This window comes from Pantherophis guttatus, chromosome 1 (genome assembly GCF_059756535.1).
Source record: "Pantherophis guttatus breed Tessera chromosome 1, ASM5975653v1, whole genome shotgun sequence".
NCBI classification, from domain to species: Eukaryota; Metazoa; Chordata; class Lepidosauria; order Squamata; family Colubridae; genus Pantherophis; species Pantherophis guttatus.
Genome location: NC_142063.1, coordinates 235,204,046 through 235,348,224, shown reverse-complemented (window position 1 = coordinate 235,348,224; position 144,179 = coordinate 235,204,046).

The following is a 144,179-nucleotide window of genomic DNA, read 5'->3' as shown; positions in this document are numbered from 1 at the left end:
ATAACATAAGGAGGTTTCCTCAAAGAAATCAAGTTTACCCAAACTATAGGCCACAAAGAAGAGCTGTGTCAGGCTGAAAATGTTCTTTTCCTAGGAAGAACTCATTGTACAGTATATGAAGCATTTCTACCAAACATCCAGTATCTACATCTAGAAAAGCCAAATGGAGAAAAGAGTGCCAACAGATGCCTGCTTATCAGGGTCTACCATGTCTAGACTGAGAAGATCTTGATGACCAAAAGATGACAACAACAACAATAACAACAAAAACATTTTTGTATCTTTTTGTAGCATTTGGTGATTTTCTGCTTTTGTCTTTAAATCCATTTTTAGTTTAAAGAGCATTAGAATGATCCTAACGATGAGTTGTCATTTTTTCCCCTTGGTGATATTACATATTAAAAATGTGGTAAGCCACTTTAAATATTCAAGTTAATGCACGACTAGGCTTAAAAGGTCCCTGGGAAAGATGCCGAATCCCAATCAGATTTCACCTTTCTCCTGTTTAATTATTCTGAATTATGATAATCAAAACAAGTTCCTTTGCCTGCTCTTCTTCACTACTTGCCATCCAAAGCCATTTAAGAACGTTAAACAAGGCACCAAAGCAATGAGCATGTTTGGATATGGAGAGGAATTAGTGTTTCAGCCTTAATTGCACATGTACCTCCCCATCCAATTTTTCATGTTGGCTATGAAGCTGTGAAATACTGTCCTTCAAAATGTTCATATCCAGCCATGAATTTGTTGGCTGGCCCAACAGTATTGTTTTCAACAGAAGACTGCCTCATAATCTGCCTCATTTTAGAAAGTTAGTTAGATATGTATGCAAACTGTTCATTTTTATCAGTGATTAAATCCTCCCCAGTTTGCTATTGGTTCACTGCCAACGCATGCGTTGTGCGTGCCAAACGCACGCTGCATGTGCATGTGCTATATATGCACTGTGAATGCAAAATGCATGCTGCATGTGCAGTGCACACCAAATATGCACTGTGCGTGCATGCACAATGCTCACCAAACGCATGCTGCACACGCATGCACAATGCACACTAAATGCACACTGCACGCACATGTGCAGTGTGCACCAAATGCACGTGCACATGCGCACTACGCGCCAAATGTGTGCTTCGTGTGGAAAAAGGAGGCTTGGGAAGGTAAGTAGAACAGCGAGGAGGGGAACAGCTGTGCCGCACGATTTAGATTCACTAGAAAGCAGAATTCCTGCTTTCTAGCGATTTTAAATCACGCGGCACAGCTGATCGTCGGAAATACCAGTTCCGACGAACTGGTAGCTTTTTTTTTTTACTACTGGTTCACCCAAACCGGTAGTTTTTATCACTACCATTTCGCCCGAACCGGTGTGAATCGGTAGCATTTCACTGCTGATTTTTATTATATGCTATTGTATGTTTTATAGTTCTTACAATAAATTTTAAAGGGATTCTCTTGTTTTGATATTGCCAGTGCAGATCAAATGTTATGCTATTTGTACTACATGAAAAGAAACAAAGATTACCATGACAGTAGGCAATTAGCTTTTATATCAATCTTTTAAAAAATTGAGCTCCATATTTTCTCCTCGTAGAATTGAAATACTGATTTAGGATTTGACTATTGAAAGGATCTAGCTTCAAATATATTCCTCCTCAGGGAAGCATCTTTTAAGATCCAAATTATGTATTGTGTACTAGAGACAATTCATTCTAGAAGTCATAGTAGATTAGAGTAACTATAGAAGAGTGAAATGTTTCTTGTTTGACCTGTCTGGTTTATCTACCCTCTAACATCTTTAATATTGACTATAAAATACATTAAAAAATCTTTTGGTATTTATCAAAGCTCTCATTCTACTTGCAATAAGCATAAATTAAATTTCTGAGCGCCAGATTACAATTTTAGCATAATGATTTTTTTAAATAATAAAATTGTTTATTAATATCCTTTATTATAGGCTGGTGCCACTCATGCTCTCTCATATCCATAAAGAGAAAGTAAAAAAGTAGATAAAATTTTCACAAGGCTGAATATTTCCATCTTCTCTGTGATAAAACCTTGATATAAAATGCTAATAGCCATCAAGAATTCATCACAAGATTTCAACTGCATATTCTTACAAGCTTCAATGATTTTACCACTCTGCTTTCTTAGATTTTTGGACTGTTTTCTATCTAGATGTTTCATGTACCAAATATTCCTAGTAATAAAAGTTATAAAAATAAACTCCAAGGATTTTTTTTAAAAAGACACTAGTTTGGGGAACAAAAAAGTGCAAAGACTTTTGTTTGAATATGAAGACTTTGCAGTAGCCAGAAGCGGAAAAGTAGGAAATGTTTCAAGTAGCACCTGCTGTTCTCCCTAAAAAGAGAAAAAAATAATTGTCCCTTATTTTTTAACCTGGGTTAAATTCCACTTTACAAAACAACAAAGTTTCAAAGAATGAAACTTTGGAATCTATGTGCCTCTTCGTTTCAACTTGCCTTTAGAGTAAGAGGGGAGGGGAGGTATTGCTTTAGAATGGGTTAGATGGAGAAACGAAACCTTCACGATTCCGCTGAAGACCGTGAGAGCCTGAAAGCTTTTCAAGGACATCATAGCAGGTGTGGAGATGAAGCAGACAGTTCCCATAACAAAGTGAACTTGTTTACCTAGACTATGTGAGAGGTTGGGGGTTTGGCTGGGGAAAGTATTGTTTAATTCTATAAACTGGTGTCTGGGAACCTCAGAGTTAGTTTTGCTTCAACATTACCATGCAGTGTATTGAATAAACAGTAAGATTTTCAGAAATGGAATAAACCTGGAGGGTCATCTGGATTCTCAAGCTGGATGTTGACAGCTATATACAGCCATGGTGGCACAGTGGTTAGAATGCAGTACTGCAGGCTATTTCCACTGACTGCCTGTTGCCAGCAGTTTGGCAGTTCAAATTTCACTGGCTCAAGATTGACTCAGCCTTCCATCCTTCTGAAGTCAGTAAAACAAGGACCCAGCTAGTTGGGGGCAATATGCTGACTCTGTAAACCACTTAGAGAGTGCTGTAAAGCACTTTGAAGCAATATATAAGTCTAAGTGGTATTGGTATTGCTATAGTCCCACAACACTTATTTTTGATTGGGGGGGTGGGAATAATTACATATTGCTGATATCATAGGCCTGGAGTTGCTGCTAAATATATCCAGGAGGTTGTGTTTTTTTTGCAATTCATCTACCAAGCCAATTGCAATTGCATCCAACAAAGCCTTGCCTTCATAATCTGTGTTTTAGTTATTCTAGATTAGATTTGTCTAACGAACTCTACAAGAGCTTTGAATTCTATTCAGAGCATAGAAACTACTATATTAAACTGCTTATTATACCAATCTCAATAAACTAGATTGCCTGTTGGTTCAAGAGACAATTCAAACAGCTGTTTTTTATATCTTCTAAAACATAAATGATTGGGCTATCTGATGGAATAGCAAATGGACAATAATAGAAAGGACCGTATCACACTAGAAGAATGAAACATGTACTTTGCAGATGAAAGAATCCAGAGCTGTGTCTCAGTATTCATGGAAATAAATACAATATTTTCAGGGACTTATGTGCCGGGGAAGATTTCCATGAGAAATTCCAGTTGCCAAGCATCTGATTTTTTATCACGAGATCACAGGAATGCTTCAAAGGTCATAACTGTGAAAAACGGTCATAAGTCATATTTTTCAGTGCCTTTGTAACTTTAAATGGTCACTAAGTGAACTGTTATAAGCAGGGGTTGGCTGCTGGGGGTTCGCAGGTGTTCAAGAGAACCTCTAGCTAAGATTCTGTGCAGAACCCCCAAATCCCACTCCTGGCTGGCCCTGCCCACCCCACCCTGCTCCTCCCAGGAATCCCCACGAGGCCCGTTTTGGATGCAGGTAAGTGCAGGACACGTGTGGAGGCTCAGGGAGGGTGAAAAACGGGCCTACCGGAAGTTCGGGAAGGCCGGAAATGGACCCATTTCTGGCCTCCAGAGGGCCTCCGGAGCCTGGAGAGGCCATTTTTGCCCTCCCAGAGGCTCAAGAAAAGCCTCTGGAGCCCGGGGAGGGCCCCCCCACCATGCTGCAGAAGACCGACTAGGCCATGCCCACCATGCCCATGCCCACTCAGCAGCCAGGCAGAGAACCCCTTGCTAAAATTTTTGAAGCCCACCCTGGTTATAAATTGAGGATTACCTGTACAGAGTAGGCTTTCAGTTTTGCTGCTCCTTCTTTCAAAAGCATATTTTAGTATATGAGTAAATATGCTGTGTAAACAGTGCAGGCATTTCAGATATTCTAATACAGGTAGTCCTTGACTTACAACAGTTCATTTAGTGACTGTTGAAAGTTAAAAAAGCATTTTCAGAATTTTATACCAAGTTGTATACTAGTGATAAGATTCAAGGTATAGATATAGATAAATATTTGCAGAGGGGGAATATCTCCATAATTTCAGAAGAACAAAGGGAAGGATTGAATCAATTGATAACTGTGGAGGAAATTATTTTAGCAATTAAACAATTGAAGGTGGGAAAAGCCCCCAGGACAGATGGGTTGACAGCAGTTTATTATAAAAATTTGCAGGCAGAAATGGTGCAACTACTTAAAGAATTATTTAATAAAATACAAACTGGAGGACAAGTGCCTCCTTCCTGGAGAACAGCATTTATTTTCCTGATTCCAAAGGAAGACCAAGATCATACTCAGCCAAAAAACTATAGGCCTATTTCATTGTTAAATACAGATTACAAGATCTTTACTAAAATATTGGCAAATAGGTTGATGCCAGTTATGCAACAAATGATTCACAATGACCAAACCGGTTTTATTAATAGGCGATATATGAAGAGTAATGTAAGACAAATAGTTAATATATTGGAGTATTTGGGAAAAAACAATCAGGTCCCTGCGGTGCTCATATTTTTAGATGTGGAAAAAGCGTTTGATCGATTGAAGTGGAATTTTTTATTGAAAATAATTGAAAAGATGCAATTTGGAGAGTACTTTATACAATCTATTAAGGCAATATATCAGCAACAAACAGCACAAGTAATAATTAATGGTAGTTTAATGGAAACCTTTAATATAGAAAAGAGAACAAGACAAGGATGTCCTTTATCTCCATTATTGTTTATTTTGACTTTGGAAATTTTGTTGAATAAAATACGTGGTTCAGATAAAATAAGGGGAATTAAAATTAGGAATAAGGATTACAGGGTACGAGCATTCGCAGACAACCTGGTTGTGACTCTGACCCAACCAATAAATTCAGTTATAGGTTTAATGGATATAATTAACCAATATGGACAAGTTTCTGGATTTAAAATTAATGCAGGGAAAACGAAGATAATAATTAAAAATATGGTTGCATGGTTGAGGACGGAGTAGAACATGAAGGGGCGGAGGTTGCAATAGGTCATATTGAAGGGGAGGAGAAGATTCGAAAGGAGTATTGGGATCTCCGAGAAGTTTTTAGTGAAAGGGCCTCGGATATGCTGCCCTCCCACAGAGCTATGGACTGTACCATTGAAATACTCCCTGGGGTAAAGCTCCCTAAGCCAAAGATCTACCCTATGACCCCTCGAGAACTGGGGGAGTTACGAAAGTTCATTGACAAAAACCTAGAATGGGGTTTTATCCAACCAGCCAAACCAAGGATGGCAGCACCGGTACTGTTCCGGGAAAAGAAAGATAGCTCCTTTCATCTGATAGTTGATTATAGGAACCTGAATGCCATTTGCGTGGAAAATGTCTACCCTCTGCCGCTCATGAAGGACATGCTAGCCCACCTAAGAAATGGGAAGATTTTCACCAAACTTGACTTACGAGAGGCATACTACAGAGTGCGAATTAAGGAAGGGGATGAATGGAAAACAGCATGTAACTGCCCACTGGGATGTTTCCAGTTTCGAGTGCTCCCTTTTGGACTACAAGGAGCCCCTGCTGTGTTCATGCAATTGATCAATGAAATACTGCATGAGCACCTGTATAAGGGGGTGTTAGTCTATTTGGATGACATTCTTATCTGCTCTGAGAACATGGACGACCATGTGAAATTGGTACGGACTGTCCTGAAAAAACTCAGGGCTGCTGAACTTATGCCAAGCTCTCCAAGTGCGAATTCCACCAAAGCAAAATTGACTATCTTGGATATCGCATTTCGCATGAAGGAATAGAGATGGATCCTGGAAAAGTCCGGGGTGTATTGGAATGGGCTGCGCCATGCACCCGCAAACAACTACAGAGTTTCTTGGGATCTGCTAACTTCTATAGACAGTTCATCCCCTCATTCGCAAAAATTGCACTACCAATAACAAATCTCCTGAAAACAAAAGGTGAAGTAAAACCAAAGCCCTCACGGGCCCTTGAGTGGACTATGGACTGTCAGGCGCCATTCGAAAAGCTAAAACGGTTGTTTGCTGCTGAACCAGTCCTCAAACATCCAGATATGGAAGAGCCTTTTGTAGTACAGGCTGACGCGAGCGACGTGGCAGTAGGAGCAGTACTCCTGCAAAAGAATGCAGAAGGGAAATTACAACCCTCTGCCTATACATCCCGTAAATTGTCAAAGACCGAAAGGAGATGGGCCATATGGGAGAAGGAAGCTTTTGCAGTACGCTGGGCATTGTTAACATGGAGACAATTTCTTGAAGGAGCTAAGCATCCTTTTGAAGTTTGGACTGACCATAAAAACCTGGAGGCGTTGAAAACACCGCATAAGCTGTCACCAAAGCAAGTTCGCTGGGCTCAGCACTTCAACCGTTTTAATTTCACTCTACGCTACCTTCCTGGTGGAAAGAACTTCATGGCTGATGCACTTTCCAGATTGCCTCAATACAACAGTACCAAGGAGGAAGTGGTTCACCCGATCATCCCTGTGACCCAACTGGCGGCACCAGTGACTACCAGAGTGCAAGCGAGGGGCGATCCAGCCCTCTCGGGCGATTTGTGTCAGAAACTACAAGAAGCTCTGAAAACTGACAAGTGGTTTCAAACCCACTCGAACGAATGTGCACTTTGTGATGGACTAGCTTGGGTTGGAGCCAAATTGTATGTTCCTGCCAGTTTGAGAGTAACATTATTGCAGCACGCTCATGACGCCAAAGTAGCAGGACACTTTGGATTTGTTAAAACTCTCCATCTTGTTAAAAGATAATTCTGGTGGCCCGCACTCAAAAAGGACATAGAGGCATATGTAGCTAGCTGCCCAGTGTGTGCCTCAGCTAAGAGACCTCCGGGGAAGCCACCCGGTCTACTTCAGAGTGTGGCGAGGCCAAATGCCCCTTGGAAAGAGATATCCATGGATTTTATTGTAGACCTGCCGGATAGTGGGGTGGGGGGGGTGCACCGTCATATGGGCAGTAACTGATTTGTTTTCCAAACAAGTGCATTTCATCCCATCTCCTAAGATCCCTTCAGCTAAAACCCTTGCAAAAGTGTTTATTCAACATGTTTATAGGTTACATGGTTCTCCGAAATGTATAATCTCTGATAGGGGTGTACAATTTACATCCAACTTTTGGAAGGAGTTTCTGATGTTGATAGGCTCTGCCTAGGGGTTAAGCTCTGCTCACCACCCCCAGACAAATGGGGCTTGTGAGAGAACCAATTCCGTGTTAGAACAATATCTGAGATGTTACATAAATTATCAGCAAGATAACTGGGTGGACTTATTGCCATTTGCGGAGGTGGCGTATAATAACTCCATACATAGCAGCACAGGGTTCACTCCATTCAAGGTGGCTTCTGGCCAATAATTTGTACCAATCCCTGAGCTACCCCAAAATGACCCACCGAACCTCTCCTTGATTGAGTGGATTGACCAGTTACGAGGGACTTGGGCAGTAACTCGAAAAGTCTTAGATGAAGCGCATCTAAAAGAGGTGCCTGGCACATGCTTATAAAGTGGGGGACATGGTTTGCCTCTCTACTAAGTATTTACAAACCCCCAAAAGTCAAAAAAGCTTGGCCCCAAGTATGTGGGCCCTTTCCCAATTACTCGAGTCATTAATCCAGTCATGGTTGAATTGGAATTGCCAAAAAATTTGCGATGAATTCACCCCGTGTTTCAGGTCAGCTTGCTGAAACTGGAACATTCGTCCCCTTTACGTCCAGACCAAGAGCCTCCTCCTGTCCCCATACTGATTGAAGGGGAACAACATTTTGAGGTTAAGGAGATCTTGGACTCCAGGAAGCATCACGGTAAAGTGCAATATCTGGTGGCCTGGAAACATTTCCCATTGTCTAAAGCTGAATGGGTGAACAAACGTGATGTCCGAGCACCAAAGAAAGTACAGTTGTTTCACACCAAATATCCTGATAAACCTTAATTGATATGTTATGCTGTTATCTCTTTTTTCCTTTTCTTTTCCCTTTTAGGACTAACATCTCTTTTGAAGGGGGGCCGAATGTCAGCCTCTGCTTTTACTGCTTTGGCTGCCATGGTAACAGGGGGAGTGGGGAGCTAGCATGAAAGAGGGGAAGCATGCTGGAGAGACCGAGAAACGAAAGTGATACTTAAGCTACTGGGCTGCATCTTTGAAGCTGCTATTGGGTCAACAGTCGTGGCATTCCTGAATGATGACACTGCCAGACGTGTGCTCCCACCTGACCTCTGGGAGATCCTTGGATTGGATGATTTACGATGGACAGTAGGAGGGAATGCTTTCTATCTGTAATTTTTGCGCTTTTGCCTTAGATCCTGCTTTTCTTTAGTTGCGATCACTTCATTTTCCAGTAAAAGTACCTGCTTCTATAAACAATGGAGTTTGGGTCATCCTTTCTTGGACTTTGAAGGAAGCATACCTGACAAATATGATCATTTTCCAAACGAAATCTGAAGGGATTTCCTTCACATGCTACTGTGGCACCTTGTAAACTCAAGTGGGCAAATACTCCAAATCTATGAATGATGATCAATGTGATTTTTGAAAGTGTCATTCATACTCCTCGGCTTGCATGAGGATGTTCCTACTACTGCCTCTTTTGTTAAGTGAAGAACGAACAGAGATTCTGTTTTAAAGAAAACGTGACAGGTAGAAATGAAAGGAAAGTAATTATCAGCTAATAGCTTGTTTTAAGTTCTGCATTCTGAAGCTGAAAGAAAGCTGGGAAAAGAGATTGAAAAGCAGAAGACAAGCTTAATAAATCATATTAATTGAAAGAATTTCAGCAATATAAAAGGGGAAAAGAATGGACAGTGAGAGTTTCATACTCCCTCTGGGTGTCCCCCTGGACGCACGGCTGTCTTTAGAAGAGCATATGACAGCCGTGGCCAGGGGGGGCCTTTTATCAGGTTCTCCTGATCCGCCAGTTGCAGCCCTTTCTGGACCGGGATGCCCTGCGCACGGTCACTCACGCCCTTGTTACCTCCCGGTTGGACTATTGTAATGCTCTCTACATGGGGCTCCCCTTGAAGAGCACTCGGAGGCTCCAGCTGGTCCAGAATGCTGCTGCGCGGGTGGTTATGGGCGCAACTCGTTGTGCCCACGTGACGCCCCTCCTGCACGAGCTGCACTGGCTCCCAGTGGTCTTCCGGGTGCGATTCAAGGTGTTGGTTACCACCTTTAAAGCGCTCCATGGCTTAGGACCCGGGTACCTTCGAGACCATCTTCTGCCACCAATAGCCTCCCACCGACCAGTCCGCTCCCACAGAGAGGGTCTCCTCAGGGTGCCATCGGCCAAGTTATGTCGGCTGGCGACACCCAGGGGGAGGGCCTTCTCTGTGGGAGCCCCAGCCCTGTGGAATGAACTGACCCCGGAAATACGTAAGATCTCCGACCTCCGGGTGTTTCGCTGCGCACTGAAGACCCTGTTGTTCCGCCAGGCCGGGCTATCAACATAATAGTTTTAAATTGGGGTATTTTAAATTTCTGGGGTTTTAATTGAGCCAAATTTATTTAATCATTTTAAATTTTAATTGCTGTTTTGTCTTGTGTTTTTAAATAGGCTGTACACCGCCCTGAGTCCTTCGGGAGAAGGGCGGTATAGAAATAAAATAATAATAATAATAATAATAATAATAATAATAATAATAATAATAATAATAATTATTATTATTATTATTATTATTATTATTATTATTATTATTATTATTATTATTAAGAATCAAGAATTTAACATCTAGGGGATACCAGAAAATTGAACCTGAAATATTTGATTATGGGAACAAATAAACCTGGGACATATGGCCACCATTATGGGGGAAAAAATCCATATATTTTTCTTTAAAAAATCTGGGTTTAAAATTGAATCACTATATCCCTATATATATATCCATATATCCATAATTTAAGATGCTGAAATGGGGATTGCCACTTTCATATGGGGCAGCCAGCTCCTTAATAGCTAAATAGCAGCATATTCTGTCTGATAGACATAGCTAGATCTATTTAATTTCACTGCTGCAGGTCAGTAAGAATTTTGTGTAACTTTAAAACATAAGAACTATTCATGGTTTGCTACATGAAAATGTAATAAAATGGTTAATTGTTTCATAATTGGAACAGGGAAATAAAATGGAGGTTTAAAATGGCAGATTTGTCTACATTAGAAAATCATAAAAGCTAAGACAGTGGGGTGGGGGGGAAACAGATCCACATATAATAAGCTAAACATTTTGTGAAAAGAGAGAGAGAGAAAAATGGGTTTGTCCTATGCAGTGAGTAATGCCTACAGCATCTGCTATGGTTTTGTGAAGTTCAGTGATGGAATTCAAAAATAGAATCCGTAGCTGAACCCATCTAACTCTGCTGGATGCTAGCCAGCTGGAGAATGGGTTACTTCCTTCATATCAGTGTTAGTACACAGGACAAGCTTATGTTACACTGTTTGGAACAAAAATATATGCAAATGTTTCAAAAGCCCGGCATCCTTCAGTCCACAGGTTATTGCTTAAAATTAGGAAGATGCCAACACTTTGCATTATTGCTGCTTTCCTCACTTCAGAAATGAAATCTATGCACCAGGGGTGAAATCCAGCAAGTTCTGACGGGTTCTGGAGAACCAGTAGCAGAAATTTTGAGCAGTTCAGAGAACCGGCAAATACCACCTCTGGCTGGCCCGAGAGTGGGGTGGGAATGGGGATTTTGCGGTATCCTTCCCCTGCCACACCCACCAAGCCATGCCACGCCCACCAAGCCACACCCACAGAACCAGTAGTAAAAAAAATTGGATTTCACCACTGCTATGCACTGATATACATACAGATGGTACATGGATGTACAAATGGTACATGGAGACAATTTGACCGGAAAAGCAAAGGTCAAGAGTAGGAATGTCATCTATGATTTCTGGATGCATTTCAAAACTGTTAAAGGAGCAGAAACATTGACCAGGTGAACCCAGTTTTACTAATGTGATTTTTAAGTCACAGTCAACTAGCAGAGTTTTGAAGCTGCAGTCGGTGCTGAATGATGTCAAGCTGCTTTCAAAGACAAGGAGCAATGCGTCATAAGAATCTGGGTAGCCCAGAAAATCCATTTTAATATGAATTTTTGGGATTTTTTTTTTAAAAGATGAAACTCCATGACAATAGAAGTTAGCAGATGATTGTCCATTTTACCATTCTTGTCACCAAAAATGATGCTTGAAATAGTGAAACTATTTGTGGCTTTCTGGAAAGAAAAACTACTTTAGTATAATTTCTCTTTCTCCCAACCCTATTATGTACTGGAATCTGGAATGATTTGAATGTGCCAGAAATGCCTTAGCAGAATGTCCAAGTGCTTTATTTCAGCATCCACAATCTGTTACATGGTCTATATTAAGTAGATATCCTTGAGTCACTTGGAGAGGCAGAATATCCTTGTAGAGCTTAGATTTGAAGCAGCAACAAGAGGAAAGAGACCACTGTGAGGTGCATTAGATAGGTTAATGGCAATGAATGCATATGAGGATAAAAATATTCTTTAAAGCTCACCTAAATTATATGTGAGAACCAGTTGTGCAATCGGATGCAATCACTTGAGCTGCTACTACTTCAATCTCCCTATTGATTTCCTGGTGGGTACAGATAGCCCCTGCATATTTTTTTCTCTTTTAACAGTCCTGTAATCCTTTGCATCGGGATGACTGAATGGAACTGAGCATTTACTGGGCAGATGCCCTTCCTGACACCTACATGAAGCTCACAGTAGATATTTTCTCTTTGCACCCAGAGAGAAATATCTGCCACTACCTAGGATTGAACTCACACCCTTCTGATTGTAAAGAGAGAGCTCCACCTCTAGGCCACCGCACCACCCTTCTTATAATGCCAGCCATATTATGTCTGCTATTATACTTCTACATGTTCCTCTGTATTACTGGGGAAAAAATATATGAAATGGATCTCTGATACCAGTACATGTTGATTAAATTTACCAAATCAGTTACTGATGTTCTGCAGCTGTTACTTGTATGGATGACTGATATCTCATTCTTTCAATGAAACTAATGGTTCTCAGGCTTTCTCGTCATGATAAATACCAAGATTGCATTTTTATCAGAAATACTCATTAAAAACTGAGACCATCAAGTCACCAACTGTAGATAGGTTGGTTGTACCTTTTCTTCATCGTCTTATAGCAGATAAGACAGTTTTTATGAATGGTTTGACTTGTGCTTGGATCATCACATTTATGAGCAGTGACTATTTCTTAAAGTGGGCTGGTTAACTCATTCTAAAAATTAACAGATGGTGAATCATTCACAAGGCAGAGAAGCATGCAGTTATCTACTGAGGCTATCTATGAAACATCAATGTGAATGAATATACATTCATAAAATCATAAGAACTTAAGGCCATTGGAAAGAAAAAATGTAGTTTATTAGGCCACAAGATTACAATCGCAAAGCACTTAGATTTATATACCGCTTCATAGTGCTTTACAAACCACTCTCTAAGCGGTTTACAAAGTAAGCATATTGACCCCAATAATTTGGGTCCTTGTTTTACCTACCTCGGAAGGATGGAAGTCAACCTTCCATCCTTTGGAATATTGACTGAACCAATATTCAGTCTTGTAGGGTGAAATATCAATAAACAGCAAGGAAGATCAGATAACAGCAAGGGAAATTAGCTTCTAATTGATCTATTTATATCTTACATTGCAAATTAATTCAAGGAAGTTGGTGTGATGAGGTATGTGGAGCTTGAAACGCTAGATAAAGAGATCACAAATCCAGTTTTGCAATCTATGGGGATACAATATTTTTGAATTAGTTAATGTAAAGATTTGCCGAGAGATATTATCCAGTCCAGAATCCTGATTCAATAAAGTGTTGGAGATGCAACTCTCCAAGCTTTGATGTTTTGCACCTTTTATCTTATTGATCTCAGAGGAATTTGAAGTAGAGATAAGAGAAGGGTAAGGGATTCTCTCTTTTTTCTCTTGTTATTTCTGTTATACTTTCACTTCATGGAAGGATAGATACTTCACCTATCATTCAGTTTACTTGTAATAGAGTTCCTCCTCATTTTAAATACTGACCACAGTGAATGAACTGGAAAATCCCAACCAGAGATACTTCAGATTTTTTTTTCTTTCTAAAAAAATAAAGAGGTTGAAGGACTTCCAAGACAGACTTCATGGTTACTCTTTCTGGGTACCATTAATTTTATAATATGCTATTTTATTCTCTTCACCACTTTGAACTTAGAACTTACTTGGACTTTTTTGTCAGTCCACACAGGCAACATTTTAACTCTTGATCTTGTCTCATCGTGAATTAATCCAAAATTGTTGCTCCTTTGTTTGACGCCTAGGCAGTTAATGTTGGATTGACCACTGAATTCTTCATAGATGGTTTGCTGCCCTCTGCCACTTCTGGGCTGTTCATGTGATCCTGTTTCACCTAACCTGATATGCAGACCTTATTTCAAGGTCCAGGAACCCTCATTTTCTTTTCTGCTTACTCATGTTGCTGTATTGTTTGTTCAAACAGATTTATTGTCTTATATCATTCATAATGTACCCTAATTTCCTTCTGAGCTCATTATTTCCTCTCTGATATTTGGGAACCTCCAAGTTCCTAATATGTAGCCACAATCTTCTTACAGCCTTTGCCAAATCTTTGGGATCCATGTTTTATGGAAAGCTATTAGTCTTACTCAGTGGTGAAATCCAAATTTTTTTACTACCAGTTCTGTGGGTGTGGCTTGGTGGGTGTGGTTTGGTGGGCATGGCAGAAGAAGGATAATGCAAAATCTCCATTCCCACCCCACTCCAGGGGAAGGATACTGCAAAATCCCTATTTTTTTTAAAAAAAAAAATTGATTTATATGCCGCCCTTCTCCGAAGACTCAGGGCAGCTTACAATGTGCTCAGCAATAGCCTTCATCCTTTTGTATATTTATACAAAGTCAGCTTATTGCCCCCACAACTGGGTCCTCAATTTACCTACCTTAGAAAGGATGGAAGGCTGAGTCAACCTTGAGCCTTGGCGAGATTCGAACCCTGCAGTAATTGCAGGCAGCTGGTCTTAATAACCAGCTTAATAACAGGGTGCCTTAAATCCCTGTACTACCAAGGCTCTTTTATTACCTCCCTACTCCTAGGGGAAGGATATTGCAAAATCTCAATTCCCACCCTACTCAGAGGCCAGCCAGAGATTGTATTTGCCAGATCTCCGAACTGCTCAAAATTTCCACTACCAGTTCTCCAGAACCTGTCAGAACCTGCTGGATTTCACCCTTGGTCTTACTGAGTGCTGATCTAAAGACTCTACGGCATCTTCAATTGATAGGATGAGTAGGAGCCATAGGGCAGGGGTGTCCAACTTTGGCAACTTTAAGACTTGTGGACTTCCAACAAGTCTTAAATTTCCAAGGTTGGACACTTCTGCCCAAGAGCAGCAGACCCCAATCTTTGCAGCTTGGTGGCCTGACTGGGGCTGGCAGGGAAACCGGGCTGTGTGAGCAGAGAACCAGTGTTCATGTGCACACAGCTCAACTTGCGTGAGTGGTGGGCCGGTGGGCACATGCATGTGTGTGCAGCTCGACTTTTGCAAGTTGAGCTGGATGCACATGTGCATCGGGGTGGGTTCTACTTACCTTTACTACTGGTTCGCAACGGCACCGCGTGCATGCGCTTGCTTCGCTCACCCGCGCATGCACTTCTGTGCATACACAGCACAAGCGCAGAAACTTCCTGATGACATCCAGGTCAGTGGGCAGAGCCTCCCACCGATTTTACTACTGGTTCTTGTGAACCAGTCTGAACTGGGGACAATCCATCACTGATGTGCATGTGCACCGGCCCACCGCTCACGCAAATTGAACTGCGTGCACATGTGCTGGCCCATGACTTGTGCGGCCTGGTTCTGAATAAGTCATGGCCCAATAGTAGGCCATGGCCTGGGGGTTGGGGGCCCCTGCCCCAGAGTATTGTGCTAAAATAATTTTGCTTCAAGTCAAAACAATCACCTAAACCTTCACAGTTCACATTCCTGTTTCTATCAACTTTCAACAAACTTTCATGTTTGCTATTTCCAGATAGTACTCAGGGTTAAGATTTTAAAACTCCACATTTAAAATTCTATTTCTGGAACCAAACTGTAGGGCTCCATGGTCGCTGACTAATAACAGCTTATTTTAGTTGCCTCATCGCCTTGAATTCAAGAGCAGGATCTTTTGCCTGTTTCAGACCGACTTGGTATTATGGGGATAGGGTAGGGAGGGTAGATTAGGTGATCATGTTACATTAAATATCTTTTGGGTTTTTATACAATAAAACTTGTTTCCCATCCCCAAATATTGTTTCCAGGCAATTTTCCCCCGTTATTTGGTAGTATATGTCTCCGTATAGAAATTTTACTTGTATATTGATTTATTTATATACCCACGTATGTGTTCATGTTCAGGCTTGTATGGATTGGGACATGCATTGACACAAAGTTTATCCTACTTTATTCCTTGTGGCTGCTGTTGCTTGAAATTTTGTTTACAGTTACAATTCTGTAAACATTGACTTAGAAATGCTAGGCAATTTCTTTAGTATTTTGAGTCTTTCTTTAATTTGGTCTTTTAACCAATAATACGGAGATAATTGCAGAAGGAGAAAAGATGGGACAAACATTTCTGACCATCAATGACTAAAGTGGACAATTCTAGGTCCCTTGAAAACCTAGAGCCTAATTATTCCAATTGATTTTCTTCTATTAACAGAGAGCCACATGATCAGACATCTGTTTCAGGATTACTTTTCACAGATACAAGACGAAGAAGGAGAAGGAGAAGGAGAAGGAGAAGGAGAAGGAGAAGGAGAAGGAGAAGAAGAAGAAGAAGAAGAAGAAGAAGAAGAAGAAGAAGAAGAAGAAGAAGAAGAAGAAGAAGAAGAAGAAGAAGAAGAAGAAGAAGAAGAAAAAGAAGAAGAAGAGCAGATAAAACATTATTCACTGCCAGGGGCTAGTAAATGGGAATCTGCAAAGATAAAGTAAGTCATCAGTTGATTATACAAATAGTCCCCAGATTCAAACTAACTTCCATTCTCCATCTTTAATTCAAATTTTAGGTAAGCTGGAACTTGTATTTAAAAATAGACTGCCTATTATTGAAAATGGTGGATGGAATTCTCCTTCCTAAAACCAACAAACTACTGAAGACACACAATAGGCACAACTCTAGCAGTTCCTGAAAGAATTGTGTGGCTTCAATCGTTTGTTGGTTTGAGGAAGGATAATGCTGGCCACCATTTTTAGTAATAGGCCGAGTGGTGGGATTCAGGCAATTTAACAGCCGGTTCTCTGCCCTAATGATTTCTTCCAACAACCAGTGTACCAAACTGCTCAGAAAGTTAAAAACCGGTTCTCCCGAAGTGATGCAAACTGGCTGAATCCCACCACTGAATAGGCCCCTGTTCTATCTAGGGATTGAACTCTAGGGGAGGAATTGTTGAATGTTCTTAACCTGGGGACTGAATCAAAACCTAGATTTAGTCCAGTTTTAGTTTAGTTCATTGGGAAACCCTAGAAAGTAGTATTAAATGAGCTGTGATTAAGGATGGAATGCATATCTAATACAAATGTTATCATATTATAGTTACTGTTACTGTTACTGTTACTAGTTACTATTATGAGTTCATGTGTTAATATATTTTTTTATTTTGGTCTTTGTTTGTGTAACTGACATACCCTGCTTTCATACACTGTATTCAAAAATGCTTATAAATAAAATATATATATACAACAACAACAAAAAGGATGGAATGCAAATAGCCTATATTCTGCAGAAGATGCAATCATGGCAAGATCAGTGGCTATGAAGATGCTTGACAGCAAAGGGCTACAGAAAGCAGAAGATAATTCAGTCCCTCAATCTCTACAAATGAGCAACTAAGGCTCTTGAGTGAAATGCTGTTGATGAGTCAGTATAAAATCCCTGATCAATTAAAGACACACTTCCGACAAAGTACTGCAGCTGCCTGCCATTTTTATGTTTTACCCATGGAGCCTTTAAGGGACCCAAAGATATTTTTTAAATGACACAGCCACTAGAAACTGTTGCTTTGCTTGCAGCATGTCACTTTATGTTCTTTAAAAATTAAATGTTTGATTAATCAAATAAAACAAGGACAGGAGGTTCAGTAGATACTGAAATGTTATAGAGGAGTTACACAAGGATATGAAATGGGAGCGAAGTAAAAATTAAAATTTGCTTGGAATTCCTAATAAATTAAAATTTGCTTGGAATTCCTAATAAAACTAAGCATACTAATTCTTCTTTAAAAAAAAATAAACATACAAATATATTAAAACGGTGATGTGTTAGAGACTAAAGGGTCATATTTTGAAAACCAAGGCTATAATTGCTTTCATTCTGCCTTGCTGGAACTATCCATTCTTTTAATGAAGTTAAAGGTAAAGGTAAAGGTTTCTCTCGCACATATGTGCTAGTCGTTCCCGACTTTGTTGTGGCTCCGTTACCTGAGCCTGTGTCATTGGCAGGAGAGGACTCTGAGAGTGAAGGAGAGGAGTTGACAAGGCCTCCCTCTCCAGGACCCTCCTCTCTGTCAATGCCTTCGGTGTCCGCCAAAGGGCAAGAGATAGGCCCGGGGCCAAGCACGTCCACGCAGCCACAGGTGGACAGTAATGAGGGAGATGAGTCTTGGCTGGATCCTCGGCAGCGTCGCAGAGATAAGCGCGCGCAACAGAAGAAGAGGCGTGCCAGAGATTAAGCTGAGTCACTGGACCACACCCCACAGGGTATAAAAGGGGGTGAGGTGGCCATTCAGACTCTGTGACAGACAAAACTAACTACTATCGAGTCACATTGCATCTTTGGAAACAACATTATCTGCCTTGGATTTAATTATGGACTGGACAATTCTTGAACTGTGTATATCTTGTTTATGAGTAAAGTTCTTGGCAAGCAGCTACTGGGTTCCTGTCAAGCCTCTTATCGGAAGAATTGGTTGTCTGCCAGTTTATTTAACCCCCGGCTGTCTGTCTGTGTGCGTGTGTGAGACGGGGACAGAACAGACTCTAGGGGGTGGTGCTCATCTCCGTTTCAAAGCTAAAAAGCCAGCACTGTCCGAAGATGTCTCCGTAGTCATGTGGCCGGCATGACTAAACACCAAAGGCACACAGAACGCTGTTACCTTCCCACCAAATGTGGTCCCTATTTTTCTACTTGCATTTTTTACGTGCTTTTGAACTGCTAGGTTGGCAGAAGCTGGGACAAGTAATGGGAGCTCACCCCATTACGTGGCACTAGGGATTCGAACTGCTGAACTGCCAACCTTTCGATCGAGAAGCTCAGCATCTTAGCCACTGAGCCACTGCATCCCTGAAGGTGGGTTAGGGCACAACAAAATAACTGATATTTATAACTTAAATAAATCTTCCATACATGAACATTTTCAAAAGGTCTCTTAGTTTATGATAAATATGTTCCTTGGTCAATAATTTTCACTTGTCTTTCTCTTACATGCAAATTGTTCAAATTATATATCTAGCCATTTACTGTATGTATAAGCAAACATGTTGGCCTCAGTCCAACAAAGAATTAAGAATATTTTATACTGCTTGGACTGCAGTCACTTAATTTAGTTTCTGTCACTTAGCATAACCTTTCCTATTATGTTGTCAGTTGGGGAAATGTAACTGAAGAATTGCATTGAAGAATTGCTGTGCACCCCTTGACATTTTGTTTGATGTAATTGTTATATTTAAATTAGAACACTTCCTCTGTTTCACAGCTCTGCCTTTAAAAAATGGCTGTATATATCTGCAGGGTTAAAACACAGCAAATATACTTTGAGCACTAACCAACCTAGAACTAAGGAGAAATTTCCTGACTGTTAGAACAATTAATTAGTGGAACGGCTCGCCTCCAGAAGTTGTGGGTGCTTCAACACTGAAGGTCTTTAAAAAGAGATTGGATAACCATTTGCCTGAAGTGGTATAGGTTTCTGGCCTGAGCAAGGGATTGGACTAGTAGATCTCCAAGGTCCCTTCCAACTCTGTTATTCTGTTATTCTCTTACACAGCAACCAAAGCTGATTGCTTACACTATGGATATTTTATCGGCATATCTGCAGTAATACTCCAACACAACCATGTTGCTAATCCGATTTACAATATAGCGTAAAGATCTCCTAGTAGGGATCCCCATTTCAACCAGTCTGATCCTAATCATGGAAAGAATTGGAGACTTGTACATCTCTGCATTTTGTTGAGTCCAAGATCTCCTGAAGGCATGCTAATATGGCCAGAGATCAAGGATGAAGGATTTTGTTTGGGGCAGCAACCTCTTAGAACCATAGGCAAGATCTAATGAGAACCTGTATTCCTCTTAGGCATTCCCAACTGAAAAAATACAAGATAATGCTCTCTTTGATATATGGTTGTGATGTAGCACAGAAAAACCCAGGGCTAAGGGCTGAGGATACAAATCCTCACCATTTTGCCAGAGTTGAGTTGAAGTCAGATTCTCCCCACCCAGACCCTTGTAGCCTCCAGGTTCTCAGCCAACACTATAACAACATCATTAGAAGATATTAAGAAGAAAATGAAGAGTTCTATAATGTTTAACTGTTTAATGTATTGTAATTTTAAATTTAGAGAAGTAATATTAATGTGAATGATGTTGCAAATGTTGAAGGATGTTGCACAGAGATAGTTGTACCCAGGCAACACACTGCTAAAGGAAAGCAGTGTGATGGAATGTATGTATTTTAAAGAGAAAGATGGAATGTATGTATTTTAAAAATTGAAATACACACACACACACACACACAAATCATCTGCATAGCTAGGGTTGGAGTTGGAGATATATATTGCAGGAGGAGCTTAGGGCTCAACCTGTCCTTCCCACCTACCCTGAAGGGAACCAGTCATCAGGGAAGGAGGAGAATCACTTCAAAATAATACCTCCCACTCCCAAGCCTCAAAGCTGGTCCAGAAGGTTACCAAGGTAGATGGTATTAAAAGCTGCTGAAGGATCTAGAAGGGCCAACATGAATGCACCAACATCCACCTCAAACTCTCTGCATGATTAATGGTGTTTCAATGCTGTTCCCTGTTCTGAACCCAGACTGAAAAGAGTCCAGATAACCTCCTTCATCCAGGGCCCTTTGAAACTGATCACCAACCACACACTCAACAATGTTCCCTAAAATGAGAAGGTTGGAAACTGGACAAAAGTTGGGGCCAAGGATGGCCTTTTGAGAAGGGAGCACACTACCATCTCCTTCAGGGCAGTGGCTACCATTCCATCACTGGTTGAACCTAACCACATGCCAACTCCTGGTAGGCCTTAACCAACCTGGAGGGACATGAATCCAGAATACAGATGATCAAGCTTACAGCCACAAAAACCTTGTCCATTTACTCAGGATCAACCATCTCAAACCCCTCCCAGATACCAGGTTCACGACAGATTCAGTCATTGCCAAAGGATCTGCCCAGCTAGAGTCTACCTCTAAGCAAAGTTGAGTGACTTTATCTGATAGATGCCAAGAATATTCCTTGCAGCAACCTTCTAGGAATTTTCTGGCTCCTCTTAACTCAGGAGGGACCTGATCACCCGAAACAGGGCTGCTGGATGGCTATCTGCAGACACAATAAGATGGGAGCAGTAAGTACGCTTTGGAACCTTTATCTCCATGAGGTAGGTTCTTACCTATGCTTGGTTGCTTTTGTTCCTTGTCTTCCTCCAGCCAAGGGAAATCACCAAAACCATTAAAAAGCTAAAGTTCGAATATTTCGGACATGTGATATGACACCCGGAAAAATACAGCATACTCCACTTAATCCTCCAGGGAAAGGTTGAAGGCAAACAAGGTCTAGGCACAAGAAGAACATCATGGCTTCAAAATTTAAAGAACTGGTTTGGACAAAACTCAGCAGCACTTTTTCGTGTGGCTGTTGATAAAAATAGGATCGTCAACATGATCACCAATGTCCGATGATGGATATGGCAGAAGAAGAAGAAGAAGAAGAAGAAGAAGAAGAAGAAGAAGAAGAAGAAGAAGAAGAAGAAGAAGAAGAAGAAGAAGAAGAAGAAGAAGAAGAAGAAGAAGAAGAAGAAGGAGAAGAGGCACTCTGGACATCTCTTGTGCTGCTTCATCTCTTGAACCTGCTTGCTAAACCTTGATGGTCTACAAGATCCACATACACAGAGAGTCCATACATGCACAAAGAAAACCAGGGCTTCCATCACCTGCTCGTTCCAAGCTACAATAAGGGCATCTGCCAAACCATGTGCCAAAGCTTTAGCTGAAAACCCAGGTTCCTTCTGAGACTCCACTGGGTCCATTCAGTGCCCATTGCTGAGTGGACCCTTTTCACTTTTGTCTGAAAACTGTTCTTCCCTGTGTGGACACATGATACTTTCATCAATACACATTGAAAGTTACCAGGCACAATAGTGTGATGGACTAAAAAGGCAAAGATTTATTCTTGCTCTTAATCATGTGTAAGACTTTTCACTCAAATACTCTTAGTTTTTGCTTGTATGATCTTGGTGAATCTGACAAATGATTGGAGTCTCTCTTTTTTTGTTAAAATCTATTTATATTTTTATTGTGGCAAGACAATTATCTCCTTTGGAGAGCAATCAGGCGTGCATTTTGCATTCATCCCCCAGGCAGATATAATAAGCAATTGGAAAATCTCTAATTCAAAAGAGAGATGCAGCCCACAAATTTCCAGAGCAACAGAAACACTTACACTAAATTAGTATAAAGTTTAAATATTCCATTCAGTTTGCCGTTCCTCAATTACACATAAACAATATCGATGTAACGGAAAATGTAGTTGCGATGTATGTAAAAAATATTTCATGCAGAATACAACATAGTTTGGTAGAAATACACAACCAACATGCAAAGTAAACAGGTAAAATTTAAACAGGTCAAACTTACCTATACAAAGTTCCTTACTGATGAATCCTTACTGACTATATATATATATATATATATATATATATATATATATATATATATATCCTTACTGTTATGTATATGTATATATCTGTTATGTATATATCTATCTATATCTATATCTATATCTATATCTATATCTATATCTATATCTATATCTATATCTATATCTATATCTATATCTATATGTACATGTACACACACAAATATACACTTCTTTATTTCCTTTCTGGTACAACAAAGGTTTCAGAATGAGTACAGAAACATAGAGATCTATCTAGTTTTTGTATCATGTTAAACCAGAATTTGACCATGTTTGTTGCACGGTGTAAAACTGGCTATAGTATAATCAGTTGGAAGCAATCTTAGAGGTCATTTAATCTAAAGGCCTGCTCAGTGCAGAATGTACTGACATACCTTTGAACCATATACTTCTGACCCAAAATACCATCTAACGTCTGGATGTTGCTAAGCTTACAGACCATACTTTACAAACCAAGTAGCTGAACTCACATATTGTAACGAGAACAACGTAACAAAACTAAATATAGCATAGTGTGATGGGCAAACCCACCTATACTATGGTTTTGGCTTAGTTAGTGCAATCTGCAAATCTAGCCTTGGTTTTGAAGTAAGACTTGATATCCATCCTAATTCAACCTGCTTTTGGAAATAAGTCTCCCTCCTTCCCTCCCCCCTCTCTCTCCCTTCCTCCCTCCCTCCCTCCCTCTCCCCCCACCTCTCTCTCCCTCCGCACCTGTGTGTGTGAGGCTTTCTTGTTTTTTACTTCAGGCAACATGTCTGAGCTGCTTTCGATTCTACTTTCTAGTTCCTCAAAGGCATTTGAAGACTTTAAATATACCAAGTCATATTGTAGCATACTGTAGACTAGAGAAAGCAAAACCATTGGTCTCTCTCAAGCTGCCTCAGATACATTGCAGCTGACCCAGAAAATAAATGGCCACCATCACCGCATTACAAAGATCTGGAATGGTCTGCAAACTGATATTGATTTCTCATGTAGAAGTGTCCCAAAACTAACCACACAAATGCATCATCCTGTATTCTTACATATTTGTCCATGTTTGCGAAGACTTGACTGTGTGTCTGGGGAATCATACAGCAAGAAACTTTGATCCAGTTCATGCATAATTTGGAGAGGTTAACAGGTAAGTTCACAAATCACCCAAAGCTAAAAACAAGCAAACCCCATGAGAACATAGCATTGGGAAGAAAAAAAAATTAAGTCATTCTCTTCCCTTCATCTCTTTTGTCTCTGTCAAGTTTAAAAATAGCTAAGATTAAGAAGATTTACGATATGATGGTAAAATAAGAAGCAAGCCTAATGATACCGGGTGTAAATCAACCTGCAATATTGTTCAAAAACATGATTTCATTCACACGTCTCTTAATGTGCTTAAATTTTCTGGTACTGGAATATAATTTGCAAGTGCTAAATTTTTGTTACATTTTTCCATTTAGTTGTTTTTAAGCAGAAGACAAGACACTGAAAATAATGCAAGCATCATTAAGATTTGGCTGCAAACTAGAAATAAAAACTCATTTATCTTTAAGAAAAGAAATGCAAACACGCACTAAATATTTTGGTCTTTACTCTGATCCTCTTCTCATGGAAGAGTAGATTTTACCTCAGAATATATGCAATTTTTTAGGTTGGAAAATGTAACAGTTCTTGTGTCTCTGTTGGTGACATTAGTAATGAATAAACAATGTTTGTCTACTTCTCAGGCTATTTCAATTATATTTATTTTTAATTTGTATTTCCTTTGTTTAAATTTTAGTTTAGTATAGTGGAACCTGTCATTTTTAGATACAGAGAGAGAAAAAAAAAAGATTTCTCCACCCTTCTCTTGCTTTTCAAAATAAGCTATTTTTAGGTTTTTTTAAAACTCTTCAAATTTTCTCCCCCCCACAATCAGGCATGCCTGCAACTTTAGGGAAAATAATTCTTCCAATTAGCTGCATGTGTGATAGTGTGTCCTTCAGCTATGTAAGGCTCACGATGCAAGTGGTGTTTGACTAAAGCAGCTACACAATTCTTCACAATTCTTCACTTGCTTCTCCCACTTTGGACTTCAGAAGAGAGTGAAATGCAGCAAATTTGCATTTGATTTGTGGCCTAATTCCTTGTAGTTGATCTGGATCATCTTCTTGCCTGTAAAAGTAATGCTTCTTCTTCCACTATATCACTCTGGATGTCCATTTTAAGCTATTGCTAAATTCCCCAGACAGTTCATCAAGAAGCTTAATTAGATTTATCTGGCAATCTCTTGTGGCTAGTAGGACATTGATTTTAGGATCTTCTTTGGATCTTTAGGAGCCATAGTGGCACAGTGGTTAAAATGCAGTACTGCAGGCTACTTCTGCTGGCTCCTGACCGCCAGCAGTTTGGCAGTTCGAATCTCAACAGGCTCAAGGTTGACTCAGCCTTCCATCCTTCCGAAGTCGGTAAAATGAGGACCCAAATTGTTGGGGGCAATAAGCTTACTCTGTAAACCGTTTAGAGAGGGCTGTAAAAGCACTGTGAAGCTGTCTAAGTGCTATTGCTATTGCTAATCATCATTTTAACAATGGTGGCAAAAAGGTTGCAAAATTCGCTTAACAAGTGTCTTGCTCAGCAACGTAAATTTTGGGCTCAACTGTGGTCATAAATCAAGGACTACCTGCAGTCCAACAACACCTCAGTTCCTGTTCTTTTTCGATGACTTTCCCACCTCACGTGAAATACTGTTATATGAGAAAAGCCCTTATTAGGTTCCCAACTAGCCTCAGGTGATCAACTGCAAGTATAGTTTGTATGTTGGGAGATCACAGATGATTGACAGTGTCGACCTGGTGCATTCACTCCTCAGGTGAATTGACCATGCTGTTTACTAAAACATTCTTTAAAAAAAAAAGACTCTTTTCCTCTACTCATTTAGCAATAATACCTAGTTGGCACATTCTGTATATCCCCTTGCATTAAAAAAAAAGCCTCTTGAACAAACCATAGCTGAGACAACTATAGGTAGGAAGGGGTGGGTTAAGGTTTGCTGGATAAGGGAAGAGGACTACGGCTCCTGCACAGAGGCTTAATTTAGTAGCCTGGCTTTTTCTCCTGTTCTCACTCCAGCTCCTGCTAACCTAGCAGTTTGAAAGCATGCAAATGCAAGTAGATAAATAGGTACCACTTCGGTGGGAAGGTAACAGCGCTCTGTGATGCTGGCCACATGACCATGGAAATGACTTCAGACAGCGCTGGCTCATTGGCTTTGAACAGCGATGAGCACCACCCCCTATAATTGGCAATGACTTGCGGGGTAAAATCCCAGGGACTCCTTTTTTTACCTTTTCCTCCTAGGCAGCAGAGATCCCATTAGCTGTGATTGGATGAGGCCACAGATTTAGGTTCAGCGTTGCAGGAGGATCTCCTCTCTCTATACAAGTGATGCAGGTGATGGAGTTGGCACCTGGAGCGGTCAGCAAACTCCCTTCTGTTAGCAACCTGAGGCTGAGAGGAAGGTCAGGAGGAGGCAGCTGAGGAATCTGAGTCCTTGTAACTGTTGTAAATGTGAATTTAGTGGCTCTAGCTACCCACAACCCATTATCCACACGGTATAGATAAAACATTTATTTGAGTCTCCTCTTTCTCTAGCCTGCTGCATGCTGTTTGCTACCTCGGTCAGTTCCTTCTGCCTTTGATTTTAGATATGCAGGCAAGGAGGTCTGGCTTTCTGTCTCCCCTCCAGTCTATCTCTATAAAGCAGCAGCCCTCAACCTTTTGGGCACCAGGGACCTGTTCCATAGAGCGAGGTTTTTCCACGGACCGGAGGGGGCATGGTTTCATATGCTGCCTGCATCCCACGGATGGGGCTTCGCTTATTTGCACAGACCAGTTTCTGGCATGCCGCGCACCGGTGCCGGTCCATGGACTGGAGTCCCTGCTATAAAACATTTCTACAAGCAAAATTTTCTGTTATTTGTTATGAACTCTGGCTCACCAATTTTTGAACTGGTAAGATTCCTAGCAGTACATGGAAAATCCTATTTCCACTTGCAAGAGCCGTGTGTGTGTGTCTGTGTGTGTCTGTGTGTGTCTGTGTGTGTGTGTGTGTGTGTGTAGTGATGACCCAGGCAAACCTTGACTACTAAATGGATCCATTCCAGGCCCATGAGGAGAATGGTCTTGGACTATTTCTGCCTTCAGCTTCAAGACCCATGCTAGGCTGCCTGCAGCCTTTGCAAACGTATGGTTTAGCTCCCTTTGACATGGGAGATCCTGAAGCATTTGTTTCAGAGATGTTCTTGCTACCTCTGACAGCACTAGGCAGTCCATGTTGCTAACAAGCAGCATTTGTTCTCAGGGTTCCCTCAGTAATTGCAATAGCCAACAGGCCGTGCAGCTGTCTGACTGCCAGAATCCCTCACGTCCCACCTTCAGCAGGCAAGCAGTGCTCTTTTCATATTACTGATGAGGGGATGAAGTGATAGGTATTTTGTGAAAGCAGGTTCAGGCACTCACATCCACTTTATCTTATTTGGTTTACATAAGATGAAGTGCAAGGATTTCCCCTCCTCTCCCCGCATTCCTGGATTGTGTACCAGTGAAGATGGGATGTGTGTGAAGGAGTTTCTCTCTATGTGCCCTTCAGCACTTCCCATGGGGTAAGACACAAGCACAGGTAGCTGCTGCTTCATGTCATGTCAAGGTGCTAGATTTGGTTCACAGGGCAAATGAGATGAGCAGGGCCACAACCACATGGCTAAGAACTATCACCAGCCAAAGATTCATGAACCTAGGCATGGGCCCTATATACATATATAGGAGGTGTGGTTTGTTGGCATCAGCTGCATTGGTCAGAAATTTAATTTGATTAGAAAAGTCTTCTTCTGCAAGGGGATCAGTACCATGTCCTTTCCAATTGGCACTGGAATGGCTGCCAATTAAGGTTCTTAGCTAAAGCAGAATGGAAACACTGATCAATGTAAAGTTTGCAATTTAGAATGAGGGTGGGGAAGGAGGGAGGGAGGAAGAGAGAGAGAGGGAGGGAGGGCAAGAGAGAGAGAGGGAGAGAGAGGGAGGGAGAGAATATATTTATTGCATTTTTTGAACAAGTGTTTCAGGACCACAGGGATGGGAGAGGGAAACCATTTCCCTTGAATTCAGTAGCTATCTTTTTTGTAAGGTTATATGTATTCGTGTAAATCTGTCTATAGATTTTTATGGTTATTATTTAATACAAATGATAAAGTGGAAGTCGACCTTTGATTCTGAATGCCAGTAGCAAAATAAAATTATCTGTTCATAAGTGGAAGTGAAGTTTGGCAGCCTTAAGGTATCTGTGGAGAGTGGGGAGAAACTCCTTTCAACCCATTGTCAGTTTGAAAATTAGCACCAGGTTTGGTCACAATGTTTTGGGTGGGAAACACACAGACCATCTGGGAACTTTGCTTGAAAAAAAAAAAAGCAAACGTAATCAAGTGAATAGGGAAATTGCTAAGGTATATAAAATCATGTATGGCATGGAGGAAATGAACAGGAAATGTTGCACACACAAGTGAATTTATGGGCTTAATTTCTTTATGTTATAGACTACACTAATATAGTTGCCTTGTGAGGGGATTAGACAAATGCCTAGGACAAATCTATTGAGGAATATTTACTGTGAAGATTCATGTTATCATTGACTTGGAGGTAGCATGCTATACTGACCTAGGCCTCCCAAGATCATGAATCCCGATAAAACCTCTTTTATTTAAGTTAAAGGGAATTCCTCTCTAGCAAAGTCTTGGCAAACAGTCTTTCATGAGATTTCACAACTACAGAACTTTATCAGGCTTGGAGAGTTGCCAGGCTGATATCTTCCGAACGCCATGGTGTAGCAGCTACTTGGCAAGAAGTCAGGAACAGATCTTCATCCTAATGAATTGAACTAATTGTCTCCTGCAAACTCCTCTCCCCTTCGCTCCTCTTTATTCCCTATGGGAGGGGCCATCCACCTGTGCCTTTATTCCCGAGTCGGCCCTTGTTTCTTAGCTGTTCCCTTCCCCTGGCAGCTCTGCACATGTGCACACTGGGAACAGGCTCCAGCTGTTCTTCTGCCCCATTGATATCCGACTCCAAAGGCAACTGATAACTGTTGAACGGCCCTGGTCCCATCTCTGTCTCCAATGCAGAGCACTCATCAGAGCCTTCCCCAGATCCAGGACTGGCCCATGTTCCTCCCCAACCTCCTCACTGTCTGAGTCTGCCACCAGCTCTGCTGGCTAGCTACAAGACATGCTTCAAAACACAAATTGTAGAAGACCAAGAGCAAGAAGAGGAAATATCTTAAAGTCCTGTGTCAAGTTTCCGAAAGATGCCCTAATTAATTCATGAGCCATGATCCAAACTTCAAAGGAAATATAGTCATTTATTAGGAGCACCATTCCGGCAATACTGGGATGTAGTTAGGACTAATCCTACGTAGATTTATGTTTCCCTATGACCTGTCTCTCCCCTCCTCTTTGGCCATGTCATAAATCACATTCTCCAATTAACCACTTTGGCTGGCTGTGAAACCTAACGCCCTCCTTCTGATTGCGGTCAGAAGAATGTATGGAATTCACTTCAGTTCTCCCTCCCTCCTGCTCATGGCAACTTGAAAGCTTTGCAAGTTGACATCCTGCTTATGAAGATCCTAAGACATCTGCTTGGTTGCTGTGAGGAAAAGGACACTTGGCTAAGATGGGACTTGGTCTAGCTCAGTAGGGCTTTGATTACTGTATATTCTTATGTTTGCCCATAAGCTCTTAGAAGAGTGTGATTTTTCTCAGGAAATACTCTAGTGAACAAAGAATATATGCTTTTCCCAGTGACGCTTTCAGTTTCTTCATCTGGCAAATATATTTTTTCTCTTAAGTGATCTTTAAACATTATACCAATGGTAGGAGGTGTTTTTTCCATGGTAACTTCTAGAATAGTAGTTACTTTAATTTTGTAGCCACAAATACAGGAGAAAGGGTGGTGCTGTGTGCGTATGTGTATTATTTCACAAGTCCTTATTCCATTTTACTGAACACAATAAACCCTAGTTCTTGAAAAACTCATGCCATAATAAATCTGTTAGGCTGTGTTTGAATAACAAAGTGACAACATTTGCTTAATATGCATGCAGATGTGCTCCACAGTATCCCACATTGCACCTGGCTCTGAGACACACTTTTATTGTGTGTTCTGGATTTGAAATAGATGCAATCTTAAAGATCAGGAAATAAGAGTTTCTTACTATAACAAATATAAATTAACTTTTCAACAGCGCATGGCATCTGCTCTAATCGGGTGTTGAGAAATTGGCTTATAAGCTCTCAATCAGGAACTACCAGTAAATCCAATTATTCTTTGGCTCTTTTTATTATTTTATTGTTATAATTTTAGAATTATAAGCCACCCAGAGTCATTTGGTTGAGATGGGTGGGGGGAGGGGCGGTAGAAATTGTACAACTTAATTAATTAAATCTAAATTCCTTGTGCGTGGGAGGGGGGGCACCTCATTAGGTGCCATTCTTGCTGCAGAAAATTCACAGGTCCTTTGTTGTGAAAATCCCATGGACAGAAAATAGACATCAAAAGAGCCATTCTCTTCTCTCGCCCTTCCCTGCCATGCATGACACCAGTGCTCTAGTGGTTTAGTAGATTTCTTTAACCCGCAGTAGTCCCAAAGGTGCTTTTTCAAGAGGCAACTTTTCTTTGAAAATGTTTCCCTTCTCATCCAAGAAGCTTCTTCAGTTAACGAAGCTTCTTGGATGAGAAGTGAAACATCTTCAAAGAAAAACCAGAAAGTCCAGTTGCCTCTTAAAAAAAGCACCTTTGGGACAACTATGACCTGGATGACTCAGAATCTCTAGACATCTAACCACCAGTACCCATTTTCCTTCCCCATCCTGAACCCAAGTGGCAGCTCTTTCTTATGCTTCCTAATTCCTTCCCAAACAGAAGGTGAGTAGGGTAGAGTGTCTTCAGCTGGTGCTCACACACAAAGCTCCATCCTCACATAGCAACATTGCCTGCTCTGTGGGCAGAGCAAATGGGCAGCTTTACAGGAGGGATGCTAGCTCATTTCCCTTGAAGCTTAGACCCTGCAGCACCTATGTTTTGCTGGGGCAGCTTATCTGAAAGCATGATGGGTATTCTTCAGCCAGCATCTCCATGGTGAAGGGACAGTATGGTTATCAAGTCTCTGAAGGGGCAAAAGAAGACATGGACAATGGATTGGAAAGGGGGACAAATGGAGAGAAAAGGAGGACACATTAAATATTTACATATCTTGGTGTTTGCAGCAAATATTACAGTGAAATACAGTGCAAAAAATGTATTTAGGTCTGTATGTATATGAAATTACTTTTTCCAGTATCAGAAAGACTGGTTTTTAGTTGCAATATTTTGCCAACAGATTTTTCTTTTCGAAGACATATGCTAGCAATAAAATAGAATCTCTGACACTTTCCAAATTTCACCATAGAAACCTACAATAAATCATGCCCACCATAGAAACCTATGATGTGATCTATAGACTACAGCAATCATAGATTTGCTGGAATCAAGAAATAAATTAAGTAACTTCAATCTAGGCTGTCAAATCTGTCAACGGATGAGGGAAGTAAGAAGCAGGCAATTTACAAGGTCACAATACATGAAAGTTTAAATGACTACTGTTGTGAAAACAGTCCCCAAAATCTCAAGATGCTCAAAAATCCAAAGAGTATTTGATTTTAAGTTTATGCCTGCTTGATGGAGCACATGAAGATAAAAAAGGAGCACATATTCTTCTTTTGCTAGATGTCTGGTAATCCTGGACATGTAGGTCAAGGAAGGTGCCAGCTGAGGATCTGTCAACCAGGGCTATGTAGATTTACTACAGGAGTGTTTAGCCTCCGCCTCTTATCAACTGCAATGCCTAAACCATGAGGAAGGTTGGTTGAGAAGCTGCTTCCATTTCCTTTCTTTTGGATGGGAGGGAAGCAGGGGATAAGAGTTACTCTGCTGCCAGGGATAAGTCCATAAAATTGGAGGGTTGACAACAGAAAACCCATTTCTGCTACTTCTGTTGTCACTCATACTGGTAGGTTAGCAAGAGGAGCGAGGAACATGAGAACATGGCTTTTTGGTGCTGCGAGAGAGCCCTGATTTTCCCACTGCCAAAAGGTGGGAGCATGAAGGCAACAGCCTCAGTTGTGGAACAGGGTTTCACCCCCAGGCTTCCTCAACATTTTGTGTAACAAATGCATATGCTGGAAGAAGCTAGAAAAGACAAGTTCAGACTGAGTGGGTCAAGAGTGAATTTGAGAGAACGTAATCTATTTATGTCCTCTAAATATGGTTGCTGAGAAATCTGGTTAGCAAGGTCATGAGAAAGAGTCACAGACCCACAAGTATGGGAAGTGACAGCAGCCACCCTTTCTTAAAGGTGTAGTGTGACACAGCTTGAATTTCAGGTCAAGAAGACCTGATCAGTTGCAAACTTCTGTTGAAAAAGAGTCTATGGTGAGTGCATATGTGTGCATGATAATGTGTTGAAGGCAAATTTAGTTTAATAATGTCCTTTGTTGAAATGGACACAGCAGTTAATTTTTCACTAGGAAATCCCAGGTGTGACTTCTTTATAATAAATCTTACTAAGTTCAGTGGGATTCATTCCAGGACTCAATAATGAAACTCTGTCTTTATATTAATGTATGTCATACTGTGTTGCAGGGTTGCAAAAGCCTACAAAACCTGGCAGGATGAGAAATGATACTGGGATCATAGCTGATTAAACAGGCTTTGTAGGTTCTTGAATATTCCTATTGAGCTGTTTGATAAAATAAAATAAATGCATGTATCACAGGCAGCAATGCTTCTGTCAAATTGTGCTGAATGAAATGCATACTTTTTTGGCCTCCGTAAGAAATGCCTGTCCAGAATCTTTCTTCCCTCATCTCCCATATATTTCTGGAGTTCTGTTTCAGTATATAAAAAAAATGTTACTTTGTTTTGGAACTAAAGAAGCCAAGAAGTCAGAGAAATGATCTCTCTGTAAATCTGACTTCAAGCAGGGTGGATGAAAAGAATATTAAGGGAAAGTATTCATTAGCTTTCTGCTCCCACCTTCCTTCCATGTTATGCTGCAAACAACAACAACATTTAAAGGCTACTGTACACACAGGCTTTGGCTGTGTTCCCAAGCATGTTTGCTTGGAAATATAGGGCTCACTTCTGTATAAACATGGTTAGTAATAGCAAGCTGATAATTTCTGAGAATTCAACAGGACCAACCTACACATTTTCAATCAACCAAAAGACCACAGACTTGGTTTTAAATGAAAGCTGAAAAGAAGCTCAGTATGTTCCTTTGTCACAAACTTCCAGGATTAATGCTTCCTTTTCTGAATCTATAATTTATACAGGTTTGGCTCCCTGGTACAATTCACAGTTCTATAGACAGTAACCTTTGCTGAAAGTTGAATTAGAACTATCAAGCCATATCAACTTCTCTGTGTGTAAGTCTTTCAACCTTCCAACTCCTGAATGAATAGGAGGATTTTAGAATTAAAGAGCTTTTGACTGAGTGTATGTCTGAGATTTAGGAGATTAGTGTGTCAGTTGTGAGATGACACTAAATGAGATGGAATAGTGGGCTGCATAGTGCATCTTGATAAGTAAAATGTATCAATTCAAATGTATTTTCATACATCTGATTCCAATGTGATTGTATTTATTTCTTAATTGGATTTCCAGATGGATAAATTGTATGACTTACAGTGGTTTACAATGGTAAAGTTGAGGAATCCACAATAATAAAAATAAATAAAAATGGCAATCATCTTCACAACCCATCCACCTCCACAAAAAAACAGTAAAAACTCAAGGTTCACACTTTAAGGGAGGTTTCTTCTTCAAAATGTCTCAATATCAATACCACTTCAGCACATTAAAAAAATGACAGTCAGAGTAGATATAGTGTTGACAGAAAGTGTATTTTAATGGGGGTTTCCTTTATAAAGCAGCCATTCACTTTCCTATGCCATAGTGTAGTTTCTTTGATTTAAACTTATTACCACTCCATGAACTCACCAGTGTAGCTTATCGTGTCGGTGTGATTTACATTTTGTACTTTTTTCAACCATCCATGGTTTAAAAACCAGGGCTTAATACAGTTGATTTTTGAAGGAATTCTCCTTTTTGTTGAGACTTCAATTAAACACCCTTGTAAGCAAAATTGAGAAATGAAACTATAGCCATATTTCCTTTTTTTAAAAAAATATCAAAACATATAAACAAGAAGGTAAAGCTAGCCCAAACTAATGGTCAGTAAGAAAGGAAAAAGTAAAAGTAAAAGCAAGAAATGAAAAAAATTTTTTAAAGAAAAATGGGGAAAAGGATACAAAGAACTGGCTTCCAATATTCTTCAATGCAGTTATAAGTAAAAATATATTTTGATCTCCTTCTCTAAAGTTATGTTCTATTACTCTTCTTTCTATAATCTATCCTGTCATCATCATAATCGCAAGCCCCAACTTCCATAACAGTCTTCCAGTCAGTAATGAATGTAGGTAGAATTTTTTTTCTATTCAAAGAAGTTAGTTTATCCATTTCAGGCTGCAGCCAGCTTTTTCTCTACTGAGAGAGTATGGTATCTGTAGAGGTTGCTGTTAGTCAAGATAATCAGCCATCTTCAGCTTTTCATCACGGCAGAGTAACATATCTCAGCTTAAGCACTGATTGAGACAGATTGAAGATTGTCTAACTCTAATATGTGAAATGGAAAGGGCAACCTTCATTGGAACCAAAAACAACTTTTCTCTTGATTCAGAAAGCAGATTTGTGGGAAGGAGATATCTGTCAAGACAGTGGGGGAAGAGGGTTAAATTTTTCCTCCCAATATTCTTGTTCTTTCTTCGTATGACAAATTTGCATTTGTCAGTTTTTGCATGTGAATTTAATTTACACACCTAAATTGAGTGCGCATGGCATAATTACCTCTGTTTAATTTACTCCTGGTTTAATCAACTCAGTTTTTCAAGTTTATACAAAACAGTGAACCATTGTTCTGCCCCAGCTCCAGATTCCTGAGGATATTGACACACACCAACGGTCCTTATCAAATTTATTAAGTAGCAAGAATAAACCAAAGTCTGGCAAGGTTGGCAACCAGCCCAGAAAGCAAGATACGATAAGACTTTTCCAAAAATGCTCTGATGATAATTACAAGTTGTTTTTAGCAAGAAACTTACTAACGGCGTGTGACTTAAATAGGCTAAGGGAGTGGCCAATTATCGTCAAGCCTTACTCTCGAGGAGACCTCCTCCTCTTGAGTAGCCACTCCTGCCTTTTGTCACCCCTGCATGCTCGAGCATTGAGGAGAGACTCCTCCACTTCGCTATCTCCACTTGAAGGAGCCTCTGGAGGTTCTGAAAGTCCTGGCTGAGTCTCTGCCTCTGGCACCACATTCCTCTTCAGCCTCCTCGCTGTCTGACGCGAACGCCGGCTGCGCAGGCTGCTGGCGCGACACCACACCAGCCTCTTCGTCGTTGGGATCAGCCATGATCTGCGCAGGCCGCTGGCGGGCCACAACAACCATACTGAAACCACAATGCATTCAGTTACAAGGAAATCAACTGATCTGTGGGTTGGTGCATTGTTTCTGCTTACACCAGGGAGTGAAGACTAGCGCAGTTCATTGGTTAGCAGATTCTCAATGAAGGTTGATAGCCACAGAATATAAACATATTCTAACCCTCCTCCTCCTCCTCAGTATTTGTATTCTAGCACATTTATCTTACTCAGTTTTGTTTAGCCTTGGATCAATACTCAAATGAATGGCTTGCCAAAGGGCTTTAAAAAATGTTGTATTGTTGTGATTATCCAAGCTCAGCTCTAAAGCTGTGCTGAAATATGTATCCAGATTCAGTGATGGGTTGGCAAGAACCAGGGACCTGCATGATCGAAGTTCTCCTTGAAGATACAAGGAGCAAAATCAGCACTGCTGGAAAGCTGCCTCACTGCCTATACATGGAAGAAACATCAGATATATTGTAGGCATCACAGCAAGGTTTGTCTTGACAAAAAAATTCTTTCATGAAAGCACAAAACACTACATGGAGAAAAGATTGACAAAATCCCATTGATATAAATTTGTTAAAAGTGGACAAAAGCTGCCAACATAGTAGTTGTAGATGGTAAACAAGAGAAACATTGGAAGAGAAAATGTTGGAAGGATCAAAGGTGTGCAAAACAAACATAAGAGGTTAGTATTTGATATTGAAAGAAGGGAAATGTTGGGTAATAGTCTCTTTTTGGCATTAAGCTTCTTTACTTACTCACCTTCCCCACTGATTACTGGTCTTTTAAAAATTGTACTTGGTATGCTTCCTTTTTGTCTAGAGATGAAGGGTAGAACCGAAGAGTTTAAACTTTAGTTATAGAAACAACAGTCATTTTTCATTAAACATTATAATGATAAAATCTTCACATAAGAAAAAACAACTGACCTCCAATACAGAACTGAAAACAGACTTAAGGAAGAAATTGTCAGCTTCCATCTTTATCATTTTCTGGCTCCTGAATTGGAAAAATAGTATCTGCTCAAATTTGGAACCAGGAAAAGACCATAGAAAATCTTTGTTAGCTCTTTGATGTCTAAGAAGTTTCTAGCATTTCTTTCTGCTTGTTCACTTGATCTTACAGGCTTAGGAAAAGCTTCTTCTCGGATGTTTCTGTCCCTATTTTTCACACTTCCCTCTTCTCCTTGGATAATGAGCTGGGTCAAATCAGATTTTTAAGTAATGTCCAATGTAGTTTAAGTGAATCATGGATTTTCTTAGTCCTAGACAATTCCAAAACACACTGAGAGCTTTTTCCTGGATCGGACAGTGAAATGGAGGACTTGGCAGAATAACTTCTAAACCAAATGTCTCCAAACTCCTGAATGACATGCAGGGAGGCATGTTCTACTGAACTTTGAGGAAAGGAGAAAGAGGCTAGTTTTCTTGGAATGGCTGAGGATCAGATGATGATGGTGGTAGTAATGATGGTGATGATGACAATGATGATGATTAGCAATAGCAATACCACTTAGACTTATATACTGCTTCACAGTGCTTTACAGCCCTCTCTAAGCAGTTTACAGAGTCAGCATATTGTCCCCAGGGGTAGGTTCTACATATCTTTACTACCGGTTCGCAACGGGGCACAGCTGTGATCGTCAGAACCTTTTTTAAAAAACTTTTTTAAAGCATTTTTTTTTACTACCTATTCACCCGAACTGGTAGTAAAAAAAATGCTTTAAAAAAGTTAAAAAAAAAAAAGTTGGCCAAACCCACCCAGTCACATGACCCCACCACCACCACTAAGCCACGCCCACAGAACCGGTAGCAACAAATTTTACATTTCACCACTGGCAGTATATAAGCCTAAATGGTATTGTTATTGCTAACCACAGGTTGTTGTGAAATGGGCTGCTTGCGATATTGTTTTTAAAAATAAATCTACAGGTGGCAAGTTTTTGCAGCTTAGTTAAGGAATATTTCTAATCTGTATATATTCTTTGGCTTCCTGAACATATACATGTACAGTAGAGTATCTCTCAACACAGTTAAACCACAGTGTCAGTGAATGGATTTTTAAAGGACTTTACTCTTAATGTGGTTAATTTGGCATTTGGTTAATGTGTTATATACCAGGGGTCTCCACAGGGGTGGGCTTCAAAAATTTTAGCAAGGGGTTCTCTGCCTGGTTGCTGGATGGGTGTGGCCATGGTAAGTGTGGTCTAGTTGGCCTCCTGCTTTTTTGCCCTCCCCGGGCTCCGGTGGCTTTTCTTGAGCCTCCAGGAGGGCGAAAATGGCTTCCCCAGGCCCCAGAGGCCCTCTCGAGGCTGGAAATGGGCCCGTTTCCAGCCTTCCTGAACTTCCGGTAGGCCCGTTTTTTGCCATCCCCAAGCCTCTATGCGTGCCCTGCACTTACCTGCATCCAAAACAGGCCATGTGGGGACTCCTGGGAGGGGGTGGGCGGGGTGGGCGGGGCCAGCCAGGAGTGGGATTTGGAGGTTCTCCAAACTGCATAGAATCTTAGCTAGGGGTTCTCCCGAACCACTGCGAACCCCCAGTAGCCTACCCCTGGGTCTCCAGCCTTGGCAACTTTAAGCAAAGTTGGCTAAGGAATTCTGGAAATTGAAGTCCACAAGTCTTAAAAGTTGCCATGGTTGGAGACCCCTGGTATATACAACCAACATAGTTATTTGCAAATGTTGAGTGATATATTAAAAAGGCAGGATAAACATCTAATAGTAATAATAAACCCCTCCCAGGATGGACCCTGATCTTCTAGGAGAGTCTTGTGATGCTCTGATGAGGTTGAGAGTTATGCTACAGTACTAGAAGGGTCTCCCAGGCAAGACAGGTCTCAGCAGAAGCCAGACTAAATTTATCCATCAACTCATTCACTAAGGAGAAAAAAATAGAAAAAGACTTCTATTCTGGATTGATTGTCACCTGGGTCAACAAGGACTGTGTCAGGACTCTAACACCCAATAAAGGTTCCTGGGCATCTATTGAGAAAGTGAGCAATAGGACTCAGGACTTATGGTACGGCTGGGTAATCAGGCTTAACACTGTAGGATTACTCTAGGAACAACATCCACAGACAGGACAAAAGTATATTGTGCTTGCAAATTGTGCCATTATGGCCTGCTAGTATAAATCAGAATCAACAAAGTGGGGCTACTTAAAGGAAATGTTTGAAATGTGAAAAAGAATTTATGCAAACTCAAATATCACTCAACAATGATTAGCAGATTAAAAGAGAGTCCTTACCAGAAATAAAATATTCAAGAATGCAGAACTGGAAGAGATTCAGGAAAAAAAAGAAAGAAAGAAAGTGGAAGACCCCAAAACAATAATAAACTCAGGTAATCATAACTGGAAATATAAACAGCTGACATGAACTACAGAAATGTAACTAATTACAACAGAACCAGCACAGTCCAGCACTGGGGGGAAAAAATGAACTGACCCCCCCAATCCCTCCATCTCTGACAAGTGAATTATAAGAAAAAATTATGGCCTATGAAGAATTATCAGTAGAAAGATAAAGGCTATCAGCACTTAAAGTAGTGCCCCCAAAAGACCTGGCACCTCTAATGAAAGATGTGAATAAGATATTTGCAAGGATTAAAATAACATCTATTGAACAGACCAACAGAACAGCTTTTGCCTACAGTACAGCAGTTACAGAAGAACTGAGTGTTGAAATTAAAAGACCAAAAGCAAAATCACATTCAACCCCAAATGGAAGATCAGACAAAAGATCAAGATAAAGAAACTAAGATCAGATATAAACATGAACATGAAAGAACAAAAACTTGAAGGATCAAGACAAGCCTAGTAAAAAATAATATTGGCTTTGCACCAGAAAAACCGAAGGAAATCATAAAGGAAAAATTAACAGCAATAGCTGAGAAAATTGAACACAATGAAGCACTAATCATCCAATGAAAGCAAAATCACTCATTCACCAGAAGCAATTCTACCAAGGTATAAACAGCAATAGAAATTCTGAAAATGGGAAAATAAACAACAACAAAAAAAAAACTATCCAGTTTTGGAAAATCTGTGGGAAACTCAAAAAGATTATAGTAAAAGTGCTGAATGGATAAAATAATGGATTTTAATAAAAGATGGATTTATAATAATAATAAAATAGGAAAACTAATAATACCCACAGAAATGGTTAAAAATCATGAAAAGGATTAAAAACTGGACGTCTTCTGGATTGCATGGCTTTTGTCTCAAATATCTGACTAGCTTACATATAATTATAGCTAAAAAGACTAATGAAGTATTGCATAAAGGAGACATTAGCAACCGGATAGTGACTGGCAAAACCTGATTCAAAAAGACTGAATGAAAGGGACAACACCAGGAAATTGTAGTTGGATAACATCAGTGGTGAAATCCAATTTTTTTTTTACTACCGGTTCTGTGGGCGTGGCTTGGTGGACATGGTATGGCTTGGTGGGCGTGGCTTGATGGGTGTGGCAAGGGAAGGATACTGCAAAATCCCCATTCCCACCCCACTCCAGGGGGAAGGATATTGTAAAATCTCCATTCCCACCTACTCGGCCAGCCAGAGGTGGCATTTGCCAGTTCTCTGAACTACTCAAAATTACTGCTACCGGTTCTCCAGAACCTGTCAGAACCTGCTGGATTTCACCCCTGGATAACATGCTTTCCTACCATGATTAAATTACTTTACAGGCTGACAATATCTAACATTATTTAGAAGAAAATAATATCCTGAGAGTAGAACAGAAAGGAAAGAAAAGAAAAGAAAAGAAAAGCAGAGGTACAAAAGATCAACTTCTGATTGAAAAGATGATTTTGGAGAACTGCAAAAGCTGGAAAACCAATTTACATATGGCCCAGATTGATTATAAAAAGGTGTTTGATTCATTACCACATAGTTGAATCATCAAATGTTTGCAATCAATTAGGGTCAGTAAAAACATTAGAATATTTATAGACAAAATGATGAGGCAATGGAAGGCAGAATTAGTGATTAAAAATGAAAAACATGAGCATGCCAACATTAGGAGAGGCATTTCCCAGAGTGACTCATTATCACCCTTATTATTTATCATTGCTATGATCCCACTTTCAATGGTTTTGAAGAAAACAAATCTTAGCTATCAAACAGCAGAAGGTACTAACAAAATCTCACATTTCCTTTATATGGATGATCTAAAGCTTTATGGAAAACCAGCATTCAAATTTGAGTCATTGACAAACCCTGTAATAATTTTTAGTACACGTATATAGTGATGGATTCGGCTGAGAGAAATGTGCTATGGTAGCAATAAATTGGGATGAAATCACAAACTAACGGAATTCAAATGCTGAATGGCCAAACCATCAGGAGCCATCAGGATGAAGTCATTTTATGCTTGATTAACATCAAGCAGGGACAAGTTAAAAAATGGGATTATAATACATTTTATTTATTTTATTTTGTTGATCGAGTACATATTAGATCCAAAGAGTGAGAAAATTGCTAAAAACTAAAGTGAATGGTGGAAACTGAAGATACACTGCTGGAATTATTAACTGGACACAAGCTGGACAATTGGACAGAAAACAAAAAAAAATGATGACCATTCACTATCCATTACATTCCCATAGTGATATTGATAGATTATACCTGCCCTGCGGAAATGGAGTCAGAAGTATACTTTAAGTCAGACAAACTATCAAAGAAGAAAAGCATGCATTAGCTGATTTTGGAAAAGACAGCAAAGGACAAGCATCGATACAAGTTAGAAATGGGAACTTATTGAATATTACAGGAAACAAAAAATGAACATTGAAGTCATGTAATAGAAACATGAATAGAATGCTATGTGGAATGAGCTCCCCCCGGAGATACGGAGGATCCCGGATTTACGCACCTTCCGCCGTGCCCTCAAGACCTATTTATTTTAACAGGCTGGCCTGGCCTAACTATTAAAAGGCCTAACTGGCCTTTTAATTGTAACTTTTAAAATTGGTTTTAAAACATTAGGGGTGTTTTAAATTGTTTTGGGCCAAATTATTTAATGGGTTTTTATATTGTCTTTTAAATTTTGTAGTTTGTGTGTTTTATCTTTCTGACTGTTCACTGCCCTGAGTCCTTCAGGAGTAGGGCGGTATAATCTAATAAAATGAAATGAAATGAAAATGCTGGGAATGAAAAGGTATTACATGGTTAATGTCTACAAAAGTTCAAGGGGAAAGCAGATAAAGATAAAACTTGGCAATGGCTTACAAGTGGAACATTAAAGAAAAGAAAGAAAGAAATTGAAGGCTTGATTTTAGCTGATCAGGAGCAAGCTATTTGAACTAATAAAATAAAGTCGAAAAGAAATCATCGAATGATTAAAATACAGGTTGAGCAAAGAAGCAGAAGAAACAGTAGCTATACTCAGCTCATGCAAGAAGATCGCCCAAACCGATTATAAACAAAGACATAACACAGTCACAAAAATGAATCACTGGAATATCTGTAAAAATTATACTGTGACAGTAATGAAAAATTGGTGGGAACATATAGTTTAAAAAGTCTTAGAAAATGAGTAGAATAAAATATTGTGGGATTTCCAAACTGATAAAAGTCTTATCCCATAGCACACCAGATTTAATTGTGATTGAAAAGAAGAGAGTGTGGGTAAATGATATGGCAATGTTGGTAAAATAGAAGACTGAGAATTGGAGAAGATCACAAAGTATGAAGAACTGAAGACTGAAGTTGAAATATATGGTATAAAGGAGCTATGAGGATTGGAGGGGCTATTGGCAATCTGGGAGGGGGGGAAGAATAGCTTTAAGGTGGGAGTAAAATCATTCAGCTTTTTGGATCCCCCTGCTATCATCCTCACCTCTTTCAAAAGCACTCCTGAAATATTGGCCACATTGACTCTTCTGATGACATCACTATAGCAACCTACAATACTCAAGGAGAGTGGTAGCCCAATCTGTGAAAACCTGCCCACTCCAGCCAGATGTGGGTTATTTGGAAAACCCTGTTTATTAAATTCATGGTTTAGTATAGGGTGTGAATCTAGTCATTCTATTTTATCCACGCCTTTTCATTATTAGTGTTTTAATAATTTTAGGACATGCCACATAACCTCCTAAAGGACTGAAAATAAAACCAGGCCAATAGTTATAACCTACAACAAAGCTAGGAATAATTGAGGGGTATGTAATGTTGCAGCTTCAGCAGTTGGCATTCATTCTGCCTATCTAGTTAGCCCCAGGTCTCCTCATTAGCCTAACCTGCTCATCTTCCCTAATTAGGAAGGTTTCAAAATGTACTGCCCACAACAATGATACCAGCCAGTCAACAATTCACCTTGCCGGATAGCAGAATCTGGTTTTTAAAGTTTCCCATTCTTAAAACTATTTCAGTCATTTTAAGAATCCAGTAAATTTTGATATAATGCTAATGCCTGAGAATAACATCTCCCTCATTGCCTTTGAAGTGAAGTATTAATGCAATGAGATCCCCTTACAGCTATCTTTCCAAAGGCCCAATTCATCCCAATACAAGACTGGCTATCTTTAAACACAGTTCAGTATTCATCATAGAGAAAGAAGACTATGTGTGGCCTTCTTTTTGTCTGTTTCTTTTGTCATGTCCTCAGCTGCAATCTATGTGGATAACAGGAGTGTAAAAAGGAGACTGTTGGTGGAATAAAACTGGTCACATTAGTTTTGAATTCCATAGGAAAACTTCATACATAGCTGAGTTTGCTCATCCTAAAATGGGGATGGAAAACCCACAGGCCATGGGCTGCATGCACACCTCGTTCCCCCCTCTTTTACAAACCTCATAGCTACTCAAAGTTGTATCATTGAGACTTAGCAGCAAAATTACTGAAAAACAACATTATGTTTTTCTGCTATTCTGAGAGAAAATAAAAAGAAATGGGTATAAAGGTAAAGGAAAGGTTCCCCTCGTACATATGTGCTAGTTGTTCCTGCCTCTAGGGGGTGGTGCTCATCTCCGTTTCAAAGCCGAAAAGCCAGCGCTGTCCGAAGATGTCTCTGTAGTCATGTGGCCGGCATGATGAAATGCCAAAGGCATGGAACGCTGTTACCTTCCCACCAAAGGTGGACTCTATTTTTCTACTTGTATTTTTTATGTGCTTTCGAACTGCTATGTTGGCAGAAGCTGGGACAAGTAATGGGAACTCACCCCGTTATGCAGCACTAGGGATTCGAACTGCTGAACTGCTGACCTTTCGATGGACAAGCTCAGCGTCTTAGCCACTGAGTCACCGCATCCCTGAAATGGGTATACTAAGCCATTAATAGGTGGAACATATTTATCATCAGTATAGGTAGTCCTTGACCTATAACCATTCATTTATTGACAATTCAAAGTTACAGTAGCATTTAAAAATTGACATATGACCATACTTAGCAAACCCCAATCACTTGATCGAAGTTTGAGTGCTTCGCAACCAGCATATATTTATAATGGTTGCAGTGTCTGGGTCATGTGATCACCATTTGAGATCTTCCCAGCCAACTTGTGACAAGCAAAATCAATGGGGGAAGCAAGATTTACTTAATGACTATGTGGTTCCCTTAACAATCGCAATGATTCGCTTAACAATACTGGCCAAAAAAAAAAAAAAAAGGTCATAAAATCAGGTGTGTTTCATTAAACAACCACTTTATTTAGCAATGGAAATTGTGATTGGAACCTGTACAGTATATGGACAAGTTAAAATAGGGGGCTGAAATATGGGCTGAAAAATTCAACCTGTCCCCTGGTGATATCATCACAATTCTACAACATCTGTGGAACTTTCAATAGCCCTAACTATTTTTAAATTGTCCCTATCCATTGTGTCCTTTCCATGGCTTGTAATTCTGGCTTGTTAGATCATACCAAGCCATGGTGACCTGGTTAATATATAATGCTAAGCCAAAAGTCACAGATAGATTTATATGATTTGTTATGTAAAATCAAACAATTTCTGAGGCTTGTAATGCACAGATCCATTGATTGGAAACCACATGGATCACCAAATGAGATTGTCTTATTCTCTGCTTTCTGGAAAAATTCTGCTGATATTACATCTAGTTGACCAAGCATTCTAAGCCACTGGTCTACCCCATTGTTTTATTCAATGTACCAGGAATAAAAAAGAACTGTTAAATTATTTGGGGACCCTTCTGCATTATCCTTTAAAATGGATAAAATTTTATCCTTTAAAATTTGATGCAGTGACAGAATGGCTTTTCTGCTCTTTTAGGCGTTCCACTGTGATGTTAGTTCTTAGGGTCTTCAAAGATTGGCAGAACAGTTATTATGCTGTTAGCAGAGACAAACAGTTGCTAATTTTGATCGTATGTGTCTGGTTGGACGGAAGCAAGAACACAAGTTGGCCATCTGCCTTCCACTTCAAGAGCTATTTTCTTCTGCAAAAGAGTTACTCAAATGGCATAAAAATCTGGTTATGCAATAGACAAGAAAATGACTTTCAAGTTTCAAGTCAATGTGAGATATATATTATCCTGATGCACACATCATTAGATACAGGCATCCTGAGAGTGCGTCAATATATTGGTTGTATCACCAAATGGCATGCAAGCAACGATCTGTTGGCTTCAAAGCAGTGACTTGCCCATAAAAATATCAGCTATTCTAAGCTCATATTAGAATAGTTCTAAGTTTGCATTGAGTAGAATGTGTCTCTTGGGATAACATAGGGCTTTGATTGGGATACAGTGCGAAAAGTGATTGGTCCTATTAGCAGGGAATGCTTTTAGTGGAACCGATATTATTATGACTGACAACCTAATGTATACCTTTTGTAATTTTCTAAAAAGTTGAATACTAGGCAACTATGATAACTGTGGGGGATTGTGACTTGAAATGTTAAAAGGCATACATAGTAAAAAAAAAACAACGAAAGAAATGAAATAAAGAAAAATAGTTGTTTTATGTCTATGAAATAAACGTTCTGAATGAAGATAACTGTTGTCAAGGAGCAGAATTGAGAAATGCATGCAGGGAGTGATGGTGTACATTAAATTATGAATAAAATGCGAAAATGTAGGAAGCATGAATTTGTTTCATCTAGATTAGTGTGGGTGTGTATGAAATTATCGCAGGTTGATGATAATTGCATGTTATGTGCTCATGAATGGCGATAATGAAGAACTACAGTTGTGTTCTGGAAAAAAATGTGTAATATTCTGAATTAATGAAATCCAGGAGTAAAGGGGAATATAAGCTGATATGAATTGGTGGGTGGGAAGGGGATGAGCGGATACAACAAAAGTCCCTGGGCTATTCAGAAATCCAAGAATAAATGACAATGGTGCTTAGAAAGAGGTTTGTTTGTTTCAAATATGCACTTTAGCATGAGTCTATTCATATATATAAACACATAAAAAGGAAGCTCTAAACATAAAATGGGGATTTTATTGTTTATGATGAAAGATAGAGAGAATTAATGAAATAACTGTGATTAACTTGGGACAGAGTAGCTCTTAGGAAATAATAGAAATGAAAGAAAAAGATGAGTGAAAAGAACAAGAGCAGAGGTCTATGGAGATTTTCAGTCATTCAGGTCATGGTTGTCCCAAATGTGCTTTTTCAAGAGGCAATGGAACTTTCTGGTTTTTCTTTAAAGACGTTTCACTCCTCATCCAAGAAGCCTTTTCAGCTCACAGCTGAAGAAGCTTCTTGGATGAGAAGTGAAATGTCTTCAAAGGAAAGCCAGAAAGTTCAGTTGCCTCTTGAAAAAGCACCTTTGAGGAAAAAAGAGTAAAGAGAAAAGTAAATATTTCCGGGGGGGGGGGGCGGGGGATATGAGGCTTGCATGAACAGAAATCAGAAGACAGATTAATCTTCTAACAGAATAAATGGAAGTGGATGGAGGAAAAGGATGTGAAAGCAATGTGAAACAAAGCTAAGGGAATGATACAGAGTGTCACAGAAGTTGGTGGAGCCATGCTAGTACAGGTAATCCTCAACTTACAATAAGTCATTTAGTGAACATTCAAAGTTACAGTGGCACTGAAGAAAGTGACTAATGACCATTTTTCACACTTACAATTGTTGCAGCATCCCCATGGTCACGTGATCAGAATTCAGATGCTTGGCAACTGACTCATATTTATGACGGTTGCAGTGTTCCGGGGTCATGTGATCTCCTTTTGTGCCCTTCTGACAAGCAAAGTCAATGAAGAAGCCAGATTTACTTAACAACCATGTTACTAATTTAACAACTGCAGCAATTCATTTAACAACTGTGGCAAGAAAGGTTGTAAAATGGGGCAAAACTCATTTAACAACTGTCTCTCTTAGCAAGAAATGTTGGGCTCAATTGTGGTCATAAGTCAAGATAACCTGTATGAAAAACAATGTTTGGTAGACTAGTGAAGTGCAAGTGCTATTCAGAAAATAGATGAAGAAAGCCAAACAGAGTTTCTGGAATTAAAAGGTTTAAAAATAATTAAAAACTGATGAAATTATTTGTGTACTATGCAAAAGGTCTCTTTTAGAGATTTTATAGAAACAAAAGTTAATAGAGACATATTTCTCAAAACCGCTTTGCCAGTTGACTTTCCCACACATTGTGTTATTATTAGAGCTATGATTTATGTCAATAAACTAAACAAGGGGTGTGGTGAAAATGACTAGAATGATAATCTCCTATATATGTTGGCTTTCAAGATTTCTTGCTATTTCAATGGGGAAAAAAGTTGTTAGTCTGTTAAGGAAAAACATCTTGAATTTTAATTTAAAAAATGATCAATGTGATTATTGAGCAAATGGGTTGCCAAAGTAAAAATGTAAAAAATTGTAATGGCTGTGATTCTGAACTAGGCTCAGCTAATCATACACTATTCTTTTGAAAAATGGTTCTGTTCCTAATCTGGGGCAAATTTTCAAGGGTTTTTGCCTCCTTCTGTTCAATTGTGTCCAGTTCTCAGAGGCTGTTTGGACAAGTCCCTGCAGTTTTCTTGGCAAGGTTTTTCAGAAGTGATTTGCCATTGCCTTCTTCTTAGGGCTGAAAGAAAGTGACTGGCTCAAGGTCAACAAGCTGGCTTCATGCCCAAGGCAGGACTACTACTCAGAGTCTCCCAGTTTCTAGCTTCATGCATTAACCACTAACACTGCTTTGGCTCGCTACGTTTTCTATAGCTAATTACATGATTTGTTTGTAAGCAGTTGTTTAGGTGCTTGCCAAGCACCTATTTCAAAAGTCAAATTCCACATTAGCTGAGTCAAGAGAGTGACAGTGAAGAGAGTGAAGAGAGAATATGACAAGCTAACTCTCTCAATTGCACACTTCTCTTGTCCCATTTGATCGGCCCAAACTAGGCAAATATTGGAAAATGTGTAGTGAAAACCAAACCCTAAACAGGCAACAGAAACATATGGGCAGTTTCTCTCTTCATATAATTGCTTTACTTCATGAGCCATTGAGCTAGTTGATCTTTTACTGGGTCTTTTGACTCACATAATCACACTAATATTGTAAACACATGGGTGTCAAACTCGATCGTGTCACATGGTGAATCGTGACGTATCATGACATTTTTTGCCTTTGTGGAGCTGGGGTTGGTGTGGCCGGCCTGTGACGCATCCGACCCATGGGCCGCCAGTTTGACAACCCTTACAGTGTAAGGTAAAACAAATGGTTTTTCCAAACCATTTTGGGAAAACAGATTCCTTCCCAACATTTTTCAAGGATTGCCAAAATATCACAAGCCAAGACAGTAGGGGAGACATGATAGCAGTGTTCCAATATCTACGGGGTTGCCACAAAGAAGAGGGAGTCAAGCTATTCTCCAAAGCACTTGAGAGTAGGACAAGAAGCAGTGGGTGGAAACTAATCAAGGAGAGAAGCAACTTAGAACTAAGGAGAAATTTCCTGACAGTTAGAACAGTTAATCAGTGGAACAACTTGCCTCCAGAAGGTGTGAATTCTCAAACAATGGAAATTTTTAAGATGTTGGATAACTATTTGTCTGAAGTGGTGTAAAATTTCCTGCCTAGGCAGGGGGTTAGACTAAAAGACCTCCAAGGTCCCTTCCAACTCTGTTATTCTATTCTATTCTGTACCATTAAGATGTCGTGACATTGCTAATCTCCTTTCAAATTGTCCTGTGTGGGGAAATCTTGATCAATGTTCCAATCACTGGATGGGAGATGTGTTCTCTGCTCTCTGGCTTTAGAAGTGAATTTATTTATTTGATTTATCTGCTATCATTAAATTGGCTCTCTAAATTCTATAAAAGCCTCTAGTTGTTGTTTTTTGGGGGGTGGGAGATCAACCCATTGATCAACTGATCGATTTTCAGAGTTACGGTGAGTTATCTGACTAGGTGGAGTTAGTTTAATCCTGTTCATGGCTGATCTGGTTTGAATTAAATTCAATCACACTGAAATTAACTAAGTGGGTCATTGAGTATTTTATGGTAATCTTAATTTCACTGATCCAGCTAAATGTGTCATTCAAACAGTGGCTCCTGCGGGGTAATATAGTATTAAAATTGGAAAGTTGGTAGATAGAATGCTGTACAATGCTTACAATATGTGTGTGAGAGAGACATCATTGGATGTAGAAATAGGATGCATCACAATGCTCTGTCCACCATTTTCTAATGTTGACCCCATTTTGTGGGAACAGAATCAAGAGGTGACCTTCATAGTTATCATATGAACCCTAGTTATGGTTGCTTTAAAGATTCAGAGATTTAAGTGCTACATTAAGCTAATTTAAACAGCCAGTTTGGTCTAGTAATTAAGACATTCGAGTAGAAACTAGGGAGACTGTGAGTTCTAGTCCCACTTTAGGCATGAAAGGCATCTGGATGATCTTGGGCCAGTCCCTCTCTCTCAGCTGTTTCTCCTCAGAAAGTGGGAAGAATAGAAGCAGGAAGGTGTATTGGGTATGTTTGCCATTTTGAATGATTTTTAAAGTAATAAAGGTGAGATTTATTTTTTAAATAAATAAGTCTCTCTACTGCATACTCCAAAATACATTTTTAAATTAAAACTGAAAATACTGCACAATTCTAATCCTTATCTTGGGTGTCTGTACTTATCTTTTGTACACAGCCAAAGGGGAAAAAAAAGAAATGGATCAGAGCATGCATAATTGGATTATTTCAAACGAACCAGTTACGGCATAACATTGATTAACCATTACAACCCCAACTGATGACAGAACTATCATATTAAAATGTTATTTCCTGTACAAATATAATATCTTCATATGTTACACTGAGCTAAAGTTCTTCTGAAAGACACGTTAATGTAACATTCAAATGACCTGAATATATGGGGCTTAGTAACAGTTAAGATTTCACACTAAAGCAGCAACTGTCATTTAGAATGAGGTTTCCCTCAAAATACAGACAGCCCCATCTCCAAAGTCTGCTACCAGTTCGCTTTGCTACCAGTTTGCTGTGTATACGTAGTGTGTGCCAAACGCATGCTTCATGTGTATGTACAGTGTGTGCCAAACAGGTGCTTCACACACTTACGCAATACATGCCAAACACGCGCTTCACACGCATGTGCACCACAGGTGCTACCATGCAGTGCTGAAAAAGGAGGCTTAAGAAGCCTTTTCTAAGGTAAGTAGAACAGCGAGGGGGAAACACTGTGCTGTGCAATTTAGATCTGCTAAAAAGCAGGAAATTCTGCTTTCTAGTGAATATAAATCGAGTGGCACAGCTGATCGTCAGAAATACTGGTTTGTCCGAACTGGTAGCATTTTTTCAGGTGGCTGAAAGATAGCTTTTATTACTATCAGTTCGGGCAAACTGGTCCGAACTGGTAGCATTTTGCCCCTGCCCAACCTGCTTATGTTTTGAAGGGCCTCAAACACCTGGTTCTTTGCCAAGGTCTTTGATGAGGATGAGTGAAGCCTCCTTTGGATACTGTGGGTTCATTTCTTTTTCATTACTGACCATTTTTTAAAACCATCCTTTGCCTCCTTTATTCTTCATTTTTATCTATTTTTGTATTTTTCTTTGTTTTAAATGTTTTTACTTGGGAATCTCCCAGAGCCTTTGGGAGTTGTTATCATCATTGTCGTCGTCGTCATCATCATCATTCCAATGTATGATTGAGATTCAGTATGGTACAGTGGTTAGAAGCACCAGTCTAGAAACTGGGAGACTGTGAGTTCTAGTTCTGCCTTAGCCACAAAGCCAGCTGGGTGACTTTGGCAAGTCATTCTCTCCCAACCCTAGTGAGAGGCAACAGCAAACCCTTTCCAAAAATACTTGCACAAAAACTGCAAGAACTCTTCGAGTCAGTAGCTTAGAGTCAAGGCCGACTTGAAGAGACACGTACATATACAAATGTATCATTTGCATCATATACCTACCATAAGCATATGCAGGGCAGCTGCTGCTGCTTCTTGAGATTTTTAAGGTAAACTCATACAGTAAACTTGAGAAATGTGCACTCATCTGAAAATTCATCATTTGATTCATCCATCCTATTTCCTCAATTTCCTCAAGCACAACACTGTATGTAACTTAGTTTTTTGGTCTAAATCATGCAAGGCTATGCTGCCTAATTTGCAACAACTTTAGCAGTTTCAAACTATTGACCCAAACATGATTTTAAAGCTTCTTGGACATTTGAAAGATCCCAATTCTCAGCTCTGTCTCTCATCCAGTCCGTGGCCATCAAAAAGAACAAGGAAATGATGTCAAGTGGCAATATTTTAATCAAGGTTCAGCAGCAGCACAGCAAGAAGAACAGAACAAGCCGGATCATGGGGTTTAAGTCAGTGCTGCACGCAACCACTGTGCAGCGCTATTCATTTCCTCCCCGGCTCCTAAACTACCATCCGGCACTCAAATCCCAACTCCCCCACATCAGCTGTTCAGCGGGTTGACAATCCTGCCCGTCAATGGCATTGGCGCTGCCGTAGCAACTCAGATTTGGGAAACTGCGCTGATCTTGTCAAGGCTGAGTGTCACTCGATGCCGAATCCGGCTGGCTGCTGCGCGGAGCCATCCCCACTGTCCTAGGCATTCAGGTGGGTGCTCCAATTGTCCCCCTCTGCCAAGACCAGAGGTGGGTTTCAGCAGGTTCTGACCACTTCTGGAGAACTGGTAATGAAAATTTTGAGTAGTTTGGTCCCCCAGGCCCCCAGTGATGGCGAGTCCCAGCTGGGGCTCGACACCAATATTTAAGTTAGTTGATTTTTCACAAGCTCAAAAAATGAAAGTTTTCTTCCCTAAAGGTTTACCAGAACCGATTAATCAATTGTATGCCATCAAGTCAGTGTTGACTCTGACCAACCATTTAGATAGACCTCCTTCAGAATGTTCTACCAAATGACCAAACTTGGGAGGTTCTGGCATTATTCATCTCTATGGTCCTTTATAAGCTAAAAGTTCTTCTGTTAAGATAGGATAATAAGTGAATCCAAGAAAGAAGAACAGCACAAGGAAGAAAAAAACAGTTCTACAACAGATGGTGAACTAAAATTGTAAATTCATGTTCATAAAATGATTTAACTATAGGAGGGAGGGGAAATCCAACAGGCTGTATTTTAGCCTGTTTTTCTGAATGATGTGATTGTCACAAACTAGAGCAGCTGTAAAGGAAGTTGGAGAATTTAGTAGCTATGCAAGGGAAAATACATAAAGGTCAAAACACTCAACTTCTCATCAACTTTAAGGTCACAGAAATCTCCAGAATCCCAGTGAACTGCATATGTTTAAGATGCTGGCCTATCCAAGTCTGTAATCCATGATAGTTTATGTTCTTAAATATGTGGATGATTGAATACACAATTCCACATGATTTTTGTTCAGGATTTCTCCTTTGTTGTATTTCAGGTCATGGTCATATATATATTTAAATGCACATATCCCTGCTATATACTTTAAAAAGTATTTATAATCCAAGCTCAATTGTGCCATATTCTTTATTAGAAGGAAAATTCTGGGGATGCCTGTCCAATGCTGTACCTCCAGGTTTTATAAAGGATAGGCTGATTTCAAAAGCCATGACTGAAAGCAGATATTTTGAATTTAGCCCACACTGGGTAGGGATCAATGGACAAGCAAGCATCGACTATATTATTATACTGTACTCTTGGTCACATCTTCTTCTTCTTGTGCCATATCTGTCATTGGACATTAACGATCATGTTGGCGATCCTATTTTTATCAACAGCCGCAAAATCAGCTGTGTGAGATATAAGACCCAAATATTTTAATCCTCACAATTCATAAACATGTCTGGTTCACAAAATCAAAGGTTTATTAAAAATGAATGAAGAAAATGAAGAAAAATAAAAAGCGGTTGTAAACTATATTGAGTCACTCCACTTACTTCCTAATTTTTCCCTTTTCTGTCTTCCAACCAGGTGTACCGCTTTTCCTATACTAAATAGTAATCGTGTTCTTCTCTATTTTGTAATTCCTTTGTGAATCTGTCCTTGCACATTCCATGATTTTGTTAATTACTTTTTCTTCCATTGGTATGTCACTGCCTTTCCAATTTTGTGCAAAAATTATTCGCGCTGCTGTCGTTATATGAATGATTAAGTATTTGATTTCCTTTTCATATTGTCCATTTATTATACCTAATAGAAAGATTTCTGGTCTCATTTCTATTCTTTGCTGGGTTATTTCTTCTATTTGTTCTCTGATTGTTAGCCAATATTGTTTTGCCAGTGGGCAAGTCCACCACATATGATAATAAGTCCCTTTGTGGCGTTTACATTTCCAGCATGTTGAGGGAGTGTTGGGGAACATTCTTGCCAGTCTAGCCGGTGAAAGGTGCCACCTATAGAACATTTTGTACAGGTTCTCTTTATAGGGTACAGACATTGTTAATTTATAATTTATTGTCCATAATTTATGAATATAGGTTAACAATGAACCACCAAAATAGACATAAGAAATAGACCAATAGTAATAAGGAGTCAAAAGCACAAACAAGAACATACAGTACAGTTACAATAAACTTGATATATATTTGAATTCTTGTTTATATGTTTATATGTTTTGTATGTTTTGTCGTGATTTGTTTTGTTTAATTTGTATTTTCAAATAAATTTTTTTTTTTAAAAAAAAGCAATTGTAAGCGCGGCCTCTTAGACCCTTCCCAAATAGATTGAGTTCAAAGAGCACAAGAAGCAGTTTTCAAGCTACACATTTTATACTCCTACTCAAGGCACGCCACGCCTAAGAAGCCCTCCCAACTCCCCTTTATTCTCCTAAGTCATTCTCCAAGTTCTTTTACACTTTAAAGGGTCATCTTAACAACAACTATCTTATGTTTACTTTTAATTTTCATCTTGAGCGAATGTTCCTTTCTTACTGATAGTGGTCTTACCCAAGGCGTAGGTTCCTGTCTCCAAGGGAGCTTTTAGCAAGTCATTACACATTGTCTGTACTAATTACGATTTGTGGTCAGTTTGCAACAGTAAGAACATCATAGCTTTTTAATACATTAAACACTTTTATAAAAGAGTAACTTATTATTCATTTCCTTCAGCTGCATGACCTTACAAACGATACTGTGTCCTGGACATTTTAGTAGTTAAAGAAAAGGAAGATGCCTTCAGTCACTTTATTCACTGAATATAAATATCCAATGGCCTTCACCCCTGTATATTTTTTTTTAAAAAAAAAGAGGGTTCAAACACTAGTTGGAAAGCACAGTTGATGGTATTGCATGATTGGAAAGCTTGGGGCAACATTCTTCTCTATACCTGGCACTGAAGGAATCTTTCCAGGGTAAAGGCCTGTCAGCCCTTTGAGGTAATCCAGACAAGAAGAATAAACCACAAGCACTACCACTACTTTTATTATAAGATTACAGCAACAGAATCTTGCTTAAAGTGTTCATGCTTGACAAAAAGCATTTCTTCTCTCCTTTCCTTTTGCTCTCGAGTAAACTAGGGAAGGTCCCTTCTTAAATGCTTCTCACGCCCCTCTTGCTTTTGTGGACTATGATATTTTTACCTGATATTTGTGGTGCTTTCTCCTATCTCCCAAGGTCATTCTCACATACTATTATGCAGCCATGTAAGTTTAATAATTAAACTTACGTTCAGCATGAGACAAGTTTGTATTTTTTTAAAAAATGTTTTTATTGAACATATTTTATCATTTTATATCACATTTACAATCTTTACAGCGCTCCAGCATCGATAATACTCATACATATATAACAATTACTGTACATTCCTTATTCTTCCTTTAACTATTTACATTGTCTTTAAATTTTAGTATACCTCTTAAGTTACCTTTATATTTAATCTTTACTTCTATTCTCTAGCCATTTGTACCATGTGTCCCAGACCAAATAATATTCCATTTCCCCTCTTTCTTTTAATGTTAGCCTGTCCATCTCTGCACAATCTAACACCTTTTTGATCACCATTCCAGGGGTGGGTTCTACTTACCTTTACTACCGGTTTGCAATGGGAGCACGCACACGCACTTCTGCACATGTGCAGATCACCCGTAATGACGTCTGGCAGGTGGGCGGAGCCTCTCACTGGTTTTACTACTGGTTCTATAGAATTGGACCAAACCGGAGGCAACCCACCACTGCACCATTCCTTCGGAGGCCGTGCTGTCCTGTTTCCAGTTTTGCGCATAAGCAATTCTGGCCACAGTTGTTATATGCAATATAATATATTGAATTTTCTTAGTGTATTTTCCTCTTATTATCCCTAGTAGAGATAGTTCGGGTTTTAACTCAACTTCTTGACTAATAATTTTGTATTTTTGAGGCAAGTTTGTATTTTCATATCCCTCCCTCCCTCCCTCCATCCATTCTCTGTCATCTATCTATCTATTTATCTCTCTCTCTCCCCCCTCTCTCTCCCCCTCTCTCTCTCTCTCTCTCATTGTTCATCTGTAATTGAAAATGGATGTCAAGGTTTTTAATACCCCATGGATATGGGCTGAGATTTTCTGGCATGTGTTAAGCGTAGCAGAATCTGCACTCGTGTCAAGATGGTCATTGGTAGTTCAAAAATAGTTAATTATTGTTATTTCTTCTGATTCTTCCAATCTAAACCTTATTTACCTGAGAGGCAAGGAAAATCACATGCTGAAAAAGATTAAAGCATTCATAGATATGAGATAATGCACTAAGTATTAATTTTTGAAAACGTCAATTTGTGTCTGGAAGGTATAATTAGTCTATAGATAATTCAAGTGGTTTCCAACTAGCTAAGTAGTCGGCCTATATTCATAATAAAGCTAAACAGATGATGTGTCATGTTTTGAAAAATAAATGGACGATTCCTCTCTAAATTTGAATGAAAGTGCATCCCCCCCCATTCTTGGTTGGAAAAGGTTGGGCAAACTATTTCCTATCAAATTAAATAAATGTAGATTCAATACTAAGCAAGCAGATATATATGTTAATTAAGAGACAGTTCTATTTTTCTTGCCAAATGAAATCCACTCATTCTTTTTTTAAAAAGTAGGCAGCTACAAAATACAATGAAAACAAAATGATTTAGGATGAATAGCCAAATAATGAATTAATCACATCGCAATTCACTGTCGTCACGTGCTGAACTAGATGGCATTCATTGTTCAAGAACAATCTGCCTGCTACATTAAAGAAAAAAAATGTACATTTACAGAATAGTAGTGGAAAGCGGATGGGAGGAATAAAACGCTCTCTTGGCAAAATTCTCTTTGAAAAAATAAATTTAGATTAGGAACAAACTTGGCCTGCATTTCATAAAACTATTTTCTGAAGACAAAAAATGTTCCTCAAAGCTTAGTTAAGAGAATGTTTTTTATTTGTTAATTAGTGCTCATAAAAAGCAACAAATCACAAAGTGACAAATCACTTTTGTACTATTGCCAAGGAAACCACATGGTTGTGTCCATGTAGGCACCAGAGTGGATATTGTCTTTACAATTGTTCCAAATAGAAAATGGCACCTTGTCCATTAGAGTTGCTGAGCCCCTAATAGTTACAGCCTAAAAGTTATGGAGAGACAGCGGTGAACAGATGGGGAAAAAAAACAGAACTTGTCTTTTTAAAAAGTATTTAGCTTATTCAAGGAAACACCTATATCACATATACACATAATATCCTCCCTAGTTGAATGCTGATTAATACAATTTCCCACCCCTTATAAAACAGGCCAAAAGAATTTTAAACTACTCAAGTATTAAATCTGTTTTCTAAATCTGGATTTGGTTTTTTGATTGATGGGGAATGTCTCTGTTCTTCAGCTTCTCAGGGTTGGCAGCAGAGGTGGGTTCTAATTTTTTTTACTACCGGTTCTGTGGGCGTGGCTTATTTTGTGGGTGTGGCTTGATGGTCATGTGACAATTCTTTAGGATTTAGCAGAGGTATTGGTCTACCAGGCTTTTAACTGCTTGCAGAGCTGTACCGGTCTACTCATTTGTTTTTGGAGGCACCAGTCTACTCATTTGTTTTTGGAGGCACTGGTCTACCCATTTATTTTTGCAGGCACCGGTCTACTCATTTGTTTTCTTTAAACATTGATCAGCTGTAGGGCGGTCCTTTGAAGCCCCGCGGCAAGAGTTTAAACAGTTTTTTTTCCCTCTAGCTGATCAGCTGGGACTCAGAAGGCAGCAATAGATTGGGGGTGGGGCCAAATAAAAGGGGGGCGGGGGCGCAGAACCGGTTCGGTGATGTCATATCGTCACTGCTACCGGCTCCGCGGAACCAGGCCGAACCGGGAGGAACTCACCACTGGTTGGCAGTCCAGGGGTGATGAATGTGTCCTACCAAGTATTCTCATGCTCAGAAGCAAATATTCCTTACTTCTCATTGCCATTCCTCTTTCTTTCAGTCTTATTCATAGAAGTGGAAATGCACAGCAATGAGGGAAGCTAAGGCACTAGCAGGTTACACTGGAAATTTTGAAGATTCAGAAAGCTGCCTGCATACATCATAAACTAATTGGCAACAGGAAGCCAGTTTTTCAGAGATATTTTTAGAGAGATCACACACAGAAGTCAAGGATTTTGCTGTAGGCTCTTCCTCAACACTTCACTTCTGATGGGAATAATCACGCTTAGCAAAAACGCCTCAAAGGAAACATCCTTTGAGCCAATAGTGTCAAGTATTACAAGAAAATAATAACCATTTATTTGCTACTAGCTGTACCCGGCCACGCATAGCTGTGGCCCAGTCTGGTGCTTCCGCTGGGCTAAAAGAGCGAGGCTGAAGTTCCAAACTCTCCACGAATATTTGGTGGGCGTGGCCAACTCAACGTCACTCATTTTCATCAGTCATATGACAGCCCCCGAGCCACGCCTATGCAGCTGGTGATTAGGGCAGAGAACCGGTTGCTAAAAAACAATGGGAACCACAAAATCCTCCCTCTCTGTCTCCCCCTCTCTCTTTGTATCTCTCTATGTCTCTCTCTCCCCATCTGTATCTCTCTATGTCTCTCTCTCCCCCTCTCTCTGTATCTCTCTCTGTCTCTCTCTCTCTCCCACCCTCTCTCCCTGTATCTCTGTATGTGTCTCTCTCCCCCCCACATCTCTCTGTATTTCTCTATGTCTCTCTCTCCCTCTCTCTCTGTTTATCTCTGTCTCTGGCCCGGCCTCTTCTGCATCCCCAGCCATCGCCTTTACCTTTTCAGGCCAAGCCTTCGCAGTTCTCTGCACCACAGCATGTTATGTTAACAATATATTTATTTCTACTCTCCTACCTATTGTAAGCTAGAGCCCATTACTTTAATTTACAACTATTTATATTTTATAGAATTATGAATTTCTATATCTAAGTTTCTATTGCTATGTTTGTAGCACTATATTTTTCTTATCTGGTTTTGAGCTCTTTAAATCTTTCCAATCGAATCCAATCAATCTTTAATACAGGTAGTCCTTAATTTACAACCACAACTGAAACCAAAATCTACGTTGTGAGAAATTTCTTAAGTGAGTTTTGCCCCATTTTACCACTTTTTTTTTTGTTGCCACATTTGTTAAGTGAATCACAGCAGTTGTTAAATTAGTAACCCTGTTGTTAAGTAAATCTGGTTTCTCCATTGACTTTGCTTGTCAGAAGGTTGCAAAAAGTGATCACATGACCCAGGAACAGTGCAACCGTCATAAATGTAAGTCAGTTGTCAAGCAGCTGAATGTAAACCACATAACCATGGGGATGCTGCAATGGTCATAAGCATGAAAAATGGTACAAATATTAAGGTGCTAGATTATGAATGAGAGACTCGGGTACTAGACTTCCCTTAGGCAAAGAAGCCAGGTGGGGGACCTACGTAGAACCATCACTGCTTTTCAGCCCTACACAACCCCAACCTGTGAAACAAAATAAAATCCTTCATCACATCATACATTGATAACTTTACTGTAAGAACTAGGTGAGCACTGTGCAAAAAGAAACAGATCCTGCAACACACTGGCCAGAGTCTGAGAAAAGCAATAATAGCATCAGGATTCAGACACCAGCCTTTTCCCGTATGAATCTAACTTTTTAAAATACAAAAGAATGGTTTAGGGGTGGATTCTACTTACCTTTACTACGGTTCACAATGGGATTGCTTCTGAGAAGCTTCTGCGCATGCGCAGATCGCTGATGACAATATCCGGGGTGGTGTGTGGAGCCTCCCACCGGTTTTACTACCAGTTCTTGCAAACCAGTCCGAACCGGGGGCAAGCCACCACTGGAATGATTGTAGGTTTCTGTTACATCCTGTACATACTTTTATGCTGCTTTATAAGAAATAAGAATGATCTTTTAACACTATATCAATAAAGAAAGAAAGGGTAAGTATTTCCCAGAGATTACTATTCCCCAAAGAAGAAAAGTATTGATTGGATTATTTATTTCCTGAAAGAATTATTACCATTAACCCTCTAGGTAATGTCAATCTTAGGCTGCTGAGAAAAATAAAACAACTGGAGAAATTTGTCCTTGAGGTTGATTAAAAACCCAAAGTCATGCATGGAACAACATAATTGTATTGTAGCACTTGAAAAATCTATTAAATTCCAAATAGTTGTAATAAATATTTTTCATAGGATAGAAAGCAAAACAACACTCAAATCGCTTTGGTTTCTCTAAATAGGGTTTCCTGAATAAAAGCAGTTCCTTGATTATGACTTTATACTTTTTTCAATAAATATTACTTATCTACAGTTTTTTGGTTTCTTATGAGTTCTCCTAAATAGAGCAGCCTTACTTATGGGGTTAAGCCTGATATCTAGGTAGATGCTAGAAATCTTCTTGGAAATGTGAGATATAATATATCTGTGATATATGTCATATAAATGTGAGATATACGTGGAGATATACAATTCCTACCACAATGGTGCTTTGGTGTGCAGCATGACAGCTTTTCATTTATTATTATTTCAATCTTGTCAAGCTGAGCTGAGTCTGACAGACTTCGGGGAAGGTGCCCACAGGTAAAAGCACGGTTGTCTTATATTTTTGGAAATGTTAAAAGCGTTAAATAACTTTGATTGCCTGTTAGACAGCATGGAGCTAACGCTGCCAGCTCATGTGAGGAAATGTCAATTTGCCAGCTGAGCAAGAGAACTTGGAAAATTAATGCCTGATTTAGAATAATCATAATCCAGACATTATGATCAGCATGAACTTGTTTTAGCAGATGCCAGACCTCTACTGAGATGCTTCATTGTCTGTAGAGAGGAAAAAGGGAAGCCAATGAGGGCTGGCATCCTCCAGGCCTGTTTCTCATTCAAGAGAGCTGAGCTACAGGTGATCGAAAACTGACAGAGAAACGACCTTGTTGTGCCAAGACCAGAGGTGGGTTTCAGCAGGTTCTGACCACTTCTGGAGAACTGGTAATGAAAATTTTGAGTAGTTCGGAGAACCGGTATTAAAAATTCTGACTGGCCCCTCCCCCATCTATTATCTGCCTCCAGAGCCCCAGCTGATTGGGAGGAAATGGGGATTTTGCAGTATCCTTGCCCCGGAGTGGGGTGGGAATGGAGTTTTTAGAGCATCCTTCCCCTGCCACGGCCACCAAGCCATGCCATGCCCACCAGGCCACACCCACAGAACCGGTAGTAAAAATTTTTGAAACCCACCACTGGCCAAGGCCCACAGAAGCTCTAGGAGCCAATCATTCCAGGTTGTCTTCCTGCCTGGGAATTCCCTCAGGCGAGTATCCAAGAGTAAACAGGCCAATTTACGTTAAGCAAACCAGTGGTGGGTTTCAAAAATGTTTACTACTGGTTCTGTGGGTGTGGCTTACTGGGCATGGCATGGCTTGGTGGGCATGGCTTAGTGGGCTTGGCTTGATGGGTGTGGCAGGGGAGGGATAGTGTAAAATATCCATTCCCACCCCATTCCAGGGGAAGGATACTGCAAAATCCCCATTTCCTCCCGATCAGCTAAGACTCAGGAGGCAGAAAATAGATGGAGACAGGGCCAGTCAGAGATAGTATTTACTGGTTCTCCGAACTACTCAAAATTTCTGCTACCGGGTCTCCAGAACTGGTCAGAACCTGCTGAAACCCACCTCTGAAGCAAACTTTTGGTGAGGCTTTTTTTCCCACCAGTAATTTCTCCTATCATGGCTTACATAAACATAAGCATAGCTTCTGTTTGCATTGTTGTTGCCATATCGATAGATGAGGACAGAAGACAGAGTGTCTGTCTGAAGTAATAGCTGTCTGGGTGTTCAGAGGAAACACAATACCTACAGACTACTAAAACACTAACTTTCAATTGGGTGAAACAGCGCATCACAGAGCAACAATTTAGGAATCAACATGACTTCAAATGGGCTAACTTACAGAATGTGTCTAAAATCCAAGACCAACGGCTCCCGCGGGATTGAAATTTGGCAAACCTGTGGCTGTGACCTACCATGCCTTCCAGCCACATTTCTCCCAACCTGTAAATTGTATGGCAGAACAGAAGATGGAAGAGGTATATCTCCACTCTCTCTTCCTGCCCAAGAGGCGAGAAGCCATTGGTTGCTTTGGAACCAAGGCTGAAATTTAATAGCTGTGGCTGCTGAGGGAAGAATGAGGGAGCGACAGGGATTCCTATTGGCAAGGTAGTGCTGGCTGGGGGGCATGGGCGGTCAATGGGTGAGCACTATTCCTCCCTGGAGGAAGGATGAGGCCTAGCGAGACACTGAAATGGGGGCCAGTGGGGCAGGTTATTTTTGTGATCTATGGCTCCCATTGTTCTCCCTCCCCAAAATAAAGTGACAGGCAGTTCCACATGCTAGTCAAGATGGATGAGAGGAGGAGAAGCAGACTTACTAGCCACCTGAGGATTGTGAGTAGAGGGGAAACAGCCCAAGTCTATATTATGTATGGAAATGAAGGGAATGACTTGATTGCTTGCTTGACAATGGGTAAACTGTCTTCCTCCCTGGAGGGAGGGGACCTTTGGGGCACACTGGAATGGGGGAGGGCAGGGGGCAGTTTTCTTTGTGATCTGCCATTTTTTTTTGTCCCCCACCACTCCCAGAAAAGTGGCAGGCACTTCCTTGGGTCAGCCGAGGAGGAGGCAGCGTCCCCAGGGCTCTCCTGAGTGTTATGAGAGGAAGGGAAGCCTGAAAGCCAGTGGTGGGTTGCCCCCGGTTTGTACCGGTTCTATAGAACCGGTAGTAAACCTGGCAGGAGGCCCCGCCCACCGACTCCGATGTCACCAAAATGCTTCTGCGCATGCTTGCGCAGAAGAGTGCATGTGCATGTGAGAGAAGCAAGCAAACGCACGTGGCCCCATTGCGAACCAGTAGTAAAGGTAAGTAGAACCCACCCCTACTGAAAGCCTATATTATATATGGAAAGAAGAATGACTGGCAGGGTTGAAATCCAGCAGGTTCTGACAGGTTCTGGAGAACTGGTAGCGGAAATTTTGAGTAGTTCGGAGAACCGGCAAATATCACCTCTGGCTGACCCCAGAGTGGGGTGGGAATGGAGATTTTGCAATATCCTTCCCCTGCCACGCCCACCAAGCCACACCATGCCCACCAAGCCACACCCACAGAACTGGTAGTAAAAAAATTTGGATTTCACCTCTGCCCAACGGGTCATGGGTTGTCTAGATATTAACAATTACTAACTGCTTAAAATTAAGACATGCAGAAAAGAAGGTAAACAAGGTTCAGGACACCAATTGCCCAGAAGAACATCTTGGTCCATTTTCGTCTTCTTTCTTATCTTTATTTAATACATAAAAATCTCAGCGGTCTGGCAGCTAAATCTTTCTTCAGTGTTGGGGACAGAAATTTGTTTTCTGCTTAGGCTTAGGGGATTTCCAAACATATCTCAGTTTCCCCAGCGTGTTGATGTTTATCACACTCTAGCACTTGCTATTGGAAACTGCTCTCTGGTTTTAGCATTGGGCCTAAAGCAAGGTTGTCTGTGAGGAGTCTGTGTGTGTGTGTGAGGGAGAGAGAGATATAAAAGTGAGTCTTGGGTCTGTCTTGAATGTAAACCCTTACAACAGTTAATTCAACTTGATGTCTTCCAGCTGTGTTGTTCCTACAGCCCCAAAATTACCACCAAAAACAGCCAGCAGCTATGCCAGTTGAATATTCTAGAATTTATGGTCCTAGAATCATAGAGCTGAAAGGAATTTAAACAGTTCAAGTCTAACATTTCAATTCCAATCCTTTGCTCAATGTCCAATACAAATTAAAGTACCCCAGTTGATAGCCAAATCTGTAGCCTTCACTGTAGAAGCAATCTAGCATATGTTTGAACTCCAAATAAAGCCCAACACTTCTCTGGTTAATTGAATGCTCTGTTGATTTTCTTACTGTTAAATCATGCCGACCTTCTTCAGCATTGTATTCATTCAGGTACTATTTTGAATCTCAGGTTTTTTCCCCCTCAAGGTTAAACATACTCACTTGCTTTTTTTTTATTATTATTAAAAGTTTTGGGGGTTTTATTTTTAAAATATACATCAATGCATGAACAGTGCGGCATCTGGGTATCATTCATTTTGGGACAAGTGGCAATAATGATATTAATAATATTTGTTACATTAATCAAACTTATGAAATCCTAGTGTTAATATACATGCTTGTTTTAAAATAGTTATTCAATATTTCAATGTTCCATTTTAATGCCAATCACAATATTATTTCATCTTACATAGTAATGCCATCTTTCAATCTCTAATCTTTCCCTCTAATTATTGCTTTTATTCTATTGTATAAAAAATATGTGTGCTAATATTCCCCTTATTTCTTAATTCTACCACTATTCTGGCTTCTAGTCAGGCCATCATTGCTGATCCTAATGTTGATACACATGTTTATATTAAGATATAGTCCTTTATTCTTTAATTATTCAATGTTTCAATGCACCATTCTAGTGCCAATCACCATATTATTTAAACATACTTAATAATATCATCTTTTGACATCTAATCTTTCCCTCTAGCTATTACTTTCTATAAGACCGTGTATTCTTATTTCTACCTCTATTCTAGTTTTCAATCAGGCCATCATTATACAAAAAAAGACAAAATATTTCCTTTCTATCCATCATTTCTTGCCCGTTTTAATACTTCTATTCTTATTCACTTTTTGACTTGCTGCTCATTCTCCTCTCTTGAATCCTTATCTCTATCTACATCTGTTCAGTCTATTTAGACTACATCTGTTTAGACTATTCAGTCTAAACATTTCTTTCATCTCTATCCTCCTATGCTGCCCGGCCTCCAGAATATTCATTCAGGCCCCTATCTCCCTTTCAAAAGTATCTTCCTACTTATCCAATTCTATTTTTAAATCTCTCAAAGTACTTTCCCCGTGGTTTATTTCATCAGTCATTGTTATATTTATTATCTTCTCCTTCTCATCTTCTTGCTTTATTTGCTGGTTTTTCTGTTCTGTCTTTTCCTCCATCTTTTCTGTTGACTCCTCTCTTTCCTGGAATTTTTAGTCTTCATTCATTATTAGTTGCAGGGTATTTTCCATTTTCCCATTTATGTCATGCAATAAATTCTTTATCTCCCTGTAATTATTCGTAATAGTGTCCTTAATGCTTTGGAACATTAACCCCATTTATTTTGAGATTTCACTTATTTCCTCCTGATGAAGCATCTTGTCTTATTTTAGTAAGTCCCACTTTTACCCAATAGTCCAAATACAATATATTCAAGCCTAATGTTGCTCCTCAGAAAGTACAATAGTCATAATTCTTCATATTCCAAGCTTATTCAATCAGTTCCATTTAAATAGTCCAGGAAGCTTTCCAAACATCAAAAGTCACTTTACTTTATGTAAGAGTCTTCCTTATTCCCATAGTTGAATCTCCAGTAATCTTAAAGTAAATAATTATAGAACAATCAGTATCACCACAGTCCTTCAGATGGGTCTTGTTTATTTCTCTTATCATAAACTTTCTCAGGCTTGTAGGGGTATGGTATATTTTCCATTCATCAGTAGATGGCATCCTCAGTTTAGGTTTCAGCATTGTTTCAAATGTAACAAGTTATTTAATTCAATTTTAATTCAATTTATAGTAGCAAAGTCAGTTATCAAGTAGTTAGTTCCAGCATTTTAAAATGCCTTTCCAAAACAATGCCTACCCAGTTTGAAAGTCCAATTTTCTACATTTTAAAAAGTCTTTAGTTTTTCTCCCCTTAGTTCCTTTCTTTTGGGTCTAGAGTTATTCTCTGTATAATTGTTCATCGCTTTAACAAATAGTTCAGAGAATCTCTTTTCCTGGATTTTCTCTCTCTTTTTTCTTTTTAAAGTTAGGTCCTAAGTAAAAAATGAATTTTCTCACCCAGTTCCAGTCACTGTCCATCTACACTGCTCCTGCACTTGCTTTGTTGCCTTGGCTGTCCCAACTTCACAGCAGCCATGATAACTGCCTCTTCTCCTCATTGGTGGATAAGAGGGAAAAGCCCTGAGTTGAGCAGAAGAGTTGCAGCTCTCCGCAACCTCAGGGCACCCCTCTTTTCTTCACCACCCCTACAGGATGGCTTTAGCTCCTTTTGGAGCCCTTCAACTGGGAGAACTCGGTGCAGGAGCACAAAGACCCGCTCCTCACATCCGATCTCGCCATGACATCAGCTGGATGTCCTATATCCACTTGCTTTTATTGATGTCAACAGGAATTAGTTTCTGGTCTCCAATGATCTTTTATTCATCTTTTATTAATGTTTTATTTTTTCTGAATCTTTCTTGAAGTCTGGCAACCAGAATTATACATAGTACTTGTGTTATGGGTGAGATCTAGCCAAGGCAGAAGAATGTGGAATAATTATTCTTTAGGATTTAGAAATTACACTTCGATGATGCAGCTTAAAATTGCATTTTCTTGGTGGGCTTTTTTGTTCATTTGTTCTTTTTGCAGTTCTGTCATTCTTCTGACACATTTTCAGTTTGCTATGAACTACTGTCCTAAGATCTTTTTCAGAACTGCTGTCATCAAGGGACATGTTGTGCATCCTAAATTTGATTTCTATTTCCCAAGTGAAGTGTTTTGTTCTATTTCCCTCTATTATATTTCATTCTGGATTTCCCCCCTCCCCTCCCAATCTACTTCTATAAAGTTGTTCTGGATTTTATTTTTGTCTTCTTTGGCTTTAGCTACCCTACCCAATTTTGTGTCTTTTCTGTATAATCAAACCATGAAAAGTGCAGGACCCAGGGCTGAACCTTGTGACAACCCACACAACTCCAGTTTGATGATGAACCATGAGGAGCACTCCTTTAGTACAATTTTAAAACCACCTACTTAAATTGTCATACCATCCAACCCACATTTTATGAAGCAGCGAGTACACATATGTTTTGGTTCCTTGTAAAAATGAGTCACTAGGATTCTTCCCTTTGTCTCCTTGCTGGGCACAATTGCATCCCTTCTGCTCTTCTAGGATTTAATATCCTGTATCCTGTTCTCCAAGGTCTCCTTTTCTGCAGGGATTGTCTATATATAAAAGGCAATCTGCCCCAAACTATTTCTGCATTCCATTGGGGCAGATTGTCTTTTATGTCTCGTGTTCTGTCATCATTCTTGTCTGCTGGGTCCTCCTGTATTTGATTTCCATATTTATGTTGTGTGGATTCCTCTCTCAGCTCCCATTATAGCATCTGCCTTGTCTGAGAATACTTTTTCATCCTCTTTTATAAGATGAAGTTGTACCTGTATATATGAGGTTCTTTTTTGGACAGGAACAGAAATACACCAGAAACATTTCAGATCATGAGATTTAATCTGTTCATTTTCAACATTATATCTTCAGGCATCACCCATTGAGGTTTTTTTCTTCTTCTTGCTCCTTGGCTCTCTGGTTAGCTATCTACAAATTCAGTTAAGATTTGCTAAATACTCTCCATTAAACTCCATTCAGACACTTATGTGACTTAGATGAGGGAATAGAAGGGGTTCTCATCAAATTTGCAGATGACACTCAGCTGGCAGGAATAGCCAATAATCCAGAAGACAAGATCAGGATCCAAAAAAACCTTGACAAACTTGAACAATGGGTCCTATCCAACAAACGAGCCTTGGTAGTACATTGGTCTAAGGCACCCTCTTATTAAGCTGGTTATTAAGACCAGATGCCTGCAATTACTGCAGGTTTGAATCTCGCCAAGGCTCAAGGTTGACTCAGCCTTCCATCCTTTCTAAGGTAGGTAAATTGAGGACCCAGTTGTGGGGGCAATAAGATGACTTTGTATAAATATACAAAAGAATGAAGGCTATTGCTTAGCACATTGTAAGCCGCCCTGAGTCTCCGGAGAAGGGCAGCATATAAATCAATTTTTTAAAAAAAAATGAATGTTAATGTGGAGAAAAGCAAAGTTTTACATTTAGGCAGGCAAAATCAAAGTTATAAGTACAGATTAGGCAAGAAAACAGTAACTGTGAGAGGGACTTTGGGCTCCTAGTGGATGATCACTTCAATAGGAGCCAGCAGTGTGCGGCAGCAGCCAAAAAAAGCTAATATAATCCTGGGTTGTATAAAGAGAGGCATACAATCAAAATCACATGAAGTCACCACACTACAAAAAAGGATATTGAGACTTTGGAAAAAGTACAGAGAAGAGCAACTAAGATGATTAAAGGCCTGGAAACTAAAACATATGAATAACGGTTCCAGGATTTGGGTTTGGCTAGTCTAGAGAAAAGAACTAGGAGTGTTGTGATGCAATATTTCAATATTTGAGAGGCTGCCACAAACAAGAGGGGGTCAAATTATTCTCCAAAGCACCAGAGGGTAGGACAAAAAACAATGGTTGGAAACTAATCAAGCTAGCATTCTTAACTGGAAGGAAGGTATCAAATAGGTTGAGCTTTATCAAATGAAACAAACTTGGTTTTGGTTTAGCATGTTACATGTATTTAGATGTTATGATTTGTAAATTATAGTTTGTTTTAAAAATAATGAAGGCACGATATAAATAAAATTAAAAATTAATAAATAACATGTTGTGTAAACCAAATCAATAATGGTTATTCAATGGCTCAGTAATACATGATGATGTACGGTAGCTTACCCAATAAATCATGACTAAATAATTCATATTGATTATGGTTTATAAAATAAACAATCCCTGATTAAACTGTTTGAACCTAAAAAGGTAAAGGTTCCCCTCACACATATGTGCTAGTCGTTCCCGACTCTAGGGGGTGGTGCTCATCTCCGTTTCAAATCCGAAGAGCCAACGTTGTCTGAAGACGCCTCTGTGTTCCTGTGGCCAGCATGAGGTTTTAGGTTTAGGTTTTATTTGATTTATATACCGCCCTACTCCCAAAGGACTCAGGGCGGTGAACAGCCAAAAGATAAAACACATAAATAAAAAATTTAAAAGCAAAATAAAACCGAATTAAACAATTTGGCCCAAGACAAATTTAAAACACCCCAATAATTAAGAACAGATTAAAATTTACATTTTAAAAGGGAAAAAAGGGAAAATTAGGCCAGGCCAGCCTGATGGAATAAAAAGGTCTTGAGAGCGCGGCAGAAGGTGCGCAGATCCGGGATCCTCCGTATCTTCGGGGGGAGCTCATTCCAGATGGTAGGTGCCCCCACAGAGAAGGCTCTCCCCCTGGGGGCCGCCAGTCGACATTGTTTGGCCGACGGCACCCGGAGGAGCCCCTCTCTATGAGAGTGTACCGGCCGGTGGGAGGCTATTGATGGCAGCAGGCGGTCCCATAGATAACCAGGTCCTAAGCCATGGAACGCTCTAAAGGTGGTAACCAAAACCTTGAAGCACACACGGAAGACCACCGGGAGCCAGTGCAGCTCACGCAGGAGAGGTGTTACATGGGAATGCCATGTTGCTCCCATAACCACCCGCGCGGCTCCGCACTGCGCCAGTTGGGGCCTCCGGGTGCTCCTCAAGGGGAGCCCCATGTAGAGAGCATTACAGTAGTCCAGGCAGGAAGTGACGAGGGCATGAGTGACCGTGCGTAAGGAGTCCCGATCCAGAAAGGGACGCAACTGGCAAATCAGGCGAACCTGATGAAAAATTCTCCCAGTCACAGCCGTCAAGTGCTCCTCTAAAGACAGCCGTGAATCCAGGAGGATGCCCAAGTTGCGATCCCTCTCCATGGGGGCCAGCGATTCGCCCCCAATTGTCAGTGATGGCACCAACTGATTATATTGGGACGTCGGAAACCACAGCCACTCGGTCTTGGATGAGTTGAGCCTGAGCCTATTTCTCCCCATCCAGATCCGCATGGCCTCCAGGCACCGGGACATCACTTCAAGGGTAACATTGGGGTGGTCCGGTAGTCATTTAGCATGACTAAATGGCAAAAGCGCATGGAACACTGTTACCTTCCCACCAAAGGTGGTCCCTATTTTTCTACTTGCATTTTTTACATGCTTTCGAACTGCTAGGTTGGCAGAAGCTGGGACAAGTAACGTAAGCTCACCCCGTTATGTGGCACTAGGGATTTGAACCGCTGAATTGCTGGCCTTTCAATCAACAAGCTCAGCGTTTTAGCAGATGTCCTTTCTACTTTCCTTTGCATGCTACCTGAATATAAATGAACTTGCTATAGGTAGTCCTTGATTTACAACCACAAAGTACCATTGCTAAGCAAGACAGTTGTTAAGTGAACTTTGCCCTATTTTACAACCTTTCTTGTCACAGTTATTAAGTGAATCACTGCAGTTGTTACATTAGTAACAGGGTTGTTAAGTGAATCTGGCTTCCCAGTTGACTTTGCTTGTCAGAAGGTCGTAAAACATGATCACATGAGCCCAGGACACTGCAACTGTCATAAATACATGTGAGTTGTCAATTTTTGATCATGTGACCAACGGGAATGCTGCAATGGTTATAAATGTGAAAAGTGGTCCTAAGTCATTTTTTTTTCAGTGTCATTGTAACTTTGAAGCAATCACTACCTGTATTGTGTGGTACTGAAAGATACTATTGCAGTTTCAGTCATTCAGCAATTGTATTTCACCTTTGCCTTTGTATTAATGTATTCATATTTTTAATGAGAATGTTTTATTATTATTTTTGAACCCAAAATAATAATAATAATAATAATAATAATAATAATAATAATAATAATAATAATAATAATTTTGAATCCTCTGAAAGGGTTCGCAATCTGGGTGTCCTCCTGGATTCACGGCTGTCTTTAGAAGATCACTTGACAGCGGTAACCAGGGGTGCTTTCGCACAGGTATGCCTGGTGCGCCAGTTGTGCCCTTTCCTAGACCAGGATGCCCTCGCCACAGTCACTCATGCCCTTGTTACTTCTCAGTTGGATTACTGTAACGCCCTCTACATGGGGCTGCCCTTGGGATGCACCCGGAGGCTTCAGCTAGTCCAGAATGCGGCCACGTGAGTTGTTACGGGAGCCTCTCGTTACTCCCGTGTAACACCTCTCCTGCACTGGCTGCCGGTGGTCATCCGAGTTCGTTTCAAGGTGCTGGTGCTCATCTATAAAGCCCTACATGGCTTAGGCCCGGGGTACTTGCAGGACCATCTTCTGCCATCCTCCCATCGTCCTGTGCGCTCTCACAGAGCGGGCCTCCTCAAGGTGCCGTCAGTCAGACAATGTCAGCTGGCGGCCCCCAGGGGGAGAGCATTCTCTGTGGGAGCCCCAGATGTGGCTTTTTCATCAAATGGACTGACCCGTTGAGGGGGTTTTTACATTGTAATAATTTTAATTAATTTTAATTGGATTTTAACTTATATTTAATTCATATTGTTGAATTTTTTATCTTGTAAGCCGCCCTGAGTCCCTCGGGAGAAGGGCGGCATATAAATTGCAATAAAATAAAATAAAATAAATAAATTATTTTCCTGTTTGTTTACATTCTTTGAACTCCCTATCTCCTGGAAAAAAGCTGATACCTCCCTTGTGTTTCCAAATAACCCTATTCTGGCTGCATAGCTATTATTACAACCACTATGAGCACCTGTGGTTCAAGCATTTTCAATGTTTAATTTAATTTATTAAAATAAATTTAAAAGGAAAGAAAGAGGAGGAAGATTGATGATTGCAAAACTTCTACTCATGTCCAAAATGGTTGCCTCTGGCAAGTATTTCAGGCATTAAAGCACTTGTAGAATAACTATAGATAACTATAGATGGTTTTGTCTAAGGTTACAAATGGGAGTCACGAGAAGATGATTCATCCACAGAGGGGAATTTTGGTAAGTCAACGTAGTTATTAAGAAAATTACTCCCACTCTGAAGGAAATGTGCTGTCATACCATCTAATAGTTCACACACCTGCTTTCACAAAATGTTTAGCACAGAACTTAAGACTTGAACCGCATATATAGGGCAATTCTGCCCAAACACCAGTCAATCCCAAGATATAGTGAAGAATTTGCAACCCTGACGTAATGAAAAGGGTGATTTCAACACCTTCTAGTTTTGAAACAACTGATCATATAAAGAATGTCAGGCCTGGAAGCCATCTTTTTCGTTGGGTCTTCAGGCCTGCCACATTTACTACTGTGGGAAACTGGGAGGGGGGGATTGTATAGAGCCAGGGTAATGCATAGTCATAATAACATTCCTTTCTCAGAAAGTCAAGGACATCTTGCCCTGCACCTGGACGGCTGGAACTGGGAGGCATCTCCAGTTGGGACGGTGCTTGGATTGGACCATGTGATGGACACGTGGGTGCTGGGCAGGGACTTGAACTTACCTTTGGGTGGGGAAAACCTGGAAGCTCTTAAATTCGGGTTTTCCCAGATGTGCCAATATGACATCTCTAATAAAATGGAACTTTGAGGAAACTCAAGCCTCGGAGTTTTCTTTCATTGGGAATATTACTTGAAACTATCCATCAGCTGGGAATGAAAGTGGAATGCAAAATAAAATTTTATTTGTGGATATTTTATTCCATTTATTGCATATTATTCCATCTAGAATGGCATGCAAATAATTATAAATAAATGATAAATAAATAAAATATCACTGACTGTTAGTATTGTGCAGGTTGATGAGATTTAATATATTTCTATTTAAATTGCAGCAACTCATCTCTAAATTTATACTATGAAAAATCTGTGTTTTCTTTTTCTTTTCACTATCTCAACAGATCGTGACCTATATATCTGTTGTACTTAGGGGCAAAAATAAATCTTAATTTTTTATTAATTTAGAATAGGAATCTCTATCGATTTCAAGTTCCTTTCTGCAATACTATTTAATAACCATTATTTATTTATTTATTTATTTATTTATTTATTTATTTATTTATTTATTTTCTTAGATTTCTATGCCGCCCTTCTCCCATAGGACTCGGGGCGGCTCACAGAATAAAAAACATATAACAATAAATAGAGCTAAAAACATCCAAATGTAAAAACCCCAACAACTAAAATCTCATAACAGATCAGGGAATTTGCAGAAAAAACCATGTTTGCAGTTCGGTGCGGAAAGCGCGGAGGTCAGGGGCCGTCCGAAGCCCAGTGGGTAATTCATTCCAGAGGGTCAGTGCGGTCACCGAGAACGCCCTCATCCTGGGGGCACCAGCCAACATTGTCTGGCCGATGGCACCCGGAGGAGGGCAGTCCTATGTGACCGCACTGGGCGGTGGGAGGCTGGTAGGAGGTGGTCCTGCAAGTACCCCAGGCCCATGCCATGTAGGCTTTATAGGTCAAGACCAGCACCTTGAAGCGGATCCGAAGGGCGCTGGTAACCAGTGCAGCTCGCGCAGGAGAGATGTTACACGGGAGTAACGGGAGACTCCCATAATAACCTGCGTGGCCGCATTCTGGACCAGTTGAAGCTTCCGGGTGCACTCCAAGGGCAGCCCCATGTAGAGAGCATTGCAGTAATCCAGCCGAGAAATAATGAGTGACTGTACGAAGGGCATCACTGTCTAGGAAAGGGCGCAACTGGCGCACTAGGCGAACCTGTGCAAAAGCCCCCCTTGTCATGACCATCAGATGATCCACCAGGGACAGCCGAGGATCAAGGAGGATGCCTAGATTACGAACCCTTTCAGAGGAAGTTAACAACTCCCCTCCCATCTGAAGTGGTGGGGGTACTAAATCAGGAGACGCTGGCATCCACAGCCACTCAGTCTTGGAGGGGTGGAGTCTGAGCCTGTTCCTATCCATCCAGACCTGTACCGCCTCCAGGCATTGGGACATCACGGAAAGGGCAACACTAGGTTGGTCTGGGGTGGAGATGGGTATCATCAGCATACTGATGATACCTCACCCCGAAACTATGAATAATCTCACCCCCTACCAGGCCCAGGCAGTCCTAGATGGAGGCCGACCAGCCTCTCCCATTGCCATCGTTGATAGCTGCCAGCCGCCGCCTCATCACCCCCGCCGTCTTCCAGTGGCAGCTGATGCCACCGCAGCCACCATTGCTGCTGCCGCTGCCACCACAGGGCTCCCAACATGCCCCTGTGTCTCTCGAGGTCTCCAAAAGCCCCCAACAAAGTCCAGGGTTTAGAGGGAGACCCCTGCATCACTGCCGTTGGCTCGACTGGTATCTCTGCTGCCGGTCCAACCGCCACCGCCTCAGGAGAAGGAAAAGGCCTTGTAAGTCCAGCTGCTACTGACATCATCCTGCGGCGCCTTCGATCGGCGATTGCTTCCCGGCCCCGGCATTCTGGGGGCCGAAAAAGCCCTCAACAGGTCAGGGAGGAATTCCCCTAGCCAGGACAGGGGCCGAAAAGATTCATTTGGCCCCAAGACACCCAAAAACAGCCAGGGTCACCCCATCGCTTGGATGCATCTCAAATGGGCACCGCCATCTTGGACATGCACTAGGATCAGAACAGAATAGAATAGAACGAAACAGGTGTTGGAAGGGACCTTAGAGGTCTTCTAGTCCAGGAGTCTGCAACCGGTGGCTCTGGAGCCGCATGCGGCTCTTTCGGCCCTCAGCTGCGGCTCCATCGGCTGATCCCACTACTGGTTGGCCCCTCCCCTCCCAGTCACTCCTCACCTGGCCTTAGAAGGTAAGGGCAATGGCAGGGGATGGAGACTCACTCCATATTCCAGTGCGGGAGCAAAGCACCCCTGTACTTGCCTTTGCATGGGAACAGCATTCTGCCTTTGTCGCAGTACATTTGAGCTCAAGGCAGCCCTCACTTCCTACTGCTTTGGGCTTGGAGCTGTAAGCCACTTCAGGCTTGGAGCTGTTGCCATGTCCTTGGCCTGCCCGCTGCTCTCACAGCACCTTGCGCAGCACAGTGAAATTTAGCACGCTTCACAATGGGGGAGACGGAGTCCCCTCCTCCTCCTGGAGCCCATTACTCATCCCTGGCAACAGCAGTGGAGTCAGAGAGACACACAAAGAGAGAGAGAGAGAGCGACAGAGACAGAGAGAGACAAGACAGAGAGACAGAGAAACAGACAGACAGACAGAAAGAGAGAAAGACACACAGAGAAAGAGAGACAGAGACAGAGACACAGAGAGAGGGACAGAGAGAGAAGGAGAGAAATAGAAACAGAGAAACACAGAGAGAGGGAGAGAGAGAGAATGGTAGAGAGGAAGACACAGAGAAAGAGAGAGACAGAGAGGGAGACAGAGAGAGAGAGAAAGGTGAACAACACACCTGAGGCTGGATGTGGCAAGAGGTGGCTGGGAGGGGAGGGGAGGGGAGGGGAGGGGTGAGGTGGATCTGGGCGTGGCAAATAATTTAACAACCAGTTCTCTTCCCTAATGACTGGCTGGGTAGGCATGGCTGGGAGGGTGTCATGTGACTAGGTGGGAGTGAGTGGTGTTGAGTTGGCCACGCCCACCCAGTCACACTGGTTGTTAAATTATTGGCTCCCAGTATTTTCTTTTCTCTGGGAAACGGGGTCAAACGGCTTTTTGAGAGTTTAAGGTTGTAGACCCCTATTCTAGTCCAACCTGCTGCTCAGGAAGAAAACCCTATACCATTTCAGACAAATGCTTGTCTAGTTTCTTCTTAAAAACTTCTAGTGTTGGAGCATTGACAACTTCTGGAAGCAAGTTGTTTCACTGATTAATTGTTCTAACTGTCAGGAAATTTCTCCTTAGGAGAAATTAGGGAAGTTACACTGATTACTGAATTCAGAATAAGCATTCAGGTTTGCTCGGTCCCATTAATTATTATATCCACTTCCCCTAGAGTTAATTGGTGTTTGAAATATAAAGTGCAAGCCACCTTAGTAAGATTTGGACCCTGAAATGCAGTTTACAAATAGTATGGATGGATAATTAGTTAGGCAGGTCGACAGACAAATGAAGTTTATAAATAGTATGGATGGATAATTAGATAGACAGGTAGATAGACAGATGGTAAGAGGCATTAATTCTCAGGGAAAATTGAACTCTTGTGTGATTTTAGTTTGGATGACAAGAAAAACTCACTAGTTCAGATGATGATGTGTGAAACTTCACCTTACAGAGGGAGGCTTTGAGATCAGGATATCTACTTAAACTGGAGATTGGAGTTTTAAGCAGAGATTCATTTTATCCTGCTATCTGAGCATCATTTAAGTTAGGCCAAATAACTTATTTGATGTATTTTTAATTTACACACACACACACACACACACACACACACACACACACACGCATACATATATATGTATGCATGTATGTCATAGAGAAAATCTATGTGATTGCTACGAGTCAACAACTTGGAACATGTTCTGAGTCCTTCGGGAGAAGGGCGGTATAGAAGTCTAGTAATGAATGAATGAATGAATGAATGAATGAATGAATGAATGAATGTTGTGTGTGTGTGTGTGTGTGTGTGTGTGTGTGTGTGTGTGTGTTTGGGAATATTATCTGTCACAGTTTCTTGAGAAGAACAAGAATCTGGACACCATGACAACTTGGTTACTTTGTGGCCTGGGATTATGAAGGTTGTTAAAATATGGAACAACATTGTGATTCTGTATCTGTATTAGCAATCTTAAAGCACATGATTACTTTGTCTATGGTGTGGAAAAAAAGCGGATATCTTGGATTCTCAAACCATCGATTGTATTTAATCAAATTAGGCAATGTCAAGCCATTCCCAAATAAAGTTTCAATATATTTTGTATCATTTTCCTGTTGAGAGAGAGGTTCATTATCTTTTTACATTGGCCAGATGAACAATACACTGGATCTGAACAATTTAAACTTTATCTTAGAAAATGAATATGGGATTTTCTTCAAATATTTAATAGCCTTTATAATAATAAGCCAACTGGCATTCTACATGATCTACTTATTTATGATTTTTTTTCCTCCTTTGGGTTTTAAATATATTATGTATGCCAGTTACAGAATGTTATCGAAGTCAGCCATGAATTATATAAAACTTGGCACTGTTCCAATATGGTTAAATTTGGCACATGGGTCACATTAACTGGTGCTTGCATATTTCCTTGCAACTAGGTTATAAAATATTAAACAACCTCTAATAAGAAAATGACTTTAAGCAAAGAAAGTTTTTATTGCACTAAAAGTGTTGTTCTGGCCTTTAAGGAAACCCTTGTTAAATTTGTAAGATAAGTATATGGGATCTATCCAATGCACACACCAATTCCCCCCCCCCCCAAAAAGTGAGAGTGGTCGTTGATAACAAGATTCTTTTTAAAATATGAAGACTAAAAGGCTTAGGGCTATCTGAGAACTGGTAGAAGGTGTGTGAGAAACTGCTTGGGTTCACCTATAATCCTTCTTCAATTGAACTCAGGGCATCAGCAGTTCTGCGATTCGAATCCCTAGTACAGGTCTCCTGCATGAGCAGCGGGTTGGACTAGATGACCTTCAAGGTCCCTTCCAACTCTGTTACTGTGCAAAACATACTTATATTTCAGCTGGAGACAACCAAAAAGTTTTTGATGGTCAAAAACGATTTTTTTTTTTATGGCAATGGTTTTTTTTATAGCAGCAAAATGGAGTTACTATATATCTAATTATGTATTCAAAAATACCAAATAGTAGACGTGGTGGCTCAGTGGCTAAGATGCTGAGCTTGTCGATCGAAAGGTGGGCAGTTCAGTGGTTCGAATCCCTAATGTCACGTAATGGGGTGAGCTCCCGTTACTTGTCCCAGCTTCTGCCAACCTAGCAGTTTGAAAGCTCGTAAAAAATGAAAGTAGAAAAATAGGGACCATCTTTGGTGGGAAGGTAACAGCGTTCCGTGCGCCTTTGGTGTTTAGTCATGCCAGCCACATGACCACGGAGATGTCTTTGGACAGCACTGGCTCTTCGGCTTTGAAACGGAGATGAGCACTGTCACCTAGAGTCAGGAACAACTAGCACATATGTGTGAGGGGAACCTTTACCTTCACCTTTTATGAGATTGAGTTAGAAAGTTTCACTGATAACCTTCAAAAAATTGAACCACCCAGTCTTCTGACTTCTCGTCTACATTAACATTATAAAATAAGCCAAAGGGAGAGAGAGAGGAGAGAGGAGGAGAGAGAAAGAGAAAGGAAGGGGGTGGTGGGGAGAGAGATTTTCATGAGACATAATATTGTGTTTAGGATTGCAGACAAATGATGCTCTGAAAAACAGGTTGGGTGCTTTTTAAAAATTACTAGCAGGCAGAGAGAAGCTTCTTATCGGAACCACAGATAAGGAAAGATGCAACCCTTCAAAAGACTACTAATACCCACCATTAGAAACAACTCTTATACAGTAGTTATTCATAAAATGGAGCCGGAAGCAAACAAGATATAAGATTTATAAAGTTCAGAGCCTTGATCCTAAAATTCCCATTTTTTCAAAGTTTTATCCTGTGTTTATTACTTTATAATAAAATAATTTGAAGGGGTGAACATTTAATTTTTTTTATTTTATTAGATTTTATCCTGTGTTTATTGCTTTATAATAAAATAATTCAAGGTGGTTATGGATTCTCCTTCCTCCTCCTATTTTCCTCACAACAACAACCTTGTGAAGTGGGTAGGGCAGAGAGAAAGTGACTGGGCCAAAGTTACTCTGCTAGCTCTCATGCCTAAAACAGGACTAGAACTCATAGTTTCCTGATTTCTAGGCCAGCATATTAATCACTAAACCAACTAGCTCTCAGTCCTCTCATTCCCACTGCTGAGTAATTGAATAAGAAAAAGGACTATGCTTTGATGTCACCCCAAAAAGAGAATGAATCTCCTAGATGATGGCTGCAAAAATAGCTTTTCTTTGTTCATTAAAGTACCTATTCAAATGAAATCCATAGAAAATGAATTATTTTATTGCAACATTAACACAAAGAAACCTCAATTTATTTCTTACTTAACTTGATAAGGAGAAAGAATTCCAATTGGATGGATCCAATTGGATTTAAACTGGAAGAAGTATTAAAATGTTGGTAGTAACCTTCTGCACATACTATTTTCCTAAGACACGTAAATGACTTCTGCTTGCTAATAGATGAATTAAATTCTTTGGTATTGGTTTAGTCCAGTTAGGTTTCATTTGCCAAGATATATTGGATTGAAATTTCCGTCATACCCAGCATTCTTTGCAGATACTGATAGGGTATGAAATCATTTATAATCTTCTTAAAACATTATTCTTCTTTATGTCCTCTCCAACCGTTTTGGGTGTCGAGGGAACATTAAATACATGAAAGATGTCTCATTTGGCAGATTGCATTTTGAATGTGGTGTGCATATGTAAGAGCATGTGGATATACAGGTAGTCCTCCACTTACAACAGTTCATTTAATGACCATTCGAAATTACAACAGCACTGAAAAAAATGATTTATGACTGCTTTTCACACTTATGACCATTGCAGCATCCCCATGATCATGTGATCAAAATTTGGTCGCTTGGCAACTGACTCATATTTATAATGGTTGAAGTATCACAAATAAATTAACCCATGTCTCACTTAGCAGCAAACATTTTGGGCTCCATTGTAGTTGTAAATCAAGGACTACCTGTAGAGTATTCCTACAGTCAGGTCCAGAAATATTGGGACATCGACACAATTCTAACATCTTTGGCTCTATACACCACCACAATGGAGTTGGAATGAAACAAACACAATGTGCTTTAACTGCAGACTGTCAGCTTTAATTTAAGGGTATGTAATCCAACTCAGGTGAACGGTGTAGGACTTACAGCAGTTTGCATATGTGCCTCCCACTTGTTAAGGGACCAAAAGTAATGGGACAGAATAATAATCATAAATCAAACTTTCCCTTCTTAATACTTGGTTGCAAATCCTTTGCAGTCAATCACAGCCTGAAGTCTGGAACGCATAGACATCACCAGACGCTGGGTTTCATCCCTGGTGATGCTCTGCCAGGCTTGTACTGCAACTGTCTTCAGTTCCTGCTTGTTCTTGGGGCATTTTCCCTTCAGTTTTGTCTTCAGCAAGTGAAATGCATGCTCAATGGGATTCAGGTCAGGTGATTGACTTGGCCATTGCATAACATTCCACTTCTGTCCCTTCAAAAACTCTTTGGTTGCTTTTGCAGTATGCTTTGGGTCATTGTCCATCTGCACTGTGAAGCGCCGTCCAATGAGTTCTGCAGCATTTGGCTGAATGTGAGCAGATAATATTGCCTGAAACACTTCAAAATTCATCCTGCTGCTTTTGTCAGCAGTCACATCATCAATAAATACAAGAGAACCAGTTCCATTGGCAGCCATACATGCCCACGCCATGACACTACCATCACCATGCTTCACTGATGAGGTGGTATGCTTAGGATCATGAGCAGTTCCTTTCCTTCTCCATCCTCTTCTCTTCCCATCACTCTGGTACAAGTTGATCTTGGCCTCATCTGTCCATAGGATCTTGTTCCAGAACTGTGAAGGCTTTGTTAGATGTTGTTTGGCAAACTCTAATCTGGCCTTCCTGGTTTTGAGGCTCACCAATGGTTTACATCTTGTGGTGAACCCTCTGTATTCACTCTGGTGAAGTCTTCTCTTGATTGTTGACTTTGACACACATACACCTACCTCCTGGAGAGTGTTCTTGATCTGGCCAACTGTTGTGAAGGGTGTTTTCTTCACCAGGGAAAGAATTCTTCGGTCATCCACCACACTTGTTTTCCGTGGTCTCCCGGGTCTTTTGGTGTTGCTGAGCTAACCGGTGCATTCCTTCTTTTTAAGAATGTTTCAGACAGTTGTTTTGGCCATGCCTAATGTTCTTGCTATCTCTCTGATGGGTTTGTTTTGTTTCTTCAGCCTAATGATGGCTTGCTTCACTGATAGTGACAGCTCTTTGGATCTCATCTTGAGAGTTGACAGCAACAGATTCCAAATGCAAATAGCACACTTGAAATGAACTCTGGGCCTTTTATCTGCACATTGTAATTGGGGCAATGAGGGAATATCACATACCTGGCCATGGAACAGCTGAGAAGCCAATTGTCCCATTACTTTTGGTCCCTTAACAAGTGGGAGGCACATATACAAACTGCTGTAACTCCTACACCATTCACCTGAGTTGGATGTACATACCCTCAAATTAAAGCTGACAGTCTGCAGTTAACGCACATTGTGTTTGTTTCATTCCAACTCCATTGTGGTGGTGTATAGAGCCAAAGATGTTAGAATTGTGTCAATGTCCCAATATTTCTGGACTTGACTGTATGTACAATTGAATAACTTACAGAAGTTTTCTTCCCCATCTTTTTTTCAGAAAGTCAGAGCAGCATAAATAGCATACTCTCCTCCCATTTTTAGTTCATGCCACTGGTCTGGGCTTTCCTTATTCATGTCAGAACACCTGCAAATTATAGACATATAACATTCAACATGGAGCAAATCAAGTAGCTACAGAATAAGTCATAGAAATTTAGCATGTTTAAAAAGTATGTAGAACTAGCTGATAACCCGGCGTTGCCCGGGTATTTATTTATCCCAATCCTGTATTAGACAGGAAGAGCAACTTCACCCTGAGCCCTGATTTCGGTGAGAATTAAATTAGTTAAAAATGTTTTCCTTGCGCCCCCAGAAGTGTCAAGTAAAATGATATCACCTTGTTGTTTTGCTAGCTGATCCATGATCATTTGGTATGCTTTTTTCTGATCTTGATTTAGAAGTGGCTTCTTGTCTGCGAGATATGCACTAAGCTATTTGACGTTGTAGTTCTTTTCTCGTATGTAATCTGCATGAAGTACGTCGTGTCGGTCTCGTAGTGGTGCAGGCAGGCTGAGTTGCAACCTTGTTGTGTTGAAAATGTCCAGACCAAACATAATTTCTAATGTTGGATTTTCCCCCTTACCAGAGGGAGCCCCCTTGTGGAGTACTGTGAAGCCATTACCATGGCAACTCCATTGTGCTGTACAGTAGAAGACATTTTAAGGCACTACAGTAGACGCCATTTTAAGGCACTACAGGCTGTATCTTAACAGAACACACACCCTGATGTGCGTTAGGGGTGTTGTACCCCCACAGTATTTTTTTCCAGAGAGTAAGTCATCTGTGTACCAAGTTTGCTTGAAATTGCTCAAGGCGTTCCAGAGTTACGCTGAACACACATACACACACACAGATATATTATATATATATATATATATATATATATATATATATATATATATATATATATATATGATTAAAACCAAATGACAGTCACCCAGTATCAGGCCACGTAGAGAGCAATTTATCTCGTCAGCATGAGCTCTTTCTCTGTACATGTTGAAAGACATCATATGCAGGAAGCGTATGCGAGATGGATTGTTCTTCTCCAACTTCACATGGTCTGGTCTGGTCTGAAAGACAACAACACAGTAAACTGTCCTGATTGAAGCTATTCTTGAGCCTGGACCTCCCAAGTATCTTGTCTAGCAATTTAACTACAATTTCACACTGGTTCTTTGTATTATATTTATCCATAATGAATGCTAGTAAATTCATTTTGTTTCCTGAAAATTAATTATTCTGCTTGATATAAATTATGTAGTACAGGTCTGTCAAACTCGCGGCCCGCGGGCCAGATGCATCACACTCTGGCCACGCCCTGTTTATCAAAGGGGAAAGAAGTTGCGATACATCACACGATGACACAGTGACAACGCGAGTTTGCCACCCCTGATGTAGTATATGGATGCCTGAGCCCCATCGGCAAGCATACGTACAGCAAGGATTACTGGCTTGTTTGACAGTGTTGAGTTTTCTCTTTCTATCCATTTTCTGAAATATGATGAGGATTGAATAGCATTCTCCACTTTTTTTTTTTTTTTTTTTTTACTGATTTAATTCCTGTTGCTTCCTGGAGTTCTCTGTCGTCATTTACTTTAAGAGCTTACTATGAGGTTTAGGAAATAAAATGCAATAAACAAATAGCGGAAGATACAGAAATAGTTAAAAAAAATCTAAGCTATCTAAAAAGAGAATTTTTTGAATATGGTAATAAAAATTCAAAATTATTAGCAAGAATGGTGAAAGATAAAAAAGAAAAAAGAGAAATAGGTGTCCTAATAGATGAAAAAGGTAAGAGATGTTATAAAAAATTAGAGAAATGTGAAATTGTTAAAAAGTTTTTTCAGGAATTATATCTTAAAAAAGAAATTGATAATTGTAAATTAAAAAATTTCTTAGAAAAATATGGTCAGAAGAAAATTGATAATAAATATAAAGAAAAAATGGAAAAGGATATTACCTCTGAGGAAATTAAAGATGTGATTCAGAAGTTAAAACTTGGAAAATCTCCAGGTGAGGATGGGTTACCAGCAGAATTTTATAAAGAGTTTAAAGAAATTTTGATCCCAAAATTACAGATATTGTATAATAAGATATTACATGGAGATGATATTCCCATGTCCTGGAATAGAACAATTATATCCTTAATCCCGAAACCAGGTAAAGATCTAGAAAAAATTGAATCCTATCGGCCCATTTCCTTGATTAACCAAGATGCTAAGATATTTACTGCAATTGTAGCAAATAGATTGAATAATTTTATAGATAAATATATAAACCATAATCAAGTAGGTTTTGTTAAAGGGCGTTATATGTGTGATTTAGTCAGAAGAGTATTAAATGTTATTGATATTGCTGAGAATAATGGTGATAAGATAGGTATTCTTGCCTTGGATATTTTTAAAGCTTTTGATTCTATACAATGGGATACTATAAAAGAAATAATTTCTGCATTAGGATTTGGTAATAAATTTATTCATATTATTTCCAAATTGTACCAGAGGGGTACGGCAAGAGTGAAGGTAAATGGTATATTTACACAAGATATAAATTTGGAAGCAGGGACAAGACAGGGTTGTCCTCTGTCTCCGACCCTATTTTTATTAGCAATGGAAATTTTAACAACTTTGATTGAAGAGGATTCAGAATTAATAGGTTATAAAGGCATCAAAGTTAATTTATATGCAGCTGACACCCTTGTCATTTTAAATAATATTACAAATGATATAAAAAGAGTTCAAACACATTTGGAAGAATTTGAAGATATGACTGGTTTGAAAGTAAATTGGGCAAAATCAGAATTATTAATGGAAATTGATAGGGAAAATAAATTAGAAAAATTACAAAACCAATTTGGAATTAGGATAAAGGATAATTTAAGATATTTAGGTATTATACTTTCACTTAAAATTAAAAATTTAAAGAAACTAAATTATGACATAGTAACAAAAGAAATTGAAGAGAAAATTGGGAAATATAAAAAACTCAAGTTATCTTGGTTTGGTAGAGTAGCTTTATGTAAAATGATGTTACTTCCTAAATTTAACTTTTTATTCGAGATGCTTCCAATTTTTTTAACCGAGAAGGACATTGAAGTATATAAAAAAAAATTAGATAAATTTTGTAATGGGGATAAAAAACCAAGACTGATTAAGAAAATGTGGTATCAGAACCAAAAACAAGGTGGTTTAGGAATTCCAAAATTATTAAACTATTATAGAGCATTTAATATAAAAACAGTAGTAAAAATTTTAAAAGGAGATGTTAAACTTTGGGGTAATTTGGAAATGAAGGAAATAAAGAAGTTTGGTTACAAATGGTTTTTGGAAAATTTTAAAGGTAAGGTTAAAATTTGCAATTATTGGTTAAATAGTTTGACTAAAAATTGGGACAGAGTAGCAAAAAAATTAATACCAGACGCATTGTATTTAGGTAAACTGAAAGAGAATTGCCCAATGAAATTAAACAGTAATAGAGAGAGGATTATAATAGAAGAGAAAGTGGAAACAATTAGTGAATGGTTGAAATTTATAGAAAATGAAATGAGGAAAGAGGAAATTTATGGAAAATTAAACATTAATTGGTTTGAAAAAATTCAAATGAATAAATGGAATAGGAAATGCAAAGAAAGGAATGATGAGAGCAGAAAGGAAATGGAATTTGAAAATTTGACATCTCGAATAATAAAAGATGAAATTGGGCCCAAGGGATTAGTTAGTAAAATTTATAAAATTATTAACTCTGATAATAATCCACAAAGGGTAATGAAAGAGAATTGGGTAAAAGAACTGGGTATTGAAATTTCTGATCAAAATTGGAATATGAATTGGGTTAGCAGAATAATGAGGACATTATCAATAAGGATTAAAGAACATAATTATAAAGTTATTTGGAAGTGGTATTTGACCCCAATAAGACTCTTTCAAATGGATAATAAAGTGGATAAAATGTGTTGGAGATGTAAAGTGGAACTCGGGACATATGTTCACATGTGGTGTAAATGTAATGGGTTGAACTTTTTTGGTCTAGGATAGAAAATGAAATATTTGAAATAATTAAGAAGAGGGTCAAATTGAAATTGGAAACCATATTATTATTAATATTGAATGAAACAACATTAACAACTGGAGAAAGAGAATTGGTGAGGATTTTGGTTATAATGGGGAGAATTATAATTGCTAGATATTGGAAATTAAATGTTGATTTAAAATTAGAAGAATGGTACAATGAAACATGGAAATTTGCATTAAATGATAAATTGACTTGTGATATTAAAATTAGAAGTGGTATATATAAAGAAAATGTTTTTTGGAACACTTGGCAACCATTTGTGGACTTTGCACTTGGGAGATTGGATGAATCGGCACCAGTACCTTATCAAAGAGATTTCTGGAAGAATTGAAGACTTCAAGTTCCTAAAACTTCCTTTCCGTTTGTATAGCACGTTGGGGGAAAAAAATTTTTTTTCTTTTTTCCTTACTATTGATTTTTTGTATTGATTTTTTTTTCCTTTTTGTTATTCCTTAATAATAAAAATATAATAATAATAAAAAAAAAGGAAATAAAATGCAACTTGGGTCATCAGTCATAGATTAAACTCCTCTGTATTCCTGCAGCACACTGTCCCTCTTCCTCTATTCTTGAGTTCTAAGGAAACAAAACTATCTACCATCTTAATTTCTTCTTACTCAACTCTAAGTTCACCAGTCTTGCCAGCTGAATTATTACTGTCATTCTAATATTTAACATTTAAGACAGGGGTGGGTTCTACTTACCTTTACTAAGCATTTAGTAAATGCGCAGAAGCATTTTCATGACGTCAGGGTCAGTGGGCGGGGCTTCCCGCCGGTTTTACTACCGGTTCTATAGAAACCAGTGTGAACCGGGGGCAACCCACCACTGACTTAAGACAAATATTTCACATGTTGTGTTGACTTTCATAACAAGTTATTCTTAGTGTACTTTCAGCTAACAATATGGTGTCACCGGCTCCCAGTTTTGATCCCACATGTCACTATTTACTATCCATCCATTCTTAAAATAGATTCACTTTGCATTTTAAGCAGATACAAAGATAGTATTTCATATTTCAAATGTAACATTTTATTTCCTTCCCTGTTGTACATCAGTTTTTCTCCATGTTCAGTTCTTTCAGTTGTTTTTTATTCATTGCAAAGATTCCTCAAATTAACAATCACTTTAGAATCAAGTGATTTCCTCAATCTGGACTGATTTATAATCAATAAAACAAAGGCAATCCTCTTTTATTTATTCTCCCATTCTCTCTATTTCCATTGTATATTACATATTTGATCTCCTTAGCCTGTGCCTTTTCTGAAAGCTATCTATTAATTTGACATTTGTCTCTCTGCATATGAATTCTTCATTGTAAATTATTCAGCGAAAGTTTGCTTGTGTGATGAGTTAATGAAATGGTTCAGTAACTTGCACATTCTGTTCTATTTCCAATATAAATATTGAAATAATATACATAAATATTTTAAGACACTCTAGGTCACATGATCTTGTTCTATATTTATTGATATAGTGCTGTTAGCACTCTATATGGCTTTTCTTCTGCAGAATTGGAAATGGCATTGTGTCCAGGAGATTTCTCATTAATAGGACAATGGCAAGCAATAGATAAGTAGAAAAGTCTTTCTACATTGCCCCTACTCTCTTACCTGACCTATTGTTAGTTAAATTACCGTACTCTAGGATAACTTTTTTTCTTGTGCTTCTGCCTCATCATGTAATGCTATGTGTTTCTTAGTCATTCCAACTTTTACGGCAATGAATGTCTGCTAGCATTTATTGACAGCAGGGCTAAACTGGTGTTCTGCATCTAAACCAATTGATTATATATGCATTTTATTTATTTTTAAATGGAAACTGCTGATACTTAATTATTCAGTATTCTTTTGGCACTCTGCAGTTGCTCAGGAGCACATTGTCTAAGAAGGGTTCTGCAACATATATCTTTTTACATGTTCAGTGGGAATTTCATTTGAACCTGGATTTTTTCTATTTGACAGCCTATTGCTATCTTACCTCAATTTCTAGAAAGGAAACACAAAGACATTTTGGTAAAAAAACAAATAAATCAACAAATGAAGGAATATAGTAAGAGGGGAAAATATTCAGAACTTGACATGAAGAGTCAAGTTCTGAATATCCCCCCCCCCCATTATATTCCTTCATTTGTTGATTTTTTTAAATACCAAAATGTCTTCATGTTTTCTAGTTTGACACTGGAACTCTTCATTTAGTTGTTGTATGTTCTTATTGCTCAAAGCCTTCACTCTCTGTATTTCTTGGTTATTTTGACAGATTATTTTGAAAGCTGCTTGAATCTTTTTCTTTCTGACATTTTGTTGTTGTTGTTTTTTCCTCTTTGATTTTTGCATGCCTCTTATCTTTTACCAGAGCTCCTGAAGTGCTTATTTACATAACTTCAACAAATTGGATTTCTTACATGAAAATTCATACCTGGACTTCTCCTGACTTACGCATCTTTTCTTTTGTCTATCTGATTCCATTGTTGTTCATCTAATGTCAATTCTCCATTGTATGTGTAGAGGATATGTTTATGCTACATAAAGCGTCAGTGTGAGGGAGTGAAGCTAGGTTTGCTGTCTGCTCTTTTCAAAAGTAACTGCAGTCAGTTGCAGACACATACTTTCCTCAGTCTTCATTCATTCCCCCAGAATGGTACTCACAGGCATTCTAGATGGTGTTCCCACTGCCTGGCTAATTGAGCTCACATCCTGATGTTTTCAAGGATGTGCTGACATCCGGAGGCAGCTCATCCACCCCCACCCCCACCACAAATACCTTATTTTGAGCTTACAAAATCAAATCCTAAAACATGGTGTGTAGCAGGGGTGGGTTCTACTTATCTTTACTACCGGTTCGCAATGGGGCCACGCGCGTGCACTTGCTTCGCTCACGCGCTCTTCTGCGCATGCGCAGAAGCGTTCTGATGACATTGGGGTCAGTGGGCGGAGCCTCCCTCCAGTTTTACTACCGGTTCTATAGAACCAGTCCAAACCGGTAGTAACTGGTGTGTAGGAGGAAAAGTGAAAGCAAATGATCTACAGATGAGGAAGCAGAGACAACTTCTGAAGATTGTCAGGTATTACAAGCAGGCAAATGGATTTGCATTCAACAGTGAATAAAATCTCTGTGAGCCGTACATCCTGGTGGAAGTCCTGCCTGGAGCTCAGTAGCAACCAGAAGAGGAACATTGAAGCAGCACCTCCTCTAAACTAATGCAAGAACATTTGGAGAAAGACTTTAAAGATTATATGCTACTTTAAAGACTTTGAGACTTTTGTTTGTATCGACAGCTTGAGTATAAAAGACTGAGTATTAAAGACATATTTTTACATGGCAACATCACCTTGCAAAGTCCTAGAGTTTAATCCAGAGCGGTAGCCTATTGTTGGTGAAGATGTGTGTTACTGTTCTATTCATAGAACAGGGCAGGGAAGGACGGAGGCAAGACAAGGTTAGTTGAGTAATAAGCGTTTATTGCTAACAGTAACAGGCTAACAGTGGACATGCGAGCAAGCCAGCTTTTTTCCTTTTGACAGCTCTTATATAGCTGAGCTGTCAAGCGGCTGGCCAATCAGGAGACAGTTATTTCCCGCCATCTAGTTGCTGGCAGGGCAGCCAATCCGGAGCGCTTCCATCTTCTCGTGTTGCCGGGTCGAATGTAACAGTTACAATAAAATATTTTGTACAGGAAACCTGGATATCATTGATTATGGGCTGACAAATTACAAGTCCTTGACTTATTTGTTTAATGACTGTTGTGATGATGCTGAATAAAGTGACTTATGACCAGTCCTTAAAGCCATCGCAGGATTCCCACAGTCATATGATCATAATTTGGGTACTTAGCAGCCAGCATGTATTTACAAATGTTGCAACATCCTAGGTCACATGATCACATTTGCAAACCATCCCAGCCAGCTTCTGAATAAGCAAAGTCAATGGAGAAAGCCAGATTCACATAACAACTGGGGCAGCAACCTAATAGCAATAGCACTTAGACTTATATATCACTTCATAGTGCTTTACAGCTCTCTCTAAGGGGTTTATAGAGCCAGCATATTGTCCCCCAACAATTTGGGTCCTCATTTTACCAACCTCAGAAGAATGGAAGGCTGAGAACCTTGAGCCTGGTGAGATTCGAACTGCCAAATTGCAGGCAGCCGGCAGTCAGCAGAAGTAGCCTGCAGTGCTTCATTCTAACCACTGTGCCCCTGCAGCTCATAATGACTGTGAGATTCACTTAAATGTTGCAGCAAAAAAGTTGTAAAATTAATAACCACATTGCTTAGCAACAAAAGTTTTGGTCTCGATTTTGGTCATAAGTTGAGGAGTACCTATAACTTCAAGACATAGTAAAGTAAGAAAAAAAAATGATAATGTCTGGCTTAACTCGTTATCAGATACTAAAATAGAGAGAAATAATAAAGTTTATAAAATTATATCACTGCAACTATTTCAGGTTATGGTAAGTAATACGATGTTAAATGTTGCATATGTGATATTCACAAAATGATATATAATAGTAATTCTATAGTCAATATAAACTTAAGTTGTTTTCTTTCAAGCTAGCTGAAACTTGGCCAGATTTTATGTATTGCTTTAATAAAGGAAGGAGATAATGATGAAAAAATAAACTAAAGTTAAGTTACAATTTGATAGAATGAGACACTGTTTCTCTGCCAGCCATGCGAAGCAAAAAAAATGACTTACAATTATTATTTGGGACAGAACACCAGTAAAGAAATTGCATAAATTGATCCTCAGTTTATTATCTCAATTAAATCTTCAGCCAGGTAGCCACAGTTGCTCTCAAAAACCACATTTAATAAATGCTGAGAGTCAACTAAATGCTAAAAGCTTTTTGTATTGTTTTCCAAAGAAATACGTTTTCAAGCATTTATTTGATTAATCATCATGCAACCAGTGTCATGGTAGCAGATCAGGAGTTTTGGAATCAAGGAACCATTTTTCTGAATAAATATTGGTAAAAGCCACAGCTATGCTACTAATCCCAACATTCATTTTGATGCCTCAAATATCTGTAGGATTCTCTAGGGAGCCTATTTAGGGCTCTCTCAAATATAGCATAAGCAGATAAGCTGTAATTATGTGGATTAGATAAATATGTTTTGGTCTTTTACACTCTACAATTCAGCAATTTAAAATTCTCTGCCTAGCAAATAAATAAAATGAATGCTTTTTTTCTAAACCAATTCAATGTATCTCTCAGGAGAATTTATTTAAATTAAGTTGTTCAAGACAACATATTTGGATTAAATGGGGAGTATAATTTAAGTGCTTTGTTTAATTCAAAAACGCCTTATTTCTACTATAAACATATTTAAACCAACTGGACTTAATATTGCTTTATAAGATGGGGGTGGGGGAGTGGGAAATGACATTATATAAATAAATCTGAATTAGCATTAATTTTAGTATGAGAAATAACATTATGCAATAACCAAGATGGCAGAATAAAACTAGGGAGATCTATCCAAACGCATGATTATTCAAAATAACTTTTATCTTAATTTCTTCCTTCCTATTTTGAAATTATGTTTGTATTTGTTATTGTTTTAATTGCCACTGAGCCAGTGATGGTGAACCTTTTTGGCACCGAGTGGAAGAAATGGAAGACCAACTCTGACGCAAGCACAAAGGCCAGCTGTTTGTCGCACATGCATGTGAGCCAGAAACCCGGAAAAGGGTTCTCACTCTTCGGGCACGCATGCCATAGGTTTGCCATCATGGCCCTAGGGCAGGGATGGCTAACCTTTTTGCCATCATGTGCCAAAAGCGGGGGGAGCGCGGTGGGGTCACATGCACATGTGCCCACATCCATAATTCTATGTGCCCCAATCCCCCGTGCTCCCCCCGTTTTTGGCATGCGATGGCATGCTAGGCCTGTTTTTCGCTCTCCCCAGGCTCCAGAGCCTTTCTAGGAGCCTGGGGAGGGCAAAAATGGCCTCCCCACCCCCCAGAGGCCCTCCGGAGGCCAGAAACAGTGTGTTTCCTGACTTCTAGGGGGTCCATAAGGCCCGAATATCAGCTGGCCGACACACACATGCGTGCCGGAGCTGAGTTTGTGTGCCCACCAATACGGCTCCATGTGCCACCTGTGGCACCCGTGCCATAGGTTCACCATCACGGCCCTAGGGCTTATATTGATAAAAACCCACATCTTGTATTAACCCTAGTAATAATCTGTATCTTGTTATAATAATAATCTCGTTATAATTTCTGTAGCAATATATTATCTATTGCGGCTTGCTGGGCCTGTCATAAGAGAACATTTTATTAGAGTATGCTAAAGCTCATATGGTAATTGCGGAAGTCAGAACAAAGCAAGGAACATTGGAATCCTTTACAGTAACATCCCGAGTAAAGCAGGGATGTGTACTATCACAGCTATTGTTTATCACCTGCATTGACAACATAGACAAAGAAGCCAAACCCAAGAATGGACATAATATCAACGAACTACTCTTTGCAGAAGATCAGGGATTGATGGCAAGTACAGCTAAGAAACTGCAGTAAAATTGGCATCTCCAAATCTCAACCAACAAATGCTCTGTTTTACACATTGGCAAAAAGAATCAGAACACTAAATACAAGCTAAATGGACATGACCTTGTAGATGACCTTCACTCTGTCAAGGATCTTGGAGTACTCATATCAAATTATCTAAGTGCCAAAGCCCACTGTAACAACGTCGCCAAAAAGGCATTAAGGGTTGTAAATCTAATCTTGCATAGCTTCTTCTCTGGTAATATCACACTACTAATCAGAGCATACGAAACATTTGCTAAACCAATTGTTGAATACAGCTCACCTGTCTGGAACCTGCATTCATATAGGACATTAATACAATTGAGCGTGTCCAGAAATATTTCACAAGAAGAGTCCTCCACTCCTCTGCTCGTAACAAAATACCCTATGCCACCAGACTTGAAATTCTGGATTTTGAAAATTTAGAACTACGCCGCCCTCGGTATGACCTAAGCATAGCTCATAAAATCATCTGCTACAATGTCCTACCTGTCAATGACTACTTCAGCTTCAACCACAACAATACACGAGCACACAATAGATACAAACTTAAAGTGAACCGCTCCAAACTCAATTGCAGAAAATATGACTTCAGTAACAGTTGTTAATGCCTGGAATGTACTACCAGATTCTGTGGTCTCATCCCAACCCCCCTAAAACTTTAACCTAAAACTGTCTACTGTTGACCTCACCCCATTCCTAAGAGGTCTGTAAGGGGTGTGTATAAGAGCACCAGCGTGCCTACCGTCCCTGTCCTAATGTTCCCTTTAATTGTACTCATTTTATGTTTTCAATTCATGAAAACTTATATATATTATCTAATATGTCCTCGACAAAATAATAAATAAATAAATAAATAAATAAAAAATAAACATTTTATGGCCATGAACCAAGAATGCCAGACAAATAATATGAGAATCAATAAAGAGAAAAAAGAAGTAAAGCCAATCGGTTAAGAAAAAAGCATACCCTAAATATGCTAATAGAAGGAACAAGCATCAGTATCAAGATTTAAATATCTAGGAAGAACATTCACTAAAGATGGTAAAATGGACGTAGAGCTTAACATACAATGCAGTAAGGCAAACCAAGTATTAGGAAAGCTTGCTCCACTCCTTCAACACAAGGCAGCCGAAAGAAGCATCTCATACAAAGCATATTCATCCCCATCGTATGTTACCCATGCCAAACATGGACACTTACAATAAAATATAACCAAAAGCTAGTCACCATGGAAATGAGATGTTTGAGGAAAGCTGCTGGAAAGACCAGAAAAGATAAAATTAGAAACGCGACCATAAGAGAAAGAATTTAAAATATTTTGTTAATGTGTTAATATATGTAAGGGTTGGAGATGTGATCGTTAATTGTAACTGGGCTCTGATTGTGTAATACTGGAAGAAAGAAGACTTGCTTATTATTGAAGAATGGACAAGAACGAAGTTGGATTGATTACTTTCAAGCAATAATTGGTTTAAATAGTTATATTTAGATATGAACAAGGGGAGTTAAAGTGCAAGAGGGAGATAAATCTATAGTTAGCATATGGTTTTTTTATGTTTGTTAAATGCTATACCCTATATTTGCTCTGGGAAGTCCGGGGGTGGGGGGAGGGTTGGGGCAGGAGGGGGGAGGAGGGAGGGGAAAATATGTGTAAAATTTTTAAAAACTTTTCAATTAAAAAAAAAGAGAAAGAATTGGCATAGAACCAATTTTAAATTACATACAAAAAACAGCAAATAAAGGTTTGTTCACATGGAGAAGATGTTGTGGGATTTCATACTGTACAAGGCATGTACAAAAAGAGAAGGACAAAGAAGATGAGGCAGACCCAGAAGAAGATGGAGAGACAACATCAAAGATGTACTTCAACATCAACTAACAATGGTTGAGGTTGCAAGAGCCAGAACTTTGTATCTCCCTTGAAACCCATTGTGGTGGTAGTAGTAGGAGAAGGAGAAGGAGGAGGAGAAGGAGAAGGAGAAGGAGAGGAGGGGGAGGGAGAAGAGGAGGGGGAGGGGAAGATAACACTATCATCAAGGTGTGATAGCAAGATAAATTCCATGTAGCTGAGATGGCTAAGGCCTTGTTCTGCAAGGTTACTTGGGATATATTTGAGCCAAGACCCCAAGATATTGATGAGTTTCTCTGTGTTGCTGGCTTGGATACCTTAACAATGGACCACTGTACTACTAGGCTACTGAAAACTGAGAGAGGCAACAGGAAACTGGGTGCAGAAGGTCGTACATACATCCACGAATAAGGGGATGCTGCCTTTTGCCTTAAAAAAAGTTGTTGGTATTCCTTTTCCTCAAGAAGCTGTTGACTGACCCAGCAGGTAATTATTTTGCTTGGGGTTTGCTCATCTTGACCGTTTTTTGACTCCTTTAAATACGTTCCTGCTTTTCTGTGCTTGGTATGGAACTGAACCTACATTGGTCACCCTTGTTGATGACCTTTGGTGAGATTAGGATGGGAGAAGTGAAATTCTCCTGTTCATGTTTGGTTTCTTGACAGCTTTTGATAACTAACCATGACATTCTTCTGAGATGACTAGTTATATATCTCACCCCAGATCAGGCAGTATTTCCCACCAAGTAGATGGAAGGTAAAGAATGGAACTTGCTAGCCTTTGTTAAGGGAATGGCCCTTCTCCTTCTATAACTCTTTGAAAAATCCACCCTCTGAAAATGTGTGTTTGTAGTGGAGGGAAATCTCATCCTGCTATCATTTCTGGCATCAGTGAAAGTGCTTGCTATTAGAATGCAATATAGAGGGGTAGGCTTCAAAAATTTTAGCAAGGGGTTCTTGCTGGGTGGGCGTGGCCTAGTTGGCCTCCTGCACCACAGGGGGGGGTGGGGGGTGTTGCCCTCCCTGGGCTCTGGAGGCTTTCCTTGAGTTTCCGGGAAGGCAAAAATGGCCTCCCCAGGCTCCGGAGGCCCTCTGGAGGCCTTCCCAAACTTCTGGTAGGCCTGTTTTTTGCCTTCCCCGAGCCTCCGTGCACGCTCTGCACTTACCTGCACCCAAATTGGGCCATGTGGGGACTCCTGGGAGGGGAGGGGTGGGCAGGGCCAGCCAGGAGTGGGATTTAGGGGTTCTCTGAACTGCACAGAATCTTAGCTAGAGGTTCTCCCAAACCCCTGTGAACCCCCAGCAGCCCACCCCTGGCAGTATATAGCAGAGTTTTACAACTGGTCCCTCCAGATGTGTTTGAATTTCAGAACTTTGTATGCGGGCTTGATCCGTTTCAGAGCTGACAGTCAGATCCCCCTAGACAGGAAGGAAGAGGAACTTCCTTCCTCTCTAAGGGGATCCGGCTGTCAATTCTGAAACAGATCAATCGCGCAGCAGCCATCTTCCATGTCTCAAGTTGACAAATACACTTCCTATTGGGAAAGGTCCTATGAACTTCGGACCCAACTTCTAACTGGGCAGATCTCCTGCCATTTGCTGATCTTGCATTGTTCTGCCCCAGCTATGGACCCCAAAGAACGCAGCACACACAAAGTCTGTACAGACCTTAGTTTACTAAATTAAATCAGTCTTTTTCAAACAAAGGCTGTTAATTAACTTTCTTAATAGCCTACAAGAATCCAAAGAATAAATAATTGTAATCTTACTATGGTTGGCAGAAAGCCCAGAAGCAATTTGCAGAGAACTAAGATCAAGACACGAAGGAAAGTGAGCGAAGTTGTTCCCTGCAAATTGCCTCAGTCATCGTCCTTCCTTAAATAGGCTAAGGGAATGGCCAATTAGCTCCAAACCTTACTCTCGAGGAGACCTCCTCCTGAGGAGCCACTCCTGCCTTTTGTCAGCTCTGCGCGCCCGTGCATCGAGAAGAGGCTCCTCCTCTTCTTTCTCTTCATTTATGGGAGCTTCTGGAGGTTCTGAAGGCCCTGGCTGAATCCCCGCCTCTGGCACCACATCTTCTCCAGCCTCCTCATTGTCCGACTCAAGTGCCAGCTGCACAGGCTGCTGGCATAGCACCACACCAGCCTCCTGGCTGTTGGAATCAGCTACTAGCTGCACAGGCCGCTGACGGGCCACAACATGCGCACAATAATGCTGTGCATAGTAGCACAGGACTCACCCCCTTTAAAATAGCTCTAAGGGTGGACTTTGTCCCCATGCCAGAATACCTTTGAGAACCCCTCCCCCCTTCAGTGAGTTTAAAAGAACGGGTGGGTTCCTTACAAAATGCATGTGGGAATGCAATAGGCACTAGCTAAAGCAACAGAAACGCAGAAGGCAGAGGCAGAATTGACAAATACACTTCCACAATGACCAATAGAAATACCTAGTTTTGAAATTCAACACTTCAACACTTCAAGAAGATGTAACAGTAACAGAGTTGGAAGGGACCTTGGAGGTCATCTAGTCCAACCCCCCTGCTCACACAGGAGATCTATATGAGGGATTCGAACCACCGACCTTTCTGATTGACATGCTCAGCGCCTTAGCCACTGAGCCACTTAGGGAGCTACCAGATTGGAGAGGGCTAACTTTCCAAAGCAAACTTAGAAATAGGATTAAATACTTTGATGTATGAATAAATAATTCAGGATGCTGGGGAAAAGTGACCATCACAATTGATGTTCAGTCTTCTTCTGAGATATAAAATTTTAATGTAGCCGAAAAGAGCAATTGAATCATATTCATGGGTTTTGCATTGCCAGGCTTCAAAAACCTGCTTGGTTAATAATAATACTGAGAATTAAGATATAAAATGACACATTTGATTTTTATAAACTCTTGCCTGTCTCTAGACAGTATAAATGATATACACACTACACATCCCATACAAACACCCTAAAAGACCTATTTATTCCTAGATAAGTGTGCAAAGGATTGCAAATTGTAGTCAAGAAGTTAAGCAGACTTAACCTTGTGGTTTCTCAGTGGACTGTGATACTTTGGATAAAAAATGGAGGGTACCTTTTCTATTGTTACAGCTATCTGTGGTAAACAAAAAACGTTTTATTATTTTTTAAATTTAATTTTATTTATTTTAATTTTATTTTATTATTATTTTGGATCAAAAATGGAGGATGCCTTTGTATTGTTACAACTAACTATCTGTGATAAAAAAAACTTTATCATTTTATTTATTTTAATTTTACTTTATTATTATTTTGGATCAAAAATTGAGGGTGTCTTTTCTATTGTTACAACTATTTGTGGTAAAAAACATTTTATTATTTTATTTATTTTATGTTATTATTATTTTATTATTATTTTGGATCAAAAATGGAAAGTGCCTTTTCTATTGTTACAACTATCTGGTAAACAACAACAACAACTCCAACACTTCAGAAAACCAATTATTTGTTTTCTATTTGAAGAAATATTTTATTGTTGCTCTACAATTAAATTTAAAAATGGGAAATTACCTTATCTGAACTGATAGTCCATTTCTACTGTTTCAAAATGTTACCATCTCATTTCTATTTCTTTCTGCTTTGTGCATAAACAACCATATTAGGCGAAGACATAGGGGTTTTGTTTTGATGCGAACATCCATGAATTTCAAATGAAACAATGATTTTAAAAAATAATAAACACTTCTAGAATTAATGAGAAAGTCAGGGTTTTTTTTTTTTCACTTTATTCATTGGGACAAGTCAGGACCAGCCTCAACATTAAAAGAGCAATACAGTATATAGCCCTTTGGATTTGTTAGAAAAAGGCAGCATATTTTTTTCTGAATGTATTAATTTCTGTTTTTATTATTGTTAGGGAGACAGATTGTTTTTACCCTCTCTGGGAAAATGACATGGATACTTTGAGGGGACAATGCACTTTAACTAGGATGAGTCATAGAAACATAGACTCCTGGAATCATAGGGCTGGAAGGGATCTTGGAGATCTTCTAGTCCAACTCTCTAGTCCAAGGCAAGAGTTCTTATATTTTCCTGGACAAATGTTGTCCAATCTTGAATGAGTGAAGTCTACCATTTGCTGCTCCCATTTTAGTCAATCCATGAATCAGATGACTCTTTCTGCAATGAATGATGTTGCTATTATGAATTATCAGCAGCATCCTACGCATGCTTACTTAATTCACCTGTGTTTGAATTACTCCCAAATAAATATGATATATTTTATTTATCAACAACCCCCTCGGCTGTTTACATAGGACAAATTAGTCAACCGTATTGTAAAATCCCCAAATGGGCACAACATCTGAAAAGTCAATGTAGCAAAAGCATCAGGGAAACATTCAACTCTCCACACAATTCTATCACTATTTTTTTGATGATCTTGCTTGAACAAAGGGTTTCCAAAGACCAATTCAGATTAGCCGAAGAGATCTAAAGAGCTGCTCTTTATCTTTCCTATGTCTTAAACACAGACACGGGAGTTTATTGCACTGGTCTGATTCCGACCCTGCTAAACCAAAATGTGATAAGTTAGTTTTCAGTTTAGCATAAGTTAGGCCATTTCCTCACTAGTGATTTATAGAACTTTTCCACAAGGCTAGATTAATATGCTTTCCTCCTGCCCTTCAACTAGAAGAAAAAATAACAAAACAAATTGCAATGTCCTTCACAGCTTATTTGTACAGCACCCCACACTGAGACTGGGCAGTGTTGCTAGCCTTACACAATTTAATGTAGAACAGTTTCTGGACAGTGATTGGTGGATTCACTGCCATTCTTTCTCTTCTTATCTGAAGTCATTCACTTGCAGAAAAATAACCAACAATTGCTTTCCTAAACATATAATAAATTGTTGAAGAGTCAAGCTTTGGTTTGTATTATGAACTGCATGTTTCCCCACAGGAGATCGATGGTCCCATGAAACAATTTCATAGATTCTGACAATCTAGTTGTCCTGATCTCTGCAGGTTAGTATTAAAGAAAAAGCAACTACACACGAACTAGACTACTTCAACAATTCTTGAGATGGGCAAGCTTTTTAATGAATACAAATAACGAAATTGCTGCTAAAAAAAAAAACAGCATGAGAGAAAAGATGTTTAATGTGCAATTATAAGAAGTTACAAGTAATAATTCCATCTCTTTTAAGACTTAATGCAATTATTCACCCCAAAAGTAGCCAATTACTTTTTGATTATTGACTTCAGCATGAAACCTGAGTCATACAAGGAAAATCATGCCAAGATGTGAAAAACCAGAAAGCATAAAATCAGCAAACCGAGGTTTGCTGCTTTGCCTTAGCCAATCTTTCCAGGATCTTTCCAAAATCTATACGAGATGGGCTCTTCTCTTGATCATTTCAAATTGGCCTGACTTTCCTGGTTCTCCTCCTGCCTCCTGTTTCTCAAAATCAACAGTGTTCACACATATGCTATAATCACTCATGGAGATGACTCAGCCTGGATTCACATTTCCAACTACATTTTAACAATGGCCTAGATTTGCAGAATAGATTAAGCTGCAACCAAACCACATTGTAGTTTAGTAACACAAATGGACCCCTAGTCTCTAAGGAAGCTTTGTTTCCTTTGCACATCTTAGATGGAAAGAAAACAAGGAAGAAGGGAACTGCATGTGTTTGAAATGCAGCATAGAATGCATTTAAAAAATAATAATAATAACCCCCCCCCCACTTCCTATCTTGAATAATTAAATGAGATCTAAGCTTGTGAACCATTTTGGAGACATCCTACTGTTCTTTTATACAGCTTTGGTGAAAGAAATGCTGCTGCTGCAGTGGATTTTGAACATCAAACAAGTATGTTTTTAGATTTAATCACACTAACAGGAATATACTGATTTTCACATGTGACTTTTCTCCAGCTCTAAATCTTCCTAAAGTTAATCCAGACCCCACCCCAGCTCAGTCACATCATAACTTTATAAGGAAAAAATATTCTGATGAAAAATTATTTCGTTAATTTTATCAGACCACAGGAGAATTTCAGCTAGTTTCAGCAATAGAGACAATTGTGCTTCTTAAGATATATTATCAATGAACTTAGACACTTGCTCCGTTGTGCCATTCTAATTAAAACAAAAAATGAGCATTGTTCTATCTTTTCACTGTTCTTATTCCCCCACTCTATCAATGGGAACAACAATGCTATGTCATCCTATGGACTCAGCCCTTGCTGGATTTTCTTCTTTTTCTTCTTTATTTCCTCTTTTACTGCTTCGAGTGTCAAGGGAGAAACAAGTTCTGGCTCTTGCTCTTCTGGTGGCCTCAACCATTAGTGTTGGAGCTGGATGCTCCTTTGCTTTCCCTTCTGAAATTATAGTGAGGTCACCCAGTCAAAGGGCATAATATTTATTTCATTTATTCAATTTATATGGCCCCCCAGCTCACCCTATTGGCAGCTAATACTGCAATAGTTACACAGCAACAAAATAAAATACATCATGGCAGCCAAGATAACAATCAAAACTACAATTAACATCTCTTGAACTCTATTTGACAGTTGCTTCATCTTGTTTAAACCTCATACACTCAGCTGCCATGTAAATTATAAACGAAACATAATTATCCTCAGAGACTACTCTCAGAGATGGGGGAATCTTACAGTACACCAAAATTTTAATTTAAAACATTTTAGCTTAAGGTTCTTCCTCACAGCTTCATTCAGATTTTGAGCCAGCAGAAAAGTATGCTGGCATAAATGTCACAGCCAATCTCTAATCGGCCTCAATGACATGGCCAGCCAGTAGCCCAGTTCTTACATTGTAAGTACAAATAAAGAAAAGTGAGTGGTGGATTCTCTGGTTTTATCTACTGGACATCACCTGCCTTCAGAAAAACCTACTCCAAAATGAGTTGGGACTGTGAGTGAGGAAAAGGTGAGATTTAATACTAGACCAACAGTTTTACTAGTTGTCAAAACTTGATTGTATACTAGAATACTTGAATAACTTGGATAGTTATTCTGGAACAGTGCTTAGTCCATGTGTAAAAGTATTCACCAAGCAGCCAATATGCCTTAGGGCACGGGTGTCAAACTTGCCATGTCACATTGCTGTCACGTGACGTTTTGTGATGTTTTTTCCATTCGCAGAGCTGGAGTGGGCGTGGCCTATGTGTGACGTGGGCCGTCAGTTTGATACCCCTGCTAGGAGGAATTACAAGGTGACCTGGGAAGAAAAATCTGTTCCAGTCAACCCTGTTACTTTTCATTGGAAATAAGCTACTTGTATTGCATCAGATTTACTGCAAAGCTTGTACACAGTACATGTCAACTGATAAGGGAATTCCATGAACCGCAAGGTGATTGGATTGAAGATTAAAGTCAAGCAGGACATTGAAATTGGTTGTCCTCATTTGTATAGGAGTCATGAAAAATAACAATGCATTATAATTATCTGTTTATCCCACTCATCTGAGTAAAAAACATGAGTGATATTTATTTCCAGTCAGAATTTATTTATTTATTTAGCGTTTGGCTGGTCACACACAGCATTAAAACACTTCATTTTTACAGGTTAAAAACAATTAAAACAATAAAAAAAGCAGTAAGAAAACCTAAAAGGAAAACAGAAATAACATTTCAAAGTTTAATGTCGAGTTTGGAGATCCAGTCAGTAGCTGCCATTGTTATGCAGAGGAAGTCCCTAGAATCTCCTGGATACCTTCTGTTAGGGCATCCCCTCACTATGTGCTGGATAGTCTGTCGAGGGGCCCCGCAATCACATTGTGCTGAAGGTGTCTTTCCCCATTTATACAGGGAGTCAGCACACATCCCATGAGTTGTTCTAATTCTATTATATGTCACCCATATGTGTCGGGGTAGGCTAAATCCTGGAGGTATACTACTAGGACTGATATGTTCGGAGACATCTTGGGGGGAACAGCTATTCCACGCCTCCATCCACTTTTGTGTGGTGTTCTGATGATCGGCCATCAATTTACGCGCTGTCAAGATTGGTGGATTTCTTGACTTTAATCGGCATCTTAAGAGATCAGGAATGTAGAAGAATCCAGTCAGAAGAAAAGAGCCAAAGAAAACAAATTCTTCTTCTGAAGAAAGAGACCAATGTATGAGAAAACTGCTATGCAAAGAATAAAATGATCCAGTAGGTATTTTCTCCTTGTGGGTAGCATGAAAATCAGAAGGCAGGTCAGAAGAATGAAGGTGTTCCACGATAATGTTGCAGGATCCAGTCTGGGTTAGTCACCAGGACCAGAGGTTTTGTCTTCCAAGCTTTCGGACTTGTACTAGAGCCCATCCTCAGGGAACTTCTCTCTTCTGGAACTCACATTCTGTTGAGAGAAAAGTTAGCTGAGGATGGGCTACAGAACAAGTCCAAATCAGGGGTGAAATGCTCCCGGATTGGACCAGTTCAGCCGATCTGGTAGTGATTGTGGCGGGTGGTTCGGAGAACTGGTAGTGATGGTGGCGTGAGGCTCCGCCCATGCACCCGGTTGTCATTACTTCCTGGTTTTAACCAGGAAGTAATGTGTTTTTTACCCTCTGTGCATGTGCAGAAGGTTTGCACATGTGCAGAGTGATAAACACTGAGGTGGGTAGGCATTAACAAGGCCAATTCAATTAACCATAACCATTCCTTTAATTAGAACAAGTTAACAGCAATGGCTGGATCTCTACAACAACTACTAACTGAGGAACTAAGCAATTCTGTCAGGCTTTGACAGCTCTTAAAATAACCAAGCTGTCAGCATCTTATCCAATGAGCGCTCTGCTCATTCCCGCCAGAAGAGCGCCCTCACCTGGTGGTGGCTGACACGCATGCTCCAATCTGTCAGTACATAACACCCCTTTCCCCCGGAATGGCACATGCGTAATCGCGCAGGTATGCCGGGCGGTGACGGCTCCTCCCTGAACGGCGTAAATTGGTCCCGGCAGTCGGAATGGGCGACTGGGTTGGAGGATCAGCGATGGTCAGGGACGGAGGAGTTAACCCCTTGTTGCCCAGAGTATCAAGCGCTGCTGGTTCCTTCCGCACAGGTGAGTCCAACGGAAGCGACGGCGGTAGGTGGTCAGGCACGCGCATGCACACTGGTGGACTCACAGGAACGGGCAAGGATCGGGGGCCAAACTCCTGCGAGTCTGGCAAACACCGCGCCCTCAACTGGTCAATGTGCCATCGCCACAGACGGCCATCGGCCAGGAGGACAGAATAAGAACGTGGTCCCGTAACCCCTAAAATTTTTCCCGGAACCCAATGGGTGTCGCCACTGTAATTTCTAGCATAGACAGGGTCCCCTTCGGTGAAAACTCGGACCCCACCCATGGAGTTTAAGGGCAACTCAGGGGAATAGGTCGGATGTAAACGATCTAAGGGAATTCACAGACGGCGGCCCATAAGCAGTTCCACCGGGGAGCGATTGGAGACCGGACAGGGGGTAGAGTGTTGCATCAAAAGGTAGGTGGCTATCTTAGACTTCCAATCCCCTGACCCCAACCGACGGAGGGCCTCCTTAGCTGACCTCACAGCCCTCTCAGCCAAACCATTTCCGGCTGGATGAAACGGGGCCACACGGGCATGGCGAATGCCTAGCGCTGCCAAAAACCCTTGGAAAGTGGCAGATGTAAGTTGAGGGCCATTATCGGAGACAATGACATCAGGGAGCCCATGGGTAGCAAACAATAGGCGCAATGCCCGGACAACAGCGTCTGATGATGTGGAAAGCATAGGCACCACTTCAACCCATTTAGAATAGGCATCTACGATAACCATAAATGTATGACCTTGTAGAGGTCCCGCAAAATCAACATGCAGACGGGACCAAGGAATGCGGGGGGAATCCCACTCCCGAGGGGGGGCGGCTGGAGCAGATGCTCGCGACTCTTGGCAGAGAGAACAGTTAGCGACCCAATTTGCAATATCTTGGTCTAAACCAGGCCACCAAACATAACTTCGCCCCAAGGCTTTCATACGGGCGATGCCCGGGTGACCCTCATGCAAAGAAGATAAAACACTCCCCCGCAAGGCAGGCGGTATAATGACCCTCGAACCCCACAGCAAACACCCCTTTAAGTCTGGCGGATCTTGAAGGGCTGGAACTCAGGGGCAGTAGGATCAAGAGGCCATCCTCTCCGAACCCAGTCAAGGACTTGTGAGAGGGTTTTGTCTTTAACGGTGAGCCGCGCCACATCCGCGGCAGTGACGGGGAGGTGGTGGTCGTCGATCAGCAGAACAGCAGCGACAGGTGCGGGATCGTCAACCGGCGAGGAAAGTGGGCAACGACTCAAGGCGTCCACGTGGCCCAGTGCCTTACCGGGGCGGTGTAGGAGGCGATAATGATAAGCCATCAGGAACTCGACCCATCTCGCCATGCGAGGGGAAATGATCTGAGGGGTTTGTCTGTCCCCAACCAGAATACCAAGGAGGGGCCTATGGTCAGTCACAAGGTCAAACGAACGGCCGTACAAGTAGTGGTGGAAACATTTTACTCCGGCCACCAAAGCAAGAGCCTCCTTATCAATTTGGCCGTAGTGGCGCTCAGTTGGGGAGAGTGTGCGGGAGAAATAAGCAATTGGAGCCTCAGAGCCATTGGGAAGGTGGTGACTGAGGACAGCCCCGACGCCATAGGGCGAAGCATCACAGGCAAGGGTCAACGGGAGGCAGCTATCATACTGGACCAACAGGTTGGAAGAAGTCAGTAAGTCCTTAACAGCAGCAAAAGAAGCAGCCTCCCGGGGGCCCCAGGACCAAGGTGTTTGAGTCTTAAGCAAACGGTGGAGAGGCTCAGCGAGAGTGGCCTTGTGAGGAAGAAACATGTTGTAAAAGTTTAAAAGGCCCAAAAAGGCCTGCAATTCGGACTTGGACTTAGGAGTGGGGGCCTCCTTGATGGCACGTACCTTTGCCTGAGTAGGGTGAATTCCCGCAGCGTCAATCTGGAACCCCAAGAATTCGACTTGTGAAGAGCCAAGTTGGCACTTGTCGCGCTTTAATTTAAGGCCAGCATGCTGGAATCTAGCTAGGACCTGTCGCAAACGACTCAGGAGCTTGTGGTCATCTTTCGCTGATACGAAGACGTCATCAAAATACGGTATTACTCCCGGTAGTCCTTGTAACAGCCGCTCTACCAAACTCTGAAAAATTCCAGGGGCAACACAGATGCCGAATTGCAGGCGGTTGCACCTGAAGGCGCCACGGTGGGTAACTATTGTCTGGGCCTCTGCAGAGGCGCTGTCCACCCGAAGTTGTTGGTAAGCTTGCGCCATGTCCAACTTGGCAAACACCGCACCGTGGCCCAAAGAATGCAGCAAGTGTTGTACCACAGGGACAGGATACGGGTTGGACTGCAACGCCTTATTTAATGTCGCCTTATAGTCGGCGCAAATTCAAAGGGAGCCATTAGGTTTAATTGCCAGCACGATGGGGGTCTCCCATTTAGCGTAGTCCACAGGCTCCAGGACCCCTTGACTAATTAGTCTATCTAGTTCCTGATCAACCTTGGGCAGGAGTGCCAGGGGGACTCTTCTAGGTTTGAGCCTGATGGGGGCAACCCCAGGATCCAGGCTAAAAGATACAGGGGAACCTCTGTAGGTACCAAGACCCTCGCTGAATACGTCAGCGAACTCATCAAATAAGGAGGCAAATCTATCCTCGCTAGTCCTATTAACCCCCGTTATGGCCAGACCCAGGGCATCAAACCAATCTAACCCTAGGAGATTGGGCAAGGAGCCGCTGACAACGATGACTTGCAGGCGGCCACTAAAATTGCTATATTGCACTCTAATGTATCCGTGCCCCAAAATGGGAATGGAGTTACCTTGATAGTCCCATAACCTAATATTGCATGGAGACAAACAGCGTTTTGAAATTTTGGGCGACAGGCGTTTAAAGGTGCTCCATGACACTATGGACATTGAGGATCCCGTGTCAACTTCCATTTTACATGGAATACCCTCAATTAACAAAGTGAGGAAAATTTTTCTTTTTACGTCCCCACTGGCCTGGCCAACAACTACCTCAGGGCTGTGCGTGTCTCAATAGATGGTAAAGCACTCTCCCCCCCCTGGGGCCTTGTCTACCTTGTGGCGGGGCTTCCCGGGGAAATGGTCTGTTAGGCTTAACTGTGGATAGTTGGCCGGCTCGGCAGACTTTGGCTATGTGGCCTTTCCTGCCACATCGCCTGCACTCTGCGTTCCTGAATCTGCAGGAAGACCGGTTGTGGTTTCCGCCACAACCATCGCACCAACTTTGAACCTTCCGCTTCTCGGGGTCCCGATCCTTCTTAGGCGCTGCCTTCAAACGGCTCACCCCTTCGTCATCTGTGGAGTGGTCTGAGTCGATGTCTTCATGGTGAACAGCTGACGCCTGTTTCGCTAATGCGGGGCTAGCTGTCTTCTGCATTTCGTTCGAGGACTTATCTGACAGCTCGGATGCACGGGCCTCATCAATTGCCCACTGCAAGGTGGCATCCATTCTGGCCAACAGACGGCGTTGTAGATTAAGATCCCGTACCCCGCAAATTAATTGATCCAGCAGGAGGTCATCTAGGTCTCGGAATTCACAATACAAGGCGGCTGTCCTTAACGCGGCCATGTATTGGTTAATCGTTTCCCCTTCAGCCTGATATCTGTGGCAGAAAGCATAACGCCTAGCAACACGGGAAGGCAGTGGGGCATAATGTCCTTTTAACTTGGCCATCAGAGTATCCCAGGGTACGTCCTGAACCCTCAGGGGCGCTAATAGAGCTCTTGCAGTCTCAAACATCTCATGACCACAAACGCTGAGGAAAACGGCTTGCTTCCGATCACCCGGTAAAGCCTTATAGTCATTAGCTGCTAAGAAACAGTCAAACCTGTCTAGGAAAGAGTCCCACGTCTCCTGTGTCTGGTTAAAGGGCGCAAACATCGTTAGGGTGGCCATGGTGCCCGGATGGTTGCCTGAGGCACTTACTCTGCGTTCTGGTATGGTTAATAGCTCAGTGACAGCTGAAACGTAGTTGTTCGATTTGCTGCCTCACGATCCCACCTTCGTCGCCAGTGATAAATACTGAGGTGGGTAGGCATTAATGAGGCCAATTCAATTAACCATAACCATTATTTTAATTAGAACAAGTTAACAGCAACGGCTGGATCTCTACAACAACTACTAACTGAGGAACTAAGCAATTCTGTCAGGCTTTGACAGCTCTTAAAATAACCAAGCTGTCAGCATCTTATCCAATGAGCGCTCTGCTCATTCCCACCAGAAGAGCGCCCTCGCCTGGCGGTGGCTGACACGCATGCTCCAATCTGTCAGTACATAACACAGAGGATCCATGCGCGCATGTGATGCTCTCGAGCACACGCGGGGCATGTGCACTTCTGAACCGGTAAGGAAGGTAAGTAGATTTTACCCCTAGTCCAAATGCTCAGAAAAATAAATCTCTGGTCCCGGTGACTGACCCAGATTGGATCCTGCAGGTCAGAAGAATTGAAAAGACCAACAACCCCTTCCCCATTTTCACACTTGAGATGATGAGGTGCGTTTTGTATTCTGGATAACCTTTTAATTTCTAATTGCATGATTAGTGTTTGCTGAATCATTGTATCATAGGCGTGAACTAGAAAAGAATTAATATTCTGTTAAGTAAAGGAAAAAGGCCACTCTTGTTAGGATGGTGGAGAAAAGATTGCAGGCATTGCTTGTACTCTCAGGATCTGGATACTTCATTTTGATTATGAGGTACTGTTTCTTCCCTACTCCATCTCTACACATTTTTGGACAATTTATAAACATATTCAATAAACCAGACTGGCTGAGGGAAGGGGATGTGGGTGGATAAGGAGAGTGGCAGTAGTACTAAGGTTAGATGGCAAGATTGTTTTGTTGTAAATCTTATCAGTGAAGTTAGACAGCAGGAGTATCAGGCTCATACAGTATGTTTATTTTAAAGCTGCATAAATGTTATTATTACTGTGTGGCATATGGGTTCTGTGACCAGGCTGGTTACTATTAAGCTAGTGTGAGTCAGCAGAGGGAGAGAGAAAAGAATGCGAGAAGCAGGTATGGTTTTGGAGGATGTCTGTGTTGTCATAAGGGCAGATGAATTGACCTGGCAGGCTGGTCAGCAAATGGAGACATCATTCGTATCGTCTATACCTGGAATACTAGTGCTGGAGTCTAAAGCCCTGGGAAGGCTCCTGGTTTGAGTCATAAAGGTGTGTGTGTGTGGGGGGGGGGGAAGATATGAAGGATAGAGAGATACATTGCCACATTATGAACCTCTTTGAAACAGTAGATGTCTGGGAGTGGGTGTGTATGTGTGTGTGTGGAGAAGTTAGTGGCAGGAAAAACACATTGGTGGGAGGCTGCTGTGCTGCTAGAGTGTGTGGGTGCCATTTCCTGGCTCCAGAGGGAAAAGGGATGAAGCCATCTGCTAGAACAGGGGGTGTCAAACTCAATTTCATTCAGGGCTGTATCAGGGTTGTGTTTGACCTTGTGGGGGGCATGGGGCATGGCCAGCTTGACGTCACTAGTGTTGGGGGCACTTGTGGTGGCCCAAGTGCTCTGCCAGCAAAAACTGGCTCTTGATCTCTGTTTTCAGTTGCGACGGCCTCCTGCAACCCTCTGCCAGCGAATTGGCAGAGGCACCACGGGTTGGCCCTTCACTGTTTCCAGGGCAACCCCGCGGACCAGATCTAAGCACCCTGCGGGCTAGATCCAGCCCGCAGGCCTTGAGTTTGACACCCCTGCGTTAGAGACTATCCTGGGAAAAGAGGGATCTGCTTCATCCAAACCCAAGGCAGATGCGGAGAGAGAGGCAGGCCTGGAGACTCAGGGAAGCCCCAAAACAGGAAGGGCTGGTTAAAGATGGATGAAGAGGGACATACATCACACAGTGAGGGATAGATGACAAGGCTCAAAAAAAGCACAATGAAAGGCATTAGGCACCCATCAAAGTAACTCAGCCAATTCCCTTCCGATTTCTCTGCCTCTTAGTGAAAAGCTAATGAAAAAAGGGTTGTTGGTAGCTATGCAGAAGAACAGGTGGTTGCTAGCAAATAGCCTTAGGAGAGAGGAATTTTCTGTAGAATCCAGAAAATTTGAAAACTCTGTTGTAAATTGTTGTTTTCCCCTAATTCTTGTAAACAAACTTATAAATAGTAAAAGAAAAACATAAAAGCCTCCACTGTCTCTCTGAAGCAATTGTCCTCCTTAAGGATACATGCATGCCCTATAACTCACTTGTAACACTTGTGTTAAAGGTATTAAATGCCCTGTGTTGTGGTTGGACTAGGCATTATGGATAAAACCTTGGTGGTTGTCTCCTGTCTCCTGTATCTCATGCACATAACACATAACATGCCCCTTCCCCCTCCCTATTCTTGCGCTTCTTCGAATTTGAAGCTGAGCAGGTGCAAAACAGCTAGGAGATGACTTTGTTGCTAATTTTCCAGGATGAACCTGGAAAATCCAGGACCTACCAGTCAGTGCAAGCCTCCTAAGTGGTGGGAACTGTGGTAGATGAACAACGCCCGGTCTCAAGTAGAAAAGTGACCTTTGCAATAGTTGGGACACTTTTCCTGAGGGTAAATTCCTCCCTCTCCCCAGTTCCTCCCCCCAAAATGTAGCAAGCTTTGCTTCTCTGAAAGCAAGCATAGGCACAGAGATATGCCTTTCCTGCTTTTGGTTGCCCTAAATTTGGAAAATAAAAGAAAGAATGTCCCAGCTTCCCTTTTCTAGAACCTTTGAATGAGATCCCACCTAATGCACTATTAAACTAAAAGACCTATGCATGTACATGTCTATTTAAGGACTGACACTCTGTCAGGGAGCTGTAGTCCTATTTTAAACACATGACAACCGTTCTTTTAAAGCAGCAGGAACCCTAGTTTATAAGGAGCAGATGGAGCACAAGTGCTTTAAAAATATCTGGTCAGTTGTTACACAACACAATACAGCTGTGGAAGCCAGATGTTTGGTTTTTCCTAGCAGAAGCCATGGAGAGAAGATCCCAGATGCTGAGGAGAAGGGTCATATCTACAGCAGCCTCAAATAGCTATTGAGCTGATCAGATAGAAGGTCCATACAGAGAGTGATAAGGACAGCCAAGAAGATTATAGGAAACTCGCTTCTTGTTATTCAGGATACTGCTTGTAAGCGCTATGTGCTTAGGGTGCAAAGCATTGTTAGAGACCCCACACAACCACTTCACGCTCTGTTTCTGTTGCTCCCCTCTGGGAGGAGGTTTTGAATTATTTCTAGCAGGACTACCAGATTCTGTAAGAGCTTTGTTCCTTATGCCATCCGTCTGGTAAACTCACAAGATTCATTTTTCTCACCATGTACATGTATACATCCAAACTAGACTCCGTTGTTTCTCTGTGTCATATAATAATATATGTGGGTATATGCATATTTATTTGTTTGTTCGTCGTGTTTATATAGTGCATAGTGTTTATGTAGTGGAGGTGGTGAACCTTTGAGACAAAATTTCATTTTAATGTTTGCCAATTAGTGTACATTTAAAGTGACAATAAAGTTATTCTAAGTTCTAAGACTAAGTCAGATCTCAGCCCTTGAATTGTTCTTCACCACATTGCCAGTAAGGCATTGTGCATTATTTGTACAGTCCGAATTTGTATTGTCTTGGGAGAATGGGAAAACACTACTTTGAAACTAGAAAAGTTATTGACAAATTTAAGATGCCTCTGATCAGACGAAGGCAAGATCATGAAAATATTTCCCTTAAAAGGAGTTGATGGGCCATCTTTATGCCACAGTTAGTGAGAAATAAGATTGACTCTCAAGTTGTTGGAATCTAACAGGTGATTATGACTTAGTGTGGTTTATGATTCATTGTACCATACAAGCACAATAAACCGGATTCATATAATGGTTAACTTAAGCTGGTAAGTGTTTCATGTGTGAGTTCAGTACAGAGAATGAAGAGTGCTTAAAAACAATAAGCTAATAATCAATGCAGCATCAATAAAATAGAGTGGATAATTTACCCTGATCAATATGTTTAGATGTTCTACAAGCAGGCAACTGTTTCCAACAGGTATCTGGAATTGCGTATTAGAGAATATCTAATTGGGGAATTTGAGGCCTTCTAGGTTAAATCTTGTTCTTTGATCAACAACAGCAAAAAGTATCCAGATGCAAAAAAATATTAGGAGCATACAATGTTTAGCTGTGAGTCTTTCTAGCAAATAATGATGGGCCAACTGCCTTTCAAAGTTGTTAGATATACTTTTACCTTCAATATTTTCTCGATTTGGCAAAAACAAAAGCATCAAGGATGGATGACAATGTCAAATAAGGGCAATAGACTATTTAACATGCCATGCATATTCATCACAAGTAATTCCAAGAAATACATCCGGTTTGATATTCTTGATCAATGAATGATATTCATAAAGATAACTTACAATTTCCATAGTAGCTTAACTTTGTGGTGATAATGAGAGGGTAAACAAGATATCACTGCATTTTTCTCTCACACATGTCTATATGAATGGAAGAATACTTGAAAGTTTGGAGAGGGATTATTTTGAAGCTGCTAAACTGCATTCAGTTATCATCAACTCCCACAAGATTCTCAAGATTGCTTTCAATGACAAACAGTCCAGACTGTTCACCATCTGTTAGAACAGCACCAAAATGAAATTATAGGACCTCTGTTCATTGTTTTTTTTTAAAAAAGTAAAATACTTTCAACATGGCTGTTATGTTGAAAAAACTACACAGTTTCATACAAAAGAGAACAGGTGCTTGTGTATGTGTGGTGTATGTATGGTAATACAAAAATAGCACTATTTTTAAGAAAGGCGTTGAGGATTGCTGGATGATTCTGTCATTCTTTGTCATAAGTGCCTGATATAGATTCGTTTTTCTTAGGAATGAATAGAGAAGAAAGGAATTGTATTACCTTTAGGTAAGTGTTAAGTTGAAGTGATTTATAAAAAATAGAACATTTTAGAAAAATAAGTTGGACTGTAAGCGTACAACATCTGCCTTGGCAATGGAGCTTATCTCTTGAAAGGAAGCATCACATTTGTGAAAAATCAAAATAAAATAGCTTTATGGACAGGTTGTTTTGAACCTAAAAGTGATGGAGCTGTAACCTAGTGGTCGCATTGATATTCACAAATGCAATTATAATTAAGCATACTACTTTAATTAGAATTATAAATACACGATACCCAAAAGTAATTATAATTAAGCAAACTACTTTAATTAGAATTATAAATACATAATACCAATGGTTCTAGAAATATTCGCTTAGAAAAAAGACATTTAATAATTTTCTATGAACTGTAACTTAAAGAATATAAAGTATCTTAAACAAAGGAATTATGATTTTTAAAAAAAGATCTAGATTTTAAAGCCATTGGAGCCTAGTGCACATATGAAAAGAAATAAAAGAAACATTTAGAAAAGTCAAAATGTAGGTACTCCTTTATTGCACTGAATGGCTTCATACAGGAATAACTTCAACAGATTAAAGGGATTTTTAATTATATTTTTAAAGTTTTAATAAAATAGAACTATATTGAAGCATAACAAGAAAGAGAAAATAAATCTGCTCTCCAAGAGATATGGCAGGGTGTTTGCAGACATTCAAGATGACAATGCCTCCAACTGTACATCTTGAAATTATGTTTTCTTGCTAGTTTATGGAACAAAATTATATTTATTTGGATTATTAGCATTCTATTCTTCTTGTCCTGATTCCTGAAGTTGAGGAACAGCTTCCAAGGACAAACTCTTGATTTTAATGGTTTTTACACCTCTTTGCCAAGCATAACCTATATACCACCAGCCTGGGAGAATAAGGAAGGGAAGATAAATACCATACATATTCTGATTGCTTGAAAACTACATAGTGCGAATATAGTAATCTATTTTTCGACTGCCGCTACTCACCAGCTTTATATATTCCTGTTTTTAAAGGAACCCATAGAGATTACCATTTTTTCCACACAATTGGTTACACATTGACAGCTCCAATGTAAATATTTCCTTATCATCCAGTATAAAATGTCAAGCTGCTTCAAGGTGGGATAGCTTTGGTTGCCTGTGTGCCTTTACACTGGAATCTGGTAAAACCTTATTAACTATGATTTGAATTCTTCTACGGAAGAAGGTGTATGAAACTGAGATAAGTATCACTGTTACTTCTATAACCATCTGGAAGCTAGATTCCTGTTCTTAAGATATCCGCATGAAGATCTGCCATTCCATTTATTCTCCTCACTGTGAGATAAACAGTCAGGGGAATAAATAAAAGTGGTAGTGATACATAGTTAAGGTTATGATTTACTGTGTGCTTTCCTAACTGCAGTGCAGGAATGAATTTGTTAGTTGTTACAGAGTTCAGATTTCCAGGAAATAGATATTTTTGTGGTATATTTCTTCCTCTTCAGATGTCTCTCCCTTTTCAGATATGGTTGTTCCCAGCCTTAGAAACTTCAGCCAGGCATTTAACTATTGGCTGGATGCTCTGTTGCCTGTTGGGTCATTATTTCAGACATTTCCTTAACTAAAAAGAGAACCAGGATGACCACAGACAGGCAAAAAAGCATTGGGAGTGGTTTCCAACTTACTGCTAGATTCCACATTACTTTCTACTTACAATCTGGCCAAATTGAAATTTGGCAAAGTTGTGGCCACTTCCATAGCCATGCTGCCACAGTCAGCCACAATCGTGTGACTGCCATTTCTAATCACAAGATTGCCGCTGATCGTGGCAGCATGGCTATGGAAGTGGCCCAACTTTGCCAAATTTAAATCCTAGAAGAGCCATGGATGCCAGAGTTTAGACCATTCTGTAAATTAGCCCATTTGAGATACATTGATTCAAAAATGATTGCTCTATGATGCAGCCTTTTGCCCAATTGAACAGTTAAACAGAAATGAGAGTTTTAGGTAGTATATATTGTTGCTCATTTCTATCTGAATAATACTATTTTGTATTTTAAAGGATTTATGGTTGCAAATGTTTCAATTGTTTTAAATGAAATTAAATGTTTTTTACATTTTCAATGTATTATATCCCTGTTTTGGAATTGCAAAAAGAATGAAGAAAATGTAGGCAAAAAGAATTTTAAATCTATGAATGTTTGTGTAACTCGTGCAAAATCTTACATGAGAATTGCTTTAGTATGTGAAATCTCTACAATTTGTAGCTCTCTTTAAACATCCCAGCTCTTATTTTCTCTAGCTATTGCTATCAAAATATATTCATACCACATATAATAAATATCTTTCTTCATCTGTCATTTTGTCTGAGTTTCTGCTTTATCTTTGTTTTTGAAGTATTATTCTTTCTATTATTGTTGCTCTACCTGGGAATATATATGGTACAATTTATGTTCTGCTGAATTAATTCACATGTAAATTATTTCCATTACTGATGATGAGATGTGGCTGGTGTTAGTTCTCAACTAAGAGAAAAGGAAAAAAAGCTAAAGAAGCAAACTTCATACATAATTACATTGAACCATGAAGGACAGAAGGGAATTTTGTGCATTTTCAGGCTCATGACTCAAAAGTAGCTAATAACTTCATTTCTAGCTGAAAGATCAGAAATAAGTACAAGTAAGCTTGGAAAAACAGCTACATGTTCATTTTCATGTATCCAAGTTGGCAATTACCAATCCAGCAATTTTTGTTTGTTTTGTTTTGTTTGTTTAAAAAAAAATGCAAGAAGAATGTACGAATATCAGAATGGTTTTTCAGAAAGCAAAATAGACCTTGATTAAAGTAATATCAGTGGTCAGTGCTCTTTAGGAATATAAAACATTTTGCAGAAGAGGATCATGGGACTACACAGATAAATTTATTTATCAAATTTACAGCTGCCAGTCCAATCCAAGAAACTTTGGGCAGTTTGCAATAATTAGGAGTATAAGACTTATAAACAGTATAAGGAAGCAGTTCCAACTAAACCAATTCTGGGAAACAAAGCCCCCCCCCCCACAAACCCTGTACAAAATAGTTCTGAAATAAGTGTGATTTAAATGTCTGAGTATTAACCAATTCTATTGGTGTACCATAAACCATCTATCATTCTAGGCTCATCATATTCCACCATAAACAAATCTAGCTTGGCTTGGTGGAAGAACAGCTCTTACTAAAAGACAAACCAGCTTATGTCCAGGGAAGATAATAAGTCTATCTAGATTGCAGTTTCTGGGGAAAGAGGATTTTACACTCTCAATAAACATCAGTTGAAGAAGAAAGCAAACATTTATATTAGAATATAGTCTGGACTCTGGAGGGAGGGAGAGAGAGAGAGGGAGGGAGGGAAGGAGGGAAATGGAGAGTTCAGTTATTACTTTCAAATACATTTTACACTGTAAATATTGGATATTGAAACTTCAGGAACTTCAGAAGTCTATCACCCCTAAGTCTAATATTCTGTTTTAGAAGATAGGTAGTAAAGAAAATGACAGAGGAATATCTTTTTTTTCTTTTCCCCCTGCTAACAGGCATTTAAAATTGAGGAGGAGGAGCCATTCATGGGACAACCTGGATTCAGTCCGATGTGTGTTGTGTTGCGATATTTTTCTGGATCAGACTCAATAAATCATTAGAGAATTAAGAGTTCAAATATAACTCCTTTTATTTACATAAAGGCATTCTATATTCGCTGAATATTCACAGATAGAAGCAGGGAAACTGTGGAGGAGGACTCCTTATATACACAGGGGGTGGAGTCATGAAGATGAGTGATGATTCATGAATACATTAGGAATCAAAGAATAAATTAACCCTTGATGTTCTTATATACACTATTTACACATTAAAAAATAAGGCATTTACATCTAACAAATCCCCCTCTAAATGCCGATTATTTATACAATACCAATTACATTCAGATTCGGGACAATACAATACATGCAATTTGGAAGTTAAATATTTATGTTGTTTGGATGGTAAAGGCTTTGTTAAAATATCAGCAATCTGTTCCGAAGTATCACAATGCACAGCTTTTATAAAACCGTCTTGAGATAATTGTCTTACATGTTTAAACTTAATATCTATATGTCTGGACCTTTGTCCAATAGCATCAGATCTGGAGATTTCAATAGCTGCTTTGTTATCCTCATTTATGATAAAAGGTAAAATAGGTTTCTTCCAAACTTCTGAAATTAAGTCATTAAACCACACAAGGTTATTAGCAGATTTGGATAAACAGACATATTCTGCTTCTGTAGTTGAAGTAGCTACCAGTTCTTGTTTGCCGGTATACCAATAAATTGGACAATCATTTAAAAAGAAAATATAACCTGATGTACTTTTTCTGCAAGATGTGTCTCCTGCCCAATCCGCATCTGCATAACATATGAGTTTTGGTTCCTTGTTATCATTTGGTTCTAATATAAGGCAAAAATCTAAAGTGCCTTTCAGGTACCTCAAAATCCTTTTGACAGCTTCCCAATGATACATTGTTGGTTTACTGACATATCTGGACAGTAAATTAAGTGGTAAGGCTATATCTGGCCTAGTCCAATTAGATATATAAAGAAGTGAACCTATGATTGATCTATAAAATGTGTTGTCCTTAAATTCAGGAGATGATTCATCAGTATTTCTGAGAAAGTCAGTTTGCATGGGGGTATCACATGTTTTAGCATTGTTCAAATTACATTTGTTTAGAAGTTCTACAATTTTATCCTTTTGAGTAAGCTGGAAACCCTTTTTTGTTTTACTGATCTGTACACCAAGATATTTATTTACCTTACCCAAAGACTTTAGTGAAAAGTGTTCATTCAGCTTGTTCACAAAAATTTCTCTTCTTCCTTTGTGTTTTCCAATATATAAAATATCGTCTACATAAATCAATACAAACTCAATACAGTCATCATTCTTTTTGACAAAAAAACAATTATCAGCAGATGTGGTGTTAAAATCCATAGTCTTGAGCACCTTTACCAAACAATCATACCATCTTTTACCGGATTGTTTCAATCCATATAAGCTTTTGTTTAACAACCAAGTTTCATTTTTATTTGTGTATTGGCTGTGAGGGGCCCTTACATAGATTTCTTTATCTAACTCTGCGTGTAGGTACGCAGTCTGTATATCATATTGAAATACATCAAGGTTAAGTGCTGATGCTACCACCAAAGCTGTTTTGACACTCTCTGTCCTCACAGTAGGAGAATATGTGTCTGTATAGTCCTCTGGATATTTTTGTGCGTAACCTTGGGCAACTAATCTAGCTTTGTACAGGTTATTGCCTCCTTCCAAATTTTTAATTTTATATATCCACCTGGTACCAATAATAGTTTTGTCTTTAGGTGCGGTTGTGGGAGTGAACACATTTAATCCTTTCAAACTTTCCATTTCCTTTTTCATGGCTAGTTCCCATTTCTCTTTTTCTTCACGAGGAAGTTTTAGTACTTCTTCGTACGTATTAGGTGTTATTGGTTCACTATTTACATTCATTACGTAATCTTTATATTTATCTGGCATCTTGTTCCTGTTGTTCCTAATTGTTCTTTCTGGTTTACTATTGTTGTCATGCATATATCTTGCTTCCTTTTTTGTTAGTGTATCAGTTTTTATTTTGTACTGGCTATTTGTCCAGGTTTTGGTCTTGTTTTCATGTTTGTTGGTATTTTGTTTATCTACAGTTCCTTCCTTATGATATTTTGTTTCTATGTGTTTATTAGGGAATATTTCATTTAAATGTAATTTAGACCAGTTGGCCTGTTCATGGAACACGGCTGTTCTGGAAACTATAAATTTATTATTGCCATCAATGAATCTATATCCTTTTGTACCAGTTTCGTATCCCATGAATCTAAGTCTCCTGGATACATTTTCTCCCTTTCTTCTCAATTGTTTGGGTATGTGTACGTCTGCAGTGACTCCAAAAATATGCATATGTGCTAATTTTGGTTTTCTATTATACATCACTTCGTATGGTGTTTTATTTATAATACTGGACCAGGTCCTATTTTGTGTATAATTTGAATAGTGTAATGCCTCTGACCAAAATTGTTTACTTAAGCCAGCATCCTCTAATGTACATCTAATCATAGTTTGTAGTGTGGAATTTTTCCTTTCTACAATTCCGTTCTGGAATGCAGAAAATGGACTGGAAGTGTAATGTAGCATTCCTCTATCCTTTAGCCATTGAGAGAATTCTTTAGACATAAATTCACATCCTCTATCTGTCATAATTTGCTTTATTCTAATATTATGTTGTGTCTCTATGCGTTTATAAAATTCCTTAAATTTTTGAAAAGTCTCATCTTTATGTTTCAATGTGTAAACAAAACCATAACGGCTATAATCATCCACTATTGTTAGAAAATAACGTTTTCTATATGTGATTGATGGAGTAAGTGGTCCTACTAGGTCCATGTGTACTAAGTCAAAAATTTTGTTAGTTGATCTGGCAGATTTTTTTGGTCTAGGGCTAGTTTTTAGTTTTGTAGACTTACATACTGAGCATTCCAAATAATTTTCACAATTTTTTATTTTGACACCTTCTGCGTGTTCAGTCATTTTTTGTACTACAGGAAAGCTGGCATGGCCTAACTTCCTATGTAAGATGTGAGCACACTCATCATGGATTGGTTTACCTATCTTTGGTTTTTTTATGTTGGGTGCATCATTCTGATCATGTGGTATCATACAATCATCATTGTCACTATTGCTAACATTTTCATCATCTATTTCTATACATTCTTCAACATTTGAATCGATATTATGTAGCCATTCTTCTTTTGTTATGAGGTAGGGCAAGCCCCCTTTAATTATCACAGTACCTATTTTATTTTTGTTTTTCTCTAGGATTGCTTCTCCCTTTGAGAAAGTTATATTAATACCAGAGTCCCTACTTAGTTTTATGGCACTCAATATGTTATGAGGTATTTCGGGTATTAACAATACCCCCTCTATTTTTCCTAAACCAGACAAAATTACATCCCCTCTGCCTAGTACTTGAACCTTTTCTTGATTGGCTACTTTTATTACAAATTTATCTTCTGTAAAAGAAGACAATATATCTTTATTGTTAGTGGTATGGTTTGTAGCCCCAGAATCGATGAGCCAATTATTATTTTCACTTTGCTGGGGTTTTGTATTGTCATGTTTATTTAATCCATTCAGTGAACCAGATTTTTTATCTCTTGAGCTTTCTCTGCCCCCTCTATTTTCTCTATAATTTGGTGGGCTCCTATATCTATGCCTTTCTATAGAAGGCTGTCTATAATTGTGTCTGTTCGTGTATTCTGGTCTGTGCCTTTCTTTTGAAAATCTGGGGCAGTCTCTTCTATTATGTTCTTTGGACCCACAATTATGGCATCTATATGTTTCATTATATTTTTCTTGGAAAGCTACTTTCCTAATAGGTCTATGTTCTGAGTGATTGTTAGATCGATTTTTTCTCGAATTGTCTTCAGCTATCAATTTGTTGGATAGACTTTCTATTGATAAATATCCTAAGTTAATGGTATCAAGATGTGACATGAAATTATCCCATGATGAGTCAAGTGAGTTAATAATAACACTTTTCATTGTTTGGTCTGAAATAACTTCTCCCCTTAAATGCAGTTCAGCCCTTATTTTGTTTAAACATATTAAATGCTCACTTATAGAAACCCCTGGTTTTACTCTAGATGAAAAGAATTCCTTGGACATTCTTGTTGTAGTGGCTACACTGTCGCTGTGGAACAAATTAAACATATATTGGATAATTTCTGAAACAGTCAGATTTGATTTGATGCTATAATACATTGCAGGAGATATACTGGCTATTATCAGAAAAAAGGCTCTATGGTGTAATCTATCTATTTTTAAAGTCCAAGGTCTTCTTGGAGGATTAGTGATAAAAAATAATAAGTTCTCTTTCATGAAAATAACCTGAAGCTGCTGGTACCATTCTTGTAGATTAATACCATCAACCCTTAACTTTGGGAAGTCACTAGGCAAGTTTCCTGTATTATTTTGGCCATTACTTACAACCTGAGGCAGTTCGTGGTCTTGCAAATGCAGAAAATTGCAGAATGGTGTAGGGATGTCAGCAACGAGTCTGTGTGGTTCCTTCATGAATTCAAATCTTCCCGGGTTGTTTTCTTGACTTCGCGCATGCGCACTGCTCATTCTGCCTTTGACTCCGTCGTGGAAGGTTCTCTCTATTGCCGCTTGCTCGTTCGGCTCCTCTTCCGATGAGTCGGTCTCTGGCTCGGTTTTTGGTGTCCTGGTAACTGCGATTGTCCTTTTCTTTCTCTTTCTGGAGATGTCGCTTGCTTCTGTTTTTGGAGTAGGAAGGAATCGGCAAGGTTCCCTGGGCTCTGGTGTCGTCGCTCTTGAAGTTGGGGTGGAGGCGTGCAGGTCCCGAGGCATCGGTTCGTTCGCTTGCTTCTTCGGCGATTCCCTGGTGATTTTTAGTTTTGGCCCAAATGCAGCGAAAAGCGTTTTCATTGTTGATTTTACTTGTATGTCTAATGGGTCTTCTTCATTCTCTGTTTCTGATTCTTCTGAAGTATGTGTTTTTTCTTTTTCATTTCTCATATCGAGTAGGGCCTTTCGCGCCAGACATTTTGAATCTAGCTTTCTGATTGGTTCAGTTTCGTTCATCTTGGAGGTCAGTTGAAACCAAGATGGCTGCCATTCAAAATTTCGTGCGGGACCGCTGCTCTCCCTCTTTGTTGCATTCTTTTCTGTAAGCATATCACTTACTATTTTTAAGTCTTTTGATTTTTTAGTAGTGATGTGCTCCTCTCTCGCTGCTCCGTTGTTTCTTAGAACATTTTGGAGTTCCGCGACAAGATTCTCATCACTCTTTTGGCTCTTTAAGAGTTTTAGTATTTCTGACCTGAGTTCGTTGTTTTCTATTTCGTCTTCTTCTTGTTCATCATCTTCATTTATTATTTCCTCATCTTCTGAGGTATATTCTTCAGGTTCTCTCGAAATTGTATTTGTGGATTCATTTATTATTTCTTGATCTTCTTCCATTTCTTTGCTGTATGCCCTGGTGTTGGGTCTATTTCTTTTAGGCATGTTTATGTTCTTATTGAGTCAATCCAACCATCCTCTGCTACCAGATTGTTGCGATATTTTTCTGGATCAGACTCAATAAATCATTAGAGAATTAAGAGTTCAAATATAACTCCTTTTATTTACATAAAGGCATTCTATATTCGCTGAATATTCACAGATAGAAGCAGGGAAACTGTGGAGGAGGACTCCTTATATACACAGGGGGTGGAGTCATGAAGATGAGTGATGATTCATGAATACATTAGGAATCAAAGAATAAATTAACCCTTGATGTTCTTATATACACTATTTACACATTAAAAAATAAGGCATTTACATCTAACATGTTGAAAATAGCTCTGTTCCTATAACACATTCCTTGTGCCATTCACCCAATCAGATTTCCACATTGGCAGTTTTGGCAGCACATCATCCTATAGCTAATCTTCCTTTTGTGTCTGCCTTGTTTAATGACTGTGTTCGCTTTTCTGATGAAAAAAAGAACTTTGCAACCAATTTTCACATTTTCCACCTTTACAAATCTCTAAAGCAGAGGAAAGCTGAAGTAACATCATAAGCACAGTCCCGGTTTGACTTAGCAACCGCTACACTTAACGATTAAATTGATGGTCCCAATTGTGATCACTAAATGGGGACAGCCTATATTCATCTGGTATTGAAGGTAAGGGTGGGGCATACAAATCTGGGCCCGTGTTATCTAATCCTATTCTATCAGTCATTTCAACTGGAAAACATTGGCAGGGCTTCCTCATTGGCCAACCAGGCTGCAATGGGCAGGGCTTGGCAGTGGTGAAATTCAATATTTTTTTTTTGCTACCAGTTCTGTGGGCGTGGCTTGGTGGGCATGGTGTGGCTTCATGGGCATGGCTTGGTGGGCATGGCAGGGGAAGGATACTGCAAAATCTCCATTCCCTCCCACTCCTGGGGGAAGGCTATTGCAAAATCCCCATTCCCACCCCACTCCAGGGGGAAGGATATTGCAAAATCTCAATTCCCACCCCACTCTGGGGCCAGCCAGAAGTGGTATTTGCCAGTTCTCCGAACTACTCAAAATTTCTGCTACTGGTTCTCCAGAACCTGTCAGAACCTGCTGGATTTCACCCCTGGGGCTTGGTCAGAAAAGCCAATCAGTGCGGAGGGAGAGGGATCTGTGACAGCAGACTTTGGCAATGCAAAGAAGAGGCTTGCTTTTTCAGCCATTTTTTTTTCACTTGGAGGTTGTGAAAGGCACAACTAGACAATTGTGTGAGTTCTATGCCCTCACAGCAATGGCTGACGAGATGGAGTTAATTTACCTTATGGAAAATTGGATTTCTTTGGGGCTAAATTTAACCAATTAGGATTGATTGACTGGCTCAATCAACCCCTTTTCCTAATCCTGTAGTATGCCTGCTCCAGGGGTGGGTTCTACTTACCTTTACTACCGGCTTGTAGCGGGGCCGCGCGCATGCGCAGAAGCATTTTAGTGATGTCGGGGTCGGTGGCCGGAGCCTCCTGCCTGTTTTACTACCGGTTCTATAGAACCGGTGCGAACCGGGGGCAACCACTACTGGCCTGGCCCATTAGTGTGGATTGTGCTTATCAGTTAAATGGGTTTGTTGGGAAAGGCTCCGGCTTATTTGTTTGTTTGTTTGTTTGTCAGACTTTTTTTACTCGAGGGTCTCATCATCAGTATATCAAAATATATCTCTGGAAACAGCTTTAACTTTAGCTCAGCAGGCATTTCTAGGTAAGGCTGAAAAATACTGTTCATCAAGACCTTTGAGAATCACAGCCAGTCAATTGTAGTGAATCTTGAATTAATGTTTTTCTCTTACTCTTTTCCACCACTTCTGACTTTAACTCTGTTGCTAGGCTATTTTATTTTTCTGTTATTCATGCATTTCTTTTCATTTCCTCAGACAAAACTGTGATTCATGCTGTCATCTTCCTCGATTTATTTAAATTATCTGGAGTTGGTTTTTTTTTTCTTTGATTCCTATTTCTTGTATTTATTGTGCATTTGATGATATGATATTGTTACTGTTTTATTTTATGTAATGTAGTTTGACAATATTTGAAACGCATCAATCCTGACCACCTCTTCCTCATTATTATCTACGGTAACTTTAATAAAACAGAAACAAAAACAAAAGCAAAAAATAAGAACAGATCTTTGACAATTGCAATCTATTCTCATTTTTATCCAAAACACTGATATCAAAAAAGGAGTCCCTTTTCCAACCCTCAGACTGCATGATGCCTCTTTGTAACAAAAAGTTCTTGTATTCCTTGATATTTTGCACAACCCTTCTGTCAGCCTTGCCATTGTGTGGTCTTCCCTGTCCATCTGTCTCAGTTTCTCTCTCTCTTTCTTTAAAATAAAATAAAGTTTATAAATGAAATCCAGGACCCAGATATTGAAAATGGTAAGCCCAGCAATGTTGCTGTTTCTCTTTTAACTACCTAAAAATTAGTCCCAAATATGCCTCAGAGCTAACTACATTCATTATTTACTCTCTTGGCTAAATGCCTTAAAGAAAATCAGAACACGGCGCTTTTGGATAGAAGCAAAATAGCTTTCTTGTTCCAAGCAGAGTGATGTGATATTAAGCACAAATTGAAGATGTGAAATTATACCCATTTTTTTGCTCCATAATATGAAGAAAATAGTATTAGAAAAAAGTAGATTTTTAAAAAAATAGTATAATTGGTTTCATGGGAATATATCTGTTCATTGTTGCTTCTTTGTTTGATCAATTACAGTCAATCTATACAGAGAGCCAGTTTGGTATATTGGTTAAAGCACCAGGCTAGAAACTGGGAGACTGGGAATTCTAGTCCCAGCTTACACAGAAAGCCAGCTGGGTGACCTTGAATCACCCCTTCTCAGCCCTAAGAAGAGGGGTGATGGCAAAGATTCTGAAAAACATCACCCAGGGATGTTGCAATCATTGTAAATACATGCCTGTTGCCAAGTGCCCGAATTTTGATCACGTGATCATGGGGATGCTCATAAGTGCATGTGATCATGTGACAGTCATAAGTGCAAGGTCATTTTTTTCAGTACCATTGTAACCTCACATGATTGCTAAATGAATAGTTGTAAGTCAAACAGCACCTATACTCCCCCCCCTTTATTTATTTAATAAAACAGAACAAAAAAAGGGAATAAAGCAATAAACAAAAAATAAATAAAGCAGGGCAAGAATCACTTTGATCTTTTTGACAATAACATGACTTCCAGATTGCTAGAACCATTTCCTTCTTTATATTTTTTGTACCTAAGTCAATCATATATAGCTTCATGACAAAAAATAGAATAGAATTCTTTATTGGCCAAGTGTGATTGAACACACAAGGAATTTGTCTTAGCTGTATATGCTCTCAATGTACATAAGGACAATAAAATACATTCATCGAGAATAAAAAGATACAACACTTAGTGATAGTCAAGGTTTCTAATAAGCTATCAAATCATTCTAAGAAACAACTAAAAACAATATAAATTGAAAAATATAAACAACATGGTTATAGTAATAAGTGGGAAGCGATAGATACCATTAAGGAAGAGAAGAATAATAGTAATACAGTCTTCGTAAATAGTTTGACAGTGTTGTGGGAATTAGTTGTTTAGCAGAGTGATGGCACATGGGGAAAAACTGTCCTTGTGTCTAGTTGTTCTGGTGTGCAGTGCCCTATAGTGTCGTTTTGAGGGTAGAAGTTGAAACAATTTATGTCCAGGATGTGAGGGGTTTGTAAATATTTTCACAGCCTTCTTTTTGACTCGTGCAGTATATAACCAACACAACACTCAATAATCACCTCAGTTATTGTATCATGTTATAAGTTGTCTAAATAAATACCTTTCCCTCATGGATCTTGAATCAAGATTCCTTAATGCCCCACCAAAATCTTCTTCGCCTTCTCTTCTTCTGACTACTGCCAACCCCAGCTCCAGTTTAGGGAAGAAGCCTCAACCTTTCCCTGTCCAAATCTCTCTCGTTGCCCTTTATATAGTCACTGTTTTAATTTCCAAAAATACTTGTTTTGCTTATGCCTAGTGTTTTGATTCAAATGATTTGACTTGATGATTTTGTTCAGAAATGTTCATATCATTCACTGAGCTATTTTTTTTCCTGATATGATTTCAAAAACCAAGAAGGAAGGGGGTGGGGGTGGGGGAGAAAACAATTTTTTTTACAAATCCAGATCCTGAAACATTCATAAGAGTCACCTTTAATGTTCACATAGCTTGTTGTGCAGAATTGTGAGTTCTAGATCCCCCTCAGGCATGAAACTAGCTGAGTGACTTTGGGCCATCACTTTCTTCAGTCCAACACAGGGCTGTTGTTATGGAGAAAATAGGAGGACAGGGTATTATGTATGCTCACCCCCTTATGTTCACTATAAAGCAATAAAAGAATAAAAATCTAACATGAAATAATAAATAATGTGGAAAAACAGAATTTGGCAAAAGTTTTGCTTGCACATTTAAACTGTGCATCCCTCAGATAAGTGGGATTGCAATTTTCAGGGTTGCAAACCATGTCACTTTCTATCAGATTGAGAGCTGTTAATTGTATGTTGTATCGTTTGGTTAGCTGTTTTACATAATTTGAAGAGGGCACAGAAGATAAATGTTTAGAATCTGGCTCATTTGAATTTGCTGATAACTTGGCAAGAAATGAATGTCCAGAATGGAACAAAAGAATATTAATATTCTTAAATGAATGCTGGTGGCCAAAAAGGGAAAAATGCTCCACCAGATTTTAAAAGAGGAAATGTAGCACATTAAATGTATACATTCTGTATATATTCTGTGAGTAAAGAATTTATTGGTGGTTTTCAGTAATGACACTTTGATTTTAAGTTTGGAATCAAATTGCTGGAATAAAAAACAGTGGCAAAGAAGCTTTAAAAAATGGTTGCCTCAAACCCTGCTTGGGTTCCACTGAAAATCAAATCTTATGCTAAATGAGTCTTCATTTTTTAAGGGAATTTTCTGTTTATAAAAGCCCCTCTTCTCTCTAACCTATGTGTATATAAATACATAAATAACACAGACAGATGAAATTAGTGTGATGCATGTGTTGTGGAATGATGAGACCAAACAACATTCCTGGGTCAGCCAGAGACAGTTTTATTGCGCAAGGTTCAGAGCCAGATTTGTACCTGAAGCTTTGAACAAGGAAAGAACTCTGATACAACTGTTTTTATACATTTCTAAGACAAAGGATTTGGTGAGATCATTTTCCATATATGGGTAACATGAGATCATACATTCTCGATATATGGCTAACACACACCTGTCATATGATAATTGACACATTTCCTAATTAATAAACCATTAGTAAACCATTATTTTTAGTTTATAAGATTATCTTAGCTTAGACAACCTTTCTTAAGTGCTTGTAGTTGCTAATGGGAAATTTACTGCTGTCCTTGGGTAAATTTATTGGATTAAGTAACTCTTTGTAACATATATGTCCTTGTGTCATTCACAGTGAGGTCACTCAGATGTTTTCCATATGGCTGTCCTTCTGTGACATCTAGGTCTCATCAGAAGATACATTACTACTTAATGGGGTTAGCTGATTTTTAATATAATCTCCAAGCAAGCACTTTTCTCTCTTATAATAATGTGAATAGAGAGGGTGCTTTAGAGTTCATGTATCTGACTCTGTATGATTCCTTTCTTTTATCCACATTACATGCAGATGAAACTACAGTATTATTCCAGTGTTCTATGGCATGGCAAATACATTTGTTAGTGAAAGTAAACTAGAAACTGATCAAAATGATAAGAATTTAATATGGTTCTCTCTAACATGGAAAGAGAGGGGAGAATAGCCAATATTGGCCTGGAATTCTAAAACACTGAATCTAATAGATCTGGAGTATATCAAGTTAAGGAAATCTTCTTTAAGGTACATGATTTTATACTGAAGTGGGATTTTATTGTTAATCTATCTAGATTGCTTGCTTCCTCATTCATTCATCCATCCATTCATTCATTCATTTGATTTCTATAGCCGTCCATCTCAGCAAACAACTGTGGTCAGTCCACAATTCAAAAAGACATTACAGTAGAAATCTTAAAAACATTTTAAAACAATAAAAACAGTAAAAACCATTTAAACAATAAAAAAACATTAAAACACAGACTCTAATTACTCTACAATATACAGGACTGACATTAGGATTGACTGGATGTTCAGCAAGAAATCCAGGTTGTTGGATGCCAAGCCTTCCATGGTGGGAGATAAAGTATGGCAGGGTTCCAGTCAGGGGTGGGCTGCTGGGGGTTCGGGAGAACCTCAAGCTAAGATTCTGTGCAGTTCGGAGAACCCCCAAATCCCATTCCTGGCTGGCCCCGCCCACCCCGCCCTGTCCCTCCCAGGAGTCCCCACGCAGCCCGTTTTGGATGCAGATAAGTGCAGGGCGCACACAGAGGTTCTGGGAGGGTGAAAAATGGGCCTACTGGAAGTTTGGGAAGGCCGGAAATGAACCCAGAGGTTCGAGGAAAGCCTCCAGAGCCCGGGGAGGGCAACACCCCCCCCCCCGCTGTGATGCAGGAGGCCAACTAAGCCATGCCCACTATGGCCACGCCCACCCAGCAACCGGGCAGAGAACCCTTTGCTAAAATTTTTGAAGCCCACCCCTGGTACCAGTGCCAGCTAGAAACAAGAAGCTGCCTCAGTTCCTCTCCCGTTCCAGAGCTGCTATGCATCTCAGTGAAGAAACCTATCTAAGGGAAAGAAGGAAATCAAATACCGTCAGGATAACAGGCAAGAGGATTCCAAGTAATTGGTGTCCAATTGCGCTAGGTGCTTTTGATATCTACCTTATAGTATATCTTTCTTTACTGGTGTTAATCTTCTAAGTACAGTTAATTTAGGATCATTGCCCAGTCTTTGTTCAAATATTATCTTGATCGATGAAGTACATTTCTTTCCATTCCATTTTGGTTTGAGAGGATGTGGTGGTTTGATTTCCAACAATATTTTGGAGTGGTGTTTCATATTATAAGACATTGTGGGAAAATAAAGCAGTCATCAAATCTGCTGGTGGCTAGATCCTCCAGGTGCTGGGGGCGGGTGGGGGGAGGAATGTGTCTGCCATCAACTACTAGGTGCTGACAACAGGTCTGCTCACTTCAATTCTTGCCAAAACTATCAGCCAGTTGGCTGTTCTGAACTTTTAGAGTTAGCTGAATGCTCCACATTGCTTATCCTCTCTTCCTTTATTAAAAAGGGAGCCTCCCTTTTCTTTAATCAACCTTTGGAAAAACACCAATCCTTGTAAAAATTTAAGTAATATCTTTCACCTCTGCTTCCAGCTTCCTTTTCCATTGGCCAAGCAAAGGGTCTGTTGCAGGCATTAATCAGAAGTACCTCACACAAGCAATCCTGTAATTACTGATCAGAGGATTTAAAATAGACATTAATAAATGAGGATAATTGTGTCCTTTTAAGGTAAGCAAAGTAACAAAACATTTATTTGTGTCTTGCTAGTGCCAGATAAAGCCGGGAATATTATTTTAACTTTTCCACAAAGCACTTCAGGCTGGACTGCTTAATTAATTAAAATGTTACAGTGTGCTATCAGGAACATCTTATATTTTACTGGGCTGCCAAACAATGATTATTGGCAGACAATGAGCTGCTTACAAAGCAGGAATGGGGAGTGGAATGCAAGAGGGGAAAATAACTAACCAATTATCAAAGCATTGTTTGAAAATTGAGTTTCACAGCGGCTTTTTAATGAGCAGTGATAGATTTTGCCTTTAAACACCAGCTTAGCATTATGAATTATTTAGCCAAATACTCATCTTTCTTATCTGTTAAATTAATAGCATATAGTTGTACAATAATACGCTGGGAAAATATTTTCATCATTTTGTAGCAACCTGCGGGTTGCTATTTAAAAACTGGTTTTGTTTTTAAATAAACTATGATTAAACAAGCCTTACTTAATGCAGAGTACAGGTAGTCCTTGACCTACAATTTGTTTAGTGACCTTTTGCACTTATAACAGAACTGAAAAAAAAGGACTTATGACCTTTTTTCATATTTACAACCATTACAGCATTCTCATGTGATCGAAATTCAGGTGCTTGGCAATTGACTCCTATTTATGATGGTTACCGTGTCCTGGGGTCATGTGATCACCTTGTGTAAACTTCTGACAAGCAAAATCAATGGGAAGCCAGATTCACTTAACAACCATGTTACTTACTTAACAATTGCAGTGATTCATTTAACAACAGTGGCAAGAAAGTTTGTAAAATGAAGCAACACTCACTTAACAACTGTCACGCTTAGCAACAGTTGGGTTCAATTATGGTTATAAATCAAGGGCTATCTGTATAAGTCTCGGCCCTTTGTATGTTCCTTTACCTGTGTTCTACCAAAAGTGGCAAGAATTTTTTTGCAGAAAACATCCAGAATGAGGGGATAGAGGTATTGCCTAAGAAAAGTGGCAGCAATGATGTAGTTGCCAGCACATTGCCATAAAGCAAGACATAATATCTCAGGGGACATAATATCTCAGACACAATATCTCATAATATTCCAATATCTCAGGGGTTGCCACAAAGAAGAGGGAGTCAAGTTATTCTCCAAAGCACCTGAGGGCAGGACAAGAAGCAATGGGTGGAAACTAATCAAGGAGAGAAGCAACTTAGAACCAAGGAAAAAAGTCCTGACAGTTAGAACAGTTAATCAGTGGAACAACTTGCCTCCAGAAGTTGTGAATGTTCCAACACTGGAAGTTTTAAAGAAGATGTTGGATAACCATTTGTTTGAAGTGGTGTAGGGTTTCCTGCCTAAGCAGGGGGTTGGACTAGAAGACTTCCAAAATCCCTTCCAACTCTGTTTATTCTATTGTAATAAGTGTTCACCTTTCAGATTCAGGATTGAGTAGGTACATGGAGTTCACTTTATCTCTATTAAAGTAAATGTCCTGAAAGTCCTATGCAGGATGTTGCTTCTCTTCTTTTGACAAATTCTGAAGAGTAAAAAAAGGATAATTAAGCTATCCCTGAGCTATGCTGTCATGTATGGAACCTTGAAACATCTCCTAAACAGCACACTATCAGAGAGAAATTCTGTGGAAAGAGCCAGATTAGACTACTGTCTTATTGCTGAAAATACACTTTTGGTAACTTTCTGTATTTCCTATTTAAGAATGCTTTGAAGAAGGTTTCATAATATTCAAAACTTTTCTTGGCATTATCTTTTGACGAATTATTTTTGTGCTTCATTATCCTCAATAACAGGCAAGCATTCCTCATACAGGTTGCCCTGGCTCCCCTCTCACCTTATTTAACAGGTGGTAGAGCTTTATATTTAACTCTCTCAGTGGGAATCTTTGAAAATAAGTGTTTTCATTCCATCAAAGCAATTAACATAAAAGAAAAAAAAATACATGTAGCTAGGCAAGGGTAACAGCATTTAATACTATCCAAACCTTTAAAAATGTGCGGTGTTCACAAATTTTTATTTTATTTCCGAAGTTAAAATACAATAAAGAAAAGAAAAAGAAATAAACTAACAACCCTCAGACACTAATAATAAAAGTAAAAAACCAATTAAAAAGGTGCAACATTGTATTATGAAAATGAACTTTTTAAATGGCTTGAACATTAATCTTATTTTTTTTAAAACAACAACAACCCCAAATGCCAAACATTTAACCAGATTGCTTAAAATAATGTTGCTTGCCTGTCATTGGCAGGAAAATAGACAATCAAATGTTAACTGACCATACATATCAGCAATCCATTGCTACAAATCAGTTCCTTCGTTTTCCTTCCAATACCTAATATTCCATCTTTTGATTCTCCAATATGCGCAAAAATATCTTAAATCTTAAAAAGCTCTTTAATTTTTTAAAATAGATACATTTTAAATTTTGAGAGATTTAAAATACAGGCAGTCCCCGTTCAAAGTTACAACAGCACTGAAAAAAAGGATTTATGACCATTTTTCACACTTATGACCATTGCTGCTTCCCATGGTCACATGATCAAAATTCAGATGCTTAATAACTGGTTCGTGTTTATGATGGTTGCAGTGTTTTGGGGTCAGGCGCAGGGGTGGGTTCTAAATTGTTTTACTACCGCTTCTGTGGGCGTGGCTTATTTTGTGGGTGTGGCTTGATGGTCATGTGACAATTATTTAGGATTTAGCAGAGGTACTGGTCTACCAAGCTTTTAACTGCTTGCAGAGTTGTAGCGGTCATATTGTCACCGCTACCGGCTCTGCCAAACCGGGCCGAACCAGGAGGACCCACCACTGGTCAGGCGTTCAGCTTCTGTGACCTTCTGACAAGCAAAGTCAATGGGGGAGCCAGATTGATTTAACTATCCTGTTACTAACTTAAAAAATGCAGTGATTCGCTTAACAACTGTGGCAAGAAAAGCTGTAAAATGGGGCCAACTCACTTAACAAATGTTTCACTTAGCAACATATATTTTGGGCTCAATTGTGGCCGTAACTTGAGGACTACCTGTTCTAATGATGTAAGTAAGCAAATCAGAAAGATCTGATCTAAAGCCATGACATTACACCTATAGATTTCAATGGCACATTCATTATTGAATTACAGTGATTATTTCTAGGGCCATGAAGTTGATTTTTCTTTTAATTTTAATTTGCTGAAGTTTTAAATTAAGAATGTACATAAGTCAGCAGGCAAAACACAACAGATGTTTTTTTTTTTTTTAGTGAATGAGTCTTATAAAAGTTTTTTAAGAAGCTCCATTGTAAAAGCTTGTAGTCTGAATATTTTTCTGAACTTGTGAAAGGTTGAATAAAACACATGGAATGGATGTGGAAGGCATTATTGTTTACTGCTTTGTAATGTGTTTATTTTATATATCAATATCCCACCACAACCCCACAGGATTTAACTACCTGTTCCTTTTTTAAAAAAACCTTTTAGATTCTTGATAAGAAACATATTTGTGATATTGGAATTTATATCTCTGATATAGAAACCTTCTTGGGGTCTACCCAGCATCTAACAAAATATAGTTGTGTAATGTATCAGAAACATTTGATTCAGGTCTAGTAGTTAACCGCAAAGTTCACACTGTAATTCAAGCATAGCAACCCAAATCAAGCTTCTTCTCGATAAGACCAGGAAAGAAAAGCCATGTTTTCATGGGCAAAGTTCATTTCTAAGCGATATCATTCATTGAAAAGCCGTTTTGATGAGTATATATGTGTGTGTATAAAGCTGAGATAAAAATCTAAAAATACTATTAAAACAATAACTCCTTGACCTTCTAACAGCCTCTTCTCCCTACTGTGTTATTCTATTTTTCACCCATCCTTGAATTAATCAACAACCATTTGTTATCCTTAAGCCTAAACCTTATTCTGCTCAGTTGCTTCAATTTCAATTTACGCACCTCTGAACCCTAACTCTACAGTCCCTACTTTACCTGAACTTGTCAGATTCCCCCAATAGTGCCTGAACTCAAAAGACATTGAGAAGTCTCCCTCAACTGCTCTTCCATACAATCTACTAAAAAGGCAAAAGGGAAGCATGAGTTTGGTATTGCTTTTCCTGTCTGTACTGGGCTGTTGTGTAAATAGATGTTCAAGGTTTGTATTATGTAGATCTTGATCACAGGAGTGTCTCCTGTCCTTTCTGATTCTCAGAAGGCTTGTAAAATCATTGTGGATAATTAAACTACACAAATTGGTTGGGCTCATATTAAGTTGGGGGGGGGGGGGATGGAGAAAATTTGCTCTCTTTAAATTCTTAAAACTATGATAATTGAAAAACCCCTAGCACATTTTCTGACCATTTTGAGGTAAAAAACATACTTAAGAAAAACAAAAACAAAAGATTTCGGTCAAATCACAAGAAGAACACAAAATTTAAGACCCAGCCATCCCTCTTTTGAGAGAGATGGGTGGTTCCAAAACATGAAAAATAAATAAATGTGTAAGATTGACTTGTCTACTTTGAGGCACTGCCTTAATTGCTTCAATCCTTGGCATTCCAAAATATATTGGACACTGCTGTGCTAAACTGTCATGTCATTTCTTTGTTGTAAATTTATATATTTCTTCAATTTCTATAGTTGCCCCTCTCCATCAATGACACTGGATGGGTCGCAGTTCACTTAGTGTGAGGTGTTTTTAAACCCATTTTTGTTTAGCATTATGATGAAACAAGCCCAAAATGATTCCTTCAACAAACCATGGTTCAAAAAATACCCTAGCTTAGCATTACGTGTGAGCACATCCAGTGAGGCAAATCCATTTTTCCCCCCCTGGGTGAAGAGGTTTCATGAAAATATCCTGATCTTATCAAACTAACCTGGGAATTCTAGCTTTGATACCAGAGCTCATCCTTCTGCTGTGCTGAAGTTTCATTTCACCTGTAAGAGTTGCTGAATGTCTCAGCTGAAGTGTTCCTTCCTGATCCTTCCTTGTTAATTAGAAGTTAGAAGCATGTATATCAAGTCTTCATTATAGCAAGAGGGGAAAAAAGATTTGGTATTATAAAAGGCTGACTTTGAAATATCTTTAGTTTTTAAAGGTACTCAGAATATGGTGGAGTTACAAATCAGAAAGATAAAGATGGGCTTCAAAATAATCACCACGGTGCTCTGCATATTTATAGGCTGGTTAATGACTGTCATTTGGAAGGCATAATTATAAGTGAAATTTAAACCTCAAAGCCACACAGATTTGCCATTGGTGTGCTGCCATCAAGCCTATAGAAAGAACATATTGGTAGTTCTTGTACATTGTCGGTTACTACGGTTCTTTCAGTGTTTGCAGAACATAATTCAATAAGATTTTTTCTTTCTTTCTTCTTTTCTATGCCTTTACCCAAACCCTTTCAAAAAAGAAAATTATAGCCTACAAGTGTCTGAACTGGGGAAAAAATGGTTTTCAAGTAAGTTCTCGCCCCCCCCCCCAAAAAAAAAGCATGTTGGAAAATGGTTTTATTCACAAAGTTCTCTATAGGAAAAACCAGAGAAAAAGATTTGATTTCACCTTACAGTATTTGAAACGCCCTGTGTGCTGTAAGAAACAAAACATTGCCAGGCTTCTCTTTATTTGATGGGTGCTTTTATTGAGGGTTAAGGCAGTGGTGGGTTGCCCCCGGTTCGCACCGGTTCTATAGAACCAGTAGTAAAGCCGGTGGGAGGCTCCTCCCACTGACCCCAACGTCATCAAAATGCTTCTGCGCATGTGCAGAAAAGTGCGGGTGCGTGTGAGTGAAGCGAGCGCGCACGTGCGGCCCCGTTGCGAACCGGTAGTAAAGGTAGGTAGAACCCACCCCTGGTCTAGGGATGCAAAACAAGGACCACCCCACTTATACAGTTCAGGTGCCCCCATCTCTGAATTTTCTGGTGTGTTTGAAATAAAATAAACTTTTTCCCCCTTTCCCTTTCCTTGTGTCAGTGGTTTCACATTAAATTCAGAGGCTAAAGTTTCCTAAGAATGTTTCCATTTTTATACTTTTAGCACTATCCTTTAAAGGACGTAATTCAGCATTTCTGACTTTTTTTCTGAACAGATCTGTACCTTCTCTCCTTCTCTCCTCCCCCTCCCCCCCATATGTGACAGAGGATGGAAAAAGAGATAAAAAGTAAGAATAAATGGTAGGAAAAGCACCACAGGTTTATATGTAGAAGACGGTATCATTTGACTCGCCATTCCATAAACTTCCGTGAACAGAAAAACAGATTACTGTATATAAATTAAATGTTACCTGGTTACCTGGTAAAACAAATCCCAAGTTGTTTTAGGAGTATGTAAGAGAAACCAAATATGGGATGCATTCCCAAAACAAGATGTGTCATTCTAAACATATACAGTATGTTGGTAGGTTTTGTTACATTCACAACATAGGGTCAGAAAAACTCAATCATGGTTAAGATGTACTAAAACCATAATTGTTAGAACAATGGTTTATTGAACAGATCTTGTTTCATGAAGTGTTAAGCCCTAAACCATCATTTGTAAATCACAATAGCTGAACTCATGCAAAATGCTAAGTTAAAACCTAACAAATCCCAAAATGGCCTCCCTGTACAAGATCAGACATGTTACCTGCAAGCCTTCGTCCCTTTTACCTTGAGCCAATCAACAAATGAAAATTTGGCAGATAGAGTTTCTCCCACCAGCTTGTGGTTATTAAACCAAATAATATATGGGAGGATTAATATAAAATGATGGACTAAGAATGTAAAAATCCAAGTTCAAATTCACTCTAAATCATAGAAATTGACTGGGAGCAAGGAACATAATGTGTCCTTTTCTGGACACTGAGATAACTGCAGTGGAAGTCCTCCAGTGGATATGAACATAATTTCAAGGCAGCATTTTTAAAGAGGCGAAGCACACGTATGGTTTTTCTTTTCTGAATAATTCAATATGTATCAGCATTCCTTTGAATCTTAGTGAGGCTCTGAAGGTCTCAGTACTTGTAGGAGCAAAATACATTTTAGTTTCCAGATTCTGAGGCTAATTATTCTCCCCCAAACTGTGCTTAGAAAAGATCTTTACATTTATTTATTTGAAAGGTTTAGAATGCTGCCCTTCTTACCCTTTGTGACCATGGGAAGCCTGCAAAAAGAGAAGAAAAACCCCAGAGGGCAGGTGCAGCAACAGAAAAATAGTTCCTGGGTCCCATTATGTGCCATGATTTCAAAATGGGAGCCTGGATCCTGTGTGATATGCATAACGGGCTATGCAGGATATGGGGTTAAATTGCAGCAGAGGGAATGGCTTCCATTGCAATTTTTTGTAACTGTGATGGATAGAATGTGACTTGAATGGTTTTATATATGATAACATAAAGTTTTGTATACTTTGGGCATTTTCATAGAGCCATGGTTTCAGCCATATAATTCCCCCGCTCCAGTGGTGGGTTTCCAATTTTTTTACTACTGGTTCTGTGGGTGTGGCTTGGTGGGTATGGCATGGTTTGGTGGGTGTGGCTTGGTGGGCATGACAGGGGAAGGATGCTGTAAAATCTCCATTTCATCCCCAATCCAGGGGAAGGTTACTGCAAAATCCCCATTTCCTCCCAATCAGCTGGGACTCGGGAGGCAGAGAATAGATGGGGGCGGAGCCAGTCAGAGGTGGTATTTACTGGTTTTCCAAACTACTCAAAATTTCCACTACCGGTTCTCCAGAACTGGTCAGAATCTGCTGAAACCCACCTCTGCCCCGCTCCCTAATGTTCTTGCCATGCTCCTGGGGCCGGAGAGGTTGAAGAAGGGGAATCCAGCTGTCCAGCAGAGAAAAGAAAAGAAAGATAAATATTATATTATATCCAGTAAGGGGTGAGGGGATGGTGGCCCCTTGGTCTTGGCATCAGGAGGGGGGAAATCTAAGGAGACAAAGTTCATACCAATGGCAAAGCACACTCTCCAACATTGCTTCTGCAGCATTTCCTGTGAAGCAGCTGCAGCAGAGCCAAAAGTTAATTTGGCTTCTGGAAGCCCAGTATATCCTGAGGAGACAGAGTGCAGCACTGATTCCAGATTGGCCCAGTCTTGCATAGGAGAGGAATCCATAGCAAATACAGGACTCTGCAATGCAGAGAAAGACACAATATATTCCTTACTCCTAGGTAATGAAAGAAGATGCATCTGTGAAGGGCCAGCAACTTTTCATTATCCTTCAATATATCACTGAGGCTGGGTTCGTGCATTGCATTACGCTATGGATTGCTTTGACTACGGTTTATTGTGTAGGATATAATGAGTGGGTTCATACTGAATGCTAAGCCACAAATGATGGCTTATAAATGACAATGTATGCTAATGTATATTGTCATACAATCACACTGAGATTTCGCACATTATAAATTTAGAATAACAGGAAGGGACCTTCTAGTCCAACCTGCTCAAGCAGGGGATCCTACACAATTCTGACAAGTGGCTGTCCAGTCACTTCTTGAAAACCTACATGATGATGCACCCACAACTTCTGAAGGCAAGCTGTTCCATTGATTGTTCTCACTGTCAGAAAATTTCTCCTTATTTCTAGGTTAAACCTCTCCTTGATCAGTTTCCATCCATTGTTCCATGTCTGGCCTTCAGGTATTTTTGAAGATAGGTTGTCCCCCTCTTCTCTATGATAGCTCCTCAAATATTGGAACACTGTTAACATGTCACTCCTGGTCCTTCTCTTCTCTAAACTAGCCATGCCCAGTTCCTGAAACTGTTCTTCATATGTTTTAACCTCCAGGCCCCTAATCATCTTTGTTGCTCTTCTCTGCACTTTTTCTAGAGTCTCAACATCTTTTTATGACCAAAACTGGATGGAGTATTGTAGGTGTGGCCTTACTAAGGCTTTATGGCAGAGGTGGGTTTTCATCAGGTTCTGATCAGTTCTGGAGAACCAGTAGCAGAAATTTTGAATAGTTTGGAGAACCAGTAGTAAAAATTCTGACTGTCCCCACCCCCATCTATTCTTTGCTTCCCAAGTCCCAGCTGATAGGGAGGAAATGGAGATTTTGCAGTAACTTTCCCCTAGAGTGGGGTGGGAATGGAGATTTTACAGTATCCTTCCCCTGCCATGCTCACCAAGCCACACCCACCAAGCCACACCCACAGAACCGGTAGTAAAAAAATTTGAAACCCACCACTGCTTTACAGAGCGGTACTAGTACCTCACGTGATCTTGATTCAATCCTTCTGTTAATGCAATTTAGAATTGCATTGGCCTTTTTGGCTGCTGACACACACTCAGAACTGAGAATTTGCCTTCTGATACTTTGAGACATAAAGCAAATTCAGCTCATAGTTCTAAAATGGTTGTGTGAAACTATATTTGCATATCATACTAAGGCATGCTTTATTCCATCATGCTTTATTGAATAGGTCATTTTTTATAGCTGTGTCTGCACAATGTGCTAATCATAAATTATGTTTTATAAGCCACAATGGTAGGTCCATACAACATTCTTTTAACAATAGCTACATTAGGGCTTATGGTGATATATGAATTAGTGAAGTCTAAATTTTACTTGCAGTTTGACTTTGACTTTTTCAAGATAGCGAAAACAAAGTCAAATCAGAATAGAAACAGTGAATGGGATTTGATGCTCTGTTCCAAATAAATTCAAACTGTAGGTTCAAATGAATATCATTCCATTCCTGAAAACTATTGAATAAAAACATTTTCACCTGCTTTTTCTCCTTTGTTTTCTCTTTTTTCCTGGTTTTTTTTAAAAAAATAAATCAACAATAGCATATTTCAATTAAAAAAACCCTGTTCTGTTCCTTTTCGACTCTGCTCTGTATCGTTTAAAACCCAATAATGATCATGGTGAATGTATAGAATGCATTTAACTGCGGAAGGAAGGAAGGAAGGAAGGAAGGAAGGAAGGAAGGAAGGAAGGAAGGAAGGAAGGAAGGAAGGAAGAAGACAGAAAAAAGTTGTAATTCATAGAAAAGGCAAAGAGAGAATGCCAAACAAAAATATAGTCTCAGGCAAAGGGATGTACTTTCATTTCTGTTCATTACAGGGTCAAGTCAACAATCGTTGCTTCAGTGTACATAATAGAAAGAAATAAACTGATGATTACAGTGTTTACAGCTGAGTGGAATGTGATGAAAAGGAAATTATTTTTTAAAAAGAATCAATTAACAATAAAGGACATATGGTGGAGGGAAAAAGCAGAGATAAAGATGAATAAATATTTGATGATACAAAAAATAGAAACTGCACTCTAAATATAGATTCAGACAAATATTAAGTACCAATACAATACAAATGCTTATTGTAGCCGTCCCATTTTAAATTTATGGCCATGGCTGGTAATGCAGCGGGTTCATCTAGTTCAGTGATGGCGAACCTTTTAGGCACAGAGTGCCCAAATCAGAAGATGCGCACACACCAGAGTGCTGGAAACTTGACAACCAGCTGGCTGGCTCACACGCGCACCTCGGAAACCCGACAACCAGCTGGCTGAGCTGGGGCGACGGCGCATGTGCTCACAGAGAGGGCTCTGCATCCAACCTCTGGCATGCATGCCATAGGTTCGCCATCAAGGATCTAGTTTGATAGATGAGAGAAGAGATGGGGCATGTTACTTTTTCAACCTACTCTTTCTATTTCAATTTCTTTTATTTCCCTCTTTCTACCCATATAGCTTGGAGGCTAAAACGATAGCACAGAAACTATTCCACAGTTTATAGAACTGACCTGTCCAACAGCTTCCTAAGAAATACACTTAATTCCGATGAACCCTAAATCAGAGTATGGTTTAGTGCAATATATACCCCATAATGGAAAGTATGGTCCAACAGACCTCATGCCTTAGCTCAAGGAACTGCAATGTGTCTATAAATGGCAGATAGTCAAAGAGCCTGCAGATATGAAGATAATGAATCCAGTTCACTGAGCTTTAAAGCTCTGGCTGAGACTATTAAAAATCACAATGAAGCATTGACTCCTTCATCAAGAGAAGGATTAGGGGTGACATGATAGCAGTCTTTCAATAACTGAGGAACTGTCACAGAAAAGAGTGGATTGACCTATTCTTCAAAGCACCGGAGGGCGGGAGAAGTATTAATGGGTGGAAACTCATTAAAGAGAGATCCAATCTAAAATCAAGGAGAAATTTCCTAACAGTGAGCTCAATTAATCAGTAGAATGGCTTGCCTCCAGAGGTTGTGGGTGCTTCATCACTGGAGGTTTTCAAGAAGAGATTGGACAACCATTAGTCCAAAATGGTATAAAATCTCCTGCTCAAGCAGGAGAGGAATAGAAGTCCTCCAAGGTCTCTTCCAACTCTGTTATTTGTGTTCTATAATCTGCGACATTAGCAGGATATATTCCATGATCACAGTCCATAAGTAGCAGTGTCAGCAGGATGTGGTAAACACTGGGGGAAGGCAGTGCTACAAAATGCCACTAAAATCCAAAGGTGGGTTTGGGACAAGATGTGTATGGACTGTGTTAAAAGTCCAAACCCCTCTCATTTGGTGCAGAGAGTGGTCCAATCAACACTAACACTGGAGAAGATGAAATACATCAAATGGACTCATCATGAGGAAGCCATAGTAAGGTTGCAGCAACTCTCTGAGTTGAAACACCATGAGAAAAATGTCAAACTCATGCCAAGGCAGAATGTTGGGTTGCCAAAAGATGAGACTTCCCAGTCTGGAGGTAACTATTTGGCTGCTGGAGAAGAGCAAACAGTTTTATCACGGCAGTACGACATGACTGGATCAAAGTTTTTGGGAAGTCCAGTTGCTGATGTTGGCAGAATAAAAAAAAAAAGCTGAAGGGTTATTAAAACACTTAGGATGAGACCACAGCTGCAGTATAAGGATATCTGCAAGAGGGACCTAAAGGCCCTGGGAATGGACATCAACAACTGGGAAACCTTGACCTCCGATCGTTCAGCTTGGAGGCTAAAGATGCAGCATGGCCTTCTCCAATTCGAAGAGACACTTGTTCGGCAGGCTGGGGCAAAGAGGCAATCCCGGAACCAGCAGAAATCAGAAGAGGCAGAAATCTGGGGGCTGGGCAGGGGACAGAATGTATCTGCCCTCAGTGTGGAAGGGATTGCCACTCTTGAATTGGCCTTTTTAGTCACACTAGATGCTGTTTTAGGACCTCTTTCCGGAGCACGATACCATAATCTCTTGAGACTGAAGGATGCCAATGAGGATGAGAACATGGAACATCTACAGTATGAACCAAAGAAAGCTGGATGTTGTTAAAGCAGAAATGACCTAAATTGGGATAGAAATTCTAGGAGTAAGTGGTTTAAAATGGTCACCATTGAGACATTCAAATGTTTCTATTCTGGAAATGAAACTTACAGAAAAAATGAAGCAGTGGTTATTGTCCCAAAACATATGTATATGCCTATGTAACGTAATTAATGCAACCCAGTCAGAGACAGAATAATAATCATTCTAAAAATAAAATCAGAAGAAAGAAAAATCAGGCTTTCCTCGAACATCAAATTATGTCATTTGTAAAAGAATTTAAGATAAACAGTGATGGAAGTAGTTGACAGCTACAGTTCTCTAGGTCCAAAACTGAGAAGGATGGCAGATTTGCAAAAAAGATTCAGAGGTGAGGAGCAGTGGGCAAAAAGGAATTGGGAGATTCATGAAAGACGAACATTTCAGTCAAGACACAAGCTAGATTGGTATCATGATGTATGAATGTGAGGGGTGCACTCTGCCCAAGAGCAAGAGAAAAAGCTTCTTTGAGCTCTGATGCTAGACAAGTCTGCTTTGCATTTGTTGGACAACCAAGAAGACCAACCATTCAGTTCTAGAGGAAATCAATCCAGAATGCTCACTAACGCAATAGTGCATCTGTGGAAAAGATGAAAATACTGGTCAATGGAGGGAGAAGTAAACAATACATGAGGTAGATAGATGGAACACAAGTCACAGAAATGCAACTGCAAGAATTGTGCAATGCAGTTAGAAACAGGTCGTCTTCAAGGATTTTTAATCCATCGAGTCACCAGGAATTGTTTATCACTCAATAGGGCATAACAACAACAACACAGCAGCGTAACAAGTCAAACAGATCAAGGGAGAATGCCAGATTTGAAAATGTCAGGGCCAGAAAGCATTGTGACCTTTGGAAATATTAGATAATGTTATTAGTGTGCTACTAATAATAGCAGTTTGCAGTAATAAATGTTGTTTGAGATTCATATCATGCCATATTGCCATATGAGAGAGGCAGGATGTTAAATTGTTCAGGCGCAATAATGGGAGGAAAATAAAATAAATGTTTTCTGGTGTATACTGTAAATTATGAAACAGCATGTCTACTTAGATATTAACGAAATTGCAGACAGAATTACTCCTTTATTCGCCACTCATGTGACAGATTGAAACAAAGTAAACAGTGTAATTTTTAGAAAGTAAATGTAGATAGGACTGCAATCAAATCCAGATAAATATAGATTTTGGTCAGTTTATTTTACTTTTTCAGACATACCACAGAGACATTTCCCAAACAGTGGGATTATATTTCCTTGGGTTCAATTGACAGTTTCTTTTAGAAAATATGAAAATTTTAATTACAATAATAAAAGCACAAACAAAACTCAAAGAGAAAAAGAGATAGAAAGGAAAGAAAAAGAAAAAGAAGAAACTAAAAAAAAAGGAAAAGAAAAGAAATCTTTAAAGAAATGGCTTCCAATCTTCAATCCAACAAGTAGAAAATAACTTAATAACTCCTCATCCCCTATAAGGTTATAGACAAATATCTCTTTTTCCTATAACCCATATTTCATCTGTGTGCAAATCCATAAATCAACAACTTTTCCTGATGTCAGCAAAAAGTCCATGAAGGTTCCCAGAGCTGTACAGAATCATGTCTTACTTTAATATTGGTTAAACAAACCAATTTTATTTTCCTTCCTTTTACTTCAGAAAATCTTGATCTTTAATTCATTCAGCTATTGCCATAGAATTTGATCTGTTGTCAAGATTTTTTTTTTCTCATCATAAAGGTTTCTTTGGGACTTTAGCAAACCTCTTTTGCAAACCCCACTCCACCCAGAAATCCTTGCCCAGGTCGTTCTCTTGGGTTATAATTTGTATTTCCACTTTAATCTTAAAAGCTTTAACCAACTTCTTTTGTATATCTATTAAAAAGTCCTTATCAGGTCATCCTTTGGCATGTCAGTCGTATTTCTACTTTAGCTATTTTCTCTGCCTTATAATGCACATGTTTTTTTTTAATCATCCAGTAGTTAGTTGTACATTAGGCAAAATTTATTTCACACCTGTCATTCCTTTGCTAAGATCTTTGGATATCATCTATCATAGAAGCACACATTGCTGGCTTTACTATATACTACTAAACTCTTAGTGTTAGCTGAAATGATGCATCATGGGGTAATAATTTTTGAATCAAGGTATTTCAAATGTGGTAACTTACAAAATGTGTCCCAAATCTGGAATCCTTTACTCCTGTGGAATTGAAATTTCAAGGATCTTCAGACCAGTTACTGTATAGTCACAACCTATGACTGCTGCAAAGCTGCTGTGGTAAGCTGCTGTCACATGATCATGATTTTTGAAGTTCCCCTCCAACTTCCCACTAGCAAAGTCAATGGGGAAGCTATCAGGAAGTCAGAAATTACTTGCATTTTTGCATGCCTGGGATGATTTTGTTTATCATTTTAGGTAAGTAAATATTGACAAAGGTTCATCCAATGGGCCATAGGTTGTCTAGTACCTGCTAATTTTTAACTCCATTTTTCAATGGAGTATTTCAAATGACATGATGTTTTATTTAAGTTTGGAAAAGCCATATCAACCAAAAATAAAAGGCAAGTTTTCATGTTTTTCCTCCTTTTCCTTTTCTGCCTGGGATCTTTAGATCCCTCTAGCATCCAATTTCAGAAATCGTAAAGTCTCAAATTCTGTTATGACTTAGGATAAACAAAACAATTTAGTTCCCATAAATGCTGTTTGTTTATATAATTATTTCTAAGACCTTATATTAAAAGCCCAAACATTCCAGATTTGTCTGGTCCCTTAATTTGTTTATAACTTTCTTGGATCAAAACCTTGTTTGGCTTTTTGCCACTTGTTTTCAATTCTTTAAATTTCTAAGCCTAAACTTAAATTTTCTTTTGTTCAAGAATAAAGGTAAACTCACAGGTGGCATCTCAAACTTGTTGTTCCAATGATCTCTAATACAGTAGCCTTGAGATAATTAATTAGGCAATTTCCAAAAGTGATTAGAAAGTAAGATTAATAAACCCAGTGTCCTTCAAAAAAGCTCCACCGTGACTGTAAACACGATGGCTTTCCTTTGTTTCCAGGCATTCAAACCCATGGGAGCTGCTGTCTTGAAGTATCCTTGTGAGGAGAAGCCATCTGGGGCACATGTGGGCAATCTCCCATCCTCTTTTTATCTGGGAAGGTTCCAAGGAAGCAGTCTGCGCTCTGGTTCTTCAGTCTTTGCTGCAGTCATTTCTGCTCTTTCAGTTCTTTATACCCTCCCCAGAAGTCTGTTCAAATGACAATTTTCTGTCCACAGCAACACTTCAAAGTGATATTTGGTTTGCCAGTGCCAGAACAATTTTGATTATAATATGACTCCTAGTGACATATGAAGGATTATACTCAAATGGAAAACAATTGATTGCCCTGAGGTAGAGTGGGAGAAAAGGGTGTTTTTTTTTTTGTCAGAATAGGAATATTTCACCTTGGATTGTGTCCCTGTCCTGTATACATTAATAAAGTAAAAAAAGTCTCTTTTGAGAAAAGCTTGCTTTCCAATGACTTAATACATGTAGTCTTATCTGTACAGTCTTATCACTGTTACCCCTGCCTTCTTCTGAGCTTTGTTTTTGTTTTCTTTTTAAACTTTCCAGTCAAATTTGCAGTCCTGGGATTTCCTGGCTGTAAACCATCCAAGTCTAAGCCAGGCCTGGCCCTGCTTAACTTCTAAAAGCAGGCAACGTATCACCAGATAGGCCACCTGGTCATTAGGAAAGAAACCTTTGGTTCGCCGCACTGTGTCATGCTGGGCTTCCTCATCTACTTCAACTGGAATCCCATTTATGTATGTTTGGTATGGAAAGCTGTCACTGAAATGAATGAAAGACTCACTGTTTTCCTCTAGAATGAAAATCTGCCCGTGGAGCTCTTCTAAACTGATCTGGAACTAATTTTGATTTTTTTTTTTAAACCAATTACATACAAGAGAAAATAGGATCATGCACTTTTTTAAGGTCTGTGGGTGGTGCTTAAAGCAATTGACACTATCAACTGACATTTTCTTCCTTGTTTTCACATTACAAAAACGAGATAGAATCCTAAACAAAATAAAAAATGGTTCTGCATTTGAAAATTGAATGTCTCCACCTGACAAACCCTGAAAACTGCAACTGGAATAGTTTCAAGATCTTATAGTGACTTATGCATAGGAACAGGATGTACAGTTCCTGTGCAACTGCCGTTTCTAAGCTTGCCATTAGAGTTGTTCATCTGATTCAGTTTACACAGTAAGTGTGTATCAAGAATGACTCAGTGATGTCTATTGGAACCCTAAAGCTAAACAGGACAGCGATGAAAAGATTTTCTTTTAAAAAAGGAAAGGCATGCCAGGAGAAGAAAAGGAACATAACAATATTTTTCTTGGAAAAAGGGAAAAGCCATGAAATTTGATATAAAGAAAGTTTACTAGGCATCGGTGGTTCAACAAATATGCATGTTGTTTTGTGTGAAATATGCATGCAAATGAATACAGATATATAGTAGATTTTTGGCAAACCAGAGGTTGGGACATTGTATGCTACATTCAGCTCTTTTGCATTTCCTTATATATGCATATAATCATTATACATTATACATTACATTATTATTACATTATATTATTACATTACATTATTATAATAATATTACATCACTATTATATCGTATATATTACATTATACATCATAAGGATTATACATATATAATCCTGCCCATCTACCCTGTTTTCCCCAAAATAAGACATCCTCTGATAATAAGCCCAATCGGGCTTTTGAGCGCATGGCAATAACGCCAAGCGCTTATTTCAGGGTTCAATAAAATATAAGACAGGGTCTTATTTTGGGGAAAACATGGTAGTAGTTCAAAAGCATGCAAATCCAAGTAGATAAAAAGGTACCACTTCAGTGGGAAGGTAACAGCATTCTGAACACCTTTGGCATATAGCCATGCTGGCCACATGACCATGGAAATTGTCTTCAGACAACACTGGCTCCTTTGACCAAGAAATGGAGATGAGCTAAAGTCAGACTTGAGAGAACAGGGAAACCTTTACCTTATATATATATATATATAAG